Source organism: Aphelocoma coerulescens, chromosome 1 (genome assembly GCF_041296385.1).
Source record: "Aphelocoma coerulescens isolate FSJ_1873_10779 chromosome 1, UR_Acoe_1.0, whole genome shotgun sequence".
NCBI lineage: Eukaryota > Metazoa > Chordata > Aves > Passeriformes > Corvidae > Aphelocoma > Aphelocoma coerulescens.
The window spans coordinates 98988688-99131848 of record NC_091013.1 but is presented as its reverse complement, the minus strand read 5'-3'; the positions used below and the strand labels follow the sequence as shown (position 1 = coordinate 99131848).

At 46.0% G+C, this 143161-nt stretch overlaps 1 protein-coding gene across 6 annotated transcripts; it reads left to right on the top strand.

Annotated features, from left to right (window-relative positions):
• Positions 1-31672: 31672 nt before the first annotated feature.
• IGSF11 (immunoglobulin superfamily member 11) lies at positions 31673-136766 on the top strand. Of its 6 annotated transcripts, none has more exons than XM_069020627.1 (7): positions 31673-31735; positions 129612-129775; positions 130962-131169; positions 131964-132119; positions 133116-133238; positions 133461-133611; positions 134371-136766. In XM_069020627.1, exons 2-7 carry the CDS (start codon positions 129737-129739, stop codon positions 134819-134821), a joined length of 1128 nt encoding a protein of 375 aa, XP_068876728.1. In that variant the 5' UTR covers positions 31673-31735; positions 129612-129736; the 3' UTR covers positions 134822-136766. The 6 variants fall into 6 exon arrangements, with proteins under 6 accessions (XP_068876728.1, XP_068876713.1, XP_068876738.1 ...); XM_069020612.1 differs by lacking the exon at positions 31673-31735 and adding an exon at positions 48177-48376; XM_069020637.1 differs by lacking the exon at positions 31673-31735 and adding an exon at positions 53120-53154.
• The last annotated feature ends 6395 nt before the right edge of the window (positions 136767-143161 follow it).

The following is a 143161-nucleotide window of genomic DNA, read 5'->3' as shown; positions in this document are numbered from 1 at the left end:
CCTTCATCCAATCCTGTCTCCATTAGCTGTGAAACTCCTGAAGGAAGGAAGAGTCCAGGCATGAAGTTCACCTGAGGGAGTGGTGCCTGTGGAGGATGCTGGGCATAAGGACAGCAGCTGGGTACTGGGAAGACTCAGGTTTGCCTTTGTGCTCCATCCTGTGAACCCTGCCTCACTGCTGGGCTCCCCTCTGCTGTGAACCCATCCCTGGCACTGGAACAGGGAGGCAGGTATGGAACGGGGTTGTGGAAGGCAGGTGTATCACGTAGTGACAGCAAGACCCTGGATAACCCTGTCAGTAGGCCCCTGTTGATGAGGCTGTAATCCACAGATGGTTGTGAGTTGGCTTTCTGCATTCCTCAAAGCCTTGTGGCCAGAGTACCCACTTCATCCTCCCTTCCCCACACCCCCTTATTTGGCCTGTATGCCAAGCTAATTTAAAATATGATGCAGACCACCTAAGCAGCCCTGGGGTCACTCAGCTGGCCTCCACAGCCTCCCACCACTCACCGTAGGTAGGATCTGTCCTTCCTTACTGATGCAAATGATGCTTTATCTCTGAATTCTAGCTGTACATGGGAAAGGTGCAATTAGCTGCTGCAAGGAGCCAGGCTTGTCTGCCTTCCCTTGTTTAACAGAGGCTTTAATTAAAGACCCCCTGATGCTAGAAAGGCACATTAATTATTCATCTGAAAACATTTACATAGAGTCCCCTCTTTCCCTTCTTCAATAAATTATCAACTTCACGTCTCCATAATTCATCGAAATGACTAAAAATACATTGTCTCAGCCTCCATCACCTCCCTTTTCACTTTGTCTATTCCAACTGTGATGGGTTCAGTATCTTAATGTGAAGGTCTCCTACTGCTCTTAAGTAAAAAGGGAGGATGGAAGACAAGGGGGAGAGGGAGAGTGAAAGATTTGTCCCTTGATGGTAGTGATGCAGATGGCAGTAATTTTTGTTTTTTTCTTTCCCACAAAACTGGCATGATCCTGAGATTTGAAAAAGCTCATTGACTATTTCTAATGAGGAAAAAATCCACTGAGAGGAGGAGAAAAGATGTTTCCAGGGATGGAATAGGTCTGGGTTTAGACGATTTCTATGCTCAGATGTAGACAGCCTGTGTAATCCTTAGCCCAGCAGTTAATCTCCCTAGATCACCTCTGTACCTCACCTGTAGACCAGGCCTGGTAGAGGGATGCAGCTTTATTAATTATAAGCTGTTCCAATATAGGTGTGTGAAAGAGGAAAAAAGCAGAGAAGTTTAGGCAGAGGGAGAAGTTTTGCAGCAATTCACAACAAAGATGTCACTTCAGGCATAAGTGAGGGAAAACTCCCTGCAAATGGTTTTCTCCAATGCATTTCACTTTGTGACAAAGTGAACCATCACGAGGAGAAAACCAGTCCTCTGAGGGTTTGTTTGTACATGGGGAGTTAAGACAAATTAGTGTGAGGTGTGAGGTAATGTGCAGAAGTTGAAGTGCACTTAACCTCTGTGTGAGGGCTCTGATACAGGAGGAGAATGGCCACGGTTCACTATGGTGACTAAACAAAAGCAAAGCAAAGGTCACTTTATCTCCAAGTATCCATACAGGGCTTAACATGCTTTCATGTGCACTCATTTCACATCTTTGATAATTTACCTTAACTTTCATGAATGTTCTGATCTGCAGGGATTGGAGATGTGCGTGCTCCACCTGACTCTGAATAACTCCTGTTCCTGAAAAACCAGGAGCGGTCTTGATGCCTACAGGAATCAGACCCGACGTGCTCCCCTGGGAGCAGGGGGAGCCAGATGGAAGCTGCAAACAGGTGATCTTCTAGGATGATGGGTGGAAGGGGGCAGGATGGATACTGGCAGCTTTCTTGGGATGTGGTCAAAGAGGGCATTAGAGAATGAACCAAGAAAAGAATGCTGACTTCAGCGGAGTTGGCCCACTTACCTTTAAAGGTTCAGTGTTTTCAGAGGGAAATGAAAAGGTTTATTTTTGGTCCTGAGCGCACACAGGGGCTGAATCTGAGACTAAAAATGGGGTGGAAATGATTACAAAGAGAGTGATACACTTATCTGAAGCATTACTCTATTGACTTCTGTGTTGTTTTTTTTCTTTCTCTTGCCCTTGTTGCTGTTTTAGATGGACTGTCTTGGTTGAGCAGTGAATAACATGGTGATGAAACCCTTGTCTGACCATGAGGATATGTCTAAGCCTTGGACACTTCAGTCTTAGAGCTGAGGGACTAGAAACCCTTCCCACATTCAATACATTGATTAAATTTACTGAGATATAAATATCATCTATTTCTTACCAATTAAATTATAGTTCAGATTATGTTATTAAGGGATCTGAATTAACATTCTTCTGGACGTAAGAGAAGCATGTTTTTGCAGGCAGTAGTTAAAAGCTCCCATCCTTTTCTTCCATCTAAGCAAATTGGATTAAAATTTTCTCTAGTGAAGTTTTTTAGCACTCATATTGTCTATGGAGACCCGTTAAAAATTGTCCAGGCTATGGCTTTCATCCAAATGTACGTAAGTATCAGTCTTGAGATACCTCACTCACAATCCAGCCTTTGCTGTTAAATTTGTATCAGCCTTAACATGCTTTGAAGTAATAATCAGTGCTGTGTCTCCAGAGGGATAGGACAATATGTAATTGGCTTAAACAGAAGGAAGATCTTGTTAGACATTAAGAAGCCTTTACTAATGGTACAGTAATTAAGCACAGGAATAAATGACTCGGGGCCTTCTGCCTGTAGAGAAGTTTGGATGAACACACTGAATCTTGTCTTCTCCCACAAGAAAAGCAGAGATCATTCTTTGCAGTTTCTTTCAACTTTGTTTTCTATGATTCTGCATATGTCCACAAAGTTTTCTTGCCAGAAGTGGCAATAGCAGCATTTTCACTGCCACTGCGTTGTCATTGAAAATGCTGCCCCATCAGTGCCCCAGCGGAAGAACAGGCTGAAATAACAGAATGCCAGTGAGCATCCTTTCTTTCCAAGCTGGCAGAAGCAAGCCATTCTGGAAGGTGGTGTACATCTCCCATAACCCATGCTCCAGCTTCCTTGGTTGAGCCAAATTGTCTTCCCTGCTTGTCAAATGGGAGAAGTGTTAACACTGTAATTAGAAACATTAAAGCAATCAAAATGAGCATACAGGCATAATTAAGGCACTATGGGTTTATGTCCCCTGCAGGCATTCTTTTAGAATAAATGACTTTTTGGTTTAATTTAAGCCTCTTCCAAAACATCACTAAAACAAAGGGGGAATTCCTATCCATGTTTTCACCAGTAAAACTACTTAGTTTTCAATCTCATAACCTAGTTTATACTGGTAAAATTTCCCTGCACTGACAAAATCTAGAGGGTATTGCTGATAAAGAGCTTAGCTTGAAAGGAATAAGTTGGGTCTGGACAACAAGAATGAAAGAGGAGCAAGAGAGACTTCACTGGCTCTGGATCAAGCCCTTCATAAAAGAGGAATTAGCTGTGCTGTGCCAGTGTTGGACATGATGTTATGAAAGTGCCATTTTTTCCTGAGAAGGAAAGGTACACAGAATAATTAACAAGGCTGGAAGAGTGTTTTCCAACCTGTGTGAGTGAAAAAAGGTGAGCTGAAGATCAGGATCATCTAGTGAGTATGGAGGAGTTGCAACTCTTCTGCCCCTCTGTAAGACTGGAGTGGTGCACTATGAAACAGGCTGAGCCCCACTCACGGTGCTCACTGGGTTAAGCCATGGAGAAGTAGGTGTTCAGCTCTGACTTGCTAAGGCTGAGCTGTCTGCAAAAAGTAGCCACAGCCTGTATAACTGGAAAAGATGGGCTCAGCACCGTATGTGCATATGCATGTGGTGTAGTTAGGCTGCTGACAAAGAAGCACAATTGCCGCCCATTAGAAGAGTGCTGCCTCTTGGTTCCTCATTCTGCCATAGGAATACTTTTTCTTGTGAGCCTGGTAGTTGTAATGGCCAATTCAGCCCAAGAAAAGGGGCTCAGGGTTACCCATGGCTCAAGGCAGAGTTGCTTGCACACAGTGGCTTAGTAAAGAATGGGAATATACACATCTGAGTGTGTGAATATTTGCTGGCTGCCTTCAGCTCACTGGAAGATTGAGCAACTGGAGAACTGACAGGTGGACTTTATTTGAGGTTGATGTTAACCTTCCCACTGGTGGGAGGTTACAGTGTCTACTGAGTATTCCTAATGGTTTGGTAAAAATATTCAAATTTGACCATCTCTGCAGGATCCTGCAACATGTTCTCAGAAATGTCTTCCTCATGTCCAGTCTTCCCTGTTTTATTGAACATAAGGTCTTTGATTTATCCTCTGATGAGATCCCATGCAAACCCTCGATTGGGCTGGTATAGATGAGAAACATAACAGAGCCAGCTAATGGTGGTGCAGATGGAAGGACATGACCACTTTCTTTGAGGACCTGTCTTCCTGACAGGGTTAACAACACCCCTGCTAGCATCGTGGGGTCAGTGTCCCACTCATGGCTATTCCAGACTCAGCTGTTTGCCCGTGAGCCAGAAGAGTGACAGCTCCACAGTTGTCATCTCCCACCACTGGTGCCTGGACTTGGCATCTGTGAGCTGCAGGCTAAACTCATCATGTATTCCTTCATGCAGGTAACATGACAAACAGCAGGTACTGCAGGGTACTGCTGCAGCTTCCTGGTCCTAGCACTGCCCTCACAGGTACCGAGTGCCGTCCATCAGGATCTGAGTGTCCCTGTGCTGGACAGCTGAGAAGAGATGATCAGTGTAAGCCACAGAGGTAAATAACAGACACAGCCTGAGTTTCATTATAGTTCTTCATGCTAAAAACGAGTCATGGCAAGAGTCAATGGGTGTACCCTCCCCAAAACTGACTAAGCAAGAGGTTCAGGGATGTGAGGGTAATTTTTTTGGCTTATATTTGAGCATGCACATGAAGATTAGAACTGTGGAAATGACATTTGTCTTTGGTCACTCTAGCTCCGGCTAAGATATCTGCAGTCATAGAATGACTGGAGCAAGCAGCTCCCTTATCCCAGGGCCTTACCCTGTTAGTGAGGCTGCTGCTTCCCCTGCTTGCTTGGCTTAGGTTGCCTGAGTTAAGATTGCTGAAGTTCCTGAATAGGGAAGGAAGCCGAGGAGAACTTGTATGCTGGAGAATCTCCTGCAGCACGTCTGCAGAGGGGCACGGATGCACTCCTCTACCTCAATTATTTTTGTCCCCTGTCCCCAATGAGTGTTTCCACAGCTGATGTGCCATCTGTACAGAGCAGACTGATGGCCCTTTCCCTTGCCCCACGCCCTCTGCAGAGGCAAAGGGCTGGCAACTGGCTGCAACAGACGTGGTGAAGGACAAGGTGAACGTCACAGGCAGCTCCAAGAAAATCCATCCAAAATCTTGCTCCATATGGGGCAGTACAGTTCCAGCTGTTCAGCCTTCGGAGTAAGCTGGCTCTGAAGCTGCTGCTACCCTGGCTGCTGTAATGCTAGGCAAGCACAGCCCCATCAGAGCTGGTGAATTGGGGGAAAGCAGCAGGGGTAGCAGCATCACGCTGGTACCAGGAATCTCGTGATGCTATTGCTCCCCATGATTATGCTCTTAACAGCCAAGCAGGGTGGAGTTTAATGAGCAAAGGTAGATGAGAAAAGGAAAACAACTGAGACAAATGATGTTTAAATGTGATGGCTCATTAAACAAAAGCTCTCTGCTATGTTTCTTTCCTTGGTAGCAACAAAAGGGACAATGGCCATAAGTAAAAGGCAACCCACTGACAACAGGAAGGATTTATAGAAAGTAACACACTTAATTTAGCTGCTCCAGCACGAATGAGCAGAGATATTTTGCATCAAGTAACTCAAGAGAAGGGTTTTGCAATGTCTTTGCGTGAGACATAGTGCTCTTTTCTGCCCAAACCCTAGGCACTTCTTGCTATTTGAATATCAAGGACCAGTCCTGCTTTTCTTCATATCTGAATTCCTGTTGTCTTCAGCAGATGTTTTGCAGTGCAGAAGTCAGTGCAGTGTGGGCTGAGGGTCTCATACCAATGCATCAACCATCCTGTCTGGCCTGACTATTTTTTCGTTTTTTGCCAAAGCCTTAGTATCGATTCTGTAGTAGATTGCCTTTCAGCTTTCCAACAACATGTGAGAAAAGATCTCCATAATGTTCATCTGTCTTACAAGGCAAGTAGCTACTCTGCATTTGTATAAATCATGGAACTGTGTGTGATTTTATGCCCGAAGAAAAAGATGCGATCTATCTTATTGAAGTTCCTATTGTGTTACTTATGAGACTGGTGAAGGCAATAGTCTTCAGGCATGAAATACCTGATCCCCCAGGAGCTCCTGCCATTAAGCTCTTGAGCTGAGAAGTTGGCCTTGCAATCCAGCAAGAGTGGAGATGGGGCCCTAGACTTCTTTGCCAGTCCAAAATGTGTCAACAATGAGAAAGACTGAGTACACGATCACTTCTGATGTTAGCATATCTTGGATAGCAAGAGAATGATATCTTTACTGCTCTTTTCTTGTTTTCTGCCTGGGCAACTCAGCCTTATCAGAGATTACATTGTCCAGTACTGGAAAATTTAGTCATTTGGATTCTGTAGAAAGTATGCTGCTACATCTCTCCATAACAAAAAACAGCAACTTAGGAGCAGATGCAGAGAGATGAGATTTAAAACCCCATTCACTGGCCTTTTTGAAGGTCATGTGCCAAGGAACTAACACAGATTCTAGTATTCCTGTTGAAATGGTGGTGCATGACAGCAGTGGTTTTGTTGGTTGTGTTCTGCACATGACTGTGCTGACATCGTAAACCACAGTAAAACAGATAACTTTGTTCTGTCTGATGGAACAGAAGGTCTTCTGTCTCCCAAATGTCATTTGATCCAAGAGGGATTGAACTGATTTGAAAGCAGTTTTCATCAACACCCTCTCTGTTCCAAGGGAGGAGCTTGCACCATTGGAACTACCTATTCACAAATCTCATGGGAAGGCAGCCAGCAAAATGCAGTGTCCATACAGAAAGTGCTTATTGGTTAAGGGATGGTGGCTCTGTGGACAGGAGAAATGCTGCTGAGACAATTTATCTACAGTGAGGAGTTTAAACATTCAGTTCTCACTTCCATACCACCGCATCTCCTACTTAGTGGATGTCAAAATGTTGCAGTTGAGCAACATCTTATTTTGTGCATAGAAATCAATGGTCTGATTGATTGCCCTCAGACTGATTTTTGCTCAAAATTGCTGAAGCCCCATTACCTGGATGACATGAGTCAGAGAAATTAAAGTCTCACTGATTATGATGTTATAAAGCAATCTGAGTCTGCAAAAGAATAGCCTGCATATTTGATATCAGGGCATGTCGTGTTTGCAATTGACACTTTGAAGGTAGATACCTAATGTTAGTCAGAGCAAGCTACAAGAAAAACAAAACACATCAATAAGGCAAGGCCAACTGGATATGCAGTGACTGAAGCATGTTTCACCTTAGAATCTGGCAGTGAGTGAATTTCCAAAACTTCTTACTGACAGCAAGATTTTCCTCCAGCTGCATTGCCTAAGAGCGGGTATGTGGAAAGTTCTGACAATGCAGTCAGCAGAGATCCAGTCAATGCAGGTGGTGCAGATTGGAGAGTTGTGTTGCTTGTGTTAGACACAGTAGACACAGCTGATGGGCTGAATGGCTCTCCAGAGTCTGCAGCCTGCATTAACTCCTTTTCTGTTGACTGTAAGCAAACATTTGGCCCCAAGTTCACATGTAGGTACCTGCAGTCCAGACAGCCACATCACACACTGGCTGCGACTACACACAGTTCTTCTCACTCCTGAGCTGCAAACCTCACCTTGGTGTGTATCATGTCAGTCAATAACAATAGCAATCAGCTGGAAAAGGTGGTTGCCAAAGAATAACCTCCAGTTCCCCGGGGATAATATCAGTTTAGTGTTTAAGATCAGTCCTTCCACTTTATTTCACACCGTAAGGATGTAGAAAATATTTGGAAACTGAGTCGTGAGTTGGAATGTCTTCTCAAGGGTATGTTCACAAGGCATTCAATCCCAGAAGCCAAGAATGTATACGTGTATATATAAATATCTTTCTCTGAAACCTTTTGCCCACCCTGTCTATCTTATAAATGACTTCTTCTCTTGACTTTGCTCTGATGGATTTCCTAGAGTTTTCATAGTTCTTTCTGGGTGGCCTCTCTCCAGTTTCACATCTACTGAGGACCACATTTTCTTCCTGTATCTATTGAAGGCAGTGACTGCTATATCTGTTCCAAAACAGCTCCCCATGGACAGACCCAGGGAGCTTCTCATGACAAACAGCAATTTGATGTTCATACACGTTATGCTGACATGTAAACCCACCAAGGATGACCAGAAGAAATGGGACCTGACTGTTTTCATAAATTTCCTCAAGTGCCTGGTGGGTGGCAGAACATGCTCTTGCCAGTGACCTCTGAGATTGCGGTATAAAATTAACCTAAAGTATCTAAAAAGCAACAAGAGGGGAAGGATGTATTTTATGTCAATTCAGTTAAAAAGTCCTCAGAATTAGTTGCCTGAAGTGTTTGGGAAAGCTGACAAAGTATAATAGCACAGAGACTATTTTCTTGCTTCTCAGCAAAGACAGCATTAATCGTCTGGGCTTAATATAGCCTTCCACATGCCAACTGGGTGCAAAATTATGGCTGGTATTAGAAAACCACTTACCATGTGGACAGGCTTAAAGTGCAATAAGCTGTGGGGTGTAGATGCAGATGGAGTATGTCTAAGGACAAACAGTGACCTTGAGGATTGTATGCCATGTCTTTGGAGACATAGTGTCTCTTCATTATGAACCCTGACAGACATGGAGCTTTTCACCAGTGGTGGGACAAGGAAGGACTTAGATTTGGAGCCAGGCTTGAATTTTGCAATCCAGGTATACCTAGAGAAGTTTGAGCACGAGAGATTCACTGGAATGGGTTGTATACACTATTATAATATCTGTATTCATAATATATAGGCAAATATACATCAAGAGTGTGTGTGAGAGAGAATCCACAGCTCTGGATGTTTGCAAGAACAGCATGTATAGAAAAACCCCATCCTTTTCTGTGCCCAGCATGGCTTGATTGGTGTATTTTTTGCCAAATAGCTATGCTTATTTTGGTAGAAAAGGAGCAGAAATATGACTATCTCATCTGAGACTTTGTCTTAGCACTTGAAGAATGCAGAGTATATCAAATAAGGTCAAACCCTTTCACACCTTGCATTGTAGCATCTGTACAGCACAGCTTAGAGATTGTCCTGGTATTACTACCTAGTAAAGTGAGCTCAGTGGCACAGTGCTTACATAACACTCCTTTTTTCTGTGCATGAATTGTGTCTCAATCCTGTTTTTCTCCCAGTAGATTTTTCTCAAAAGTTATTAATAAACAATTTTAACTAATAAATTACCGGTTTTGCAATATATTCTTTGTTGACCTCCTTGGTTATGCAGCAATCTGTCTTGGTGGACTCTGAAGAGAGGATTAATTTTAAGAGCATGATAATAAATATACTGGTGTTAAAATCTTTGCTAAAATTAGGAGACATTCAGCCCAGTATTTCTGCAGCTATCCAGACACCGACATACAACATCATCACACAGAGTGAGTTGAGCAGAAGGCTGATTCATGGATCAGGATTTTTGATAATTAACCAACACTAGTATTTAGGTAATTATGTCTGTACGGGATGTTATGACATCTTTATCTTACGTGTAGTGCCAGTTACTGAGACAGCTTCTTTTTATAACTAAAATATACCTTTCCTGCCTGAAAACATTATGATAATTGTGGGAACGTCTCTTATTGAGCCACCTGCCACTTGATGAAAGTGACAGAGCTCAGCTTGTGTGAATTAATGCTGAAAGCACAGAGGAGACTACCTATGGCTCCTCATCTGACTACTGGAAGCATGAAAGGTGTGGCAGCAGGGCTGGAACTGAAAGAAGCAACTAAAAAGAAGGGGAAGTGAGTACATCCCAGAATTTCCAGCTGTTATATTCTCTTGTTAGTGGCCAAGATGACTGCCACGGAGACCCACTAAGCTGAGGGGCTGATCCATGTCTCGCCTCCTAGCTGGAAAAGGGTCCCCAGGGAAATGGATATTGTGCCACTGCTTGGCAATTGCACCTATGTGGAGATAGGAGCATCCTTTACTGCTGCACACGGTCTGGTGAAAACCCCTCTGCTGGCCACAGCAGGGAAAGGAGGGTTGACTTCACAAAAAGCAGCTGCTGTGCACTTAATGTCTCATGTTGTCATTACCAGGTGTGTTGATTTTTAGTTATAAAAATCTTTTAGTGTAGTTATTTTGGCGATCCACTTTCCTTCCCAGCCTGAAACTGGGAAGCATAGCTGTGCTCCTCACTGTTAGGCCACCATTTGGGTGTGAATGGAAGGCCAGCCCTGTCTCTAGACTACAGAAACACACTGATCTCTGACCCTCTCACTGGCAGTCTTCCAACAAACTCTGTCCCATGTTCAGATTTGGGGAGAAGTAGCCTTAATTGCCTGCCAGACCTCTGATGCACACCTGGCAAAATCTGCTGGGGTCTATCTCAATGACTAAATAACAGGGCACAAGGTGCTTTCTCTAGCTGGAGTGTTGTAGCTGTGCTGGTGTTCACCTGAACCCTGGTGGTTCAAGGCTGCTCACTGTGCTTCTTCCACTGGCTGATGCCTCATCATTCCTGCTTCCTTCTCCGTTTTCCCTTCCATCCTCATGGCAGGAAAGACTCCTTGGCTTTTAGGTGGGGGGAGGTCATGGCAGATGTGTGTTCTCCTTTGAGACTTGCCCACTGCTTGGCTTAATTAATCCTGACACATTGCAGTTGCTGTTTCGGAAGAAATGTCAAGAGAAATTAGACCAGCTGGTAGCATGAGAACTGGGGAAGCGTGGTACCTCACTTTCCTGGAGAAGTTTGATTTGCTTTCCTGGTAGGGGCTGTGGGGAACTGGATGGCTGTGAGCAGAAGAGGCTGACCTGTGTCACCTGCTCTTGCCACAGTCCCCTTGCACTGAGATCCACCGAAAGGACAGCAAAGACCCAAACAAACCAAGCAGGAGACCTAACCAGCAGCAAATGGTGTGACTGGGCTTTCATGAGAGCTAGGACAGCCCTGAGATTTGGCTTGGCTTAGGGTCCTGGTTACCTGAAGCATAAGGCTGTGCGGAGCTCTGGGGCTTTTTTCAGCTCCTCAAGGAGGAGAGAAGCACTACTGAGTTGCTTCTTTATCTTCTTTTTTTCTATGAGCACCTTTAGCAGCTGTTTCTCACCATTCCCTTCACCTTTATATCTATTTACTTGAATGTTTTCATATACCAACCAATCAGCAGCTTTCATGCTTTTTTTTTTCCTTATATGTTGATGTTTCATTAGACCATTGCATCTGAGCTCTTTCATTTCTGCAGTGATCTGATTTAATAAAATGAGAAGCTAGTCTGATAATACACAGTGCAGCTGCACAATGTGGATGCATTGTGAGAGCATATATCTCCCTGTATGAACATCTCTGTGCTCTCCTGTGCCACATCAGCTTGTAAGTCTGCAGATGCCACAAGCCTGGAAGAGAATTGCAGTTGCAGGGAGCTGGCTTTGACACTTAAATATGGCCCAAAGTTCAGGAGCATTTTTTGTGCTGTCTTAAGGATGCATGCAAGTAAAATTTCACCTCTGCTTGATGATTGACAAAAAAATCTCTTTGTTCTACCAGACAGGCACTTACTTGCCAAGGGCATGTTACCTGTATTTAAATATTAAGAACAAGACCTTGCCATGGCATGGTATCTCTAGCTTGAGAAGCTCAGAAGTTTGGCTTCTAGTAGTGTAAAAGGAATATTTCTCTCCTGTTTTGAACACATAGGTTGCATGTCCTATTGCAGTGTTGGAGATCTCACTCCTGATTTCTGTGCTGGGCTCAGTTCAGGAGTGCTCCTCTGGGACTCCTCTGGGGAGTGGGTCATGAGCTGCGCTGCACCAAGAAGCAGAGAAGAGACTAAGGACTGAGAGAGGAGAACAGAGAGGAGGAAGAAGAAGGATGGTTTTGTGAGGGCCATGCCGCTCCTTAAGGGACAAAGGCCTGGCTGCAGCAGACGTTTTGGTAGCTGTGATGGCAGTAGCTTCTCTGCACTGTCAGGGTCTTTGCACTGCACCAGCAAGTTCCAAGCTCAGGGGTTGGTCTAGGCACAGGGTTATCCAAGCCAGGAGGTTATAGAAGGCAGCAAGACAGTCATGGTCTCTCTCCTGCTGTACGTATTTGTGCACAAGAAAGCTGGGCTATTGCTGGCAAGTGACAGCCCTTCTGATCTGCAGCAATCAGTGCATCGTGCTTGCTCTGTGTCAGCCAAAGCTCAGCTGCTCCCTGAGAGATCAGGACTTGTGCATTGTGTCCCTCATCCCCATCCTACTCCATACTCCTCTAAAGGTCACAGCATTGCTTATTCTCTCTCTGTCTTGTGGTCCAGGCAAAGAGGGGCATTCTGTTATGCTTTGGAAGACTCGGTTTGTGGAAACAAGCCCTCGTCTCTCACTTTGGGCTTGATTTGAAGCCTACTGCACATATCCAAGGTGTAAGAGGGCAAAGGGAATGGAATTTGAGGGCTGTGAGAAGCATGGCTCAGATATCAGTCCCTGACCCCATGTCCATTAATTTTCTGTTTGCTATACTACCTCCAAGAAGTGCTAGAGTCCTAGAGATTGCTAGACTGACTATCACCAGGCTGCACAAAATGCTTGCTGTCTGCGGTAACAGAAGGTCTGCCTGGCCTCTGGGTGGTGAGTTTCCAATGAATTTATACAATTTAAACAATAAGAACTGATAGAAACTGTACATGCAAATCCATGTAATACCTATGTAATGTTTGTGTAAGGCTTATGATTGTTATAATTAGACCAGGATAGGTTAAGAAAAGAAAAACTAGAATTGTGTGTTAATCTTATTGGTCAGTTAACAAATATAATCCACAGTTCTGTAAGAAAAAAATATATGGAGCATATAGAGCATATATAAGAAGCTGGTTTTACCTGCTGGTGCTGCTGCTGCTTGGCTTTATCATGCAACCCCCTTCGAACTCTGCCTTCAAAAACCTATGAGACTATGAAATAAAGAACTTAGCAGAACAGCAGCCTCCTCTGCTCTTTTACCCTGGTCCGAGAAGGAAGAGTACCCCATCAAAAGCTCAACAAATGGTAGGCATCACTGCTCCATGGGTCCTAGCATCCATTTCCTTCTTGGGAAAGCTTGAGGAGCTGTGAGCAGCCTCACAGCCTTGTGTGGAGGGGGGTGTGTGTTTGCACGGTGCTGATCATGCTGCAGGAGGTGGGAATTCACCTCTGCCTGGCTCTCTCTGTACGTATCAGGCCACTGCCTGAGCTGGGGCTGTCTCGTACTGAGAGAGGTGCACATGCAAGGTCTGCTCCGTTTTTTTTTTTTGCACAAATCACGTGTATTTCACTGACCAAGACTGCCCACAACTTAGAAAGGGACGGCCAGTTTAAGTAATTTTAACACAAGCACAAGGGCCCCATGGTGCTGAAAGGATGGCTGTCCCAACTCACTGGCACTGCTGCCCTGTTAGAAATTGCCAGCCCTGCACAATCTGCTGGGGAAGCTGTTCAAGTTTCCCTCCCTGTTTCAAGTTGTGCAAAATCCTCAAGCTTAGCTCACATCAACCATTGTGATGGCTTCAAATAATGTGTTGAATCCATAGCTCAGATTTGGGAGGTTCCTGTGGACTGGTCTCCCAGCAGTGCTGTGTAGGCTCCGTCCCTGCAGGGGCAAGGAGAAGATACTGAAGTACATCTGCTCTTCCACTGGCGTGGCTGAATCTGAGGGAAGGCAACTCTTCAATGCCTGAGGCCTTTCTCACTCACAGCCTTACCCTGGGTTAGTTAAAGCATCACAATCTTCTCTCTGAGCTCTCTCATGTTAGTCTAAAAGTGGTTTACGTCTGCTTTTTAATTCATAATTTCCTTACAGGCTTAACTTGGATCATCATAAGCTTTTCTCAATCCTGTAGAGTACAAGAGAAGTCAGGAGGGGTTTCAACTAAATGCATATTACACTAGCACAATTTTAAGGGTAGGCAAGCTCTGAGAAACGTGACTGAAGACACGTGAGTATTCACAGCCATTAAAGTCAAAATAAATACAGTGTGGGTGACCTAATAGATTCAAACAGTCAATGCAGTAGCAGGAACTGCTGTCAGTGTTCATGACCAAAGAAAGACAAAGTTCATTGAAAGAAATAAAAAAGTATAATCACTCTGCATTATTCACCCAATCACAGTTTCTTCTAAGGGAAACCAAGCTGTTAATGTCTGAAACAGGGGAAAGCAAAGCAAGAAGTGCAATGGAAATGGAAACCAAGTATTTTTTCATGTTTTAGCTGCTGGACTAAACTATTAAACACGTTTGCTCAGGATGGAAGGATGTGAGATATGAAGCCCTTGGGCAGGAACAGTGGTACACAAAGACACTCCTGGGGCTTTTGGCTTTGGCTCTGAAAGGTGCTCCAAGAATGGTTTTCACTGGACCCACTTAAAGGAAGGAGAGACACCCCCACCCTTTCCTGTAGGACTGCAGGTGGTAGGAATAGAAGGACTGGCACCTGACTGGGTCTGGAGGGAAGACTTACTGCTGGTTCTGCTGTCCTCATACTCATGCTCTTGAATAAACCACTAGAAGTTAACTATCATTAGTGTCTCAACAAATTACAAAAAGGTTTGGGGACCTGCTCCTTTGGGCACTTTAGTAAACCTGGACCTTATTAGACATCTTTTAGAAAGTCAGTGAAGTCTTTGCACATTTACTTCAATGTTATTAATTTACAAGGGCTACTCAATGAAGAGAGCCCACTAACTTTTAAAACTTTACTTACTTACACTGCTTCTTGGAGAAGGATTTTCTTGGAGAGTGATGATGATAAGCTTAGGCATTACAAATCCTCTTGCTGCTTTTGTCAACAGGCAGCCTGAGAGCATTAATCAGAGAGATGCACGCTTCCCAGCACCAGCAGTGGCTTTGCTCCAGCTCCCTGCCGCTTCCCTGCCGTGGGGTACGGCCCTGCGAGGCACCAGCTTCCCTCCGAGTCTGGAGGGGCTCTGCACACTGGGTTTTACCAGGGCTGGGCATCCCATTTGAAAGGCAGCAGGAAACTGGGATGCTTCTCATGACCCCTTTTTAGGCAGTAGGCAAGACAAGGCTGTGTTTGCCTCAAAAGCAAAACACTCTCCCCAAAGCGTGCATTTTGGCTCAAGGCAGTTTTGTCGCACCATGCATGTCTCCAGTGCATGAAGCTTCATCAGGGCAAGATATGGGGTACACTTGGGCTTCAAAGCATGCTCCAAATCACTTTCCAGACAAGTGAAAAATTGCAGTTCAACTTACTGCTGCAGAGAAGGGAAATGGGAGCGCAGTGTGAGGAGGACTGGGAGTTTTCTGACCTCCAAGCCCTCCAGATCACCTTTAGGGATGTCCCAAATGCTCCTTGTTTGTCTAGGAGCCTCCAAGTCATTTCAGGCCAAGTCAGTCATGCAGCTCTGTGTTACTCTCATGGCAAATGTGGTAGGTAAATGCTGCTGCTATTCCTGGGAGGTGCTGGTATACATTAATGGTATGAGGAACTTGGCACAGTTTCTGCCCTACCCTAGCCCAGGGTGTTATTTTTCCCTGTGGCACTGCTGCAAGTGAGATTTATCAAGGATGATTTTCTCATTCCCTATAGTTACTGAGATTTTGCTCTGGGCACTTGGTGAATCCCCATCTCCCTGGTGTGCAGACATTGCGGGTGCATGAAGTGTGAAGTTTGAACCCACCTGGCAGACTGGGACAAGTCCTTCCTCCATGATGGACTCACTGAGACAGTGCTGGGAAAGGTGAATCTGTCAACTAAGTGCATATGGGCAAGAAAGCCACTGTCTCGGGCAGTGAGAAAGAAGGATAGCATCATCTGCCTGAACAGGCAGAGATTAGACACATGGAGAGTTTGACACAGGTTGGGTAGCAGGGAATTACTGCACATTTTGACCCTTTGTCCAGTGTCTGCCTGTCTGGCTACTCAGACTTCTTTCTGTGTTATTTAGAGCATTATGCTGTGTATTGACATTTGCCTTCTTTGAAAGCTGCAGGGAGAGGATTACCCACTGCTTTCCTATGTGGAAAATGCCAATAATGAAATTGAATGCAGTAGGTTCTTCCTTCACTAAGAGCTTCACAAGCATGTCATAAGCATATTGGTAGCCTTTGCTGCCCTGAAAGGGTTTGCTTCTTGAAGCAAATTGATTTTCCCTCTGAGTCAACATGAAAGCAAAGTTTTTCAGCTCTGACTATTCTACAGGTGCTTGTGCAAAATCTAATGAATGTGTTAATGTTCATGCAAGGATGTTGCTAGGAAACTTGCAACATCTAAATGAGGAAATGCTGTTAATAGAGGCAAGTGGAAGGGCCTCAAAGTTTTCCTTTGCAGTCCTGCTGATGGTTGTTGTTATATAAACAGGGCCAGCTGTGACACTGTGTTGGACCATCATCTGGTGACAGCAGGTCTGCTTAAAAAGCAGTAAAAATTAAAAAATTTTAAAAGGCTTGACTCTTGTGGTGGAGTTTTGATGTTCTTCCATCCCAGATAAGCTTTACTACACTATCTGCTTCTGTAAAGGGTGGGTAAGTGCCTTCTCTCTTGATGTGCTGGTGAGGACTTTGCTCTGCCTTGTTTCACAGTGCCTATTTGACACTCACTGGTGACCAACCTGAATCAGCCTGTGCAGACCCGTCTAAGACCCAAGCTTGGTCAGTGCTTTCCCAGTCAGCCTGAAAAGTTTTGTGACGTCTAGAGCACTGAGGGAGGTGATTTTTGCCTCTTACCTTTGTCTGTCTCCAGTGGGCCTCTTGGAGTTTAATTCAGCTCAAAGATGATATTGAATGAGAGATTTTCTTCTCCTCTTTGTGGTGTTAAGATGCCTATAGAGCCCAAGGGGTGGAAAGTTAGCAAGGACTGCTAATATCTTACCTTTGGGAAAGACCAAAAAACTTTTGGCTTGGATTTCCTGTGGGCACACTTAAATGATCTTCCCACATTTACCCCTCTTGCCTTTCCCTCCTAATGGCACATTATTTCTGTAACAAGTGTTGCTCTTCCTGCCATTACTAACCCTAAGGAGGAGCCCATTTTTCTTCTTCCAAAGGCTAGAGAGTGCTGAGCTTGTTCTCTTTTGAAGAAACATTAAATTGTGTATGTTATGTACTTTCCTGCTGCGGAAGTTAGGGCTGGCAATCCTGGCTTGCTCCCAGCTGAAGCTGTGACATTCTGCTTTAGCTTTTCTTCCAGCTTCTTCAGTACATAATACTTCTCTTCATCTCATCACTTGTTGCATTAATTTCTATATTTTATTTTTTTAGAAACAGCTAGGGAAAGAAAACCAACCAACTAAAGAATGTAACAAAACTCCAGCAGCAAAGGTTTTCTTTGGATGTAACTGCTTGTTCTCTTGGCTAAGAGTGACCTGCAGGTACCAGCTGTTGGCTGAAAAGTCTTTGCTGTGGTTTGATGTGTGGATGGGGGTCAAGTTGCATGCCAGGTAAGCTTTTTTTGGAATGAGTTGACAAGGGAGTTGTTCCTAATGTGTCCTGAAGTACAGCTTGTTTATGTGGCTCATCCTGAAGAAGCCCTGATAACTTTTTAGCCCATTGCATGCCAACTGCTGGGAAAAACCCCCCAAACCCTGGAATAATGTAGTGAATTTAAAATGTTGTTTGGAAGAATTCTTTCCTCCCTGGCTCCATAGTGTTCAGATCCAGAGATTCTTTTTTTTTTTTTTTTTTTTTTTTTTTTTTTTTTTTTTTTTAATCTTGAAGGCTTTGCAAAAGATTATCTGATATATTTTTTTCATCTCTTAGCTGATCTAATAAAAATTAATTCCTTTCCCTGGAAACGTTGTCTCAGCTACAGCCTAAAGAGTTCACAACTACAACAATACTACTCCTGTGAACAAAGTTGCCTCCATTTCAATGAATCCAACTGTGTAGATTTCAAAAGGAATTAGCTGTGCAATCATTTAAAAATTACTCAAATGCATTTCTATGCAGAGAAAGTCATAGCATTAAAATCTCGAGTCTTTTCAGGACTTGTGTCCCCTTTGTGCAGCTGGGAATTGCCCTTCCCTAATAGCATGAGGCTCCTTTTTCTATCCCTTCACAACCACCAGGCATTAAAGATGAGAGAGTTTTTGTTGTACAGGGTTTTTATGTCTAGAAAAGCATCACTTGCCCAAGGCTGAATCTGAATTTTGTCTGTCCTAAGTGGGGATAGTTTGGGGAGAAATGCCTTTGAAACTGGTGAGTTATTTGTAACACTAGAATACATCTTGGTGAGGATGGATTAATGGGTAGAGTACAGCTGAGCTGGTGAAAGGTACATGATTAATTCAGTTTTGACAGGACTGTATAATTTATAGCCTGGATCACACTTTCAATTAGGCATATCACATACTTTATTTCTACAACTGTAGAGCCTAGGAATACCAAACCCAAATGTCAGCCAAAGTGTGCTCGGTGCTGCACACAAACAGAAGTACAGAAATAAAGGTACAATGTGAAAGAGAAAGAGCACACCTGAATAATGTTGAGACCATTTTGGGAGGCAATCCTGCTCACTAGTGAAATATTGAACTGTTGAAGCTTTCATGCTTAATGACTACCTGACTATTTCCATAAATGTCCCAGTTTCTGTCTTTGCAGCCATTCCTTCATGGAGGCCAAGTTTGATTCCAAGGAGAAGTAAACTGAGAGGGCAGGACAAGCATTGCAAAGGTAGATGTCCAGTGATGCTGTAGATGATGTGGGGTTTGGGTGCCAGGGTCACCAGAGTTTTACTCACGAGGGATGTGTGAGTTCCTGCCTTCTGGTGAGCTGAAACTGTAAGACAGAACTATAGAAGAGAAGGGGAATTTGCCTGTAAAGGAAGAGGTCTATCCTTTACAGGCAGGAACAGGTTAATGTGTCTTGCTGTAGACATGACCAAAGTGATGAGGAAGGCTAGCTAGGCTGGAGCTTCTGGTTCCTATAAGGACATTAGCTGCCCTTGCTGTGGGCCTATCTCTCAACATCAAACAGCCTAGGGAAAGCAGGCTCAAAATGGACTCTGGCCTCTCTACACTGTGGGGGAGGACCCCCTGCCAATGACTGTGAAGTGGATGTCAGTCAAAACCCCATGTTGCTGTCATGACACTGAAGACCTTGCTGTCCTACCTGTAGGGCTTGCAAGGTTTCTGTAGGATCTCTGCTGTGCACCTCGGTCACACCTTGGGGCTGCTGCTCACTGCAGAGCTTGTGCTCCCCTTGTTAGTGATTTCGGAAGTATCGCTGCATAAATCAATATGCAGGAAACTAACTTAGTGTCTCTGCCAGGTGTCTGTTTTCCTGTAGCCTTCCCCAGTATTTCAGACTGGATTAGTAATGAGCAGAGAGCTATATTTATGTGGAAGTGAGATGCCAGCTCCTTAAGGATTCATTTATTGGGCTGCAGGCCAAGGAATGTTTTGGCCCTTGATTGCACGTTACTTGCTGCATTTACTTAATCAAATAGGGAAGCTTTTAAACTTTCAATCCAACAACATGAATACATTATTGTATAGTCCTCTGATTTCCTTACTAGCAACATGTCAGTAATGAAAATAGGTCTAAGGAGGAGAGAATCAACAGTGTAGTTTGTCTGAGTCACTCCGGCATCCAGGTATGGATAAGGACTGTGCTCTTGTCTGTTTCATAACATCCAGATCCATTTTATGAGATGCCTCAGAAAAATCTGTTTTGTAGCTGTTTGATTTCCTAGAGAAAGCCAGCTGCTTTTTTTCTCTTTTGGGAGAGGGATTCATTCTTGGAGATGACACCTCCTGGAAATCATTATAGAAAATAGTATCCGTGGTAACTGGAGCTGATATTTCTATACTCAGAAGAAATCTGTGCCATCTTAAACTGGGAGTTGATTGGATGGGGGAGAATAACTTCAGAAAAAGGCTGCTTTGAACCACTAGAGAGAGGATCAGGAGGCCATGTGAGGTGCTCAAATGTAACTTTACACGCCAGTAAATACAACCTTACACACAAGTGTAAGCCCAGCCCCAAATTCAGTAGTACCTGCATCATCTTTCAAATGGTGGTATGTCCAGAGAAATTTTTCGGCCCTTTCCTGTCCTACATGCACTTTAAGTTGTTGAACTGTGTTTGTGCAAACACTACTCTGAGAACACTTGCCTTGGTTAGCATGCCCTGTTATGCGAATAAGCTTTCTGATTATTTGGATGATTTGTCATTCTCTACTGATTAAATTGGATTGAGCTCAAGTACTGGTTGAGGCAGGGATGTAGAGGCCTTGATTCATTCCCACGTGAAAACAAGGAGAAGCTTGGTAAGCTGGGCTTCTTCAGCCTGGAGGAGAGGGGATAGGGGAACAGGCACCTGTCTTCCAATACATATGTGGAAGTCATAAAGAAAATGGAGGTAGACCCTTTTTACTGAGGACAATTAGTGGAAGAGCTCAGAGAAGTTTTGGAGTTTGTGTCCTTGTAGATTTTGAAGAATTGACTGGTCAGAGGTCCAAGCAATCTAGTCTGAATTAAATCCTGACCCTGCTGAAATTGTTAATTTGCTACTTATTTTTTTGAAGTGAGGGGTATTTGTTTTTGCTAAAGTTAGTTGCCTCATAGACATGATTACTTTTGCTAAAGTTAGTTCCCTCATAGACAACACTTTTCCTTCAAAGCCTTAAGAAAAAGCCTCTCAAAATTTTCTATATTTGAGAAGCTCAAATATAGAAGCTGAACTGGAATCTCTTGACAAAAAGATGCAATGTGAGGAAAAAACAGTTTTGGTAGAATTTCAGCTGAAAAACTTGGTTCAGGTCTGTGCTCACTTTCAGATGTTTCCAGGCAAAGTGAACAACACTAGGGGCAGTAACTAGGACTCCTCAGAATTATTTCATATTCATATTCTAGTTGCACCCAAGGGCCCACTGGTAATGATGCCCCCCATAGGTTGGTCCACATGCCTTTGAAGAATAGGCAGATGAAGAAAAAAGTGAATTTTTTATTAAGGGCTTAATTTAGCTAAATTGAGTTGAGTCTGTGCTACCACACTGAAAACTCCAGTTGGTTTCCTAAAAGTCTGATCCCCTGTAGTCCTCTAGCTGGTTTTGAATTACTCTGTGTTCCCCCAGCAGAACATGCTCTCTGGCTGACCAACCCACAACTGCTACTACTTTGTATCTTTTTGGGAGCCCCTGTTTTCAAAAAGACAAACTCAGATGAGGTCATGTCCTCCCTGCTCCTCATATTGATACAGTAGAGGGAAATGCAGGCACGGTGTGATAACAGAGGCCTTGAAAAAGGAACAGAGGATGCAGTGCAAACAAGAGGCATGGGGTGATGACAAAAGAGATGCAGGATACCAGTGTAGACATCAGCTCCACAAACAGCTCACTAGTAATCAGATAAAGAAATGGGGACATGAGAGCTGGACAAAACAAGTGTTAAAAAAGTAAAAAAAAATAATGAAATTCAATATATGTAAAAATTCTCCATGAGTAGTAAATCTGGATGCAGTGTGGACTTGAAGATCAAAGAAAGAGGAATGAAATATAAAATGTTGCTAAAAAAATGTATAAACCCTGCTCCATACAGATCTTAGATGGAGAAGGAAGAATATATCAGCATTGTGTTCTTCCCTGCAAAGAGAAAGATGGGATGTTTGCCGGGAAGTGTGGAAACTGATTTCAACTGCTTTATTACCCAGATTTTTTCCAGATAATAGTCTTTATTTTTTCTCCTCTAATAATTAGGTCTAGGTAAATGGTATTTGTTAATTAGACTTTTATGATTTCAATTTCATGAACAGTAAATTCCTAGGCTTGCATATAATACTTGTTTCTTTATTGTCTGTAAGCAAGGGTTTGAGTGCAACTGTGGCACTCAGAAGAATCACAGAATCATTTAGGTTGGAGAAGACCACCAAGATCATTGAGTCCAACCTTTGTCTGAACAAATCTGTCAGCTAAACCATGGCTCAGTGTGCCACATTCAATTGTTTCTAGAACACCTCTGGAGTGGTGACTCCACCACTTCCCTGGGCAGCCCATTCTAATGCTCGACAACCCTTTCTGTGTAAGGGACATCTTCCTGATATCCAACCTGAACCTCCCCTGGCACAGCTTAAAGCTGTGTCCTCTTCTGTCACCGGTTGCCTGAGAGAAGAGACTGATCCCCACCTGGCTACAGCCTCCTTTCAGAGAGTTGTAGAGAGTGATAAGGTCCCCCCTGGGCCTCCTTTTCTCCAGGCTAAACACCCCCATCTCCCTCAGCCACTCCTCATAGGACTTGTTCTCTAGACTGTTCCCCAGCTCTGTTGCCCTTCTCTGGGCACTCTCCAGCACCTCAATGTCCCTCTTGCTGTGAGAGGCCCAGAAGTGGACACAGGACTTGAGGTGTGGCCTCACCAGTGCCGAGTACAGGGGGACAATCACTGCCTTGCTCCTGTGGTCACTCTATTTCTGACACAGGCCAGGATGCCATTATAAGGTGTCCCTCTTGGCCACTTGGGCACACACTGGCTCATGTGCAGCCACTGTTGACCAGCACCCCCAGGTCCTTTTCTGCTGGGCAGCTTTCTGGCCACTCTTCCCCCAGCCTGTAGCTCTGCCTGGGGCTGTTGTGGCCAAGGTGCAGGACCCAGCACTTGGCCTTGTGAGCAGGTGAGTGATAGCCATGAATAAAATAAAAAAGAAGCAATGAATAAAAGAAGTAATAACTTCCTTAGGCCTCTGGCATGAGACATTCTCCTGCCTTCCCACTTGCAGTATTCCGTAAGACCAAGCTCCTCTTGTAATTTTTCTGGAGAAGCTGGCAAGTGAGAGATACCACAGTCTGCTGCCAACCACAAGTCAATGGGCACTCGGGGAAATTTTCCTCTAAGGCAGGAATCGAGCAAACTTTTAAGTTACTGCCTCTTCTAGTCCAGTCCTGAACTCAATGATGCATCTTTATTTCCTTTCTGTTGATGTGAGAGGGACCCTGTTATGTTTCCTGGAGACTTGTTTTCTGCATGCAGGAGCTATGCTCAGTCTTGGCTGTACTGCAGCAATAGCTAAAACCCAGAAATGCTTTTGTTGGTGTGACCTGTTCTGTCCCAGACCATTTTGCTAAAATAAGCAAAAAGAAAGGCAACTGGTGTAGTGTGTTTTGTATTGCTGAGCGAGGCACCTTGCTGATTCTGCTGCTCTCATTTCTCATACTGTAACCATCTTTGTTGAAAGCATTCATTGCCATTCACCTTTAGGAATTTAATTTGCATAATCATTTTTTCTTGCAGGGCTTTGGAATTGGCTGATCTGGACTCTCTACTTGAAAATATCTTAACTGTGCTTTTCAATATGCACATAATGCTGTGAGCTAGAACAAAACGATCTTGTTGTGTTACCATAGAGACATCCAGGGTCTAAGAAGGGTTCCTGCTTGAAATCGGACTGTTAAAGGGACAAGGGCTGTTAAAATTTGATGAAGGGCTTAATCCTTGACCAGGCAGTGGTATAAATCAGTGCCACCAGGGTGAAATGAACTGGCAGTCCCCATGCAGTGCTTTTCAGACAACACTCTTCAATCCAACTGGCCCAAAAGGGGCTGGCGTCTTGGTAGACTCAGGGGAAAAAGAAAAAAATAAAAGAGGTGGAGGGAGCAGGGGAAAGGTCTGGGAAATTAACTTGGAAATCCTGAATCACTTTATGCTTTTCCTTCATTTTCCCCCCACCTCTTTTGATTTGAGTTCTAATTAAAAAGCTTTCCTTTGCACTTAGACAACTCAACTTTGCTTTTCAAGCATACATTTTTTAAACACAGCTAAATGAAGGCAGGCATGAGGGAAGGTGCAGGGCTGACAACTCTGCTCTGGAGACTGAAGTCCTGCATTCACAATTAAAGGCAAGTAGTTGGACTATAGCTACATTCCTGTGTTGTCTTGGTGAAAACAAGATTTGGACTGAGACGACACTACCTTCTATGATCCTGTAGAGTTTTTAGTGTTGCTGCTGTAATTGCCAGTTATAATGACCATTTTGTGCAATGGAGGGAAGAGAAAATGCCTTGCTATATACATAAAGGGAAGAAGAAATTGGTTGGGAGTAGATTCAGTAACAAAAACTTCTGGCATTTGTCTTTACTTGGGACTACAGTGTCTGGGCTGCTTGTATGAGCATCAAAAGAGTGCCTAAGAATCCTATTTGCCAACTTATTTAAAAGCTCTAGCAAAATGGAGTGAGAGGCTGTACTCTGACCCATATCAAGTTAATTGGTGTTGACCCTGGAGTTAAAATCCCTAAATGGGCATTAGAAAGAGCACTGGTGAACATGTCTTGAAAATTCACCTTTTGTCATTATCTGACAGTGGTGGGAGGTGCAGATCTGCCTTATGTTATACATGGAGCTGGTTTTTTCCTCTCCAACAGTGGCTGTTGATTCAGTCCCATAGGACATCCTGGCTCTCAAGTCTCGTGAAGGCAGTTTAATCCTTCCTGCTGTCCTTAAGTCGGCTCTGATGACTTCTTCCTCTGGCTTAAATCCTGGCTCTGATGGACTCACCTGATGACTGTTTCATTATGTAAAGAGCACTGTAGTGTCTCTAGGACAAGACAGTTCTGCTCCCTGTCTTTTTGCTGTGAAGCAAATCCTTTCTGGTCCAGGCAAATGTGAATTATGTACACCCTGCCTTGCACAGGAATCCATGTCATATTGTGCCAAAGCAGTGTGTTCAACAGAGCTAAATTTGTGCACATTCAAGACACTCTTAACTCTTCAGGTGCCATGTACTCTCATAAATACTGTGTGGGCCATGACTAGCACTAGGCAACAGCAAGAAATGCTGTCACTAATAGCTTGGGAACTTGCATTCCTGTCAGCAGTGATTTAGAGGATGGTTTAGACTTTTTGCAGGACAGATGAAAGGGAGATAATCTGGCATGGGCTCTGGGCAGCTTCCCAGCAGCATAGCAAATGCTGCAACAAGGAGAGGCTTGAGTCTGAAGTGGAGCAGGGGCAATTAGAAATGTTGGCCAGCAGGTCATGTCAAAGTGCAAGCTTAGTTTTGTTCTGATACTACTTCATTCTTATGTTGCTTCTAAACAGAAGACTTTGTTTGCTTCCACATGGCTGCCGAGATTTTTTAGGAGTCACCCTTGGGATGCCATTGGCTCCCTGTGTTGAGGGATTAAGTCAGACTCGGAAGATGCTGAGCACTTGTCCCAGGAAAACACCGACAGGTGGGGTGAGGTGTATTTAACAGCTACTTCAGTGTGGTGGCAGTAGGTACCATCATTCTTTATAGGGGAGAAACCTTGCCCAAATTGACCTTTAGGCTAGTAACCTGTATCCCCCTCATCATTGCGTAGGTCACCTCTCTCACCCATGGGTACATTGCACTGTGGATACCAAAGATCTGAGCTCTCTCCTCCATCAGTCCAACAGAGATGCTTTGCTCAGCTGCAGAGTAACATAGACAGTACTGTGGTCCCTGAGCCAAGCAACCATCTGGAACTGGAAACAGCCATGAATGTATTAGAGAGATACCTACACTGCTCTATGGGCTTGGAAAGCTGGTGTTTGCTGCATGTGGAACTTTCTGCCCTGTTCCCTCCAGACTGTTCTGTATATCCCCAGGGTTTTCACCATTACCTGGGATATCTCTGGCCTTTATAGGTAACTTACTGGATTTAAAGTTATTTTTGCACGTTATTCATACAGGCACCATTAGTGATACCAAAATTAGGAGAAGTGGCCGTATGTCCACTGGAACAACGATTTCAGCCTCTTGTTTTCCTGGATTCCTTATCCATTTTCATTCCTCATTGGAAAAACAAGTAAGTGGCTGAAAAGCATTATGCGTAGTTACTAGTTGCCAATGAAGATCAAAGAGTTAAGAAATGCAGAAGACTGCAATATCTTTTATTAGATCAGCAGATGTAACAAGGAAAAAAACAGATGAGTTTTCAAGCATGGAAGCTCTTCCTCAGGTCAATGTGCCCAAAAGCATGTTGGTATTTTCAGCTACATCAGCTGGTCTAGTAAAAGTTATTGCTTCTCCATAGAAGTTATTGCCCCTCACATATCTTTAGACCATCACAGCCACAGCAACACTGCTACTAAACAAGATTCTCAAAGACCCATTTTGTATCGCAACTGCAGGAATACATCCACATGAGTCCTAACTTTAGTGTATTTCTTCTCAATTTTGTCATCTATTTATTTTCTGTCACAGCTGTGTGTAATAAATTCTTTCAGCAGTTCTGGGAAAAAAAAAAAAGAAGAGTGATTGATTTCCATTTTCTGAGCTTTATGGGGTATGCTACTTAGAAGAGTTGTCATTACCACCATTTGCTGGTGTTTAGTGGAAGATTTAATTCACCTACTGAAATGATTTGGGGAAATCTGTCGATGCACAATTTAGAAAGTTCTTATGTAAATGGCAGCATTATGAAATGCTTTTATGTGGACACAGCATCCCCTGTTTCCTGACAGGGGTGGCAGCGTGTGTCTGACAGGGTACAATGGACAGTTGTTAACCACAGCAAGAACAGCGTGTCCAAAGAAAAGGTTTAGTCAGAGCCTTGGGGACCAGTTTGTATAAAACATGTCTGCATGGGCAGGATTTGGGGGAGTGAGTGAGAAATGAAGGATTTCAAAATGTTGAATAAAAAGCTTTGGTTTTGTAGACATCAGAACGCTTAGGGGACTTTGGGCAGGAGAAGAGGGGAGGGAAGAGGATTTTGTAGCTGATGAGGTTTGCTTTTACTGTGGGAACAGCCAGGGAAAACTCAGGAGATGTGAAAACATGCAGAGAGTTGACAAGGTTGTGGATTATCTCAAAGTGCATTGGGATGCTGCAGGACAGACAGAAATTGCATGTGTGGGGTACATAGAAATTTATTTATTCCCCATACTACTGTGGAAAGGAGCACCTTGCAGTGCAGTAAGCAAAATCAGCGTGTCACAGGTACTACAGGCCCGTGATGAAGAAACCAGACAGACCTGTGTGCCCATGAGGGTTGAAAAGTCTAGGGGAAGCAGTGTCTCAGCCCAGCTCCTGGAGTTCGGCTGTATGGCTCCCTTCCCATGAAGTGGGGACAGCAGCAAGACATGGCTCTTGATCAGTGGGTCAAAGTGGTTTTGGAGAAAGAAACGATGCAGTGGCCTACTTCAGTGCTGAGAAGTTTGAAAGTACGCCTAATCCACCCGGGTTTCCATGGACACATCCGCTCCTGCCATCTGGCATCGAAGGAGTGCGGAAATTTGTTTGTTTTTTCAGGGCTGGTTTCCCTCAGATATTCCTGAGGTCTCACTACGTGGCTGACATGCAGGCATAGGCCATTGCTGTGACAGGGATCAGGTTATCCTGACCAACACGTGGACTGGGCTCACCCGAAAGCCTATGCTGGCAGTGCGTTGGATTCACAGCACCTGCAGTGGACTGCGCCTGATGCTGGACAGCGAGGGCACGTGAGAGCAAGCCAGTAAATACCCACCTCTCCCAGTGCTGATGCTCCTACTTGTTCCACTGTGCAGGCTTTCAAAACCACAAACCTTTACACTTGGGACAGTATTTCCACATAACCAGTCCTGTGGCCAGTAGAAAAAAAATCTGTGATAGATGAGTTGACAGGGTTATCCCTGTTTCTTCTTCTGTTTAGTGACCTCTGTTTTGTATACACAGGTGTTCAGCAAAATAAATCAAGGGTTTTGTTTGAATTAGTTTTATTGAAAAGCTACAGACATAGTTAATTTGGTGTATCTTTGAAGGGCTGTCATATTTCTTCTCAGATAGGATTAAAACAGTTCAATCTGCAAACTCTATTTCCTCTGTTAAAGGGAGATAACCAATTGCACAGACTGAAGTTATTAATGATCAACTGAGTGAATTTTATCCATCTCTTTATATCTTGGAAGGACACCTCACTGAAGCTGATTTTGATCAATTTGTAAGCAATGTCACCTTCAATAAATTCCCATCTGACAATAGATAACCCAGTAACGAGCTGGGAGACAGAAATGGTGATGTAAGACCTGGCACCTATTGCAGCCCTTGAACCCAGCTGCATCCCCACTGGGTTTTTAGAGCCATGTTAAGGCAAAAGGGGGAAAAAAAAAAGTAGAATCATCCTGGAGAAAAGCTTTCTTTTCAAATTTGACTCACAAAGATGTTTTTCATTGAGACATGAGAATTACATTACTTATCATAATTCTTTCAAAAGAAAAAGGTGGGAGCAGTTTCTTCCTTTTTTTTTTTTTCTTCTTTTTTTTTTTTTTTTCCCTTTCCTTGCCCAGCCTAGCATGCACAAACTTGGAAGTATCTTGGCTGTTCAGTTTAAGGATCCTGTGTGTGTTCTTCTGAGCAGTGTAGCACAACTGAGTCCTGCAGTGGTTATCTGCCAGCATTTAACACCTGGGATATGGCGAAGCATATCTCTTCTACCCATGATGTGCTATTCCATTGATGTCGAGGAAGAGATATAGACACTCACTGGTGGGAACATAGACTGCTAGAGCAGCAAATAGCTGTGCTCATAGCTCTAGTATCCAACTGGGTGGAGTGTGCTGCACTGGCTGGATAAATGGTTGGCATAAGCCTAATATTTTGGGGAAGGCTCAAGGACAACTAAAGTGTAAATTCAGAGTTCCAGGAACAGTATCTCCTCGTCCACGTCCTCTCTGTACAATCTGCAAGCTATTTTTGGAAGTGGTGATAAGGTGAAGAGGGAGCCAGAGTGAGAGGACTGACTGGTGCATCTGAAGATTATTATTCCCTGTGGCTGCTCCATCCTTCTGGAGTGTGGCCACAGATTGTTCTTGCAATTGCTGCAAGAAGCAGCTCAAGTCACTTGCTGTGTCACTGTGGTTTGTAGGTATGGTACAGTATCTGGTGTGGTGACGAGATCTGAAAGCTGATTAAAATACTCCCTGCTCCTAGCAGCTTGCATCAGGAGGGAGTAATTTGGGTCCATTTTTGGGTAGAAATGCTTTCGCTGACTACCAGGCTCTGGATTCACATTATGCTCACTGCACTTTTTAGGAAGCACATTAATTCATCCACTGTACAGGGTGAACTGATCTTTGCTGTTTACCTGCCAGCTGATGCACAGCAGGATGCAAGGAACAGTCCAAAGTGAGCTGGGATGGCATTTGCTAAATGCAGGGTGTCCTTATACTAAAAAACACACTTATTTCCATTAGGTTAAGACAGCTTCCAAGTCTTGGCAGATCAGGAAGGCAGTGCGGCAGTCCTAGGGAGAATATGCAAATTTTCTTGTTTTCATTTGATTTGTCTTTGCATCTCTTCATTCTTGGAAGTGATCTGTAGGTGTAAGGGTAGTGGCAGGCCATTGTGCCCAACATGCTCTGAGCTCTCTGCCCTTGACTTTGATGAAGGAGGTTATGTTTGGCAAGAAACATTCATGGACCTTCATTGTAGGTGAACGTGTGGACATACCCATTGTATTCCTGCAGGTGGTCACTGTGTGTATGCCCAAGGATGGGGGTTTCCTGGAACTGCTTCTGATCATAAAATCATCATGTCCCTTTGTCCTTTTGCTTGATGAAAAATACAGCAAGTCAGCTGGAGGAAAGAGAAGTGGTCTGAGGGAGTCTGAGAAGACTTCAGTTCCCATATTGCCACAGAATAAGGGCAACAGCTGGGCTGCGACTCTCCCTTCGATGCTTTTCTGAAGTGTTATGCTTCAGCTGCTTGAGCTTTTGCCAAGAGCTGGCTCCTTAATGGAGCAAAACCCTCTTTTAGCCTGCTTGCCATGGCAGGGCTGGAGTGGTGGGTGCTTTGCAAGAGCGCTAGAACTGTCAGACCACCCGTATTGTCAGGTTTCATGTCTGAGAACATGCAGCCTGCACCCGACAAACCTGGAAAGAGACTGGAGGGTACATCCCCTGAGTCACCATGTGGTGCCTTCTTGCCTCTCTCTGCAACCACTTGCTGAATGAAATCCAAGCCTATGTGGCAGGCAGCAATTTTGCTGCCTGATAAGGGTAGGTCAACTGTTGCTCCTTATAAACAGAATTAGTACTTTTATTTCAGAATCAAGATAATCGGTAAACCTGGACTGCTGGGGTGATGTTTTTGCCTAGTCCTCTTGTAGAAGTGTGCCAAAGCTTGACGCTGGGCAAGGCAGAGCTTAATCTAGGCTGGTGAGATGGTAGTTAGCTTGCCACATACTGTTTTCATGGGCACCAGCTTGCTTTTTTTCATGTTGCTTAAAGCAATTTCTGTTGTGATACCCCCGAGGCTTTTCCTTGCCATTTTCACTCCAAGGCACAGCTCTCCCCCACCCCCCTTCACTGGGGTAGTGCAGCCATGCAAAGGGTCAGAGCACCTTTTCAAACAACCGAGGAGGCAGAAACCTGAACAGTGCTGAGCAATAGGGTTATCTGGGCAGGGGGATGCTCCCAGGGACTGTGATTGGGAAGGAGGTTGGGAGAAACATCACAAGGTGGATTTGCTGCCTGCAGGATGCAAAGGCTGCATAGCTGTGCTTTGGTAGGGAGGAAACTTTGGGTAGGGGAATGAAGCAATTGGACATTTGACAGAATTGTTAGGGGGTTTTCCTTGTCAAACTGCTTACTTTCACAAAGCAAAATTACCGTGATCAGACTTGGACAGGGAGCTGGCTGTGCGTGAGGAATCAGTCTGTGCAAGCTTTCTGCTTTGATCCTTTCTCCAGATGATCACCCTAAATTCATAAAGGGCCCCTTTCCTCCTTTCCCACCCTCTACATACACACTTGATGTGTGCTGATTTCCAACTGATTAATTTTTCTGTGTAGCCTTAACGACTGCAATGACTTAAGCTTGTGACACAACTTGTTGGCGATTCCCGTATGACATACTATTGCAGTTCCCCAACTCCAAGAACTGCCTCACACCCTTTTGAGATACCTTGGTCGATTTTGTAGGAGTGCTGAATGCTCGTGTTTCCCAGGCTCCTGAATGGCAGAGTTAGGGTGGTTCGTACCTTTGCAGTGTTTATACTGTGCGCTGCAGCGGTGACCAGTCCCATGCAGCCCATCCCAAATATTTTGCTGTGTGCTGCCGCTGTCGTCTTCAATGCAGCTGTAGGCAGGCTCTGGAAAGAAGAAGCCCCCACGCTGCCGCGATGATCCGGACGAGCTGTGGGGGTGCAATCTCCAGCCCTGCGCTGGACCGCACCTCCTCACCCCGGCCCATGTAGCATCCCTACGGATGCAGCGGCGCCGGGTTGGCGGGGAAGGGGAGGAGGGGGAACCCCCAATTTGTGCGGAGAGAGGCGGAGGGTGGTGGGACGTGCCGCTGCGCGCCGGGACGGTGCCACGCGGGGGGTGACAGCCGCAGCCCGGCGGGTTGCGGGGGCGGCTCGGGGCCGCCAGGCTGCGCTCTCGGTCCGGCCGCCGCGCCTGCCGCCCTCCCCGGGCGACCGGGGCTTGGGGCACGGCGGAGCCTCGCCGCGAGCGGGCGGTCCCGGGACGGCGGCGGCGGCGGCGGCACCACCGGCGGCGGCACCTGCGGCGGCGGGGAAAGGCAGGGCTCGGCGGCCCGCTGCGCGCCCCTCGCCCGGCCCGGCATGACGCGGCGGCGCCCCGGCGGCGGCGGGAGGTGGGTGCCGGCAGCCCTGGCCGCGCTCCTGGCCCTGAGAGGTGAGTGCTGCTCGGGCGGAGCGGGGCGCGGCAGCCGCGCACGGGGCATCGCCCCGGGGCCGCGGGGTCGCCGCCGCCGGTGGCACGGCGGTGCCCCGCTCGTGGGGAAGTTTTGATTGCGGTCCCGCCGGTGATGCTCGGGAATGCGGCGGCGGGCGAGTGCTTTTGCAGGCAGGCGTGGGGAAAGAGCGCTGCTCTGCTCTGCTCCTTCTGCTGCCTCCGCTGCACCATCCTTCCTACTGTTCTTATAGATACATATTCTATTTATTTTTTTTTACGGTGCTGTAAAACTTGCTTTAAACTGGGCTTCACGTTAGGCTCAGTTGTCTGGGCCTAGCCCCTTGGTGAGCTCACCTGTGTGGAAAACTCTGGTCTATCCCTCAGGCCCTGAGGCAGCAGGGAACTTTCCGCAGAGATGGTGACAGGCTGCCCGGAGCCCCCTGTGCCCCCCCCCCCCCCTCCCCCCCATCCTCTGCTCTGCCTCCTCCTTCCAGGCACATGGCGCACCGCTTCAGCTCTAAGATACGTGCCTGCCCCAGGGGACGTGGAGACTCCACCACCTCCCGCCCTCTGTAGCCCTTCCGAAATAAGGTGTGTACCGTGGTGTCTGTGCGGAGAGGAAGCAAATTGCGTGTGACAGGTGCTACTCACATCGCTTAGTGCACTGCCGGGGCGCACCAGGAGGTGCTGCATTAAGGGCAGCAGAGGAAACTACCAAGTGCAAGATGTTCAGACTCATCTGTTGATCAGGTGGCAATGTCTTCTTTCAAGTAATGCTAAACTTTAGAGCAGGCCTGCTCGGTTGTGGTTTACTGAGGTCTAGAGGACAGTTTTCTTAAGGTCTGCCCTTTAATGCAGATACCCACTAAGCAGTTTCGCACAACTGTGCTCAGCAGTGAGCAGCCCACACCTTTGAGACAGCTGAGCCACCTTCACTGCTGGGAAACTGGGAAACCTGCTGCAAGAGGTCCCTGAGACAGCGGGAGGACAGTAAGAAATGACGGGATCTCCCATGAGAAGACCAGAGATGTCTCAGCAAGGTCTAGATGAAACCTCCTCACAGTCGGGATCTGGGTGGAGTCTGCTGCTTGAGTATCTGTGCCTGGCTGTCACTGCCCTGCAAGGCACAGCAGGCTTTCCCCTCTACCCAGGATCTGTTTAGAAACAAGTCTTTTGATGGATAAGATGAACTTCTCACAAATACCTCAGCCTCAAAAGCACCTTGGGTTCCTATCCTCAGAAAATGTTTGGGAGTCCGAGTCTCATGCATTAAGTGGAAATTGCAGCTGCTGACTTCAAAGAGATGAATTATGGAAAAAAAAAGTTTACTAGTATTAAATTGAGAGAAATTTCATACTTCAGCTTTCATACTTCACACTATTGATTTGCTTTTTGTTGTTTTCCCAATTTGGAAAGCAAGTTCAATTACTTTCAGGTTCTCAGTGCTACAGTTTTTTTGTCTGCAGACATTGCAAAGGTGTAAATGTCTAGAAAGTTACTGGGCTTGCTCCAGTTAGAGGCATATAAGCGGTGAAGTGCTTCTGTTGATGTGATATCACTGCAAAACCATACAATAATAATCATATTTAAGGTTAAAATCAAAGGGGTATTTAATTTTCTTTTAAAGCAGAAAGATTGACTCAATATTTACTTTTTCTGGTTGAGGGCACATGGGGACAATGACATTGGAGACAGCTAGGTGTGGAAACACTCTTTTCCATGAAATATTTATCTGCAATAGTGTAATGGTTTTTCTTGCACTTTCCTTTAAGACGTCATGATTACCTAAATGAAACACCTGTGTCTCAAGCTTGACTTTTTTCATTTTGTCTTAGAAAAAGTCTTTAGAAGATGATGGTAGATGAAAATAACTGTGGTACACAGTTATTTCTGTGGTACACAGCATGGCCATATTTTCAGTGGTTCTTGAATGTGAAAAGAAAACACTGTAAGGGATAAGGAACAGACATACACCCAGGAAAGCTGAAATTAAATTGGGAGAGTTTTTTCTAAACAACATTTGCAGAAGATTAGTAAGTGTGTTTCTGCTCTGGGCTGCCAAGTATGGCTAGAAAGAGTGATTTTTAAAAATTTTTTTCCTTTCTTGAGATTTTAGGCTGGTTTAGAAGATAGAAGATAAATGAGGGGGTCATATGCAAAGTGATACCTAAATTAAAAGTAAGATTTAAAAGTAAAAGGATCAGAAATTGTAAGAGTGTATAAGGCGGAAAAATACTTAATGCCAAAAATAAGAAAATTGTTGGGGGGGAAAAAAAGCCTTTGGAGGTCATTTCATCATTCTCACGCTTTATACCTACAATAAAATACAATTAGACTTCACAGTGATATTTGAATCAATTATTATAATGCCATTTTCTTCTGTTGTTTTGCAATTTGTAGAATAGCAATGATTCTTTATAACTGGTGCTAGCTGCCCACTTTTTCTGGGCCTATTATATCCATGTGTAATGGTCCTGGGCCAGGGGCAGCATCTATGTGCTCCCTCTAAAGCATTATAAGCATAATAATTTTTTGTGGAAATAATATTTTCTCAGAAGACATTTAGGAAAAGACAGGAGGGAATTCACTTTAGAGCTTTGAAACCAAACCTGTGATTGCTAATCAATCCTCCTATGTCTCCAGAAATAGCATCCTGCAAATTGTCAAGTGTGGTAGAAATCACACATCGGGTACAGTTAGAGTGCAGAGCTGACGGGTGTTTTAGCTGCGTGGTGTTTGGGTCCTGTGACACAGAATTGCAACAGGTGCGATTTCAGTGTGTTACAGTCCACTGCAGATGGATCTTGCAAGATCAGGGGGTGAGGGTGCCTGGCTGCAGTGGATTAATGCAACAGCAGGTCTACAACTCCCCACATGAGTTTTTGAAGTCACTCTCTTGCCAGCCTGAGGTTCTCACAGCTGAAGCCCTTCTGGCGTTGCAGCACCCTTGTCCGAGCCCACCGGTGCTTCCCAGCCCTGCAGCAGGTCCCCAGCCCTCGCAAGGGAGTACTGTGTCAGTCCCTCGCCCTTCCACGCTTTTGCAGTTTTTTGGAACAGATTGCCATTTGTGTCAAGCTGTGTGGTTTTGTGACGTGTAGATAAATCATTTTGCTCGCGACCTGACCTTGGTCCCCAGCGGTAGGCACAGATGCATTAACTACTTCTTGTGTCTCTGAAGTGGGCATCATTTCCTTATTTTGGAAACCGATTCTTTATCTCCGCTTCTTCGGTACTGCCTAAACTGCAATTTTCTTTTTATAAGATTCCATTCTCGAGGGATCTCAAAGTGCCTCAGGAGCAGCTATATTTAGTTGCTCAGTAGTAATATGGATATACAAAGTATGGTATAAACAACCCTTTAACTTAGGAAACTTAGGAATTGTTTTTCCTGCCTTCGTGGGGGATTAGAGTTTTTATTCTTGTAGCAGTAGTACAGATGGAGAAAGCAAGGCTCAGAGAGACCTCATGACCCACTGAAGGTCAGCAGATGATGGTAGTAGTCTTGAGTGTCTTGGAACAAACTGTAACCACAGGAGGATGCTTAAATTTATGCAGCAGGTTAAGCAATAATGTAATGGTCCTCTTTAGGGATGTTCACTACTAAATTGTGGTGAGTCATCTATATTTAGCAGGATGCTACTATCATCATGCTTTTTAAGTAAAGTGCTTTTAACACAGTTTATTTCAAGGAGAAGTGCATGCACTGAAAATCTGTTCTTTGTAGTTTCCTCCTTGTGGACCATTAGTGCTGCCTTCCCTTTTGTAAATGTTCAGAGAAAAATTTAGCTCCTGGTTGTTTAACAGACAGTAGTGTAACAAAGACAGTTCTCTGGTTATTACTACCTTGTGTTTGCACAGTCATTTATGAACACTAACTAATTGAGAGTCTCCAAACTTACTTTGTGAGGGCAGTCAGTTTGATTTATAGCCTGGAAAACTGATGTGTGCAGAGATGAAATTATTTTCTTGCTGTCAGGTAGGACATTTGCCCAGCCTCTCCTTTAGAGAAGTCACAATTACAGAGCTTCTGGTCATATGCCTCCCTACTTTATTCTCCCAAGTGTTTCATGTCTTGTGCACCAGGGAGGAAGCACAACATTTTTCACTGTGCACAGTGAACTTTTAAGTTTTTTTTTTTTGTCTTACAAGTTTTCATCTCTTTGGTTATGGAGGTCACTTGTGACCTGGCTTCTGCCTTTTTTTTTCACTGCTTGAGCTGGTCTGAGAACAAATGCTCTATTTCATCCGGATTGAGGAATTTGGCTTCATTCTAAATGGAAGTAGAAGTCAAATGCTTTGATGGTTTTCAAAAGAAATTTTTGAGAGAAATTCCATCTTAGGACACTGATATTTTGTCTCTTTGTGGAGTTGTATAGTTATACTACAAGGAAGTACCCTAAGAAGAAAGATATTTTGATGTGAAAAGTCAAAACTTTTCATCCCAAAGATGCTTAAGTTGGATGTTTCTGTATTTTTGACTTTTTCTCCCCCTGTTTTTCTTTTGAAACACAGTTATGATTTTACAAAACATCCCATGTTTGGTAAGTTTTGGTATAGTGGAAGTAGCTTCAGTAAAAGCCTTTAGTGGTTGCTGCTTTTTATTTCTACAGGGCATTTAAAAAGATCAGTGATAAAACAGGCTTGCATAAGTTGGTGGTACCTGTGCACAGTCTCTGCCCATTAATTTTGCCATCTTGATGTGTATGCAAACACCATGTACACGTCCGTGGCACTGTTCTTGTCCTTTCCTTATTCATTGTGCTGCCGAGCACTGTACTGAAAGAGACAAGTTTCTATTTAAGAAATACAGCAAATATTTGTTAATATTTATTTCCTCTTCTGGAACAGTCGCTGTAGAAGTCAGAACAGGACTAGCAGGTCCAGCTCAGTCCCTTATTATTCGTGCATGTGCAGAGCCACAGCTCTCCTTCTGGCAGAGTAGCAGTACTTGTACATTTGCATCTCTGCATGAAGCTAATTTCAAGTGTAATTTTGGTATTAGACCGATCAGATTGCTTACATAGGGACAAAAACTTGTGCATTTATTTTCTCATACCCTCGTGAGCCAATCTAGCTATGAGAACAGGAGCTTCTGTTTCACAAGCATCAGCAGGAGAAAGCCCATGTCTGAACTCCACTTAGTTACCTCTGGGCTTTGATTTTACCTGAATGCTGAAGCCAGGGGTGTTGCTTGTGGGGAGGCAACGACACCCTGTTTGCAATCTGTGGTGCATTTCTGCAGCAGCCTGTCTGAGCAGCGCTGGGCCAGGTCGGCCCGCTGGTCTGTGCTGCCATGGCCAAATCTGGATGCTCCAATGGGAGGTGCCAAAACCTCCTCAGTGAGAAATTGGTGCCAAACATTGAGCAAAGAGGTGTCTGGTGTCATGTCTGTGCTACAGGTTGCCCTAGGAGTAGGCTGGTGTATGTGTTGCTCTGGACTTCAATGCCTACACAGCCCAATTTTCTCTTAATTTTAGGGCATGTCCACACTTCACTTCCTCGCCATAAAATGAACTAAGTCATAGGTATTCTTTCTACCAATGCAGAGCGAATAAAGCATCCATCTCCTCCCCTTTCCTCAGGGAAGCTCCCTCCACTTGCAAAGCTGCAGGTGTAAAACCTCCATCGTTGCCAGGGGCCAGGCTGAGCTGGGCTAACTGAGCCCCTGGTGCAGCATCCTCAGTGGGTGTCCAGAAGGGTGGGTGTGCAATGGCACTGGACACCAACACCTCGGCCCCCGGAGTGGAGGGGCTGCGAGTGGGCTGCAGGCTCAGCTCTCCCTCTGCCTGGCACAATACTGGCCTCTGCCAGGAGCAAGTGGGTTGGCACACCCTCTCTGCAGGCCCACTGGGGGGATTACTTCCTAATCCCCACTAATTAGAAGTTGGCTAACGCCTGGACACATGAGGGTATAGTGACGTTATGCTTTTTGCATTCTATTTTTGGGGTTTTTTTTGTTCTACCTGACATATCTGTGGATGTTCCCAGTATCCTTATAAATGCATGGGCCTTTGTGATTTCTGCTGAGCTCTTGACTTTACATTAACATGAGCTAATCATTCCTGGTAGTTAATTATTGTCTGTGTTTAGAAGAAGCAGAAAAAGTAAAAACAGAGAAGGAAAATGACAATGTTTTCCTTATGTCTGGTCATGTTTCCTGCTCTTTGGTTATGCTGAACCACCTTTCTTTTTTTTCTCTTGAAAAAACAAATGAACACAAAAAGCCCACAATCAAACAAACCCCACAGAGAAGTACCTGTTTCACTTCTTCATTCCCATTTGATAATTTCTTTCCATTTAACTCATCTCCAAGTTAAATTGTCCCAATTTTAACTGTGCTTGACCGGTAAGTGTTTTTGACTAGTGAATGGTGAAACCTTTCTCTGCCTTCTGCATTTTCAACTGTGCCATGCAGAAGTAACTGCAGCAATTCCAGCTGAGGGTGCACTCTCAGTGTTCAGGGCGGCATTTGAATACTTCCAGCATCCTTTTCAGCCTCTTCTTTTAGACACCCTGACAGCTTGCTTGCTTCTTTGACCACTGTTGTATGTTGAACAGATGTTTTCATTGAGCTGTTCACAGTGATACCAAGATATTTTTCTCAAGTGATTACATTTGAATTAGAGCCCCATGGTACATGAATAGTTCAGATTATTCTCTCAACTTCTTATTACTGTCCGTTTGGCAATGTTGAATTTCATCCTGCATTATGCTGCCCACTTGCTGAGCTTTGTCAGATCCCTTGGAAGTCTCTCTCAATCTTCTTTTGTCTCAGCCAGCCTAAATCACTTTGCCAGCTTCCTGTCTCTCTTCCAGATATTAAGAAATGGATTAAACCACCCCAGAACTGGTATGAAACCTGGGGGTAATCCCTTGTAATCAGGGCCAGAGTGAGGACGGGGAAGAGGGGCTCCCATGCCTCTGAGCCTGGGCACTGAAGAGTGGGGCAGCAGCTCTGGACTCAGCTTGACCTCAACTGGCCTGAAACGCACTGGGGGCAAGGCAAGGGGGGAGCTCCCACACCAGGCAAGCAGGGGAGAGGTCTGGCACTGAACTGGCATCCTGCCCAGAACAGTTTAGCAGGTGCACTTTGAAGTGACAGCAAATTAATTACTTAGTCCTGTCCTTTTCCTTCCAAAATTTGAGTGGATTGCAGGGCCACAAGTTCCCCTGAGCAGAGATCAAGCTGGTTTGTCTCCTATTGTGTGCTTTTAGGGGCTTAGGGTATCAGGCTGGTTTAACCAAGCCCTGCTGCCACTTCCAGGTTAGCCTGTACCCTCTCTTATGGGGAGCATGCTAACTTCAAGAACCGCCTCACCTAGCTTGCTTGTCTTTCCTAGCAGTTACAGCTACTTGAGGAATTTCTTCAGCTGTTCTGCACTTCTGGACTTGTCCCTTAAATATACTGAAATGATTGGGTTTTGACTTTTGCAGTTGGCCTTCAAATTTGCTCTCCGTCCTAGCTACCGTTTCATGAAGCAACTGTTTCGATTGAGTCGCTTCTTGCTCCTTTTGTTTGGCCATACAATATGCTCTCTTGCTTCTCAGCAGGTTTTTGTTTAGGGCACCGAGTACCTTTTCAGTGATGATGCTGAGATTGCTTCAACATGCCACCGTACAGTGTAACAACCTTAGTTCCCCTGCTTCTGGAGTTAGGTTGTTTTGACTGTTTCGGCTTTTAATTGTTCTTTCTAACATGTAAGAGGCCCAATGCAAAGTCCTGTTACTGTTTTTCTCACGGGCATGGTAAATTTGATTATGTAGCTGCCCTCGTTACTTTGTATCTTTGTATCAATTACAGTGTTTTAGCTTCTAAGTGTGCTGGGACGGGCTGTTCCAAGCCCTACCTACGCTCTTTTAGACGCTGCAGAATTGTAACCTGCTGTGACTCTTAGCTAATTCCTGCACATGTTGCTGAACTCATTATTTTTTTTTCTGTTTTCTTTGACTTTGTTCCTTTGCTCTCACTCCACACTGCGCAGTAGATGTTCCTTACCTGATCAAGAGGCCATTGGGAAATACAGGTTGCTTTAGTGAGACTTGTTTTTTAGTTAACTTTTCTGCCTCTTCAGCCACGACTATCTATATGAGATTTGTGTATCACCCACCTTGCAGTTTGATGTCTCTGCCTCTTTACCCACACTGGATTTCAGGGCAGGGCATGAGTCTGTGATGACTTCTGCAGCTGTGGGCACACAGACTGCAGGGCATGTTGGACACTGTGTTGGTTGGTGTGGCTGTATAAAAAGGTTGTTACATCATGTTGTAGGGGCTGGTTCACTGCATCAAACCTGAAGTGCTTCCTGGAGCCTTTTGCTCCAGCTCTGACCTGTGCTCCCGTGTGGTCTATCAGCATTAGCTGCACTCTGAACCATTTGGTTTAGAGGTGATATCTCAGCAAATGCAGCCCCGCTTCTTGGTTAAAAGGTCCCTGGGAGCTCCTGCAAGGAGTGCTCTGGGTCCCTCCAGCTCCTGTGCACCACTCACTCTGCTGCCTCTCACTGCCTGTGCCAGTGAAGGAGGCCTGGAGCTCCCCACAACCCTTGGGGAAGGAGACAGGGATGGGTGGAAGATGAGTTGCTTTAGTGAAGCAGAAGGTGATGGAGGGCTTCTGCAGGGCACTGCTGAGCTTGTGTGGTTTCTGGGCTGCTTCCATAGCTAAATGTGTGCTTGATCTTCACTGTTTGATGGAGTTTGCTGTCTGAACGTCTCCATTGGTTGTGGAGCTGCTCGTGTGCAAACCTGCTTGGCTTTCTGGCTGTGTGAGCTAGTGACTCGGGAGAGGTTGGGAGGACCTTGGCTACTTGGCAGAGGGACAGAATGGCCTCAGTCTGTCTGCAGAATCGTCGTGTCCTTGGTTTGTCAAGGACAGCCCTTCCTTTTGCCCCTGAAACAGCTGGTGCGCCCTGGGCCCTTATTACGGGACTCATCCGCAATCAGCGCCTCGCTCTCTTGTGCTGGAAATGCCTTGGACACGGAGAACAGCCTTGTGCTTCTCAGCTGCACGGAGTTGCAGCAAGGCTGCACTTTGCTTGTTCTTTGGGGAATGCTCTGTGTTAGCTCTACAGTAGCTTTTTTGCACAGTTTCTTCTGTTCTCTCTGCTCTTGCCCTTTTTCCCAGTGGCGGCTTTTCTGTATTTTTTTTTTCCTTTCTTTCTTTCTTTTTTTTTTTTTTTTTTTTTTTTTTTTTCTTTTCTAAGACTGCATTTCAGCTGCCACATTGACAGCAGTTGTCTGTTTCTGCACAGAATAGGTACAGCACAGTCTGGCTTCCCCCACCCCCTTGGTCCCCATCCTCCAGCCCTCCTGCACTACATGCCCTGTCCCCCACAGCTTCAGCCTCGCTGGGAGCTCCAGCCCTGAGCTAGAGGGCTCACAGCGAGGGGATCGCTGCAGGTGAAAGGGGGGGGGAGCTGAGGCATCCCACCGCCACCGGCTTGTGTTGCATCCTAATTGCAAATAGCCCTTCCGGCGTCAGCAGTTTGTGGGAATAATTGACAGGAGGTGCCGGCGAGGTGCTGAGTCAGAGCGAGGTGTGCTTGCCAAGTCACTGCAGCAGAAGGAGTCCGATCGCCTCGTGTGGAGGGAAGCCAATGGACGGTGGGTTTCCTAGCTGCCTTTTGGGCCTCTTTCTTTCCTCTCTCTGAGGCTGCAACTCAGCAGCAGCGATGCTATGCATGTAAGGGACAAACCAGGGGATCGGGGGAGCTCTTCATTTTTTTCTTTTTCCTTTTTGGTTTTTTTTTTTTTTTTTTTTGGCTGTGAGCACTGGGATTAGGGGATGCAGGCTCCATTCCCACCTGCTGCCACTGGGTTTCTGTGCTGTCGTTTCTGTGCTCTGAGCAAGCAGAAGGGGTAGAAAACACATGTTGGGGGGTAGTGTCAAGAGAGTGGCCCTAATGACAGATTGATGTCTCCTGGGAGAGGAAAAGCAGCATGTGACATCCTCAGCTAGGCAAGGGGGATAGCTATGCAAGCCGAAAAAGCTGCAAAATAAAATGACTGAAAAGGTGTTTTGTCCTGTCCTTCCTGAGGGTTGTTTCTGCTGCAGTGTCCTACCATTTATTTAGGGGTTTGAAATTACTTGCTTGACACGCAGGAAGATGAGTGCTTGTCCTATATACATCTAGCACCTGATGGACCTCCAGGTCAGGCTTGTGAGAGCTTTGTCATTTATTCCTGACCTTCTAGTATATGGCTAACATCAGTGTTTATACCACTGCTGAGTCTGTCCCAGAGGTGTGGATCCTTTCCTTTGCCTTGCTTCACCCTTGCAGGGTGACTTCATTTGTCTTTGTCTTTCTCCCTCTCTGTAGCACAGGGTACCATTTTCCTACCTTGGACAAAAGTCAGTTTTTGTTTCACAGTGATCTAAATATATGTGTCTGCTGTGTGCCGCCTTTGTAGGGAGAGCATACTATTTTTGCTTTTAGTAACCACTTTATAGAAAGAGATGAGGAGCATGAAGACAGAGGCCCATGTATTTTTCAGAACCCTTCATATCTATGCTGCGCTCTACCCACCCACTTTTTAAATGCTAATCCTTGTATAATCTTTCTCTTCACTGACTCAGGTAACAGCCATGTTCTCTAGATCCCCACGCAGCTGATTGGGAAAACCGAGGCCCAGAGATGGGAAGTGCCCTTCCCATGGTCATGCAGGATTCCCATGGCCAAGCTTGAGTCAGAGCCTTCATCTCCTGACTACCAGCCCATACCTTTTCCACTGGACAATGCTACCTGTCCACTGATTTAATCAGTGGCCTGCTGAATACTTTTCATCCTGAATACTTTTCATCCTGAATACTTTCCATGGCAGTGGCTCTTGTATGGTTATTGATCCTGAGTCTTTAGAGTAAATCTGCAGTGACTAAATCAAATGCAGTTCTTCCATCATCCTTGTCTTGACCACCTTCATGATGAATATTGTGCACCCCAGAGGGGTGGCCCTGGGGTCACTGGTGAGTGGACTGCATGTGTAAGGTATCTGTTCTTCTCACCTCCAGTTTGCTGCCTGTCCACATGCTGGGTGCAGTCTGTGACACTGGTGGCAATCTTAAACCATCTTAAACCAAAGTGCCTTGAGGGCACTTTGGAGAAAATCTTTCCCCACTGGATTCTGCTGCAAGATCAGCCAGGACTGATCAGGATCAGATCAGGGCTGGTTTAGGAGGCCCAGGATGGTCTGCTACATGACTGGCCTGCCTTCAAGTTGTGTTTCTGTGTGAGTTTTGCCCTGCATGGTGGAGATGTGCTAGCCAGAGTGCTCCTATGGAGAAGAGTGAGTCTGGTCCTCAGGCATGTTGAAGTGTTGTCTTGCTTAAGGGGAACCTTGGTCTCAATCTGGTCTAATGCAGCTCTTCCTCCTTATCCACTTTCTACCCATGGTGTGGCTTCACCCTGGAAACGGGAAAAAAAATAGAGCATTGTCTGTTACAATTGGGATTTTATAAGGGACCTATGGGAATTAAGCACACAATTCCCTCAGGTTCTTTTTAAACAGCCTAGCTGATGTGAATTTATGTTGACAATAAGCAAGAGTGGAAGCAGTCCTGTCAGCAGAGCCACAGCTATTCTGCCTGTGTTTGATGTAGAAACTGCTGTGCTAAATCTTATTTAGCTTTAAGGTCTGTGGGTCAGGACCTGGGACTGGAGTCTTCAAGAGGTCTCTGATGTGAGTGGACCCCATGCTCTTGCCTCCTCTGGCCCCAAGCTGGGGGTCTTTTCAAGCACTCATAAGTACAGTGGAAATACCAGTGTGTAATAACGTTGTGTGTAGGGCCTCTGCTCTGTGCTGGGCTTGACAAACGCACCTGACATCCACTGGACCAAGGCCTGAGTCTGCTATGAGTCAGTCCAGGATGATGAAACTCTGCAAAACCAACTCTTCTTTCCTTTGCAAGGGGTAAAAATGTGTGGATGGTGAGGTGTAGCATTTGCAACTCGCTGCAATAGAATTTGCTCTGGAGTTAATTGAGAGATTCTTCTGACAGCTGCAAGAATCCTTTTATATTTTCTTTCTCCATAACCAAAGAATGACAACTTGTATCAGTTTTTCACAAATGGAGAAATTCAGTGACAATCATCATACTCTTCATTAGAAGAAAACAGTTATGATATAAAATAATGAAACAACTGCTGGAGACCAAACAAGTAGTGGAATATAGCTGTCACTTAGAACACATCAGGACACAAACAAGAAGAAAAAGCTGCCTTCATCCTTGGTTATGAGTGAGAACCCTTTCTGGGATTCTGTTTTCATGGCTGAAATGAATTTCATAGTGTATTTTAGGTTTCTTTTTGGAATTTGTTCCTCTGGCCATATAGCCAGGGCACATCTGGCAGCTTCTTTTGCAGCTGCAAGAGGGGAAAAGCAATTCAGGTGGAGATGCTGCTGACCCCGTGATCCAGTGCAGAGCCAGTGGGTCCCAGAAAGCCACTGTTGTCTCCTGCCAGTGATCTGCTTCCAGCTCCTCCTCAGCCCTCGGCTCTCTGACACATCTCCTGCATCTCTCACCTCTAGGAAAATGTTCACTGTGTTCACTTGATGGACGCAAAGGAATGTCCACCTCTCATTGTGAATTTATGTGAAATGGGCCCAAGTTGTGGAAATCTCATTAAATTAGTGAGCTGTGTAAGACTTCCATTCATTTTGGCTTTGCTCAGAGAGCAGCTTGGATTATTCTCTCAGATTTGAAGAGTTATTCAGCCTTGGAGCTCAAAATCAACTTCCAGGCTAAAATCAGACCAGGTCTCCTTAGCTTAGCTTTTAAAACAGAAATGTATTACACTCAAAGCCCATTAAAGTCAAAAGGCTGTCTTAATGTGTGTGTATATATATAATATATAATCATGCACATATAACTGGACAGTCAAAATAAAGCAGCACTGGGAAATGCATAAGTTAATGATGCCTTGTTATGTGCCCTGTATCATTTATGGCACGAATCCTGTATCCTTTATGGCATGAATTTTATAGTCTAAGTGGTAGTAAGATTAGAGGTAGGTGAATAATTTATAGCAAATAATTTATTTAATGAATTCCTCTTCCATTTCTATTTGCAAATTGTTTGTGAACATCCTGTGGTTTCTTTGCATTTTACTTATTTGAAATTACTTACTGAATAGCTTCTACAAATAATATTTGACATGCCACATGCTTATAAGAAGGTTTGTTTTGGTTTTTTTTTAACTGTTTCCTAGGAGGAGGAGCAGTATTTCAGCTCCAGGTTTGGTTGTTCAGCAGTGATACAGAGCAAAAGTTCATGCCATAATATTTCACTACCCTGAAAGTTTAAAGTAATTGTCAGAATTAGGCAGTTTCTGAAAGGTATCAAGAATTAGCTATTAATTTTTAATAATTATTCAGACTGTTTGTGTGGATAGGCAAGTTCAAAACTCACTTTTGCCAGTGAGTGCTAAAATTGCTCAAAATGTGTTACTTCCTTGTACATTTACGTCACTAAATTAGAATAGCTGCAGAAATGAACAGAATGCTCTAAGGTCCACAGTCAGCAGTGTGCTGTGCATATGCCTGACTTCAGGCACATTCCTGAGTAGATGCATAAGTGGTAGAGTGGCAAATTATGAACTTCAGCATATGTTTAAGTGGTTTTCTGAATTAGGGACCAAAACAGAGAACAAAGCAAATTTATCTTTCATGAAAGTGAACTGACAAGAGAATTTTGTTTCCTCATCTGCAATTACAGGGCACTGCATCTTTCAGATGGGGAGTGTGGGGGAGTGATGATATAAATGTTGCATTAAGTTGCAGTATTTCTGATTTCATCAAATACAAGGCAGTTTGTCTGAAGTTTCCCATATATGTCACTCTGTGCTTTTTCCCCCCCTTAAATATTGGTGGAAATAGCATGAAGAATTGAAAAACAAACAAACAACTGCCCCTCCCCCAAATCCTCAGCCATTAGTTTCAGTTTTTATTTATATCTTCATCTTTTGAGATTTCTCAGATTTCAGAATATTTTCCATGTGCTTTTATTGGCCTATCATCCCTCTAAAAAAAAAAAGTTAATTTGGAAATATTAAATAATGCTTGACAAAAGTGACTGTCACAGAAATGAGAACTTTCTCTGAGTCTGCAAAGAATAGGTATGAGTTACTTCAGCATCTCAAAGAACAGTTGTAACAATGTCAACTGCTGAAGGTCTACATTTTCATGTGCAACTTTTGTGCACACTGTGGAAAGCAGCTTCTGAAGTTGAATGAGACACCCTTCAGCTCTGTAATGCAGGTGATGCTTCGCTGGCCTGCCTGAAGGCACAGTTAAATAGTTATTTTTGTTGGGTCTGTGAACCTGTGAGATCTCATATTCTTCCCATTTCTGCCTTTGGGCTGGCCTGTGTGGGGTCCCTTATACCTAGAAGAGGATTGAGCACAGCAGTGAGTACCTCACCTGTACCTATCCATCTAATTTCACGAAGCTTATGAAAAGTAACGTGTTTAAGGCCTTTGCTCTTCTTTCACAGGAGGGGTTGGTGCAGGAGCTTTGTGTCCCAAGGAAAGAAATGCTTCTGGGCCACAGTGCTCATTGGCTTACTGAATTGAAGTAGCTGACAGAAGACCACAGACAGTTCAGGAGAGTGTGGTCTGGGAAGCTGGGAACAGAAAGGGCCATCTCTGGGTGATGGATGATGTGTGGGATGCAACTACAGCAATAGGCAATCAGTTTTGGGTGAAGAAGAGCGACTGTCCCTGCTGACTCACGAGACCTAAAACGACCTCCTTGGAGCAGAGAGTCAAAGGAGTAAGGTGTTGTTCCTCATGCCAGTGATCAGAAAGGCACCCAAGCCATGCTGTGCACCAAACCCCCAGACCAGACATATCACAAGGACAAGCCTGCAAAATGTGGTCATTGATGCCCATTGGTGCTTGTATGCAAGGAACTTGCACCCATGAGAGGAGAGCTGCATCCAAAGGGAGGGTTTTGGACCTCTGTACACATTTATTTCCCTTTAGGTGATGGTCTAGATCCCAGTCTTGTACACATGGAAATCAGTGGGGGAGTTTCAGCTTCGTGTGGTTGGGAAGGTGATGGAATGTTTGTCAGGTAGAAGAAAGGAGGCCTGGAACTGGACTAGCAGTGTGTGATGTGGGGAGGGCTGGGGAGTGCCTGGACTGTGCATTCCCTGATCTATGTTCCTATTTATTGATCAATGCTCCTCATCCACCTGTCCTCCTCCATGTACTGTCCTGTGATTCCAGCCCCAGGGCTGGAAGGATCCTGTAAGGAAAAACTGGTAGTGGAATTCTGAATATTGCACCAGCAGTCTTCCCTCCTCTTTCTAAGGCTTTCAGAACACTAATCACATGAAATATATCCAGGCTTATTGCTCATCCCTGGCACCTTTTATGACCTCAGTGATGAACATTAAAACATTGAAACACTGAAATTAAAAAGCAATCACCTCTACCAAACAAGGTAAACAGCAAATGGTCCCAGCAGTCTGCCACGTGTCCTAACACACCACAGGGATGCCTTTAGCAGCAAAAGAAGTAGCACTGCATTTGGTTCACAAGAGCAGTGATGCTATACCCCACAAGGGCTGTGGCACTTGTGTCTATGACAGGAATGGCATCAGGAGACTTCTTGAAGTAATTGCATCCTCATTATTTTGGGACCAGAGCCTGGTCAGCTCAGGAAGGTGGGAGATCAAAGGCCACTTCTGAATTTAGCTCACTTTCATAGAGCCTTGGGATGAAAATGGCAGAAGAGGTTGGTTTGAGAAGAAGTGTGGCTGTGTCTCCATCCAGTGGCTAGTGCCACTGGTGACAATCCCACAGAAACTCAGCTTTATTTGGGGAGATCTCCCAAAAGAAGGATGTGGCAGATGGGAGGCTACCATCCTAAAACTGACTTTTACAGAGTTCTAAGATGTGTCTGATCTTGTCTTGGGTCCTTCTGTGTTGTTCTGTCTTCAGTGTTATAAACATAGACATATTAATAGTATCAATAAAAATATAATAATAATAATAGCAATAATCGTTGTTATTTACTGTTTTACACTCCCTTGGGAAAGACCCTGGTTATGCCAAGTGGTTCTGCTGTGACTCCAAGGGGATGGTGCACAGTTTCAGACCTAAATGGCTGTGGCCACACATCACACTCTCTGTGTCTCTCTCACAGTCAGCCAGGACAAGTCAAAACAGGCAAAAGGAAAGAAAAAAGACAAATTTCCGCATCCATAGCAGCTGGAGTGAACGCCAAACAGATGGGCTCTTCCACCCCGATTATCCTAACCTCCTAAATATAGAAATACAAGCTTTTTTTTCCCCCTTCTTTTCTATTTTTTTATAAATTTAAATTACCCGAGGGGGTGGTGTTAGCTCACGCTAGGGCAGTGCTAACGAGTGCAAATAGAAGTCATCTGCTGACAGAGTCAGATCGAGGCTTCTGCTCATGACTATCCCCCCACCCTGCCCACACACATTTTTTTCCATTGGAAGTGTGGGGAATGATAGGGGCTGAAGCCGTCCCCTCTGTGGGATAGGGGAATATGAATGTGTGCATGAAGAGGCTTTTATTTCAAATTCTGTCAGTAGTTATGCAAATACATAGAGTAAATAAGCACCAGAGAATATGGTTAAGAACTACATGTCCTTGCCTCCTCCTGCAGATGGTTTGGTGAGTAGATGGGGTAGCAGTACTTGGAGTCACTGGAGGAGTTCACAGCTATTTTAGTTACCATTGCACAAGCATACTGATAGATATGGGGTAGAAAGGTGCAGGGTCTGCTTTTTATCACGTCCCAACTTGCGTTTTTTTGCAGCATGCAGAGAGATTGGAGGGATGTCTTCTGGCAGAGGGCTGGTTGTGCCTGAACAGCCTCATCCTTTTTATTCTGCAGTAGTTGACATCAGCAAAGCAGCAGCAGGGCAGTGCTTTGTGTGATTTTTTTTGGACTTCTTTTGCTGTATGGAGGACTTGGATAGGAAAATTCTGGGTTTTTTTTTCCAGTGGGGAAACACACCACCTCACCAATGCTGTGTTTTCCATTCATCTTTCAGATTACTTTTGCTCTTTCTTGCCCTGGGGCTGAATTTTATACCTGTTGTCAGGCTTTTTTTCCATGACCAGCCTTGGAGAGCAGGTGGCAGGAGGAGGTGCTGCCTGCACAACACAGCAGAGGAGTGTGAGGCTGTGTCTGATCCCTGCCCTGTTCTATACTGGCACAGGGCAGAGTGCACACACCTGGGTCTTGCTTTCTCCACCTCTAGGAAGGAAATGAATGACAAGGGCTCGTTTCTGGATGTTTCAGGATGCTGTCAGGCAAAACCATTTTGTTGGTGCTGTGTTACTGTTATCACTGTAACCATGAAATAAGATATATAATGAGGATAAAGGTTAGGAGCAGAACTGCAATGTTTTTCCCTTGTCATTATGTACAAGGGTGTGTTGTGCTCTGTGGATGTATCTGTGCTACCATCAGACCAGATATACAAATAGACCATGTGTAAGACTTCAGAGACTCTGTGAAGAAGTTCTTTATCTTATGGGCTGCTCTCCATGTGAAGATAGCACATAGCTTATCAAAGCTCCCAGAGCTCATTTTGCTTGTGTGCTCATGCTCTCCTGCAGAAACTCAAATAGTTGCAACCTTAACCCCAGGTGCCAGAGTGCCATATGAACCTTTGGGTTTTATAGGATCTGCATCTTCCTTGGAGGTCTCCCATGTGCAGGAGAGGTCGACAGCTTTTGAAGGAGGCTGGCTGGGGAAGGCACGGAGTTTGCACCACTGAAGAAGGCCTCTAAGAATAAGTTCATCCAGCAGCTGGCAGGGTGACAGAACTGCAGGAAATCCTGCCTTGGGGCAGAAGGATGAAGCTGGTGCTTTCCTGAGGTTGCAGAGCAGGGAATTGTTACCCCATGTCTTTTCAGGGTGGAGTGCTTCTCTTGTTACGCTGAGGTCATGCAGAGCAGTGTTGTCTGGACCGTAAAGCACACAGATGCTATAGATACCAGGTAGTGAGGCAGGAGCAAATACATCTGGAAGCTTCCCCTGGAAACAGTTTGTTTTTAACGTGGTGGGGCTCATTCCATCGGTAATAAGCCCTGTTGGGGCTGTGCTCAATATTTGCATTGCGTCCCCTAGAGCCTGGGTCAGAAAAGGGCTTTGCAGCCTGGATGCAGTGCCAGACCAGTGCTGTCTTCCATGCATTTGCTTAGGACTCAGGATAAGCACTCATAGGTACTGCATATAAGGGATCACAGTGAGAGGCACCTAATTGGCTTTGCAGGACAGGGGCTTTGGCACGGTTTCTTCACTCTGATTCACGAGTGGCTGTATCAAACCTGGCTGGCACAGCACAGGGTCACTCGAGCATCTCCGTGCTGTGCACTTGAGTACTCCTGACCAGCAGCAGCTCAGGGGTGCAGGCACACCCGTGCTGGCTCTGCACACTGCCTGCTTGGCAGAACTGCCTTGCTCCGGCTTTGAGCCACTGCACGCTGGGTCAGTCCCTCCCCGTGGCTGCGCCCCATCCGTGCTGCTGGAGCCAGGGCTCTTTGGGCTGCACTAACCCTGATGGAGCCACCACTGTATTTCTGCACCCAGGGCATGGCTAATCCTCAGCCAGCTTGGATCATTGTCTCTAGAGATGCAAACAGCATTTTTAGGTTTTAAAAAATAATGGTACTGCAATCAGAGGCTCGTCGTGCTGCTTGTGTTTAAAGATGCCTAGTTATTTTCAGTTATGCTTTTCACCTTTTCTTGCCTCAGTTTCACTCTTGGTAAATGTTGTTAGAAGTTCCCCTGGTTACAGCTGTTGCCCCCTGAGTAGCTGTGATTGTCATTATTGTTATCCTGTCTTTGCTTTGAGACACTTTACTATCTCGCAAGGGTTGAAAGAGGTTGCCTGGAACTTTCATGTCCCTGGATTCTGGCTTGGACTGACTTTGCATGGAAAATTTCCCCCCCCCCCCCCCCTCCTATTTTTTGAGAGTAAGTTTGGGGCGAAAATGGGCTCCTGCATGTATGAAAAGGGAAATGTTTTCTTTTGAATGCTGCCTTTCCACCATGTTGTGCAGCCAGGCCTCGAAATGCAGCAGAAGGGTGATCTGTGTGCTTTTTGTCACCTTTGAGACAATCTACATGAATTAGGCTACATAAAGAGCCCTTGAAAAATCAAATGTGATCGTCCATGTGCTCAGCAGAGGCAACATAGAATTCATTGAGGAAAAAGCCTCAGAGTTTTCACCCTTTGCAGCTTCTTTGTGTAATGGGGACAAACCCAAACCCACCGCTCCCCTACAGACACCATAAGCTGAGCTGGGGGTGGTCTCTGTCGGTAGGAGCAGGGAATGGGTGTGTGTCTCCCTTACCTGCTGGGGAGACTTCCTTTGTCATACTTGGAGGTGGTGGAGAAGAAAGCCACCTTGTTCATGTTCCAGGAGAGAGGGAGCTGGTCAGGAAGGTGACCAAGGCAGGGGTGCCTGCAGACTAAGGATCATGGTGAGAGCGGGAATGCACTGAAGGATGGGGGGAAGAAGGGAGGAAGAGGATCCATATGGGACTGAATGGAGAAGGAGTCCCTGGGAGTGAGTCACATTAATGGGCTGCCCCCCAAGCCTTTTCTGCACCAGCTCTCTCAGCTTCTCCTGGGGGAGACAACAGTCATGCATAGGGATTGAAACTGGGAGTGGGGCTCTTCTTTGTGAGGGATCCTTTGGCCTGATGAGGCTTAGAGGGGTGAGATGAGTCTGGGCCTGTCTGGTCAAGAAGACCCGTGTCACATCCCAGAGGAAATGAAGAACTAGAAGAACTGAGCACCCTAAAAACCTCCCCAGAGACTCAGCAGTTCCATCTTCTGGCTCGGAATTGAAGGTATATCACAAACACAACCTACAGTCACACACTAATTGTAAAGCCAGTAAACCAGAGGATTAAATATAGGCTCTGTTTCTGTCTATCCTGGAGGCTGAAAGAATCAGGAAGAAACAAAAGTATGTGATTTATTTATTTGTTTGTTTTAGTACATAATCAGCTATATTTTAGCAGTGCCAGTGGATATGGCATCTGTTGCCATTGCTTTTCTGGCAGCATCTGGGCTGAATACCTGAGCTGTGTTGATACTTGAGTGATTAGACAGTTTGTTTATAAACTACCTTGATGAAGGCTGGTACTTGCACCACAGAGGTTAAACAGGAGGTGAATTAACATAATAAGAACGTAATTATGATTAATAATTGCTATATTAGTAACATGAAGCAGCAACGAATTTTTAAAATTGGGATAGTTTAAATTTCTGTGAAGTAGATTGCCACTTTAGTCTTTTCCCTCCAGGTATATTATATTTCTGAAACATCTCCTGTCCCTTCTGTGCTGAGATATTGTTTACCCTAGCAGGGGTCAAAGGGTGCTTTTGGGGCAATAGTGCTCTTCCCTGGTTTTGTTTTTATTCAAAAGAGTGGAAGTTGAGGACAAAAGGGTCTCTTGGCTGGATGTGATGTATATTTTGTAGCAGCTGTTAAACCCAGCCTTTTGCATGGAAAGGACTCACATTACCTGAACTTGGGCCCCCAACCTACAGTAACTTAACAGGCTTTTGCTCAGAATCCATAATTCAGAAACAAGATAGATGGTGTATTTCAGGGGTTGGGCAGAGCACCACCTGTACAGCATGAGGGAGACTGAAGCTCCCAGAGCACCTTCCTCCTGCCTCTCACAGTACCTGGGGCTGCAGCAGGCTGATTGGAAGTGAGAGGTGAAGCTGGTCAAACGGGGTTCTAATAGCAGATGATGGCACAGCATTTTCCCTCCCTTCCCACTTGCACTTCTCCATCGTGGAGAAAAGGCACTGAGGCCTGTGAAACATATGCTGAGATCACCATGCCTTGTCAGCTCCAGTGAGCTGGATCCTGCTGCTCAGTGGGGTCTGTAAATACTCTTTACTGTGCAGGGAAGCTGTGGGGTCTGGCTGTCCTTGTCTGCTTGCTCCTAAGTCTTTGTACAGGCAGGTTCAGTTGCATAAGTGTTTGGGAGATGTCTATTTGCTGCATGGCATTCCTGGGAGCAAGGAGGAAAATTTTCTATTTAGCTTTCTTGGTTTCTTGCTGTCAGATTATGACAAGACACAGCACCCTGTGGTCAAGGTTACTGACCACATCAAGAGCTGGTGCAGGCAGACTAACTCTCTCTCAAATGGAAAGGGATTTTTTTTCCTTAAATCATTCACCAAGTGTTTGTGAATCAAGAGTAAATAATTTTCAAATGGATCATGAATTGAGAGTAAATAATTTTTTAAATGGTGTGTTGTGAAGCAATCACAGATAGTAAAAGGGCTAGAATGGACACCAAGCATTGCCTAGAGAGAACTGAAATGCTTTCTCCTACAAGAATCAACAGCAGCAAGTAATCTTCTTCCCCTTTCCTGTCCTCCCATCTCCAGATGCTTTACTTGCACGTAAGTAGCTATTGAATATGTGGCTGGTGTGGCTCTTAATTCCTTGGGGAATACACAACTGGAGAGAGTGTTCATTTCTCTGCAGAGCACATTAGTCTTTCCCAGTATGGAAGCTTAGCTTTTTAACCAAAGCAACCTCCCTCCCACCTCAGTGAGCCCTGAAAAGATGTACTTTTGTTCTGTCTGTCCATGGCACTTTGTGCTTTATTTTAATGGTTTAGATAAAGACTTTCTTACCTACTGGTGGGGTTGGAGAATGGCAGACGTCTGGGAAAACGAAGCTTCCCTGTGTTTCTCCAAAGTTCTATTTCCAAGTGTGTTCCTGTTGTCCATTAGAAAGCTAAGAAACAGAGTGAATGAGAAATAGAGTGATCAATTACTTACAAAAGTGAAGGGAGAAGGTAAGCAGGACACACACGTTTTATTTGTTTCTTTAATCCTTGCTTTTTACACTTCCATTTTGAATATCTCTCCTATGAATGACATAGGTGGTTCCTGGAAAGCCCCAATTAAAAACCAGAGTTTTGTGTATCATCTCTTTTTTTCTTGTGGCCTGTGATCTTGTCCTGTGATAATTGAACTTTGGAGTAAGTCCCAGTGAATTACTCTGAAACTACAGCACCAAGGACAAAAACCAATACCAAACCCCAACTTTTTGTTTTTGCTCATGCCCAAGATAGGAATATACCAACGAAAGGTCATTTTTAGGTTCTGTCTCTTTCCAGTGTCCTGGCTAGACAAATCATGCTTGAAAAAGGGATGCCATCAAGACTGGGGGAGGAGATGTTTCCCTTCCTGGTCAAGCCTGATCCAGAATGAAGACTGTGATGAGGAGAGAGAAGCTGACCTCAGTTGCTGGGCTCTGTAGGGCAGCTACTGTCTCCCAGGCTCTTGTTGGAGTTTTTCACCCTGGAGAAGAAAAGGCTTCAGGGAGACCTTGGAGCACCTTCTAGTACCTGAAAGGGGGCTGCAGGAAGGATTTTTTACAAGGGTGTGTAGTGGTAGGACAAAGGGTAATGGCCTCAAACTGAAAGAGAGTAGGTTGAGATTAGATACTAGGAAGCAATTCTTTACTGAGAGGGTGGTGAGGCACTGGCACAGGTTGCTCAGAGAAGCTGTGGATGCCCCGTCCCTGGAAATGTTCAAGGCCAGGCTGGATGGGGCTTTGAGTAACCTGGTCTAGTGGAAGGTGTCCCTGCCCATGGCAGGGGGACTGGAACTAGATGATCTTAATATCCCTTCCAAACCATTCTGTGGTTCTACCTACAATTAATTTTGACTGGTAGCATCGCAGAGTAGCATAAGCACAGCTGTGAGAAAAAAAGCCACAGGTTGGCTTGTAGAATTTCCTGTGATTGAAGTAATAATGTCTCCTCTTAATTAATTTAATTCTGGTTAAATTTATTGAGTGTTTGCCTTGATTTATTCCATTGCTGAATTGCTCTCTCAGATAGCTTGCGTGAAAAGCTGCTGCATTTCCTTGCAGACTGGAAAGGTGTGCTGTAATAATCCAACACAAGTTCCTGATGATACCACCCCCCTCCTCTCACCTTGTTCCTCTCCTCCTGCGGGGGAAAAAATTTGAAAAGGAAGGGATGGATTCACAGGTTCTGCTGTTTAAAGAAGAGCAAGATATTTCTTGGAACTTGATAACCATTTTTGCATTGAGTTATCAGCACGTCTCTGCACCAGGCTTGCTACAAGGCCATGGACACAAGGCCTTATTCCTTGGAGCTGTTACTTCTCCATGTGTAATGCGGCTTGTTTGCGTTTGGGATGTGTTTTTGGGATCATGGGCTTGTTAGATGCCTAGCCTTACCAGATTTGCTTCTCATGGGCAAGTTACACGGGGTGCTCCCTTGCCTTCACCGGCAAAGGGTTTTGTTCTCCACTGTTCTCCCCCTTCCAGCATCCGCTCGTGCTGTGTATGTGCTGGAGAGCGTCTCCCCCCCTCCTCCATCCCCGTGCCCCCGTATCCTTTTCCCGATTCAAAGTCTCCCAGCGATCTTCTTGTTTGTGAGGAGCCAGCAATCCTCCTCCTCCTCCCGGCTGGGTACAAGGCCCTGATTTCCATTTGAATAGCAGGCTTTCTGTTGAGGCTTCCCCACCGCCCCGGCGAGCGAACAAGGAGCCCACTGTTCCCGGACGGGATGTTCAGCCAGCCCTGACGTCCCCGCTGTCCTCAATGCGGTTTTTCAGCCCCTCCACTGAAGCCCGGGGCGCCGGGCTGGTGGGGGACAGGCTCCCGGCGCTGGGCAACATGCCACTCATTTTAAGCAGTCCCAGCCTGTTCCCACTTCTGCCTTTATGGTCTATCAGAGGCTTGTTTGACTTGCAGCTGGTTTTCGTGCGGCACCGAGGTAATAAAAAAGGGAGGGATAAGTCAGACTGGAGTGGTAGCAGGGGACAGGATGAGATAGGGTCCTTTGCCAAAGGCCTGAAGGATGAGCGGGTGTGTGCGTGGGGCTGAGCCTGTATCCTGGCCAGGGCTTCTGTCTCCTTAGCTCATGCTGACTCCTCAGGTCAAAGCTGACCTGTGCCTTGTTCCTGAAGTTCCCTTCTGAAAAACACATCCTGCCATCCGGCTCTCTGGATTGGCATTTGTTTCCAGACATGCAGGTGCACCTCCCCATCTCCAAGGTTTCAGGCTAGAGGCAGGACAGAGGAGCAACAGCTGACCTCCTGCCCTGGGACCACTGAGCCTGGGCAAAGCCTCCTGCCCCATCCCACCATTCAGAGCATGTTGTCAGGGCTGTCCACAGGGAACTGGTTGGGTTTGAAGCACTGGAGTCTCATTACTACAGTCAAATGTGGATGAGGGCTGACAGCCCTCTGCTAATTTTTTTGAGTTTTCCTTCGGAATGATGCTGGTGTAAGTGTCGTGATAGATTGGTCTCCACCATGGGGAAGCTTCACTTCCCAGTGAGGTGTGGAATAACTTGACTACTTCTCCTGCTGCTTTTAGCATCCAGGAGCCCATGGTGGCATGAGAAACCCCAACCAACAAGCCATGAAGGAGATCCAGACATTGTGATGTCCCAGGCAGACTGTGGCTGCTGCTTTTGTGAATCAGTTTTTGATTTTTTGTTGGTTTTTTTTTTTTCCTCTGTGGGCAGAGGTAAGGGATTCCAGGCTTGTTTGTGTTCTTCCCCAAACAGTGTCACACTGATGACATTTAAATTCAGTGGAGCAGGCACAGAAGGGGCAGCAGCAGAGCAGGCTTCCCTCTCTGCTGCTGTAGGAAGAGCCAGCTGGAGCGTGGGGACAGTGATGAGGCCAGGCAGACCTCTGCCAAGGCTGGCAGCAAACAAAGCCCACTAAAACCGGTTACAATGTGTTAAATCGCTAGTTCACAGCAGACACGAAGGAGAAACCTTTCTCTCCCGTGTGTATGGGTAAATTGCTCAGAAGTAAAGGTAATGTTTGCTTTTAGTAACTTAAAATTTTAATTTAGCTGCACCTCTTTTTAGCTTTCTTGGTTCTTCCACTGAGTAATGTTCATTTGTTGCTTGGGTGCTGAGTTCCTGCAGTCCTGATTTCCCTTTTTTGGATGAAGACCTTAATTCAAATGAGCTACACCCTTCTGCAGCACACAAATGCTGGAGCATACGCAGGGGTCTGGCGGTCTTACCTTCACCCCCTCAGCTTCCATCTCATCCTGGCAGTCCAATAAGTCTGATGTGCAGGGGTGGCTCTGAATCCTGCAAGAAATGTGGGGCTCATTCAGGTTGGTGGTGGAGGCTTGGAGCAGATCAGAGACTGTTTCTCTGCTGCCAGCAGAAGCACTGGAAATCCAGCATTCCCCGTTTCCTGGGCTCTGGGGGTTGGTGCCCTGAGTGGCAGTGTGAAGGATGGTGCCTTTATTTTGAACTTTTGGGAGGAGTTATTTGTAATATAAAAGGATGGAAATTAATGTGGAAACTCAGCCACTATTTCTTTATTAGAGCACTTCCTGCTCTTTGCCATGAGGAAGAAGAAAGGGATAGAAAACAAACTGATTAAAAAATGTTTCCAAATTAGTGCTAGTGGCAGCATGCTCTGAGGCAGCTCAGCACTTGGTGCTGTTCGAGGCTATAAGGGCTGGAGTGCTCCTTATGCTCAGCACTCCAGTGGAGCTGTGATAGCTGGCAGCTTCCGTGGACTTCCTTAGGGAGGACTATGGATGCTCAGAGCTCAGCAGGATCAGACCTTATATTAATATTACCAAATAATGAAGCACAAGGTGCCTGGAGAAAAATAAGTTTGAGTCCCACTGGAATTCTTGGGCTCCCGTGACAATTTTCAGTATGGAAACTTCAGGCAAGTTTTAACACAGTGAACAAATTGTTGAAATCTTTGGATTTTTGGGGTGTATAGATTCTGCAGCAGGGGACCTTCTTACCAGATACCTTTTGAAAGCTGCACTCCCACTTACAGAGTTTACATTGGTGCAGCTTCTGGAACTTGTTTCGAGTGAGCAGCTCTGGTTGTGTGTAAGAGATAATATGTAACTGAGCTGATCTTTTTTCTTTTTTTCTTTCTTTTTTTTTTTTCCTTTTCATCAGTGGAATTTGTTGGGAACTCAAGAAGACAAAAATACAGATGCTTGTGTTACTGTAATATTAATGTCTCAGATGAATAGGTTCCTAAATTGTGACATTTAGGAAATAATATCTTGTCTTTTTTGCACTTGGAGAAGACTATAATTTCAGTGTGAATATTTCTTTGTGTTTTTTTTTTTTTTTTTAATTATTTTTAGAAGACTGTTTTGCTGGATATTGAGCATGTAAAACTCTGAGATGATGTTGCTATGAGAACCTTCACCATTTCATTTCCAGATTAGGAGTTTTTAGCTATGAGACTGTGAGGATAGCTCAGCTCAGCTTAGTTTTATGAACGAATCTACACATGGTTGTCACCTGGGTGACTTGGGTGACTCTCAATTAAGTAAAAGGAAGTGCAGAAGTCACCCCGCAAGAAAAAACAAACCCAACCGTTTCCCTAAATATGAACCCCTCCAGATCCAGCCATAAATATGGTCCTGGAAACAGCTCAGTGTTTTCTCTTGACAGCTGCATTCTGAATTCTTAGAACTTTGAATTTACACTTCTTCTGCTGGGAAGTGAGCATCTCTTCACTCTCATCTCTTCTCAATTCAGCAGGACACATTCACTAAGAAAAGAAACCCTTCCCAAGATGAGCAGACTCTTCAGCTGCACAGTGATACTTGGGTACTTTGACTCAAGGTTATTTACTTTTCCTCCCTTTTAAATTTTTTTTATTATTATTTTTGCGACATTGGTATCCAGTTTGCTCCATTCTGTGGACTTTTGGGGTTTTTTGTCCCTTTTACATCCATAAAGAAACAGGGCTCTGGGAGCTGTTTTTTCCTCTTTCACTTTACTGCATGACCTGCAGTGACTACCATTGTGAGTAGGTGGTGAGGGGAGGACAGCTTACGCCTGTTAGGGTTTCATGATTTTGGTAACAGTGTGCTGTTTCTTTCAGATCCAGGTATGTTTGAACAGCCTGGGAAGGAGAGGTGGGTTCCCACTGCACAGCAGGTGTATTTCTCCAGCACTCCCAGGACCCTGGCAGCAGATGCTGCAGGCTGGCTCCCAGCTCACTCTGCCTGCCATGCTGAAGGGGGGGACTGGGAAGCTCCAGAGGACTGGCACTTCTAAGTATGCATCAATGAAGTCAATTTTTCCGGCAGAAGCCATTTCCTTCCCCACAGCACTTTCCTGTCTCTTTTGCAGAGAGTATGCTGTGGCAGCAGCCACTGCTGCATCTCAGCAAGTCTGTGCAGATAACTCGCAGCAAGTCACAGAGAAAATGCCTCCTTTCCACAGGGGTTTAATTAGGCTGTGAATTATATTAGCAGAGAGGACATGCTTACCGTGCCATACGGTGGGCATCACTCAAGCTGGGCAGGAAAGGGCAGGAGCCGCAGGGTGTGCAGCAGAGACCGAGCTCTCTGAGACTTGCAAAGGCTGAATAAAGCACAGCACTTGCAGTGGGCACCTCCATTGAGCCTGGTCACAGGCTGCACCACCAGAACTGTGCTGGGCCTCTAGAGATGTGTGAGTGCTCTGGCAGCGAATCCTCGCAGAGTGGGATGTGGGCAGTGCGCGTGTGCTGCTGCGTCTACTTGTATGGTGGTCCTGCTGTCCTACAAGGTCAGGCTGTGTTTGAACAGTGTGTGAGGAAACATGGTATTGGAAAGGTTGCTTTGATGCTCTGAGTGGGCTTCATGTTGTCCTCTGAGCCTGTGCTGGAAGACTGCTAAACATTGTGTCATCTGTCCTTTAAATTGCCTCATGAGCAAGGCAGTGGGGATACTGCTAGACAGGAAGGGGGGACATTGGCTGAGCTGTGTTTCAGGAAGTATTTTCCTGCTTTTTTCTTTGCCATTCTTCACAAAGAGTTGAAACTGGATGACAAAATAGGCAATGGATCCTCCCCCAAAAATGCCATCCTCAAAACCAGTCATGATTAGAAGGAAGAAAGTATGCATAAACTTAAGAGTGTGCAGGAAAGCACCTGGTCTGGTTTATTCTGTGCCTGAAGGCTGAGCAAGCAGCTCTCAGTGAAATCATATACAAGTGCACACACAAGCATGCACACACACAAACATAGAGCTCTTCATTTGCCAGTAAAAGTGCAGTAGCATGCACTCTGCATATGAAAGATCATGTCTGTGCTAAAGGTGCACCACCCAGGGGCAGTTGTGCTGTCAGGGACTACAAAGGAGAGAATCACTGATATATATATATTGCTGGAAAACATAAGAGGTTGCAGAAGCAGAACTAACTGTGCTGTTTAGGCTTCTTTTTTACAATTTTATTTATTAAAATGCTCTAGATGCAGAGTAGCTCTTCTCATTATTTATAACTGTCGCTACCACCTTGAAATGAAACTGCAGGCACTTTGATAAATGTGGTGAAAGCTTGTCTGGTGTCCCTGCCACTTCTCTAAAGTGCCTCCTGCGTCCTCTGCTGAATTGCTGTTTCATCAGTTTGGACAGCAGTGTTCCTCAGCAAATTGCAGTAAAAGTCTAGTTGCATCATCCCGTGCTAATGAAAATGGAGCAGGAGGGAGTGAGCATGTGCCGCGAGCATCCTGTAAGTGCTAGGCAGAGCAGGGGCAGGAGGAAGAAGACAGCCCTGCTTCGCCCCACTCACTTCTCCATCCTGGTGAGTTTGGTGGGATAAAGGCTTCTGTTCAGGCTTGCTGTGAGCGTGCTTCTCTTTCGCCTCGTGCTGACTGCTAGGATGTCATTCCTGTTTGAATTGCCTGTGCCAGAGGGCAGAAATTAAGTTGTTCCAGCCTCAGCCCCTCCTTTGTATCATCTCACTGCCCATGGTGTGGAGAGATCAACTGATGGGCTGTACTGGGGCTGTCCTGATGGCTGAGTGCAGAGAGCTTTTAAAAAGTCTTGAAGAATGCAACTCCCCTGGGATCAGAGAAGGCTAAAATGTTGACATTGAAAAATCTAGTGACCAAAACAAAGGGAGAATGTTTGATTCAAACAAACAACCAACAAAGAAGCCAACCAAAAAAAAACCCACAAAAACCCGGATCAACAACAACAAAGAAGAAGCCTCTCAAAACCTTGACTTCTCCTTTGAGCAGGGGACTTGCTCTTAGATCATCTTGCTAAACAGAAGCTGCACTTACGCTGAAGCAAGCCTGCCAGGATGATGAGGCAATGGAAAGCTTGTTCTACAAGGGGAGATTAGAAGAGCTTGAACTGTTTAACCTGAGGAAAATGGTATGGGGAGTAAGAGAGTGCTCTGTAAATATGTTAGAAGGCAAACAGTGTGAAAAGGGAAGAGTTTTTAAGGCTAAGGGAAGGTGTTTGCAACAGTACAGGCCCCTATAAAGCAATTGTGATAATTTAGTCTAGGAATTACAACACAGTTTCATACTGTTAGGTGGGGGAAGTTTGGAAAGCAGCTTCCAAGCAGAACAACAGGAACAAAACGCCCAGACAAGCTTTAAGATGAGTCTCGATCTGTCTGTGAAGGGGATTGTATTAAGAGGACCAGGCTCTGTGTGCCAGTAGATTCTGTTCTATGCTGCTTCCTGTGTTTCTAGTCCCACATTAACTATTCAGGCTTTGTGTACAAGATGTACATAAATAGAAAGCATGGATTAAACTGAGTGGTTTTCAACTTCAAACTCATTTGTTGGGGAGGTATGTGTTCATTTATTTTGGTTTTTGTCTTTTTTTTTTTTCCCCATGGCTCCTTTCAGGGTGTCCTTTTGACCTGAATATGCCACAGCAGCATTTCACCCAGTGCCCAGGTTTCCCCTTCCTCGTCCTCAAGCCGTCTCACTTTTGTGCAAGCTGTTTCCACCAATGCATAGCACAACTCAGCACTTTTGGGGGCTGAAAGCTATTTACCAGCTAAGAGGGCAAGAGTACAAAACTATTTTCAGCAGTGTGACCCACCTCGGCCAATTGGATTGTGTCTGGTAATCCTATTTGGTGGAGATGGGTTCACGTAACCTGAAATAGTCGCTGCTCTTTGCCTTCACCTCTGGCTCCCATGCCTACACAGCAACTGGGTTGTGGTGCCTGTGCTGTAAGACCTGACCTCCAGAGAGGAAAAGGGTGATGTGAGTGCTTGGGCTGAAGCTCCCTTCCAGGAGGTTGTCCCCTTTTTCCACTGGTGCCCATGGGGTGATGTCCTTGTGCCATGATGTGAGGCTGCTCTCCACCCCTGTTGAATCAGGCATGGATGTGTCTATCTCTGACCTTCTAATTACAGCCCTGGCACCAGCCTAAACCTTGGCTTGTCCCTTTGGTGAGGAACAGTACTCTGGATTGCCACTGCAGCACTTTCATTTTTGCCTGCACTCCCACCTCCTGATGGTCGTGTGTATCCTGGAATGGGCAGGAAGGAATTAAGTCAGATAGAGAAAAGGACATCAATATTCTCTTAATTCATTTCAAATGTGTAAAATATTTCAAAGTCATGAAAAATCTATTGCCCAAATTAGGCCAAGAATAGATATTGCTACTTAGCCCAAACTTTCCAGACAGGATTTGAGGCTCTAAGGTTTTTATTGGTGCAGTAACTAAGCAGTGAACTTGCAGGATCCTTTTTTACCCCAGTTTTACTTTGAGGAAAGGATTGCGAAGTCACACTGTCTACTTCATCCTTATAGCTTTGCACCTTGTTGCCACTTTTAGCCCTGTTTGACAGAAGTCTCCAAAATACTGCATTTGCAGTATTTTTGAAGTCATCAAATCATACAGCCAGATTAAGAAAGGAAACCCTACTGAGGAAAAGGAGGTCTATAATGTGAATTTAGGTAGAGTATTAGGCATAAGAAAATCCAAGCCAGCAGGTTGCAGGAATCTAGGCTTCAGTCCTGCTACTCAGGGATTCCTTGAGTATTTGGGATAGGGGTGGGTGTGTAAAGCTGAATATCTCTGAGCCTGTACAGGACTACAGAGCAGGAATGTTGCTGAGTTTTGTAGTTACCAGTTATAGCTCAGCTCAGCTGAGGCACTTTCTAGCCTTGATTGCTGCAACTTTCATCCCTTTGATTGATGGAGAGTACCATACACATTGAGCTGGGCTCACATGCCTGCCTCCTCTCTCATCAAAAAGGAACAACTGTGGGCTAATCCCCTGGGCAACCCCAATGGCAATGAGAGATCCTTACCCCTCCCTGGAGGGGTAAGATGAGATGTTCCCTTTGGCACAGGCCCTGCAGATGCTGCTCAGGCCATACCATGGGTCAGTGCTGCTTCTGGCTTGTGCCTGTGCTCAACAAAGCCATCCCTCTTGTTTCAAGGCATAGAACTTGGAACGGCAGAGGCGTGTTCTCTGGAGGAGTGGGAGGAATAGGAAAGCTGTCTGAGGATAAGGTGCAGTCTGCTATGAGAATCACAGAATATTCTGAGTTGGAAGGGTCCCACAAGCACCATCAAGTCCAGCTCTTATGTGAATGACCCATACAGGGATTGAATCCACAACCTTGGCATTCTGGGTTTATTTAGCACCAGGCTCTAACCAACAGAACTAAATTCAGGATAATTTTCCTAGCAAAAGCTAGGAAACTGGAGTGTATGGTGTGTCACTTAGCCCGGTGTCAACTCAGGCATGGGGCTTTTGTTGTCATGGGTGCTGGACCAGGCTGAGACTGACTCCCAATGCTGTGTGTGGTGAGCCTTTGTCTGCCCTGTGATGCAGCAAAACAGTTGGCAAGTGTTGCCAAAGACCAGTGTATGCAGTGCTTTGCACCGCTCTAGACAGTGCTTTTCGCCATGGGCCATTGCAGATGCTGAGTTAAGCCTGGCAGCAAACCCAGGAGGTGGGCCAAGTGTGCTACAAGCTAGGGCAAGCTGGGGGAGCATGTGGAGTCACCCTTGTGGAGTCACAGGATGGGCAGAGCGTGGCCAGACTCCTGGCAGTCTCCCTTTCTCTGCAGCAGTCAGACTCAGCATTCATTGCATGATGTCTTGATCACTCCAACCTACAGCTTCTCCCTCACCTGCCCTCCTGGCCTGTGCAGCAGCAGCAGCTGCTGCATGAGAATGAAGTGCTTTTCCTGCTACACAAATATCCAGCACTGCAAAATTAGGCTGGAATTTCTCCCTTTCTCCCTTATCCCAGTATCCTCATTCCTCTGTTTTTCAGGGAGGATGTGAGTTCTCCCCGAGATATTCAGCAGTGACATGTGGTTTATTGTGATTTCTTTTTCCTGCCTTCTCACAAAGTAAAACCTTTCTCTTGTTTCAGTGTTGGCACAGAAAGGGCATTGGATTTGGATCCAGCATGAAGATGAGCAGCCAGCATCAAACCTGGGCGAGTTTATGGAGTAAATAATACACCCAATTCATCTCACTGTGTCATTTGCACTAGATGTCTTGGAAACTAGAGCCTCAGTTGGACAGGAAAGCCTGCACCAACTGGAGTTGAAAGGATCTTTCCAGCTTGAGTGCTGGCATCCCTGGAGGGATTTCCTTCGGGGCTTTCTCAGTTTACCTGGACAATGGTCATAAGCTTAGCCTTTCTTGCACATGCTTTAATCTCATGTTTCAGACTGTCTGTTAGTCATCTGTAGGGTCAGGAGGGCATTTATCTCTCTGATCAGAATGGCAGATCTGCTGCAATCTGGTTGGGTTTTTTTTCCCCTTCTCAGTACTTTAGGGCACATTTTACTTTTTCAAATTTCTGGGCACTTTTGCCTAAAAAGTTCCTCCAGATGGTGAAGGCAGGACATTGCAGGGTGTCAGTGGAGTGCTTTATGTACCTTCCTGTCCCTGGTCACTCTGCAGTTACAGCTTTGGGTGCTGTCAGGGGCACAGGAGGGTGAAGTTACTCTTTGTGGGACGTTTCCATATTGAAATGCCCATTGCAAGACTGCCAGCAATTACATGGTGTTTTCCGTCCTTCCTTCCTTCCTAGTGACTGGGATGCAATTCATCCAAGGACTGGCAGGTTGCTTGCAGTCTGTGGTGGGGATCAGGCTTCCTTGGGGACTGCCACCAAGTTTTCCTGCATCCCACTTCAACTGTAGCCTGTGTTCTCAAGCTGCTCAGATCTGAGGGCTCCTGTGCTCCACTTCCCTCCCTCTCTACCCTCTGAATTTTGTTGTTTACATCATTTAGTTCATAATTGCAGCAGTCAGGGTATTAAAAAAAACAAAAAACCAAACCAAAACAAAAAAAAACCAAACAAAAATCTATCAATAATCTGCATTTAGAAACAAGCCTCCAGGGTGTTTAATTAAACCCAGTGTGATGGGAGGCAGCCAAAAGGCATGTGTGGTGTGTGTGTGTGCACAGACAGCTAGGGGAGTGGCAAGTGTGTACATGTGGGTGAGAGAGGGAATAAAAGATCTGGCTAAATGGATCCTTTCTATCTGAGCTCCAAATACAATGTTCTTAAACGTATGACCCACGAGAAAACAACAATCTCCTCTTGAAATATGTGGAGATGCTTGTGCTAGGGAAAAGGTCAGCAGCCTGGCTTCACAGGGCTAGCACGGCTGTAGGTTGGGGTGGCTGCGGGTTTTGGTGGGGAAGGGACATCCCAGCCAACCCTTTCCTGGCAGAGGGGCTGGATTTTCCTGCTGGAATCAAGCTGGAAGGCTCTCACCTAGCTTGAAAGAGACAAAAAGCAGGCTGTGAAAGGGATGTGTGGGCTGTTCTTCTACCTAGACTTTGGTTGCTGACAGAGAGGAAGTGGAAAGAGGAATAGAAACAGAGCTATGAGTTTCAACTCCTGTTTTGTCCCTGGCATATATAAAATCTATGCCTCTTTCCTTCATGAACTAATTACCACCTGGATATCATAAGGAACTGATTTTATTTTCTTTTCCAGTTGCTTTGGAAGAGACAAGAAGAGAAACCTGGGTGTACAGGGGGAAGTAATTCTGACCTAGTAGACCTGCCTCTTCTTTTTAAATCAGTTTCATAGAATCATCTACACACTTTGTCCATTTTTTTTTTCAGCTTGTGTTCTCTATTTGCCAAAAAATATTTAGCTTCTTCTTCCCTTTCATTGCCCTGCAGAGTCCCTCCTCATTTGCCTACCTCTGCTGCCCCAGAAAAGGGAGGCACCGGACCTTGGTGCCTGGTGGCTTTCCCTGGTGAGCAGTGAGAGCCCTCAAGGACAGTTGCCCTTTTCTGGCCAGCTGAGGATGTGAATGGGGCGTGTGCCTCTGGAGCTCAGTGCTGGCTGCAGTGGGTCTCCCAGTGGGCAGTGGTGCAGGCTGTGGGTGCCACAGCTGTGTGCAAAGCCAGCATCATTCTCGTGTGCCTGATGCCCACTTAAAAACAATGGAGAACAGAAAAAGGGTTGTGTTTTCCAGCTGAAATAGCTTCAACAAGTCACGGGCACAGTCCCTGTAAATGCAACTGTTGTGTGCGGCCCTGGGATGACTGGCTCTGTTGTGCTTGTCCCCAGGGAGCCATCAGGCCCACAGGGGCTCCTCTGAGCTGGGGGCTGGTGAAAGCCAGAAGATGTGGTGGGGGGAAAGGATCGCTACAGGGATGGTGATTTGTCATCCATTGCAAATAGCCTTGCAGCTGAGAGCTTTGCCAAGCATGAGGTGTAGCTGCTGCTGCTGCTGAGCTTCTCAGCTGTATGAGAGCAGCAAGCCCTCATGCTAGCTGAAATAAGAGGAATACTACATCAAGGTGTTACCTAATGATGGTGGCTTTGCAGTCTATGAAGCCTGCAGTCCTGTGTCTTCCCTGAAATTCAGGTTGGTGAAAATAATTAAGGTGGAAGGGCCCATCTAGTCCACCCGCAGGCGGAGCAGTGCAGCCTGTAACTTTACATTAAGGACTTTCAGCTGCACTTTTGCTGTCAGATTTGGCAACTGCACAACCTTTCTCTTGCTTCCCAGTGAGCTCCATACTGCCTCAATGCGTGTGGAGCTATTGTATGTGTTGGGTCATAAGGAAGGGCGGCTGCTCTGTCGAGCTCCTGGTTCAAGCTGCTCCTCCACGATGACATTTCTGTGCCACAGCAGGTCATGCAGGTTCTTATCGGCTCTAATTAATGCTCCTGGCAGTGATGACAAGTGGCCCACGGAAGCGTGAATCTAGTTTAAGGAGACTAAGAAGCCAAAAGGAAAAAAAAGAAAGAAAGCCTTCTAATCTGATCCATTATGCTCAGACCAAGAGATCAGCAAAATGATCAAGCAAGGAAGAGAAACAACTTCTGGCTACTAGATTTTGTATCCCTATCCAGGCCAAGTGCCGGGGTAACTGTTAAACGATTGTAGCACACTGAACATCAATCTTGTAACAAGCTTGGATAATACCCTGTGGTGAATTAACAAGGACTGCTGACATCTAAGTGCTTTTCAGCTATGTGCTGCCAGGAATAAGTCTCAGTTCTGGGGGGCCTGAGTCTCTCCTCAATCTGAGTTTAATTCCCTCCCATCTGCTGTCTGCATTCCCCGACGATCCTCGCCCAAGTAGGGCACAGCGTGTGTTTTGAGGGGAGTGGGGATATGCTGGGCTCTCCGTGGGCTGAAATTTCCCAGGCGGAGAATTTGTGCTGTGTGGGGAGATCCAGGGTCTTTGTGCCCCCGCATGAGCAACTGGGTGCTGCCTCAGCCAAAACGTCCTGAGAGCCTCCGCTAAGGTGGCTCTGCTGGTAGAACAAAACCATCCAAGCTTGAGCAGTCTGGAGCAGGGGACAAAGGCAGTCTCATTCCCACCACTGCTGGGGATAATTATCTCATTATTCCTGCAGCCTCCACAGCTCCCAAAGAAAGAGTGACTGCTGTGCAACAATGCCTCTGCTGTAAATAACGCCCTCAGCACATTCCACTGAAGCAGAAGATGGAGGTATAAAGCACTGTCTACCCTCAGACCATGCTCAGATTCAGCACTTGGACTTTGGTCCACTGAGCTTTAAGTTTTGGGTGGTTGTTTTTGTTTTGTTTTGGTTTGGTTTTTTTTGAAAGTGGGGCAGGGAGCTCTGTGTGGGCTTTCTAATGTTTTATTTATTAAATCAAGGGCATGGATGCATGTTCAGTTTGCAATGGTTGGAGTTGTGCAAGAAGCCTGTGTCACCCTTCTCCTGGATGTGACTGGCAACCTCACACAGCGGGCAGGAAGGGGAGCTTCTGTTCTGGCTATGCCAGGGCAAAACTGGGGAGTGCCACTTATTCCTCCTGGATCTGTCAAAACGAATCTTCGTCTTCAGGCATCAAAAATGTCCCCGAGATCCTTGTTTGGAGGGAGGCAAGACTAGGGGGTAGGAATGGGAGAGGTTTTGCCAAGGTCCATGCAGCCTGCAGAGAGCCAAGGGCAGAACTGGGTGCCATGACTCAGGTTTATTCACTTTGCCTTGTTTAAAAGGTGTCCCATAAAAAGAAATATATGCTGCCATTAGAAGCAGAGAAGTTTTTTTTTGTCAGACTTCTGCATGTTTCACTGATCCATTGCTGGTTTGTGGATCTTACTGCAGTGCTGCTGATGCCCGTGCCATTATCCATGGGTGCCTGAAATCTGGAGTATGTTGGGTTTTTTTCTCTACTTGTTATGTGAGAAATACCAGGAAGTTGTCTCCCAGGTTTTCCTGGAAGGTTTCTGGAAGATTGAAAAAGTGTATCATGAAGTTTCTTCATCCTTGTCTGAAAATTGCATTGACTTTCAAGAAAAGAACCGTTTTGCATAGCATTTGTCAGGCAACTGGTTTTATTAAATGTTAACATAAAGCAGAAGGTGAGTTTTCAATGTTTCTTTAGGTTTCCTTGCTCAGGCTTCTATTCTGTTGGTTGTGATGGGACTATTTCATTAGCTCACTGGAGATGTCTTTGGCAAAAAATAAGCAGCTGAGACTTAATATTTCTTATGTACCTTAAAAACAGCTAAAAGAGCAGGTGTAAAAATACCCCATCGATACATGAATTTTCACCTAGGCCTCAATTGCAGATCCACAAATCAAAAATGCAAAGACCAAAGCATCTTTCTCCTGCAGCCCTGCTGGGAACAAGGCTGTTGTTGGCTGGCACATGAACTTTCTCTGTGCCACCACTGTGCTGCAGCTGGGCTGAGGGCCGGGGTGGAGTGAGGTGGGTGTGGGTGCTCCTGAAGGAGAGCAGAGCCAGCTGCAGGGAGCCAGGGCAGCCTCCATCACTTTGTCCCAGGCTCTAATGCTGACTTGCTGCAAAATTTGAGTGCCTTCTTTTCCAACACATAAAACTGGGAAGGGTGGCTGTTGCTTGTAGTGAAAGGAGTCAGTGTGTGAATCAGTGGGGGTTGTGCTCATGTCTCTGCAACGTGCTGGATGGATGTAAAATGTCTTTATTCCCTGTCTGGTCCAAAACCAAAAGCCCTGTGAGGCTGTGCAGAGGAGGGATCCCTCTTCCTTGCAGGCCATCTGCAAACCTTCCTGCCAGCAGCCTCTGCTACTCCCACACTGAGCCAGCAACTCGCTGGTATGTTTGGGCTGGCTGGCTCTGGGCAAGTGGCGGCTTACACAGAGGGTGGAGCTTTCTGAAATCCTGGACCTAACCTCAGCAAGTACAGGCTCTAGCCAAGCAAAAAGACTTCTCCATCTTTGCCACACCATCTGTCTTCTTCAACTTTCTGTAATCTTTCAGCTGCTGGATTAGAAATTACCACTATGCGGCCCTGGGCTGAATCCAAAGCAGGGTTCCTTCTTCAAGTGATTCAGGAGAGTAAAGTTCCGCTGAAATGTGGTGTCTTTTCCCTCCTCCTCAGGGCCCCACAGGGTCACACCTGGCCACCTTGGAGCATCCTGGATTGGTAGAACTGGATTTATGCTTTGTGTCTTGATGTCTTTTTCCTATGCCATGTGCAGGGGTAGAGGGGATGCACTCATGACTTAGCAGGACTAGTGTTGGGAGAACACATCTGTTTATTTCTCTAGTCTGGTCTTTGCTAAACAACATGCTCACTGCTGGTGTGCATGTGGGAGAAGTTCTGGGTCCTGCACTTGCTCATTATCAGTCTGACTTCCCAGAATCAAAGGAGAAATTGATCTTTCCTGTGTGTTTTTACAAGACCATATATTTTGAGGGGTGAGGCAAAACGCTTCCTTCCTATGTACTGTTTCCAACATCCATGTTGTCAGTGCTGCATGCCTACCATTGTCAGATGTTTCCTTTGCCTCTTCTTCCAGCACCAATGGCATTCTTTCCACAGGGGACACAAAATGAGGTGGTAAGGCTCAGTGCAGAGCAATTGGTGCATGATGCTGCTGGTGTCACCCAGACACTGGAACAGGCTTTGTGCCACAAATACATGCAGGACTCTGGAACACAACAAGGCATCTTTCCTGCTCTTACCCCACTGATGGTAATGCCAGTTTTATCAGGGTGAGTGCTGCTAGCTTTTTCTTGATGTTTCCCGGTTGTATCTGGAGGAGTGTTTAGGGACCTGTAGCTTAAGCATCTGCCAGTGACACTGAGGTTATGACACCTGCCTACCTACAGAAGTGCTGCCATGACAAGGGGCACAGCACATGCCCAGAGTCCCTCAGTCTGGAGAAGTCAGTGTGCTGGCTGGGATGGTGGGGAAGGAGGCAGTGAGCCATCTCACTTGGAGGGCCCAGGGAGATGCCTGATTCCTCATGCCAGTCACGAGCCAGCAGTATTGTATAAAGACCTGGCTGGTGCTGCTGGTTATAGGCATTATTTTAGAATGTGTTTTATTAATGTTGAAATTTGAACCAGAAGAGGAACAGCTTAGTTGGTTATGCAGTACCAGAAGGAATAGGGAGCCATTAAAATGTATCTGGGTGAGCAAGGCTGGGCGTGTGGGTGCACACAGAGACAGCAGATCTCAGCAGTGAGAAGGGGTCCTTCGGTAGCACTTATTTTTCTGACAGAAGCTGCACTTTTGTTGCTGCTCCGTGAGGTGCAGTGCAGAAAGGATGACTGCCTGGAGGGTGCTGCTGGGAGGTGAAGCTGTGTGCAGTTTCCTCAGGGAAGCAGAATTTCCTTTTGTGAACCATCCCTCTGTGTGCCCGTGTTAATGGTGCTCAGTTGCCACTCAGTGTCATATGTCCCTGCCTCCCAAAAGAACCTGCACTGTGGAAAGGGAACAGAGAGGGGAAATGGAAAGATGAGAAGCGGGGGATTTACAGGCTCACAGGGAGGTGATGTGGACAATGCCTACATGAGATACTGCAGGCAGAAGTAAGCTCACTTGACCTTCTGTCTGAGCCTGTGGATGAAAGCCAGCGCTGGTCTGAAAGCCGTGGCATTGCTTCAGTGCAGCACCAGCCATGAGCTCACGCCCCTTGCATCTCAGCATGCCAACCACAGCTATGCAGCTTCACCCCAGCTTGCTCCTGCCCGCAATACTCCAGGTAAATGTACCCATGGCTTTGCCGGTGCCACCTTCTGCTTATAACCCCTGCTTTTCCCAAAGAGCAGCCTGCCTCCAAGTGCATGTTTAAGGGAAGGCTGCTCAGGCTGTCCCCTAAATAAGTAAAATGGCTCTAATCTGCACCAGCTGGTCCCATCACCTTCAAGTGTAATTGTTTAATGTACATGTTGTACATTAGCTTAGCAACTTGACAGTCACACTGTGGTTCACACAAGAATCCCAAATATCACAATGCAACCTTCAAGTATGACCATTACTCTTGAACCATACCTTCAAAAATAACAGGCTGAAGATCCCAATTTCTATTTCTCTATAAGGTTGGATATTCCCATGCTGTGGACACCTTTAGTGTCCTAGCAGATGGCCGTCAGAGTGTCAGTGTTTGGGAAGTCACTTGCTACAGTAGTTGGAGGATTAAGCTTAGAAGGGATGGGTTTGCCCTGAGGAATGATCCCCAAAATTGCTGATTTGAAGAGTCCTTTCTATACACTGCAGTTGTTTGCACACAAACCTATCAACTGTTCTTCTCCTGGGATTTGCTGTTTATACGGAGAAGAGCAAATAAAGATTCTTCTGCAATTTCAATGGAAGCCAGGGAGCTTTTAAGCAGGCAGAGCAGCTACTGGCATCCCTGTTTCTCTGCTGAAGAAATGGGATGACTGCTAAGAGAGATGTGAGATGTCACAGTTCCTTTTCCTCTGAGGGATGAAAAACACTGTACAGGCATTTAAGCTTCACAAAATCCCCCTGCAAGGTATAAGGAGGAGTTTTTTATATATGGAGAAACTGAGACAAAATGCCTTGCTGCTGCTTGATCCATTCATTACTGAAAGAATTGAGGACAGAAGTTGGGACACCTATTCATAGCACTGACCACAAGGTCCTCCCTCCCTGTCACCTTGGAAGTCACACTGCCCATGCAGCAGTGCTCCTGGGAGGGCTTTCAGTGTCTGCTTTGGTCAGGAGACTATTTTGCAGATGTGTCTCCTCCATTCTTGCAATGACATTGCGTCTGACCTGTAGTTCTTAGATATTTTGTATAACCACCCCATTCCAGGTATGTCAGCCTGCAAGACCCATCTGTATGCGCTTGCCATTCCCTATCCCTCCCTGTTTTCAATCTATGCCAGTGCACTGCTTGCTTGAATCATAAAATCTCTCACTTGGTGTGGGCTTTTTGTTTACCTGCTTGTGGTTCTGTGCTCCCCTTTCCGTATCGCCTTGCCAGCTACGGTGCAAACAAAACCTGTCTGTGGGGGAAGGGAGCAGGCTGGGAATGCCCATCCTCTCGAGGACACGTCTGATCCTGCATGTTGTGAATGAGAGATGCTACTCTGTCCTCCCTTCCTCTTCCCTGCAGTGAGCTGACCATCTGCTTACCTTAATGGACTAGAGATTAGCCCCGGGGTTAAGTTATCAACGTAATTAACCTAGATTTCTCCTCTACGGCTGAGGCAATTTTTACTTGTCTACTGCTCAGGTGATGTTGTGAAATTCAGACGGCTCTCGAGGAACAACAGAAACTGGAGCAAGTGGAGGGGAAGACTTTAGAAGTTTGAAATTACTCTGAAGCCCCCAAGGCACAGAGATAAGAGATGATGAAGCTTGTGTAGGGTCATGTATGTACTCAGCTATGAGAACAGTATTGAAGAGAAATCTAATATATTATTAATAGTGCCTGTTCCTAACGTGAAGGGCTTTTCAGGTCTGCATCTCAAGCCAGGCAAGACTCTTTATCTCTATTTATGGAAATCTGTTCCTGGAATGTATGCAAAAAGCTAACAAATTGAAAATATTACATCCCAGTGTTTCTGTCCAGATGACTTTTGTCATCTACCTGTAGGACACTTCCCAGCCTGTGCTCTGTACCAGTGGTTCAGTGACAGGCTGTAGTTCCATACTGTAGTCATGTATCACCAGAAACTCTTTTCATTCTGGCTTAGTATGCTAGAGCTAATGTGACTCTACAGCCATGTGTGGGTGGCTTTTATGCTACATTTTCCTTGACAGTAAAAGATTGCAGTTGCCACTTCAGAGCATCCCTAGCTGCCTTTCCTGCCCTAGATTCAGGCTGTGTTTGTGGATAGTGCTATTGGACTTGTGCACAGGCTGTCTTCCTTTGCAGGGCCAGCAATGGCAAGGCAGTGCCCCAAGTTTCCTCGGGCACCAAGCTCCTCCATACACCCGCTGGGGTTCTTCTGCCTGTGCCCACGGCACTGGGGCCATGTGCCTTTGCACTTGGATTCAGCTTGCCGTGGGTGGAGATCCCCGGCCGAGGCTGTGAGTGTGGGAGCACTGTCTGACCCATCCGTGCGGGCACCTCCCGTGCCAGAGGACATGCCACTCAAACGATCATTGTAATTACCGTCCTGGAAGCTTTTAATCCCTTGGTTAAATAAAACCAACAAATGATAGTGGGAGTAGGAAACTGCAGCCGGCTGCAGGACAGCCCCGCCAGGAGCAATGAGATGTGCGAATGAACAAACACCCGCATCCTGCCAGAGACACCTAATCTTCCTAATGATGAAATTAGCATGCAGCTTTGGTCAGATCCCACCCACACCTCGGTGCTCAGCCCCAGACTTCTCATTGGCACAGAGGCAGGCAAGTTAGAAGGAGTTCAAGTAATAACAAAAATGATTAGGGTGCTGGAGGGGAGACGAGGAGTGAGGAAAGATTAAAGCATCTAAGTGTGTTTATCATGGATAATTGGTGATTAAGGGGGGAAACCTAACTGTCTTCCTGTAATTTGAAGGGTGTGAACTTGAGCGGAGCCGATCAGAAGGGTGGCAGGAGGTGTATGAGTAGGAGTGATGTGATACAGCTCAAGGAAAGAAATGTAGGTAGAATATCAAGCAAACTCCTAATTACATTTTTTGGTCTGGCTTGTGAGTGACAATGGTAAGAACACGATTTTTTGGGGGGCATATATACAGACAGAAAAATCCTGGAGGAGAGACCCTCTAGTAGTAAATTATCCTGTACAGCAAGGGCTGGACTACTTGAGACCATACACGTTTTGTCCCCTTCTCCACATCTTTTTTGTTCTTTACAAATATAAATATATATAGGAGGAAACAAACAGCACTAGCACTTGTGATTTTCAGTGGAGACATGTTGCAAATATTACATTTTCCAGTAACACTTTACCCCACACTGTCACTGTAAAATCTGTCTGCTGTCAAAATGTGGTGGGGTGTCAGTCCTCATGTCTCTTTGATAAGGTCTGGGAAGGATTTGGGGGACATTAGCAGCACCCAACGCCCCCAGACTCTATTGAGAGCAGCTGTCCTCAGTGAAATGGGGGGAGCCCTGGTGGGGGAGCCCTGGTGGTGCTGAGTTGTCCAGAGATAGAAAAGCCTCAGACCATGCCTGCGTTGATTTTTGTATGTACTCCTTGGTGTGCTCTGGCAAATCAGTGTGCCCATCATGCTGTTGGGCTTGTGCTCTGCTTTTCAGTTTAGGCTTGAAATTGGCAGACCTGTCTTTTTGGGTGGCAGAGACCAGTCACAGTGTAGGGAGGTTCTCCCTTATCTTGTACATGAAGGATCTGAATTTCTTTATGAGGGGTTTGCAAACCCTGTCTGTGCTCTTGGAGGCATACAGGGCACAATGACAGCCACCTAATGTTAGTCCTCTGTTGTCCCATGATTGTGCCCATGCAGAAGAAGCAGGATCACTCTCCTGACAGACAGGTGAAATATTTACTTGAGTGCTTCTAGTGATGGCTGTGCTGCAGCTTTCTTACTAGTAGAAATTTTACCCCACCCCTCCTCCCAGTAAGCCTCCCTACACACTGGGACACTCACTATACTAGGGATTGCTTCCTGTATACAGAATCATAGAATCACAGATTATGCTGAGCTAGAAGGGACCCACAGGGATCATCGAGTCCAATTCCTGGCCCTGGACGGGACACTCCAAGAGTCACACCTGTGTCTGAGAGCATTGTCCAAGTGCTTCTTGAGCTCTGTCAGGCTTGGTGCTGTGCCCACTTCCCTGGGGAGCCTGTTCCAGTGCCCAACCACCCTCTGGGGGAAAAACCCTTTTCCTTGATATCCAAACTAACCTGCCCTGACTCAGCTTTATGCCATTTCCTTGAGTCCTGTCACTGGTGACTAGTATGAAGAGATCTGAAGCTTGCTCTCTGCTTCCTCTCCTGAGGATCTTGAAAACCACAGTGAGGTCTCCTCCTCTTCTCCAGGCTGAACAAATCAAGTGATACCAGCTACTCCTCATACAGCTTCCCCTCCACACCCTTCATCATCCTCGTGGCCCTCCTTTGGACCCTCTCTAACAGTTTAATGTCTTTCTTATATTGTGGCTCCCAAAACTGCCCCCAGCACTCGAGGTGAGGCCGCCCCAGTGCAGGGCAGAGCGGGACAATCCCCTCCCTTTCCCGGCTGGTGATGCTGTGCCTGATGCCCCCCAGGACACAGCTGGCCCTCCTGGCTGCCAGGGCACTGCTCATTCAAATTCAACTCTCCATCAGCCAGGACCCCCAGGTCCCTTTCTGCAGAGCTTCTCTCCAGCCTCTCGTTCTCCAGTCTGTGCACAGAACCGGGGTTGCCCCATCCCAGGTGCAGACTCTGGCACTTGCCCTTGTTGAACTTCATATGGTTGATCCATATGCTTACACATTGTTACATGTAGTTGATCCACATGCTTACACATTCATCCCCCCCTTCCCGCCCTGCCTCTGCAGTGGCTTGCATGCTTTTCATATAATTTGCAGAGTTTTGTTGGCAGGAAATGTTGCCTAGAATGGGTTCCCATTGCAAGCATTTCACCTCAATAATCTCCAAAACAATATGTTTACCAAGTTTGCAGCTGCCCATGCTATCTGTAATGCACACAAATTCCTCACCTTGTACCTGATTTGTTCTCCTGCTGCTGCCTGCCTTTCTCTCCAAACCTGCAGGACATCCCCCTAACTTCATTCCTGTTTTTCACACCAGCTGCCCAAGGGCTGTGACACCAGTACTAGCATGGCAAACGCTGTGACGTAGTGACTGTGCTCTACCGTGGCTCTTACCCGGGGCGGCTGCTCCCCATCTTCATCATCCTAACACGGAGAGACTCAGCTCGAATGTCCCTGCAGTAACCTGCCTGGCCATAAATATGAGACCTTTACCTCAGAAGGTTTGCCTCCAACATCTTTTTTTAGCTTGCCTGGTATAATTCTCTGCTCTGTGACTACTTGCAGACACCATTGCAGGTTTTATTTCCAAAGCAGACGGCATTGTAATTAAGAGGTCCCAAAATGAACTCAGCCTTTCAATAACAAAGCATAATGAAATGAGCTCCTAACAAGACTGACGGGAGAGCAGTCAAGCTGTTTCAGCATCCACATAGACATTTTACCTGACAGAATAATAACCAGTTTCTTTCAGCTGTTAGGTCCACCTTCTCTGTTACAGTCTGACAGCTGCTGTCACCTCAGGAACCACCAACAAAGGGGTGTATCCTTGTCTTTCCAGGGAGGTAACAGCACCAGCTAAGAGGCAAAAGCTTTTATCCTGGAAAATTTCCAGACACCTCTAGAGAGGAAAATCCTGCCACTGGCAGACACTGACCATGGAATCAGATAATGCAACCGATGGCAACTGCAAGACTGATCCTTTGCCTCCTCCCCACAGGCAGGCAACTCTGAACAGCTGTGGTCTGTGACGTCCTGCAGAAAATCAGGGTCTTTAGCATTACGTTGACATAGGCAACCAAATTTTCAGATCTGGTGTCTTGAGAAACTGAAGGCACCTTTCTCTCGAGCAGACTTGTATCAGCTATTTCACAGCTAATACATACTTGCTACACACTAAAGTGTTTGCTGACTCACAGCTAGGCTGGTGTGCTGGGAGGCTCCACCTCTGTGTTATGGCCCACTTCTGGTGCTGCCTGGTCCTAATTTGCTTCAGGAGGTGCAACTGAGCTGCTGGTCCTGGCCCCAGCAATGCTTAGTGAACCTGTGAATCAACTGGCCTGGATAAAATTTGGCTGGGTCTTGTTACTGGGTCTTGCCTTCCTTGTCTGACAAGGTCTAGTGAAAAGCTGCTTGATTGTCATAATGTCATGGTCATCCTGTGTCTGTGAGAGAAGGCAGGTGATTGCCTAAAGAGCAAAGGATCCTGGAACCCTGAAAAAGCCTGAACTTCTTGCCCAGGCAAAGGTAAAGACCCCTCCTTGAAGGCATTCCAAACCCACAAGATCTTGTGGGACAGTGTGGGTATAGAGCAAGAGTAACCTTTCCCCTCTGTATCCAGTCCCTTGTCAACTCATGGAGCCACTGGCTGCCTTCTTTGGTGAGGCTGGTCAGGGTGGCCACACAGTGCTGAGGATGTGTCTGCCAGCAGGTAGCAACCCTGGACTGACTCTGCACCAGGGAACAAACCTGAGCACTGAGACTGTGCTTCTTTTCACCTGCTCCCTACCAGGAGATGAGGCAACCCCTTTCCTGGGTCCTTCTTACAGGGAGCAGGTTGGTGGCTGGTGTTGTGCTGCAGGGAGCTGGCAGTGCTGGCAGGGATGTGGGGCCAGGCTGGAGAGCTGTGTTGTAGGACAGTGCACATGTGCAAGTGGCTGTCAGTCTCCTGGCATCTCCAGAGCGCTTGACAGCTGGGAACACAATGCAGGCATGCTTATGTGAAAGGAAGTGACAGCAAGGAAATGGAAACGTCTGGAAGCATACCAGGGAGTGAAGCCTCGTCATAATATACCCCCAGGCCAGATCAGAGTTACTTTAATGCAATGATTCATTATTTTTTTCCTCTGCTTTTCTCTCAGTGAGGAGATGCTACAGATCTTGACTGGTATTGCTGAGTATGTAAAATATCGTGTTGCACACTTCAAGGAGATGCTGGCCAAATAAAATATGAGTCCTGCACAGAAGAACTAGTTTGAATGCGAGTTTTCAGGATAGCAGAGCCTTGGCTTTCTGGAATCAGAGTAGCTTAGAGTTCATTTTATTTTGCAAAAGGAGCCCAAACACTTTGGGGCTTCTGCTGGTCAACCACAAAGTACAGGAAGAAGTTTTCCCTAGCACCTCCTCCCATGTAAGTTTATATTTGATCTTGAAGGGGTCTGTGTCTTGTATTTCCACCAGGATCAGACTGATTTTGGTGTAACAAGGATGGATGAAGCCCTCCTTTATTAGAGTCTGGATACCGTGGGGATGGGATAGACCATGTGGTGACCATCTCTCTTCCTTTTTACTGTACTGACAGAAAAACAGCATCTGATACTGATTTTCCCTTTCTCCTGAGAGGGAAAAGATGGGAGTAATAGCACAGTGGACATGTGTGCTGATGCCACAGCTGTCATTGGGAACCCTTTGAGGCCAGTGGACATCCCTGACTGGTGGTCATGTCATGATTGGGGACCAACATTTGCCCACAGTGGAGCTATGATGGCCAAACAGCTTATTTCTCCTCTGCATTGTGATCTAAATAAATCTCGTAGAGCAGAAAGTGGTTATGATCATTTATCATTTGTTGAGCTTCAGCTTTGTGTCTGGCAGATACTAATGGAGAAAATGTTGTCATCCAAACCCAAGCAGCCTTCAGCTGGAGTTAAACTACAGCACTGCTGAAGAGCTACAGATTTGAGAGAGAAAATAATAACAGGTGGGCAGATTATTAAAATACAATGCAGACAATACCTGGAGGGTAAATATAATCAGCTTTGAGATGACAGTGAAATCTGAGGAGTGTTTTGACAGCAAAGAAGGCTGGTATACATGTGCCTTCACAGTGAGGACCCCTGCTAACACAGCTGGAGAGCTGATATCTTTATTTTAGCAACTTGTTTTCCATCATAGAGGAGGGCTACTTGTACCTGATAACTCACAGGCAGCCTGGATGCACCTTATTTCGCTTTCCTTTGCAGTAGGCTTCCTGCAGCATCCCAGAAACCAGAAAAGTCTTGCTGCAAAAGCACGTGCTTTGAGAGGCATTGCAGAGGCTGAAACCAGCACTGGGTTGCACGGCTTGCCCTGGGTTCCTGTGAACCACCATGTGTCTTTGAGCACAAGCAGCACCAGTCCTGCCCACCCCTAATTCCAGAGGAGCAGTCTTACCTCTTCTCTGGATATGGGCAACCTCTCTTTCTGCACAGGTGTGCTTTCTTCTCCGCCTCATGCATGGGCTCACCTCACCCTGGCAGCCTCTTGCCCCATGTATCATGCAAGATTTTCACTGTGTGTCCTGCACACACTTCAGCTGTTTGTTCTGCCATACCTTTACCTCACTGGCTGTCTGGGGAAGACACACTGACGCCAATAAAACTGATAAATTGCCAGAGAGGGCGAGATACAGTTTTAGTAACTGGCATAACAGTGAATTTGCTGACCTGGCACAGGGAGGGGAAAGGGAAAGGCTTGTGAATTAATTACAGTGCTGAAGCAGTGCTGAGGAGAGCCTGTCTTTCTGCTGGACGTGGTTCAGTCACTTGGCTGGAGATAGGAGTCTAACTGCTGTATACTTGAGGAGGTAGCAGATGCCCAAGGTTGAGAGTCAGGGCTGTTCAAGGAGTGGGCCTGGGTCCTGTAAGCTGTATTGAGACCATGCTGCTACACTCTGCCTCCCATCCATGACTTGCCACTGCTTCCCCTGTACTGGCATTTTAAATCACACCCCAGAATGGACTCTTTAGAAAGCTGCACAATTGCTGGGGCTGATGTGAAGGCAGCATGACAAGGTGGTAGCAAAGCTGGGACATCAGCAAAGCAGGATTCAGTCTGCTTTGAGTCCTGTTCCATACCAAATCCTGGTTCTAGCTCTGCCACTGACCTGGGTGAAGACAGGTCACCCCTCTGTGCTGTGACAGAGGGGGACAAACTGCTGCTGTGGTCAGTATTGCTCACTGTATTCCCAGATGCTTTCCAGTAGTCTGGACAAATCTGGTACCTCCCTTGTTTTGCAAAGCTAAAGCTGTCTCTGGAGTGCCCCAGCCATGCTGCGGTCCCCAGTGCCACTTGCAGGGCTGGAGGAAGATGAAGATGAAGCTCTCATCTCTCAGCATTGCTGCTTTCTCTCCTGCCCGTAATCCCAGGCACCAGCCTGGGGAAAACTAGTAGGTTTTCCTAGTAGTAGACAAGTAGACACTTGTCTGTGTCAGAGCATTGAATGAAGTGGCTCCAGTGCTTCCCAGTTTTCTGAGAAATTCTGGAGAAAGATTTAGAGGGTGAGCAAACTTGCTACCCATAGGAAGCTTGGAGGCTCAGGGGCTCAGCAGTGGGCGTTAGTTCAAAGAGAAAGGCAACGTGTTGAACAAAATCTCCAGAGATTTCAAGTTTTATGAGTCTAGAAGGGAGAGCATCTCTTTCGAAAGGTGTATTATCTCTGAAAGTAGAAAATAATTATTACTGTACTGGTGTGATAGTTATCTATCAGGTTTACAAATCTTCATTGCCAAAGGAAAAATATTTCAATACATTTTGAATACAAGTTGTCTCCTTAGGGGCCACCTCATCTCTGATGTATGACTGATTACTTGGCCAGACAAAGGTTATTGCAAGAAATAGACTTGACCTTTTAAGCATACATCTGAGATTTGCAGCAGGAGTGAGCACCATACTTTCTAAATGAATGTGTTAGTAGGCAATGAATGCAGAGGAGTGCAACTAATTAAAGATGCATGTCAAAGAAAATAGATAGAATAATAAAAGGTAAACAAATATTAGAGAAGATGTTGTCAAAACAGAAGTTAAAGCCAGCCAGCACAGAGTGGGAAGAGTCCCATGTGGAACAAAAGCAGCCATGTTGAGAACAGTGCTTAGCATTAAATTGCAAAGAAATATAAGAATAAAATGCAATTATGGCTATACAGCTGGAGGACAAATCTGTTACGATGATGGTGCAGAGCCATTGGTAACTGTATGATAAGAAAATGCAAAAAAACTTTCAGCCATCTGGTCAAGCCTGGTACTTACACAGTTCTCATTGTTAATGGTCCTCACATCAAGTGTGTGTTGTGAGGCTGCATCCTTAGTAATATTTTAAGACTGGATCTATAGTAATAGGACATATGATCAGACATGCAGCCAAATGCACACCAACCTCTAAATTTCTCATCAGCTTTTAAAGAGAGCATTCCTGGCTGGTAGACAGTTCAAACACATTTTTTGCTTATAGGCATTTGTCAAAGTCTCCTTGGCTTCCACAACATCTGAAGAGAGTCTTCCCTGAGCTTGGCTTGCTGCTTTTGCTGTGCCTCCCCTGTAAAATGAATGTAAGTTACTGAGCAAGTATTGGCTTACTATTCCTACCTCCAGTCAGACCTGTGGAGGGGCAGTGGGGGGATTAATATAGGGAGCATGTAATCACCTGAGCTGGAATTTAGCCTTGACACTGCCTTATCACTTTTAATATTATTAAAAAAGAGGACCACAGGATCTCCAATGGCTAGAAGTGATCTAGTCCTCAGCTTTATCTCTGGTCTGAAACTCAAGATCACAAACAGCATGGCTCTTCTGTGGGAAGCCTGGGCTTGGCAGAGAGAACAACCTGCTGAAAACTCATCTTGGGCAGCATTTGATTTTTTGCCTTGAAGGTCTCCTTGCTTTGCTATGAGCTTTTGCCTGTTCAGGCTCAGTGAGTGTGGGAGCAGTGGGATCCTGGCTCTGTCAAGGCTGTTAAGGAAGGGTGGTTACAGGTTTCTTGTGTTTACTGGGATGATTGTTTTTGACACGTCTTTTGGTGCATCTCTGTTTGGGGAGGACTGAAGGGAGACCTGATGTCAGAGAAGATGGGATTGAGTGTGGGTTGGAGCAAAGCAGCTCTGTGAACTTGAAGGTGGTGTCACCATTGTTGCTGTTGTTAAGAGCTCTGGGGCAGAGCAGGGGATGATTTCAGTCACAGCATCTTTGTGTATCTCGGTGAGATGCCCATTCAGAGAGACATGATTCCCAAGTGTGGTCTGACCTCTGTGGGCCCTGCTGAACAATGTTGAGGGAGTGCAGTGGAGGGGTGCTCTAGGCTGTGGGGGCACTTCTAATTCAAAGTGATGAACCAGTGGTAGCTGGTACAAAGGGCTACATGGCATCAAGCTCCCCATGAAAAATGCTCACTGGCCACCGCCAGCTCAGGTATTGCCAGGGCTGTTGTGGAAGGAGGCTGACTGAAGTCACGTGTTCAGTCCATGAGGACCTGCCCTCAGCCTCAGCAGGTGCCCCAGGCCCGCTGGTAAGGCAGGGACACAGCTGCTCTGAAAGGGTCACTGCCTTCTACCGCTGCCACTGCTGTGCTGGCTGTGCACTGGGGACAGGGAGGAAGAGGCGATAACAGTTTTTGTTGACAAAGCTGTCTTGATACCTGTGTAGATCTATAGGCAGAGTTGCCTGAGGAAAGATGAAAAATTAATGGGGACATTTTCACCCTGGCTGGCTCACATGCCATTTTAATCCTGCTGCCAACATGACGGGCATTTCCGCCTGAGAAGTGCTGATTGAAATCCAAATCGTTTGACAAGGAGGAAAAACAGCTACTGATGGGGCCTGGGGCAATAAATCAGTTTGTAAACACTCTGCTTTGTAGAAGGTCTATACACAGATTTTGTTTGTATGATGGCTTGGGCCGAGGTCTAAACACCTCTGAAGTGTGCACTGTCTTCAACATGTCAGTCACTGCTGCAAATGAGGAGAGATGGCCTGGTAGTGGGGAACAGGCATAGCATGGTGGAGAAAGCTGTTTTATTCCAGACTTGGTCTATGTGCAAAGTAGCACCTGTGTAGTGGAATGTATGATTTGTGTAAATCTTTTGTCTGCTCCTTTGGTTGAAGGAACCTCAGTGTTTAGCTGGTAGTAGCAGGCACAGTGGCTGCTAATGCCCAGGGAAGTGTCCGAAGCAAGAGCTGCTGGATTTCTGACAGAAATGCTGAACAATGTGCTGAGCTCAAAACCTGGGATGAAATAGAGAATTAATTGCTTCGGGGAGCAGGGGCAGTGGGATGTATAGGTACAAGAAAGAGCAAGAATTAGTAACTGAATCAAGGTTTGCCCAGGCCTACGTAGTTCAGGTTCCAACGCCATCTCCCATGGATCTCTACGCAGAAGCTGTGGGGTGAGCAACCAGTCAGTGCACCCCAGGGGTCAAGATGAGAAGGGACACGCTGCTCTCCATGTAGTCCTTCAGCAGTCACTGTGTTTTCACAATTCATTCTTTGTAAGCCAGGCAAAAGGACTTGTCCTCTTTCCAGAGAGATCAAGCCTGAAATGTAAAAATAGTCCGATTTGGACTGGAGCTTAAACCTAAAGTGATTACATGACTTCTATTAAAGCAAAAAGCAAACAAGCAAACCCTATTTTCCTCTGGTGATTACATAACTCACAAATCAGATGAATGGGCAGTCTTCAAAGCCATGGCCAGAGGAAACCACCTGTACAACTTGAGCCCAGCGACTGTGGGGACTGGTGCTCTAATGGAGGCTGAGCCTTGGAAACACTGTTCTTGCCCTGCACATACCTTGCAGCCTGCTGCTCCTTCTCTTCAAGGGGATGTGTGCCTTTCCCCAGCTATATTTGGTGGTGTCACAACCTCTCCTTCAGTGTGGCATTCCTTACTGCGCTGCTGTCTCTCTGCTACAGGGTATAGAGCTGCTCTGTCAGGCACTTGGGACTTGAAGGACTGCAAGCCAACTGGTTTTGCCATTGTCTGTCAGCAACACAGGCAGCAGGGAAGCTGTGTGTTGTACTGGGAGAGGTACAAACAGCAAACGAGGTCACATTTATAGACCCTGTCTACACACAGTGCATGCTGTACATGCGGTACGATGCACATGCTCCTAAAGAGCCTCACAGACATGTGATCTGAATGCCAAACCAGGATTTCTCTGCAAAAAACTCCAGTGAAAACTTGTGTAAATCAGTACATGCTGGGATCTACTGTGGAGATTTCCCATAGTACAAGGAAGTTTACTTAAGTGAGGCTTACATACCCCAAATGATGGTGTTCTTGAATCATCAGCAGCTGAGAGATAGTTGTGTGTTGTGACTTGTGCTCTGTGTGATTTCTCAGGTGCCTTTGTCTTCACTGCAGGTCACCAGTCAGTCTCTCAGCTGGAAGTTGCTGCTGAGCGTGCCACGCGGTTTCGTAAATGCTGAGGATGAAGGATATGGTCTTTCATCTTTTTGATACATAGCTTGAGGCCTTTGAATTTTTCCTGGCCTGAAATCCTTCTGGAAACCTGGCTTGCATGAAGCCATCATGCAGTGGCAGATTTGAGTGCATATCTCTGAACTCAAGGTCCTCCCACAGGCTGGGTGTCCAGCAGGTCTCTGGCCCCTTCAGCTGGTAAAGGGGTGGCAGAGGAAGCGAATGATTTCCCATCAGCTTGCCTGCCCTCTGGAAGTGAAGTGTTAATGTGAGGAACAGCATTGCAAAATGTGGTTGTTAAAGGTTGGGTGTGGGGAAGATAGGTTTCCAGGGGGTGATGGATATGCTGGGAGTGGGTAGGTAAGGCGGGGAGTTGCCATGTCAGTAGAGTTACGGGCAGGACCAGGAGGACACCTTGCCCGCACTGCCGAACGTGTAGGGTTATCTGCAGGAGTGGAACCAGCACTTGGGCTTTAACCTGGGCCTGTGGCAAGGACTAGGTTCACATGCCAGGTTCAATTAGTGTGTAAGAGCTGGGACAGCAGCCATGGAATAGCTAAGGGTAACTCTGCAAGGAAGATACTTGTCTGGAGGGGAGGTAAGGGGCTCTGCGCTCACCTGAGCAGCTGGGTTACTGAGTGGGAGGCACTGAGAAATAGAAAGCTGAGCAGTCCAACATGCTGCATGTTGGTGATGGGATGAGCCCTTTGCTCTGTGCTGCTGTCCTTTTATAGGGTTTCTTTCTTGCACTTCAGCCTCTTGGATTCATATCCTCAGGCTGTTTGCTTTGCTCAAAGGTTATCAGTATTCACTCCTAAGAAAGGGGTTGTATTGTCTCCTGTCCAGGGACAGTTCACAGTCATAACTAGGTAGAAAAAGAGGATTGCTCTCCTTCATGTGAGAGCATTGGGATCCTGCTCCCAGCAAAATGGCCAGTGCTTCATACTGCCAGCCCCACTGCCAGGCCCACTTGTGTGCATGTCACAGGATAGATACAGGAGAGAGATTCAAACCTCAGACAGTGCTGGGTGTTTGAGGGTGTGGTGGGGACTCCGAGTTTGCTGCAGGTTTTCTGCAATGAGTTGCAAAAGGCATTTGCAATGTTTGCTGTCAGAGGGGCAAGAAGACCCATTAGTACAAACGGGGTGACCCAAACCCCAAAATGTAACTGCTGGTGGAGTTAACTCCTTGATCACTGTCAATAACTTCCAGCAAATATGTGAATGCCCCAAGTCTTGACTGCCTCTAATGTATTGCTGAAGTGTGAAGAGTCCTGTTGTCTCATGCTCTGCTGCTACAGCATCCTCACAGCTCCTTTACTTCAGAGACCTCTTGTAAAGACATTGATAGTTACAATGGGAGGTGGGAGGAATATAGGAAGGAGCCAAATCAAAGCACATTTTATGTAAGAGCATACGTTAACACAGATACCACGTCCCTGAGTGTGTGATTCTCGTTGCATTCAATTTGCTCAAAACTTGCATTTAGGCGTCACGGCTGCTGCCCATGTCAGCCTGCTCTCACAGCCCTCAGCTGCTGCAGAGTACACTGGGTCTGCCTCATCCAGTTTGGCACCTCTGAGCCATAAGACTGGTGATGCTTTGAAGCTGTCTGGGGAGGGAAGCTGCCTGTGGAGAGTGTCTGGTGAAATTCAGACATAATCCTGCTTCCTGTAACACTATCCATGAAAAGGACTGTGTTTCTCCAAAGGAAGGCAGTGCCAGCAAACCATGGCGCTCAGTCTAGGCACTAAAATTTCTTGTTCTTGAGGTATTTAAAGAATCCTGCATTATTGATCATGATATCTGTAGGTACTGGATCCTCTAGACAACTTGATTGCTTCAGCAATTTGCATTGATTTCACTTTTTGCCACATTAGCAAAGGTTGGTTGTGTTTTTCCTGAAGAGCTCTACCTAAATGTGTACCACTTCCTACCAAATGATGCATCTCGTTCTCTGTGCCTGAGATGCATTGCACAAGTGACACCTTGACTGTGTTCTTCCAGGTTATTGGCAGGCTTTCTCCTTCTCCTCTTCCCTCATATTTCTTGACTGCTCTGTTATATAGATGAAAGTGCCTTTTGTTATGCTAGACCTGCACCAGGCACTGGGTAGTGGAGCTGATCCATTGCTCTGCTGAGTCTGGTACATCACACACAAATTATACCTAGAGTTACCTCCTAAGAGTTTTACAGCTTTTTTTCTTTTTCCTGTTCATGTCCTCATTGGGTTTTTCTGCATCCATGGTCTGTCCCAAGGTAATGCAGAGCAGCTGCATCAAAAGGGCTGCAACCATAGGTGACCTCTGTCTCTTACAGAGAAGATGTAACGTGGCATTCTTGTCTGAACCATGATGGGGTGTTATGCCACAGTCAGAGCACCCCATGAAAGGTGAGGAACTGAAGCCCAGATCTGAGGCTGAAAACCCGCAAGGTTCCTGGATTGAGGGCTCCAGACCACCAAACTGGCCCTTTCACCAGCCCTCCCCAGTGTGTTGGATTTGATTGGTCTCATCACCTCTGTAGTGCTGCTGCCTTGCACACTGTTCTGCCATCCTGCCTGTGCTGTGTGCCTTGTTCACCATGGTGCTGCACCACCCTGCAAGAGCTGAATGGGTAGGGTAGTCCTCTGACCTGTTCTGTGTGCTTTGCTCTGGAAATGCCTCATCTGCTCAGGCAGAGGGAAGGTTTATCTTTTTTTCCGAGTACATCATTGGTTTCATAAAAGACTTAAGTGGTTCTGTTCAGTGGTGCAGAAAAATGGACTCTGTGTTTTCTGTCTAGTGGCTCTTCTTCTTTTTAGTTTTCTCTGAGTCTCATTCTTTCCCTGTGTCCCCCTGATCTCCCAATTTGTCCCACTCCAAGCCATGCACAATCAGGGATTCTTACACTTGCTTCTGCCTTTCTCCCACCACTTCCCTCCACGCTTCTCCCTGGACTTACACAGACACACTGTTCTCTTGGTCACATGCCTTCATCCATTGTCCGGGGCAGGGTGCCCATGAACAGTGGCTCCTTTTCCAGCCATGCCTCTCCCATGTTTCATCATGTTCATCTGCCAGCCCAGGGCTATCCTCACCTTCCTTGCCCTCCAGGAGCCTTGAACTATTCTTCCCTCCCAACAGTGGCTCCTGGGGTGCACATGCCCAGCCACTGAGTCCGTGTGGACCTGACAGAGCTTGTACACTCAGTTTCATTTTACCTGTGATGTGGCACTAGTCTTGCCCTCTGTGAGCTCTGTTCCAGAAGCAATGCTGGATTTGCTGGCCTGGAGCCCCTACAGCAGGTCCAGGCTGCCCACCACACAAACACACCATAGGCACTGCATGTGAGCAGTGCCTGCCAGTGCTGCTAAAGGGCTCCTGGCATGCTTGGCCTGGCTTGCAAGTAGCAGTTGAGTCTGTATTTGCCGTGTTTTTTGAAATCTTTCAGGAAGGGCGGGATGAAATCTGTTGGGTTTGGCAGCGAGACTTCTCAGCCCTTCCTTCTGCTCAGAACAAGGGTGATGTCCATGTATTTTTATCTCCACTTTGATGTCAAATTCCATGTCTTTATTTGGCTCGCTGTCTTCGTCGCTCTGCCAGGATGCCTCTGGCTGTACCTGGTTATATCCAGCCCTTTGGTATCCATGTGGGGATTCTTGTGAGGGTGGTGACCACCCCCTCCTTCTCCACCTGTTATGATGATTTGGGAATAGGGTGGGGGTGAGGACTTGGCTAACAGTTGCATCTGGTGTACAGAGTTAATCCCTGGAGTCTTGAGCATCTCCTGTTCTACTGGCCTGCCTGGTTTCCTGCGCCCAGCCCCTGCCCTGGAGGGGTAAGGTTACTGAAGATGGAGGGGGGTGGGAGCCACGGGGAGAGTGTGTCTATTCTGAGGAGCCGGATCTGGTTACCACTCCAAACACGTGGCATGCCAGAGACGCTTGGGTGTCATTGGCAGGCAGACGTGTGGTACTGGGGCAGGGGGGCAGGAGCTGCACCATGGGAGCAGGAGAGCATGGCCAAGGACCTGCCAGGCTGCATGACCCATTTTTCTTTACCCAGATGATTGCAGAGATAAAATGTGTTGAAGACCAGGAAGCAGTGGCAGTGAAAGAGCATATAGCAGTTCATCTATTAACCTTTAATTATTCCTCCTCCTGAACTCCCCACTACCCTGCTTCCTTGGCAGTGAGGAAGAGGATACAGATATGTTTTTTGCATGGATAGCCATGGTGAAGTGACTCATCTGAGGATGTGGGGGGTTTGTGGCACAGGGATGACCAAAACCTGGATCACAGATGGCCTGGTAGATCTGTGACTTATCTGCTAGATGGTAATGCGTGTTGCAGAGATTGCTTGTAGATACAGTATTTTGGATACTACAGATAATGATAAGGCATCATTCACAAGTGCTGTTCAACACACTTTGTAAATCCCTCAGGTACAGAAACTCAGTTTGGAAAAAGAGGCAGGAGACTTTATGACCTTAGGAACAAGAAATGAGGCAGGGATATGATGAGTTAATGTACTCAGCCTGGGCTTGCTCTGATTTCTCTGTGCTTGCTGGTGACATATGGGTGAATGAGGACAGTACTGCACCTAGATGTGTGTCTAATGTCACTGTGTGGGCATGCCTAGAAGAAGCTTTCTTACACCAATTTGCATCTGTACCTACCTGGTACTTACCCCTCTTTTGTAGACCTTTAAAGAAAATGCTATTTTCACCTGATGACACAAAAAACCCCTCATCTGAGAAACTTGTCTGCCTGCAGGTTCTTGTCCTACATCCCACACTCCTGCAATGCTATCCTCTTCTGCTGACATCCCCAGGATCAAGCAGCACAGCGCTTGCAGAGAGTGCACACATCTTCAGGCACCTCATGCCCTGCCAAAGCATTCCACGTGACCACCCCCGCCCCTGCCCAAACTGGTACCACTGAACTTCTTCCTACATCTCTTTTGACCCTTAGAAATATCCTTTACTTTCTCCTCTCCTTCCTCTTTACTTGACCAGGTACTGGGCTGGCAAGTGCTTGTCTTTGGGATCTGTGTGTGGTGATTGACTGCCTGGCAGGAGAAACCAGGCAGCTGTCTGTTGAGCTGTTATAACAGTTTGTCACAACACAAATTTACCCATCTCCTCAGTGTCACAAATCTTACAGGAACATAAACCTTGGAGATGTCTACTGCTTTGTTAAATTTTCTGACCAGCAGGTTTGAAAACTGTGTGGGTGACAAAATACTGATGTACACCCACACAAACTCTTGGTGTGATCTCAAGAAATGACGTAAGTGTTGTATATATAGACAGTAATCATAGCTCTTTGTCTTAAAAGCAAATTACATTTCTCATTTGACTACCAATCAAGTTTTGTCATTTTTCCCTCTAAATTACCTGTGCAAACTCTCTTGGTCTTTTCTGAGCTTCTCTGTGGCAGATATTTAGCAGGCAGTTATGCTTGGACCAGTGTCCAGGTCTCACTGCTGCTGTGGTCCTCTGGCTTGCTGACCTCAAGCATCACATCTTTACCTAGCTAGGGTCTCAAGGGGCCAGCCCCCTACCCATTTCCCAGGCACATACCCCATGTGTGGATGCACTGAAGCCCACAGCGAAATATCTGTGCCTGTTTGTTCCCTGCTTGGCACTGCACATGTAATTCCCATTTGAGAGGGATGTAGGAGAGCTGTATGGGAAAGCACAGCACTGCTTCATGAATAAAAGGGTATTTACAAAACAACAGGGTTTGTTATTGGCTACATGCAGGCTTTACACGAGACAGCAATGCCAGCATCCCTAAGAACCGCAAGCAGAAGGACTGTTCACAGGCATAGTCAGCCGATTAATTTATTCACTAACAGTAATTTTTATGGACAAGCAGTCTTGAAAATAGTATTTAGGAAATAAAATCAATAGTCCTTCTCTAAGAACTCCAGAGCTACTGGGGAAGTAAAGTTGTTTCATACTTTTCATTATGTAATGCTTGATAAAGCACAGAGGAATCATACTGTCTCAGTCTGAGCATTTTTTTATATATTACCACAGTAACCAGAACTAGTGCTGCTGTCTTGCAGCTATTACTTATTGTGCTGTTTCAACAGATAGGTTCAGCTCTTACTGCTTCTTTGCCTGCAGCATATCAAAGTTTCATATTTTTTCCTCCAGATTTTTACCTATAATGTTATGTGGTATTCCCACTATGGCTTTTTTCCACTACAGGATGCTACTGTGGTGTCCCCTGTTCTCTCAAACTTCTGTCCTTGGTTTTAAAGCTTTCCTACTTTAGCCCCTCATTCATGCTTTTACCTTTTTGTGTAATACCCCACCAGTTCTCCATCCAAACATATTTTATTACAGTCTCAGTCACTAGTTCTGCCTGTAGATATCTCCCTTTAACATTTTTTCGGTTTGCAGTGGGTTTTCTTTTCAGCCTTGCTAGAGCTGCTTCCTTGCCCTTGTTTTTTTTCCGGGTCTGTGCTCCAGTGTCTTACACTAACTTCTTGTACCCTGTTTTAGATCACGACCTCTTGGAATCATATTTTACTCTTAAGGTTGTCAAAGGCAATGGTTCCATGGGGTCTCTAAGTACTGCTGTAGTACAAATACATATTTAAAATTCATCATCTTGCTGGGGCACATTCCTGGTGTCCTAACCTAGCAATTTCCTTGCTCTTAGTGCGTGGGCTTTTCAAATGATGTGATAGAGAAGTATATTGTAGTCACTTAGCAACCAGAAGCAGCTTTTTGAAAGTAAAAATATTGGTTTTGTTTGTAATTTTGGTTTCTGGAACCTTAACAATTGCGTGCTCAGGAAATCAATTATGAAGTGTTTGCAGGGTTGCAGAATGAAGATGCTGTGTTGGTTTATGGGCTTGCTTGCTGACTTGCTTGCTCTCCTTGGTTATAGATGGGACAGTATTTTCTTATCCTCTTCTTCTGTACCTGATTTTCGGGAATGTTGTTGAACTCCACTTACGGTCAATCAGTGGGAACTTTTGTGCTCAAAAATCTGGAATAATCTGTTCCTCTGCTGCAGATGCAGTCTGCCTCCAATGCATCCCCAGCTGTGAAAAGTTCCAACTGCCCTTTATTCAACAGCCAGCGCTTCCAGCTTTGTCCCTGGCAAACTCTGCAATGCAGCTCCAAGTGATCAATGCAAAAGATTTTGGCATAAGAAAACTAAAAGTGTGGGTACAGCATAAACCAAATTGAATTGCAAAATAAAAGAGCACAGGCAATCCTCCTGATTGTATTATCCAGCTTCACATTTATTTAATTAAACCCAGGCATATTCTAATTAAAGCGCAGCCCCTGCAGGATTTCCCGCTTGCCGCCCGCGAGGCGGGATGCGGCGGGCAGGGCTCGGGGGAGCCTGTCCCTGGGAATGGGGGTGGCCTCCTCCTCCGGCGACGATGCTGCGGGACAGCCGGGAGACGCCGTGCCCGAGGGGGTGCCGGTGGCCCGGCCCCGGGGTGGGACACACGCGCACATCCCGCTTCCAAGGCAGCGCACTGCCCTCTAATGCTGCTCCCCGGTAGTGGAGGAGGGAAGCTCTCCGGAGGGTGCCCGCTGAAGGGAGCCCCGCCGGCGCCCTGCCGAGCCTTCGGGAGGAAAGGGGATTTTTCGGTCCCGCGAGGAAGGGGGAGAAGCAGGGCATGGTTTGGAGGGACGCCCCGAGGCCAGCAGAGATGTCAGACTCTCGATCCTTAGGCGAGCCTGGTGCTGCAGCCTTACAGAGGAGCTGCTGTGGTGCCTTCTGTACTTCCTTGACTTGGCCTTTCCTTTCTTGAAGTAAACTTCTCCCGAAACTGGCTGTAAAAGAGCTCCAGGTCAGAAATGTTGCCCCAGGGCTTTACTTATAGCTGTGACCTGTCTTAGGTGAGGCCACAGCCTGAGCTGCTGCAGAGGCAAGGCTGCCCTTGCTCAGCGCTGCCCTTTTTGCTTTCCCTGTGCTTCGGAGAGCCATGTCCAAGCTGCGCACTGCAGTTATGTCAGAGATGTCCAAAATTACCATATCTTGCAGATCTTGTGGGTGGGATTCCCATCCCCTGAACCTGTGTCTTAACAGAGGAGCAGGATTTGCTCCTTCTGCTTCCTAGAAGTGAGTGCCTGGAGGTGGGTTAGCCTTTGTTTTCTTTGCCAGGGGCTCTGGTGGTCCTGGCAGTGGGTTCACCTTTGTGAATCGTAGTTTGCCATAGGGAAATCAAGGCACCAGGAAGTGCTGGTGTTTTAGGTGCTGACCTGTGGGATCCAGGCTGCAGCATGGTAGAGGCTCCATGCAGCCATGGTGCTGGAAAGGAAGGGCTGGAGGAAGGCTGCAGAGGTGGGTGGTGTGGGGTGACCTCCCTGTGGCACAGGAAGGAGAGTGGTGTGGGGCAGAAAGCGTCTGCCAATAATGGAGTTCAGTGTTTTCCTGACCTGAGGGCAATTGGGCACGAAGCTTGGCTAGGAATGGCTCATCATAAGACTGTCATCAGTTGGTTTAAGTCGATACCAATTACAAGGTTATTAATTAAAAAAATGTGACTGCTGTGAATAATGATTGTAACCCTTTATTTTCCAGACAGTCACATTGCATATTTCTGGTATGAATTAGAGCTCTCTATGTGCACTGGCTGATAAAGGCTCTGCTCCATTAAACATGTGTTTTAAATGTCAAAATAACATCTTTTTAAGTGTTAGGATTTATGTTTTTTTCTTCAGGATTGTGTTTTTCCAGCCTTGAGGAATCTTCTTTGATTCAAGACTCCCTATTCATGCATCTTCTGCTGTCTGAGAAAACATAAAAGTTTCCTCAAACACAGCCCAACATGAAAGGGTGAATGCTCAATCAGGCATAGAAACCTGCCTGATGTCATCTCTTGTTCCCAAGAAAGTTTTCCAGCATTCCACTAAGTGTTCCCATGCTTTGATCTGTGGGAAAGAGATACTAGAGTAATCACCATCTTTTGCTGGCCCTGAGATAAGAGCTTGCTGCTCATATTATTGCATGTGAGCCGTGTTCTGGGGTCAGCTTCCTGACTGTGTGGCTGCCATGTCCTGGAGGATGGAGCCGGGGGCTGGCTGCTCCGCACGAGGACTGGAATGTTTGATCAAGCAAACCTGCACCTCTGAGAGTTTCCAGGGTGGCCTGGTGGACCCTTTTCTGTGTTCACAGAGGGGCACAGCCTCCATGGGAAGAGAGGAGTAGAGGGGGGGCAGTGAGAGAGCTACCTGTACACTGTCTCACCTTGTGAAGCATGGCTTTAATCTGGTGCTGCCTTATTTCTCTCCTGCACCTGAGGCTCAAGAGCAAAGAGCTGCCTGGCTTTGGTTTGTGGTTCATCAGCCAAACTTGGACAGCTCCAAAATGAGCATACCCCTGACTCCAAAGCTCCCCTCTCCCTACACCTCTAAGGCAAAATCTAAGCCTTACAGTGCTGTTCAGCTGTGCCTGGAAAATGCTGTCCCCACCCTTGCTGACACACAACTTGATGGATTTGGGGGCATGAATCCTTCTCAGGGATGCACGTAGCCCTGGCTCCATCACCACTGGGCAGGACAGATGTGAATCCACGTGCATCGGTGACGCAGGCAAACTGGATTTGGCCAGCTGCCGGGGCTTTGAATGTTCATTTTGGGGGAGGGAGGGAAGGAGGGAGGGAGGGAAAGAGGGGAGGAGGACAGAAGAGGGCAAAACCTGCCCTCTGCCTGCTTCTGGTACTGAGGTGCCTGGGGAGGGAGCGAGGGCTGTGAGCAGAGGAGGAGCCAGGGCAGGACTGCTGCTTTGCCAGGAGATCCTTCTCTCGTTTAGTGATTTAATACCAATGCACAGGAGCTCGCTGGAGCTGTTCGTCCTTTTTCTGCATCCGATGGATTTGCGTGCATCTGTGTGTGTTGCTTTGTTTTTCCACCCTGTGTTTTTTAGTAATAATCCCCTCCAAGGTTACAGAGATATCATTTGTCAGGCAAGCCGACAGAGCTCTTTCTTACTATGGGATTACATAAGAGAACACAGGCTTTATTACCATTTTAGGACGTATTAGCATTGTGGATTATTTCCATAGAGACTGAGCACAGTGGCAGTTTTCACTCAGGGTTCCCTTGTCCTTCCTCCCCCCCAGCATCGTACTTTATAAAAATGATATCCATTATTGAACAAACAAGCAGGAAGCATCCTATGAAGCCTGGTCCATGATCAATGTTGTATGTGGAGGGCTGACACAAGCACCAAGAGCGCATTGCAAGACTGCACTCGGAAGGAGGGATTTCAAGGAGATGATGCAGAGCAGCAAGAAAACAGGCATGTCTTCTTCATTCCTGCTTGTCCATGTGCCTTCTTGTGAGGCTAGCGAGGGCTCCTGCCCCTGCTTTGATTGTTCTTTGCCTGTGGGATCATGGCAGGTTAAGTCAATGCTTCCTGTCTCAACTGAACAGTCTGTAAAATGGGGAGGTTAATTATGCTGGGGTATCCTCTTGGCCATGGTGATAATGACACTATGATTTATTCACAGCATCTTTTCTGTGACAAAGACTGGTCCTGAAACAGCTGTCTCATACTGGCTGTGCATCTTTTGAGCTGCCAGTAGAGTAGGAAAAGAGTGTGGAGCACTGCTGTAAATAAATGAAACTGCACATTTCTCCCTTGGAAAATCATCTTGCAATGCTTTTAAGTCCTGCGTTTCTGATGTGTGCTGAAACCATGCTGTGGTGGGATCTACTCCATGGATGGAGTAGCAGGGGATATTTTGGGTCTTTCCTCTTTTCCTCAAAACTTGCAGAGAACAGAGGTAGTCTTCTTGAGCAAGTCTAAGGGATCAATGAACTGTAAAATTTGGAAACTGATTTCCTCCTCTTGATGTGCCTCTGCTACAGCACAAAGTGTTGGCATTTCTCATGGCCTGGCAGACATGGTAATGGGAAACTTTTGGCCTTCATATGTGCTGGAGGTGTCTGGGTTCATGAAGGGGTTCCTCACGAACCTTCAACTGCATTGTGCGAAAGTGACAGACACAACTGCCAAGGCACATGCCAGCTCACTTGTCAGTGACCAGCCTCCATGTCTGGGAAGGAGTCTTTTGTTTCACTTCTTCCTGGTCTTTTCATGGATCATAAGTCATCCAATTAGCGTTTCTGCTCCTGATGCTGCTCATATATTACCAGTAACATGGAAGTTGTACTAGACCTGAGCAACTCTCAGCTTAGGGAACACCTGGTATTTTGCACTGCAATCATATGTCATAACAGTCCCCCAGGGCCAGTCTTACAAGACAGCAATCAGAGAGCTAACTTGTGTCCAAGAAAGAGCCTGCTGCTCTGTTTCTTGAATGCTTCTGTTCAGACTCATGCCCCGGTGTGTGCATGTGCATGCCTCTTCCCTGCCAGTGAAACCAGTGGGATCTGGGTAGCAAATGTACTCCAGTGGCAGAACAGGCCTCTGCAGAAGAGATGCTTTCTACAGGAGGAGCAAGAACTAAATAAAAAGTCACTGAGTAACAGTCATTCTTGAGGAAGTTGTTGAAGAAAGGCAGGGAATTTGAGGTTGTTGCGGATGTGTGGGAAGGTATTGTTCAGTTCTGTGATGGCTGCAGTAGAAACTCACATGAGTTCCTGGACAGTCACATACTAGACAGTTGTAGGAAAAGAGGCTTCAGAGATTCTGCTCAAGAAGCTTTTGGTTCCTCTTTGGAAGAGTGAGTTTAGCCAGAGCACTGAGAAAGTAGCTGTCCTGTTGTGACCTTGGCAATTGCATTGTTTCTGTGCTTTATCAGCACAGTGCATCCTTACCTGGGATGTTACTCTGACAACCTTGAGCTTTACCTGTAGGCTAATTGCTCCTGAGTTTTGGCTTCTTTTCTGTCATTTCAAAAAATTAAGTGTATTTCTTGCCCATGAATAAATAGTGTCTTTGCTTCTGTAGAGAAATGTGTCCAAGAGAGGAAAAAAAAGTGGAATTCTCATTTTTGTGACCTGCTTAGACTTACCAACTTTGTGTTCTGTCATGTGCCAGTCTCATGATTTCTTCTCAACAAAAGGGTCTAAAGACCCTTTTGACCCTCTAGAGATACAAGTTTCTAGCTAAAGACTTGTGGCTGTGCAAGTAACAGGATGCTTTGCTCACACAAAGTAGAATGGAGTTGGATCTTAAAGATTTTTAGTTGCACTCCTCATCCAGTCATAGGACACTGGTTAGCCAACAGAAAGTGTCCTATGATCTTTACTTTCTACAGAAGAGACCAGGTGTGATGTTTAAAAGACTGAATCTCTCAGTCCTTAGAGAAGTGCATTTACAGAAATGCTCTGCAACCTAAGATGTCTTATCCTAGCCAAAGTGGGCTACTACAGAAGATCCCAGCAAGGCAAACTTGTTTGTGGGAAACAGCCTAAGGAAAACCTGTTTTGGTTGAAATTAAAATCCCTGTGTGTTCTACTTCGCACTGGTATGGCCTCACCTTGAATACTGTGTGCAGTTTTGGGCACCACAATATAAGAAGGATATTAAGCTGTTAGAAAGCGTCCCAAGGAGGGCAATGAGGATGGAGTAGGGCCATGAGGGGAAGCTGTGTGAGGAGCAGGTGAGGTCACTTGGTCTGTTCAGCCTGGAGGAGACTGAGGGGAGACCTTACTGCAGTTACAATTTCCTTGTGAGGGGAAGCACAGGGACAGACACTGATCTCTTCTCTGTGATGCCCAGTGACAGAACCTGAGGGAATGGCCTGAAGTTGTGCCAGGGGAGGTTTAGGCTCGATATTAAAAAAAGTTTTTTCCCCCAGGAGGTGTTTGGGCACAGGGACACATTCCCCAGGTAAGTGGTCATGGCACCAAGCCTGGCAGAGTTCAAGAAGCATTGGTGGCTGGAGACCTTACCCAGAGATCTGACTTTCCTCAACTGAAAACAAGACAAAGAGAAGGAGCTTTCTTAGGTGAAATTTGATACAGTTCAGAAAAGGATTGTTTTAGGATGTTCTTATCAGCTTATGGAAAACACTAGGGAATCCCTTAAGTATCAGATCCTAGGCATGCTGCTCTGCAGGGCTTAGGGCACGTGTTTTTCTTCATGGCAGCAATGCCAGAATCCACGCAATGCAACAACACCTTGGTGTGATTCTTGAAGATTTTTGGTATTTGTGGTTGAGCTGCAAGTGTTCATGCCTTGGACTGATGACTGACCTGCAAACCTGCAGGCCTATGTAAGCAGTGGGGCTGGCTGCATTTCTCATGCAAACAACATGCTCTCTTCCAGGAGCCTCAGGGAAGGGCACACATCTGAACTGGGCTGTCTGTGGAAATGATTAGTATCTGTTTATCACAGTTACTGTGAAAACAGGGTAGCAGATAAATAAAATGGAGAAGGACCTTCTTTCTACCACATCAGTTCCAGGAGTTCCTTCACCTCATACTTGCTCATTCATGTAGCACGAATCAGTTTTCCTTGATGGTTATCTGGATTCCATCTGCAGAACTACAGGGAGATGAGCAGGCATCATTTCTGTTTCTCGTGGTCTTCAAATGCTCTTTGAGAGAAGTTCTTACTGCGGATTCTCCAGTGTCTGCAGCTGCTGAAGATGCAGGAAGGTTTGCAGGTTCCAAACCTTACTACCCTGTGGCTTGCCTAAGGCTGAGATCTGCCAACTTTGGTACAGTGGGCAACCTGTGAAAATGTTTGTCAGTGATGGAGGGTGATCACTTGGGGTGGTCCCATTAACCTCCATCAGAGCCTATCCTGCCCAGGAGCCCTGTGCACACAAACTACTGCCTTGGGAGCCATGGGTGTAACTTAATTCTTGCTTCTCCTTGTTTTTGTTTGATAAATCCCTCACCAAAGTAAGTGTGATGAGGACTTGGGGTAGGTTAGATGGGCTGCACGATGGCTGTTTCCTGTGTGGAAATAGCACAGTAAAGCTGATGTGTCCTAGCTGCAAGCAGCCTGGCACGGCATGTGGACAGAATTGTTCTTTTTTATAAGTCATCAGGCTGTGCCTGCACAGGGCTCTAAAAAGACTATGGTAACAGCCCAATTTCCCTTTTTCTGCCCTCAAGGTTTTAGGAGATTAAAAAAGAAAGAATTAGTTGAGGGGCACCTGGTCATGCAACAGTCCTGTGGGTGTGTTGGTGTGACCTCTGTGTGGCTCATGATATACTCTGAAAATTTAGAGGAGCTTATCCAAAATGAAATTCCTTATCTACTTACTTTGTGTGGTCCTGCCTTCATCTCCAGAATGGGAGACATTTCAGGGACCATAGCAGCCACTGTGGAGCGGTTTTGCTTATCTGCTCCAAAGAACTGTGGTTGTGATATCAAACTCCTTGTGCCTGCACTGTAGTGAACCCTCAGTGTTCTTAAAAATTGCCTTTCTTTAGACACCCGTCCTTATTTAATGTTTTATTTGAGCATTGTATGTATGGTGCATTTGTACTCACCACAGCCCTAAGAATTGCTTCATTGTCCAAACAGTTTGTGCTTCAATCTGTGAAATGAAGATAATTATTCATCTCTGGGTTTAGTATAGGATGTTTGGTAGTCCGAATTTCACTCTGCATGGGCTGGCCTCTGTGTTGAGATCTTCTGAACTGGGCCTGATTTGATGCCTTGGGTAGGTATTGTGACTGCTCTTCCAAGTGACTTCCAGAGTCACATATATTGTTTGTAGCACAGAAGGGAGGAACCTGAAGATGAGCCTTCAATGTGAGAAAAGCACCCTAATTTCAGAGTTATTCTCTATTGCCAGGTACACTGACACTGTTCCCCAGTGTCAGTTCCCACATTTCAATTTGTGGAAGCCAGTTAGTCACGCAGCAAGAACAAAAACACCCTTTGACTTATAAATTGAGGACATTTAATGGGGAGAAGCACAGGAGCAGTCATTATTAATAATTATTTGCATAACAATAGCCTTTCTTCCATAGATCTCGCAAAGATGGGCAAACATGAATTAATTCAACCTTAAACTACCCACATGGGAGGATGAAAAGTATCATTATCCACATGAACAGTTTCTCTGCATGATTTTACTAATTATAGTATAGCACTTAGGTGTTGTTATATGTGCTATGTAAGAAGGTAAATAACATTTTGCAGAGAGAACCAAAGGCATTTCTCACCCAATCAGACTCTTTCCAGCACTCACACTATATTGTCTCCAGCAATGGGCAGAATTATTCTGGCAGAAGGTGAAGGAAATGGGCAGCATAGGCAGAGCTATAAATAGGTGACATGCCTTGCTTACACCCCGCAGGAGTGGGCCTTTCAAAGGGGTGGATCGAGATAGTAACTCAAGTTGCATACCCTGCACCATACCAGAACAGCTTCCACCTTTTTCTGTCACTTGGAGGAATCTCATTCCTGATCCTAGCAAGGCAGTGTAATGCAGCCTTCCCAAAAAGGCTGTGCTGCTCCATTAGCACTGCCTTAAGATATAATGGGGCTGGTCCAATGAGGTGTGGGAGCACCTCCTGCTTTACGATGCTTTGAGCATTAGGGAAGCAGCTACTGCCTCAAAGCCCTGGGGAAAGGCCACTGAAATACTTCCAGCTACCTGGGAGCCTGTGGGTATTCCTCCTTCCTGGCCTCTGAGACTTCCAGCAAGGCCTTTGCTGTGCTTTTTTTCCTGCTAAGCTCATGGAAAATAGCTGGCTCTAGGTTTTCCTGAGGACAGCCCAACAACTGGGCATGGCGGTATCTGAAATAAATATAGTTTTGGAGGAGAGTTCATTTCCCCTGAATTAATGCAGCCTGACACAGAGCACAGGAGCATGTGCCATCTGGTCAGATCTGCCTTGATTTTCTGAACAAGGGGGAGGGTAACCGATACTTTTATGAACTGCGCTTGCTGCACAGGCAAAAACAGTAATCCCCTAGGTACTGAAAATGAGAGATGCTAATCTGAAATTAAAATGGGTAAACGTGCACAGGCCCAGTAAGGTCGTGAAGATCAAAACCTTGTTCTCTAAGGAAATGAACATTTTTATCTTGAGAAGCCCCAGGCACAGCCATGTAGCCCACCAATTTAATAGGAGGTGGTGTGGTAGCATGCTGCTTTTTTCTTGTGGAGTCAAGCTTGTTCCCTGCACATATAGGGTGTACTGTAATTTCCTTCCTTCATCCCATGATGTATGTATGTTCTTTGCAGAGGTTTCACTCCTCTATTACCCATCCATGCCCCCTGCTCCACCCTGGGCCTGTTTTGCCATTGCCTTCTGATGCTGCTGTATAAATTGGGCTGGAATATGTCCTTCTCATTCCTCCTTAGCAAGAGAGCAGACATCCAATTCTACTCTCGCCTGCAGTCCTGCCGAGCATGTAATGAAATGGCCGGGTTCCGTGGATTCTCCCTGGGAGGGAGTCAGAAGCAGTCCAGCGGTGTGTCGTAAAGCAAGCTGGGATCCTGGAGGAGATCCTCATCTCTTTCCTTGCACTGCCATAGGAGCAGGGCTTGAGTTTTCATGAGTGATGGGAGAGGATTCTGCACAAGCTGCTGGAAAGTTCAAGGCAGCCACGTGTGCCCCGCGGCAATGGCTACGAAATCATGGCTGGCTGTGACTTTGGTACAGGACAGGCTCTTAAGGCCAGCCGTGCTGGCCTTAATTTAGCAGATAATGGCTGAGTAACCCAGAGGCATGTGTAAGGCAGGAACACAAAGTGTTTGCCTTGTTTTCCTAACAAAATTGTGCCCTGGCTGCGTGCCTTTCAGACTTTCAGCCATCACCCTGCAGTACAAAATAGCGATGAGGGCTCTGAAGCCTCTCTGCAGATCAGGTGAGGCAGGTCTGCAGTGCCACCAAGAGCAAAGAGGACAGCAGGGAGGTGGCAAAAGCTGCTTTCATATGCAGCAAAGCACTGAGGGAATCTGTCAAGGTGCAGAGTGAGATGCAGGTAATAACTTCCTTTACCTCGCTGAGGTTTGTAGTGCCTGCACTGCGCAAGGATAAAACCTGTCATCCTTTCATATATGCTTGGGTTGAAACAGAATTGTAGCTGAAGAGACCAGCAAAATCGGGGTGCAGAAACAGCAGCTGTGGTCACTGCATTTTTTCTGGGCATGTTTGCACACATTCATGGCCAAAGCCTCTGTCATCCTGGACTTCATTTCACCGAAACACAGTCTCGTGCTTCCCACCTAAGGGGGTATTTTGTCTGCTGCAATTAGGTCTTTCCTTGGTGTTGTGGGTTCAGGCCTCAGTGAGCAGTGGGTACAGAGCACACAGAGCCAGCATGCACTGCTTGGTGTTGGGGCCAGCACCAATTCATGTGGATGTGAGGGCTGCAGGAAGGACAGAAATTGGAGGTGTGTTTTCTGTGTGCTTAGTTCAAGGATAATATTGCAGCTCATTTGGCCAGGAAAGATGTGTGGGGGAGCAGACATTTTCCTGGGGTATCTTGGTTGTCCTTTTCCCCTGATGAAAAGCCGAAGCAGTACCTTGATGTATTCCTCCCATTCTAAGATGTAGTAAAACTTTCCTGGCTTTTAAGGGGGAACTGCATTGCAACTGCATATTTGGATAAAATATGCTATAAAAGAGGGTGAAGGTTTATCTGGCCTGAAAAATCCTGATAAAGGGTCAAGATTTAGGTTTAATTCATGACAGAGAGATTCTGGCTCAGAAATTTCCATTTGGTTCCGGAGTGCTGAACTCTGATCATTTTGTAATGGGCATGTTTCTATTAAGATACTGTATTTGTTTCTCTCCTGTCCCCCTTCATCTTTTCTCCTAGAAAGAAGATACCTCCAAAACCAGGGAACTTGAAATACCTCTTCTCTTTTACTTTTTTTTCTTTTACTCCCAACCTTGGTTTTGTTTCTGGACCAGAATGCCCGATACAATCATGCAAAGGTCTTTTATTTATGTTTGGCTGGGAGCTGACCAGATGCCCCAGCCTGTGAAATAATCACCATCTGTTGATTGTAATTGCAAGGCAAAAGCCAAAAGCCTGGAAGGTTTTTTCAATGATGTATTCAAAGAACTGCAGCTTGACTTTTCTGAATAAAAACAAAAGCTTCTGCTTTGGGTCAGACTTTTTTTTTTAATACCTCCCCACATGCTGAATGCCTATGAATAGCTCTGCTACTCATTCCCTCCTTATCAGAAGCAATTTGGCTTTGAGCTTTCTGGTTTTTTTCACTGCTGTCTGAGAAGGTGGCATCATCGCTGTGCCCTGGTGCATTGTGCCCATCATCTGCAGCTCGGCACTTCAGTGGGGAACACACTTGTCTGAGGTCCCCCACACACTGACTTTCTTCTCTGCCTCTTTTTGTCTCTCGGACATCCTGCCGTTCTCACATCAGCCAAAGATGTCTCTGGGGAAGAAGGACAATGCCGAATACTGCAGGTGCAGTGAGAATCAATAATTCATTTAATCATAAATTAATAAATGATGCTGCTACTTGGGGAGAAGGGGAGGAAAAGAAAGAACATTAATAAAGTGGTTTTCAGATCAATTCCACAACTCTGAGAGACTGAGGGAAGGCTCCAGAGGGCCTGAACTTGATAATTGTCAAGATCTGTAGGAGTCCCTCAGCACCATCATTGCTGTTGCTTGGGTTTAATTCAGTGATACGGCTGCTGTCTGCCCCCTGTCCTGTGGAATTTGGAGGCTGCAGAACTTCGGTCTTTGCAGGATGCAGAGCAAAATGCCTCTGGGTGGGGCAAGTGAGCCGTATAAAGTTTTTCTGCCTGCTGGATGAAAGCGTTGCAGTTCCTCAAGTGCTTCTGCCAGGCATTGAGAGGAAGGCAGGTCTTCACTCCTAGCCCCCCAAAAGCTGCGCTTGCTTCTCGGGGACCACGGGGTGCAACTGAGTGTTGTTCTCACGGGGTGACCTCGGAACACTCAATGCTGTGCTACATCTGGCCGTGCCCAAAATACATGGTGATGAATACATATGTGCATCCCATCTGCTTGACACGGCAGCATATGAAGGCAGGGCAAGCCAGGATTTAGCCATCAGAAAATGAGGAATAAATTTAATAAGGATGTTGAGTGTATTAACCTCCAGAAGACACTTCTCAGGGAGGCAATGACTATTTGTTCCAGTAAGTGGGCAAAGACTCCCAAAACACTCCGTTCTGTAGTAGTGAGCATAATGGGTGGCCAAATTTGTCACAAGCTGCTACCAAGCAGCACGTTTCTCTCAGGTGTGCCCTGTCCTTCCCTGTGCCTGCAGAAGTGCAGACCTTTCTCAGCAGCTCAGATGAAGGCCCTCAGGGCTGCTGAGCACTATTACTCTTGTTTTCTCCTTCATTGGCTCTTAAGTAACATCTGACATGGGGGTTGGATTTGGCTTTTTGAAAGTATGTTTGACCCCAAGGATGTTTTTCCTGCATTAAGTGCTCTGTGGGCGTACCTGCAGTTTGAGCTGACTTACATTTCTATGAGAGATAAAAATGTTTATTTTTGTCATTGTCCAGGAGAAGAGGTCAGGTCTGTTTATGCAGCATGTTGGTGCTTATAGAAATTCGGGAACTGTGCCTCTCTCCCAACCCTTCCTATGGTCAGCAGGCATCTGGAAACATGAACTCCCTAGGGGCAGGAGGTCTTTACTATGTATTTGTATGTTACTGTATTAGTAATGGTAATGAATAGTGGAATAAGAGCCTTAGTATCTCTTTTATGTAACCCGGCATGTTGCTAATGGGCATTAGATTAACCAGAGCTGCTCAAACACCCAGTAGTGCTGTTTTGCCTCAGCAGTGGTTTGAATTCTGCCCACTGCCTGTGTACTGGGTAAAGTGTCTGCTTTTCCTAGAAGGAAGGAACAAATCGATGCAACCAAGAGTGCTGCTGGAACTTGGGAGCTGGGATCTCAGACAGTGCAAAGACTGGGAGACAGGGAAAGGATCTCTGAAATGTTCTCTCTGGATGCACTAGTATCTGTTTTCTGTGCTCCTTCTGTCCTTTTTGTTGAGCTATTTCTGATTTAAACTGATTCAGAGACAGAACAAGGCCAACCTATTTCCTGGTGTAAGGTCTACTTTTTTTCCTCCTGGTTTAATCTCATAACTCCTAGTTATTACCTCCTCTCACTCTGCAGGGTTCACATGCATCAAGTGTATCTTGCAGTTTACTACCTATGAGTTGTTCCTTAATAATCTGTACGCATTTGACCCTTCTTAGTCTTCTTTATATATTCTCCTGTGTCTGTTTATCAATCATCTGAGATTTTTTTCTAGTTTGCTGCTCATCTATTGGTGATGAGAAAAACATGATGGAATTAATAAAATTGAATCATTGGACTGGTTGCATTGAAATGGTGTGGACACTCTCCCCTCCCTTATTCCCTTTGCTGTGATGAGATGCACCTCTGCTTCCCACTCAAAATTGTGAGAGCCTGATTTGCTAATGTAGCACATCAAGATTATTTTATTTTCTTCCTTTCTGTAACCCCAAGTCTCAGAATGAAACAGTGTCTGTGCTTTCTCCCTTCTGCTGCATATCCATCTTTTAGATTACTGTTCTCCAGAGACATTACCTGTTTTCTTTTTTCTGTGTTGATGGGTTCAGTTTGCGGCTTTGATAAGTACAGATGCAATCATCCTCTGTCCTACTCATGCTACTCTCTACTTTAACTTTCAGACCATTGCCTTCACATGTTCAATTTTAAGGGGCTATGTGTTCATTGAGGCCCTTTCTTTGTCTTCCATTATATTTGCAATTTCTCTGTAAGGTGGCAGCTGCAAATTTCATGGACGGTTAGTGTTGTTTTCCTGTAACACTGGTTTAATAAGGCCAATGTGGATGAAAAGCCCTTGGCACGTCATTTGTCATTTCCCAGTCCAACAAAGCATATTTTCTTTTGGTACCTTTGGCCAGTTTTTTGATCCATGGGCTTTTGGTTCCAGTGGGGCAGTGTCAAATCATTCAAATTCCTAAAGCTTCAAATTCTCTTCACTACCTTTCTTTTGTGTGCTAATTGCGTGTGTGCTTTAAAAAGTAAAAGACTAACTTGTGTATTTCATGTGATTTTATTCTTTAGATTCTTCATGACCCTACATATTTGTTTCATTTTTTCACTAAGGCTAGACATTGACTTAGAATTAAATATTTCCAGCTCTATTCCTTATTGAAATCTTTATTATGTTTGCTTTTTGGCTGGTTTTGTGGAACCTCCCTAGCTCAATGTAAATTGTCAGATTATTTGTCACTGGGATAATATGTTTGTCAATGCCCCACCATAACAAATTAGGCTCCTGATCTTGCATACACTTATGCAGGTGCTTCTGTGTATAGATTGCCTAATGTTCAGCCCTGTATTAGTTCTGTTGAAGTGAAAAATGCTTTTTAAAAATGTCTCTGTCTTTTCTGGATTAAGTTCTAGGATGTTGCTTGCTTTATTTCATTTGGGGACATATAATTCTTCAAATTCTTTTTGCTTCTGCTTTTTTAAAACTTGCTTTCCCCCCCCTTTTCTAGTCCAAAATTCCTCTCTTTATTCTTACGGCTAGAGACAGATTTAAAAAAGCTGTTCAGCCATTTCTGAACTATTCATTTCATCCTCATCCTCACTTATTAATGAACCCACCTTCTTTCTGGTGCTGCTTCCCCTCCTGATGAATTTGTAAATCCCTTCTTATTCTCCTCAATGCCTTAGGCAACATAAATTCATTTGGGTTTTTTTCCTTGCCCTTATCTCTTCCCTGCATCCTTAACTGGCACTGTATATTCTTGTTCAGTCACAACCCCCACTTCCATTTGCAGCACTGGAATTTCTGTGATTTTCTTAATGAAAAGGCATCGTTGGAAAACGCCATGCTGTACATTACTGTAAGATCTGAAACATTTCATTTAAAAGTTGTGTGTTGTGGAGCTTTCTCAGGGTCAATTTATGTTGCAGTCACTGTGTAGCAAAGCCATTGTTTTGGTTTAAACATTTCTTCTCTAAAATATCCAAGTGCTCACCATGGCTTGAGCAGGGCAAGAAAGGCAGCTGAGCAAATGGGAATTCCTCTGCTTTCTGAGTGGTTTCATGCACTGTGCTGTGTTGTGTTCACTACAAGAGCTGTGTTCACTACAAGAGCTGTGTTCACTACAAGAGCTGTTCTCTTTCCCTGCTAGGAGATATAGAAAAAAGCTCCCTTTTTAAGGGGAGTCATTCTAACCCAAAGTGGGTGCTGGGGGTCTGTGAGTGTTTCAGCCACTTGCTGCTCAGGAGAAGGCAGAGAGCTAAGAGGAAACCTAGGCTGGAACACTGAGTGGCTGTAAAAGGGGAGAAGAGGAAGGAGGTTTTCCATCCTTCCAAGCTCCACTTCAAGACAGGTTGGCAACAGTGCCATGCTTGAAAACAGGCGTGATGGTGTCTGAGCTCCATCAGCATGTGGGGCAGGCAGAAATGTCCCATGTCCACTGTGGCTGCTGCTACCAGGGGTGGCAAACCTGCCCTTGGGCAGCAAGGCTGGAGAATGTCTGGTCATGGTGTTCCTGCACGAGATCTGGGAACAAATAAACCTGGAAGCTAAATTTAGGGGCTCATTAGAGACGACCTATTCAGCCAAGGCTGATACTGTGACCTGTAAAAATGCCTGTAACTCAGCTCATGGGAGTGGGGTGGTACCACTGACCTGCCTTATCAGCTCAGAAAAGTCTCTGCCCTTGTTCAGTTTCCCAATCTCTAAAACAGGGACAGTGATACAGGGTTGTGGGGTTTTGGCCAACACCTGACTGTGAAATGCTCCAAAAAACTGGGTAGAAATTGAAGTGTTTCTTTCTTGCAGGGAGTCAGAGTGAACCTTTTTGTGGGGCAGGGCAGGAAGAAGTGGATTGTGTTTAGTGGCTCCCACCACATCTTTTTGAGGTGTTCTAACCCACCTTTCTCTCTCCCTTCCTCCCTATGTGGATGCCATGGAGAGCAGCTATGGACAAGCAGAATATAATGAGGTCATGAGTTCTCATGTGACTCTGAAGCCAGAAGCCATTCTGTCTTCCTCTTCTTGCACCATGGCATCCTTCACACTCTTCCTGGAGATGGATAAGTCAGGAGTCATGCAGAGCCCTGAGGAGGTGGAAAAAAAAAGGAAAAGCACAAAATATGCTTTAAAATAGAATTTACCCTCACAGACCCATACTTTCCCCTTAGACCTAAACTTTCCCACAGACCTGTACTTCACCCCTTCTTCTGTGCCCCACAGTGTTGGGCTACATGAGGGCAGGGAGCCTGCCAGAGTTCTGGTTAATGTGTTGGTTGTTTTCTCAGAGGAAATGTCTTTTTGTTTACATGGGGGAGAGAGAAGCTTAGAGAAGAAACCTGGCACAGAGCAGTTGGGATTTGGTTAATCTGCTTAGAAATACATTAATCGGAGGATCAGATGCTGTCAACAATACTCTTTCCCCTCACTCTCTTCCCCTTTTCAGTACCTTCCTCATCACTGCTCCCACTGGATCCTGTTCCTCACCCTCCTCCCTGCAACTCTCCTCTCCCCTGCTGTGAATACCAGGGAGTAATGAAGGACAAAGAGATTAAAGCAAAATTAACAAATAAAATATAAATCCTAGACCTAAATGAAAATTAAAAATGGGTATTCAGCTGTTTATTTATTTCCCTAAAAATAGCCTTGTGCCCCAGCCAAAATAAATGTAGCCAGGATTTCTGTGGGAAGTTCTGGGGAAAACAGTCAGGTTTCAAAAGATGAACAACTAGTGGAAGTTGTGTCTGTCTGCTTTTCCCTTCAATTCCATCCATATGACATTCCCATGGAATTATGACAGTGACTAGAGAAAGGACTACTCCAAAGTGCCAACCCTTGCTGCCTTCAGCAGGAACTGCAGGTACTCAGCCTCTGGCTGTCATCTCTTGTCTAAATATGGGAATCTATAATTGTCAGCAGTCACAATTTAGGGGGTGCTGTGATAAAAACTGAAGCCAGGCAGTTCAGTTTCTCTTTTGGGCAGTTGGGATAATAATACACAAAAGGACATTACCTGTACAGGGAGAGGAGCTCTGAAAGAAGTTGTCACTGTTAGTGGCACATTGCTCAACATCTTGTTGCTTTCCTGCCTAGCCTCTGGTGAATTGGAAAGGAGGCTCAAAGGTGGCATTCCATGACTACCTGGAGCCAAGGCTGAGGCCAAATTTGTTGGTCTCTGAGCTCTGTTGTTGGAGAATTACTGCTGCCAGAGGAGTTTTTGTTCTACATGCACTGTTTTCTTCCAACTTTTTTGTTTTATGGATTTTTGAAGAAAAGAAGAAGAACAAAAGGCATTGCAGTGAACAAACTATCAGAGCCAACTGGGAGATAAAGAAAGAAGATAGCAGCTGCTATCTACTCTTAGTATCTGTTTTGCACACACAGACTTTTACATTCCTGGGTTTTGTTCTCATGTGCAGCACTCTGTTTCATTCTCTGTATGAAGGTTTAATCATAGGCAATGCAGGATATGTGGTGTAGCTTGCTTAATTTCAAGGAAAACCTTTAAATTCAGGGATCTCCTGACCTCTGAGCCATTATTTTAACAGCATTACAGTTGCATTAATTTTGGAGATATTGCAATCCCATGTTAATCCAAATTCCATTGAAGTCAGTACACAGACACCCATTGTCTTAATCTGGGGTTGGTTCAGGTCATTACTCTTCAAATTGTGCTAAGGGAAAGGATGAGAATAGAATGAAGGATGCAGTGGTTATCAGAGCTCAGGCTCTTTTTGTGTTTTCATGGGTGAAGTAAAGGCTGTCTTAGAAAGAAATTGAGGTGATAAATGTTTTTACAGGAGAATTGGGGTTTTACTGAGAGAGCAGGAGGCATGAGGAAAACACAAGGCTGCTACCTAAGGGTGCAGCAGTACTTGCCCCAAATAGGAACAGAATGTTTTGGCCACAGAGATCTCAGTTCATTATCTGCTCAACAGGAAGATGTGTCCTTGTGCCAGTTTCCCTTCTCAGTTCCCTCACACTGGAACACTGAACTGAAGAAAAGGTGAGAACTCACCCCTGGTTCTCTCCAGTGTGCTTTAGAGGAAGATCCAAAGGAAACAGTGCCATTCCCCTGTTTATATAAACACATGAGGAGATGCACTCAGCTATTTGAGGGCATGTGAACCACGTTAAAATTGGTGCACCCCATCTCTGCTTGGCCTGCCTCCTGTATTCCCCCAGCCAATGTGACCCCGTTGCCAGCTCAGTGTGGCTGCCAGGGTGGGTGGTGGTGTCTGCTGGCTGTGTCCTGCAGGTCCTTTGCAGGCCTCTTTTTCCTAATGTATTTTCAGTGCTGATCTCATGACCTGCACTATAGTGCGAACCCTTGGTGCTCTGGGACACCCCCTTCAAAAGATCTGGATTTGAGTGTTGGACTTACAACTAAAAAGTCGCCGTAAGACTTTCCTGAAGGCCGTGCCCAGACCTTGTGCCAGTAAGGCAGAAATACTGGATTAGCATGGTCACAGATTCCTGTGCCTTGTCTTCCTGCCAGCAAGTGGGAGATAGGGATCCAATAAACCTGTCAAGAGATGTGTACCTTGGACAGCAGCCCCACACACTTGAGGTGCTCTGTTGCTCCTGGTTGGGAGCTGGGACTTTGCTACCTGCTGGATGAGATTACAGCACTGAACCAGTGGATGTAGGGGTTTTGTCTGTCTGGGCAAAGGAGGGTGTGACAGCATTGCTACCTCTATTTTGTTCAACATGAATAAGAGTCAGAGGGGCTGTGGTAGCAGAAATCTTGCTGTGAGCTGCCATCAGGAAAGTACACAATGTCCTTTCCAGCATGGCATTCTTGCTGGTTTTAGCATGCTACTTGGATTAAACCTAGTACAGACACATGCTGTGTCTGCTGAGGACAGATACTTGTGGGTTTGGAGCTAGACTATATCTCAGAAATGTTCCGGGGAGCTGGTGCATGTTTTTTCTTGGCAGGTGCTTTGTTAACCATGCTTCTTCTCTGAGAAAGCTGTGTTATCCACTGCTTTCACCATCCTCTTAATAGCAGTGGCTTTGCTGGGTCTTGCCTCAGGCCCCATAACTGGGCTACTGGTTGGAATTTGGGTTGCAGCAGACATTCTGAGAAAGAAGCCCTTCAAGGAGGCATCTTTTCCCATGTACCATCTCCCTGCAGTGTCGTGAAGGAGGTGTGAAAGAAGAGTTTCTTCCTACCAGTCTCTTCCCCTGACCAGGGTGTTGCCACTGACTTCATTGCTTGTAGCCAAGACCTGAACTGATGGAGTTCACAGCCTGATGTGCTCCTTCTCAGGCTCAGTGTTGCATGTTGCTGTGGATGTGTGTTGTTGGACTGAGAAGGGGTTTGGAAGCACGGGGGGGGGGGGGTTGTCCCTTCCAGCGTGGCTACATCCAACGCATGCACTATTGCTGAACAAGCTGTAGTCCCTGGGGAAAGTGGACTTCCTACACATCTTTTTTTTTTTTTTTCTGTGACCTCCTTCCCATATCCTGGAGACTGTCCCTACAGTTGTAACATGCAGAAGCTTGAGATCTTGGGGCACCTTTTTAGGCCAGTGATACGTGGATTGTGGTCTGGGACACAGGTGAGCACTATGTAGGTAAACTTTTAAACAGTAGAAACTCAGTGATTTCATGCAGCTACTCTCCAAAAATCAGAATGGATTGTGGGCCAGAAGTTCAGGCACCACGATGCTGGTCTGTGTGCTGCTCAGCAAAGTAGCAGGCTAAGTCTAAGTCAGCCTTATGCCCTGCATTTAAAACTGCCCAAGGTGGAATTTTCACAGCCTCCATGGAGCAGTTTGTTTCAGAGCTTTGCTGTTGTCACAGCTAGATAGCTAGTCTGAGATCTCAGTGCAAATTTTGTTGCTAATAAAGATGATTGGTGGGGAAAAGAGAACTATTTTTCTCATGCAAATTAAAAGCATACTACATTTATCTTTTAGCATTTTTCTATTTTTCTTCTGTTTCTTTTCTGTCCCTTTGATGTATCTCCCTATCTCTATCTCATTTCCTACCTTCCTTCTTCCATGATTATCACTTTCTCCTTTCACAGGGAGCAGAAAGAAGCATCTGCTGTGCTTTCTGGGTTCTCACTTAATCCTGCCTGATCTCCCATGGTTAGAAGGCTCCTTTCCCTCTGGTACCTTTGTGTTTGGTACAGATGAGTGTGGCAGAGCCCTGCAGAGGGTCCTGGGCTTTTGGGATGCTTCCCAGGCAGCGCCTCCAGCCTCATCTCCTTCCTCACTCAATCCAAACAGCTCGTGCTCAGATGCTAATGTTATCACTCATTTCTTCCAGCGTGGTGTTGCCTAGAGCTTTCAAATATGTTCATTAATTAGGCCTCCTGGGGTGTATTCCTGGCTGACCGCTCTGTGTGTGTATGTGGAGCTAGCAGAGGGGAGGAGAGGGTATGCTTGGCTCTGGAGCATACGCTGTGCATCCTGCCGGTTTGCAGGCTTGCTTTAACAGTTGGTCATTCCTTAAAGCCTCATCCCCCTGCAGAAGTGGAGAGAGCCTGGGATGCCTTGGAGGGGCGAAGAGACACAATTGGGTTTGACAGGATTTGCACCACAAATTAAGTGCTGAATGTTCACGTTTGACACTCCAGTTCCATGGAGCTTTTGGGTAGCCCTTCGCAGAGAAATCTGTCAGAAACCCAAGCATCCAGAAAGCATGGGGAAAACCACTCTGCCACCTCCTGTTTTCACTTCTCAGATGATGCAAAACACCAAATTGGTTCTGCATGGCCTTGTCAGCTCCAGTGCACTGGGGAGGAAGGTACTGTCAGGGCAGGGAGCTTGCACACCGCCTGCCCGCCTCCCATCCCACACCTCCATGCTTGGTGTTTCATTTTAGATGTAATGGGGGTGTGGAGGCAGCACCACCATTCTTCTTGATCGATTAAAAGAAAAAGTATGAACAAAACTCATTTAATTATGTTAAGCCAGGGATGTTCTTGCCAAAAATCTAACAGAAGCTTGCATTTCATAGATTTCCACTTTCCAAAGGTAGCTGTATTTTCTTCATCTGTCTTCTGTGGTTATGGATTATTGCTGTATGTGCTGTCTGGAGCAATGCTGTCTTCCAGCCTAACATAAGTGCTTTACTCCACTGTGGTAGTGCTTCCTAGAGCCTGGAAAAGACTTTACCTTTTTGTGACTTGGGTACAGAATTGCATATCAGTAGGTTGTGCTATAAATGAGAGCCAGGCAAGCAGTTCTAGAAAGCTGTTCCTTTGATGGAAGTCATCCCTGGATGGGCAACAGCCTTGTGCCAGTCTCAGTACAGCACAGCCTCACACAATAGCATCTTGTCATTAGAGCTGAATTCCTGTGGGCTGTGTTTACTGTGAACATATGGAGCATTCCTGTGGCAGCACCAAAAGACAACTCTTTCTGAGCTTCTGTGGTGCTAGGATTTATCCAGTGTCTTTCTCAAACTCTTGGTTCCTCCTGCTCAGAGACTGCTCTTGTCCTGCTATTTTGTTCTTTAGCCATTCCACATCCTGCTTAGAGATAACCAAATTATCTGTGGAGATGTGGGGCTCTTGCAGAAGCATCTGGTGGGCAGCCTTCCCATGTATCTCTGCAGGGTGTGTGCTTTAAGCCATGCTGATTTACCTCCATAAGTAGGCATCAAGTGTACACTGTTGCATTTATTCCTCTCTGCCTTTCAACAAATGTTTTCCCCAGGGTTATATTCTAGCTTGCAACCTATTGCTTTGTGTATTTATTGCTTTCAGCCTGCATCTAGGCCTCAGGGTATGGTTTCTGCTCCTTCCATAAGTCTCTCTGCTCTTTCAGCTGCTTTCCCTCAATACCACATACCCAAGCAGCACAGAGCACTCATGGGGTGAAGGGACACTGCCACAGTTCACAGCCAGGAGTCAGGCAGTCATATGTACTTTTGGGACAGCTGCTGAGATGGATGGAGAGGTCAGATGCTGTCCCTGCTCCCCTTCCCCTGCCAGAGGTTACCCTCAGTTCAGGTTGTCAGTGTGGCCACCTGCATTCTTAGTCTTTAGCCTAATCCTCTTAGTGTGACCTACGGTAGGAAGGAAATTGCTCTTACTCATGAACCAAGATCTTTTTGCCAGAACTATGTGGGGGAGAGAGCCATTACACCAGCAGTTCCACTGGCAGGTCTGAGGGGGAGGCAGTGGGATGAGGAGTGAGAGGGATGCTTACCTGCACCTCTGAGGGCAACCAGCCACAGCAGCAGGTATGGCCTCAGCATAAGCAACTACCCCTCTTCTCCCAGCAGGTACAAACTGCAGAGCCCAGGATTCACACCCACATACAGATTTTTCAGTGGCAGACCAGACTTTGATCAGGTAAGTTTTAGCTTTCTGACTTTAGGCTGATTTATCTTAGCTGTTTTTTTGGAGTCCAAGAAGCAGCCTGCAACCCTTGAAAGGTCAGTGTACCAGAGACTGGAAATTCCTCCTCCACCAGGCAAAGTCATCTTCATGTTTATGTGAGTGTGTGCAGCAGCTTCTCCCTCACGTTGTCATTTTTGAACTGGGGAGAGCTGGTGTGAGCACTTGCAGAAGGCAAGGAAAGCAGGTCGGACGAATACTGTTGAAGCAAATTCAGGCTTATTATTCAAACAGATGTTCATGAATATATTTTGCCATACTTGAAGAGTTTTAAATGTAATCTTACTTGATGGGCACATGAGTTTAAAAGTAGAAGACTGAATTTATGGAAGGAGAAGTGATTTGGAAGATGAACTACCAAGCTGGGCTCTGGAGAGTGAGGGTTCATGTCTGGCTCTGCACAAGCCTAGGCACATCACCTGGGCTTACTGCTCCTTGCCTCCCCTGGGTCCCAGGAGCATTCAGATCCTTCTGGGAGAACACACTGGCATGCTGAGCAGGACTATTTGTGTGCTGTATTGTCTGTTCATTCATAATTGTTGTTTTCTTTGCTTTTCACTGTTGGCAAATATAGTGGAGAATTTTTTATCCTCCTGCCTATCACTCCCCTGTCCCCAAGTCAAGGGCTCTCCTCCTTTACTCTTCTGCTTTCTCAGCCTCCATGGGAAGCTGTCAAAACCTTTCTTGGTGGTGCTTCTCCTGCAAAACCAGGTCTCTGTGAAGTTTTGGTGATACAATAACTTCACTGCCTGGTGAACAAGAGGAGAATCTGGGAAAGAAGCCAAAGCATGATTCTACTACGGTGATTATTATTATTTCCATTAGCAACTATGGCAGGACAAGTTATGATAAGCAAGGGAGAGATAAGTGCGATTTGTAGGTGTTTAAACCCTTCTGTGCATTTTTGTTTTCATTTTATTTATTTTTCTCCCTGAATACAAGCACTGATTTAAAGATAGGAACAGACTGCTTCATTTTCACCCAGAGCCTGGTGATATTGGGGGTGCCCACATGTGGGGCAGCACAGCCTATTCATTCTCACACAGTACCTATCACACAGCAGGCAGCAGTCTTGACTGCAGATGAGATGTTTTCTCTGACAGCATCTGGAGGGTCAGAGAGGCATCAGCACCTCCCTGAGGGGGACACTCCCCTCCAAGAGCTGTGCTGGCTGCCCATGCATCTTCCTCACCCAGGAGGTGCGTGGGCAGAGCTCACCTCAGCTGGCACCGTGGTTCATCTGGTGTGGACCCAGCTGGCTGCAGGTGAAGGCAGCCTCCTGAGGATGGTCTCAGGTGGAGGATTTGGATGGAGATGAGCCTGAGAGTGCAGAAAAGAGGGTAGGAGAGAGGCTGCTTTGTGATGGTAACTGCTAGCGTAACTGTGCTGAGGCAGCTGTTAAAAACAGTGATGCTTAAAAAGCAAGTTTTACCCCTTATGGTAAACGACGTGGTAGCACAGACTCTAGAGATGGAAACCTCCTGCTCAGCCTCCTACAGACCTGTAAGACAGCAGCTGGTAAGAGAACAATGGCTCCAAAAATACTTGTGGAAACTGCAATACCTCTGCACATGCTGCCTGGTCCCTTGGTTCCCCCTCCAGGCAAACAAAAAGGAGCACAAAAAAGTAAGTAAAATTGAGGGCTCAGCCTTTCCCAGCTCTTGGGAATCACAACTAGGTTTCTCTGAGTTTTAAGGATACATGAGGAGAGCAGTGAGTACCTGTTCTTGGCTTCAAGAGAATAGAAAGAGTTTGGGGAGACTTCTTTATGCAGAGTAGCACTGATCTGAGCTTTCAATAATGCAGTGGACTTGTAAGTGTTCCAAACTGTGAGATTTTTGAATTAATTTTTAATCCATGGTTTAACATTAAAGATTAACGTGTGTTTCAAATTTCGGAAAGGGAATTTACCCCTGAAAGGCTAAGACTCTCTTCAGTGGCTTCTTATGGTTTTTGTTCTATTTTACCTCTCCTTTTTTGTTTTATTTTTTTTCTTTTTCTTTTTCTACCTGCTGGGTGCATAAAATAAAAGAAACAAACAAACAAAACCCCCCCAACAAAAAGCAAACAATAGAACCCCCAAAACATAGGAAAGGGAAAACGGAGCATATAGGCTGTGTTTAGGGAGTTTTCAACTTGTTGTTAAACCAGTGTCCAATTGGGCTCTTTCATATTAATGCTTCTCTGTGTGCTCTTAGACTTGGCAAGAGAAACAACATCTGTGTGAAAAACTGAGCCAGCTGTGCAGAAAAAAAATGTTAGTTCAGAGCAGTTGTGTACTTTGCTGCTTGGGCATAAGCAACTTCTTGCATCTGTTACAGAGGGAAAATTTGCAGAGTGTTTTCCTGGGACTTCTACTCCAAAAGACAAGGGAAGCTTGTAGCAGTCTTGCAAAAGTTAGCAGCTGTTGTAAAAGGGAATTTAGTACATCATGGGAAGGGAAGGGGGCAAGCATAAAATCAGACATCACTGTGAGGCTTGGTCACCCGGGGTTAACTCTCAGATCTTGGCATCAGAAAATGAGGTGGTAAGGAGGGAGGTGCACTGCCAGGTACAGTAACAGCAGCATCTGCATTCACAGTCTCCTTTCTGCATTTCAGGCATGTTATGATTGTACTCTGTGTTTTCTGAAAACCTGCTCAAGAGGTTTGGAGCATTTTATAAACATTTGACATTTCCTTGAGAGTGCCTGCTTTGTGCCTCCCAACCTGGAATGCTTTGGGGCAGGGCTGCTTGCAGAAAATATTTGCTCTTAGAATCATGTTGGCCTCCAATGGAGCAGAACATAGTGAAACTTCTTGGTTATTCTTTTTTTTCCTTGATAAGATGTGGGTGTGTGTTAATTTGAAATCAATACTAATACTTGGTACAGTGGTGGAGAGAGTGATTAATTGGCAGAGCAAGGCCCATGAATCAGGTTCTAAAGTCCTGTTCCTGTCTCGCCATTGACCTGCTGCATGGTGTTTGGGTGAGTTATATCCTCTCCATCCCGCTTTTCCTCACTGCAAAATGGAGACTCTGCATTCCTTCCTGGCATATTTTGGAGCTACCAGTGCAACTTTCTGCACCTGAGTTTTTCAGCATCATGCTGTGTCCAAAACTAGAGTGCTAGAGGGGAAGTGTATAGCATTTGTGAAAAATCAGGCTCAGTGATCTCAGCTTGGATGCTTAGAGCTGCAGATGCTCCAACTCTGGGTACACCATGAGCAGGGAGGGCCCCCCAGCTCTGGAATGTGTCTCCCTTTGCACCCTGTGCTGGCACATGCCAAAAGGACACACAGGAGATGGACAGCAGTTATTTATTCGTCTGGCTGTGTACATTTCATCTGTTGGTCCTGCTTCCCACATACAATGTGGGAATGATCAGCCCAAATGACTGGAGTGTTGGGAACTGATCTATAGTCAGCAACACTTGTACCGAAGCTTTGGGTTTTGGTGTAGGCAGGTTGGAAAGATCACACTTCCAGAGGGCAGGGAGCATGGAGTGACTCTCCTTCTGGGAATGGACTGCAAAGTGCTTGCATAGATGTGTTGCTGTGGCTTACATGTGGATGTCTCTGTGCCTGACACTCTCCCCTTGAGCAACACGGGTATCAAACTTCCCATGGAAACATCTACATCTCCAGCACTCTGGGTGTTCCCATGTGAAGATGGGAGAAGATGGAGCTGTTTCTAGCTAAAGCTGGTAACAGACTGGACATTTATCCCAGGGAAGTCCTAATGTACCCTCTCTGTTTCATTTCACATCATAGTGAGAGATCAGATCTTGTAATGGAAGGACCAAAAGTCAGGGTAAATTTCCACTGGGAAAAGATACTATTCACACAATGTTGAAAGGCCATAGCATATTAAGTATGTGTGTGTGTATTCACTGCACTGCTACTGCATAAAATTATGCAAAGTCAGAATTTATGTAATATCTAAATATATGGCAAAAGCTTAAATGGATTGAAATAAAGTGTTCTTACCTTATTGAACTGAAGTGTGCCAATACTACCATAATTAAATGGGGAAGTCAAAGCAATTCATTTTGTCTTCACTCACTGAAAATGTCATCAAAGTTGATATTCTTACAACCTATTTTGATTTTAATGAAAACTCTTCTTTTCCCAGTGGAAAATTGTCCTTTTACAACCTCTTTTAGACAGCTCAACTCATAATCTGAAACATTCAATTACTGACCTGACATTTGCCAGAGCGAAAGACAAATTTGGGTTTTCCTTTCTTTCCAATTAAAATGAAAAAGAGCCTGCCTTTTTTTGTTCCCTTTCTGTTTGCTTGTTTTTAATAATTTTAATAATTTTAAATCCAAAGTAGTTTGGGATTAATGAAGTTTAAGATATGGAAGTCTAATGTCTTTGAACATGCCCATGTAAACTAGTTTCAATCCGACTGCTTTGAGGGACTTTGCTTTAATCAGTCTTGTTTGGAGACAAGGAAGCTTCACGGTGATTTTTCACATTCTTAAGCCTTAAAGGCTCTCCCTCCTACGATCAAGCTACAGGAGTCTTGTTTAAGCCCCAGTTTGGCAAGATACCTAAACATGTGCCTAATTTTTAAACATTAAATATATTTCCACGGACTTACCTGCATTTAGTGGAATTTCTAGGACATATCAAATGCACCCAGGCATCAGTGTCTGGCTGGGCAGCCTGGGTCCAGGTGGGCAGTCTGCTGGCCATGCAGGTGGCACCGTTGGTGAAGCAGGACTCAGGTCACAGAGCAGGAAAATTTTTAGGGGAGCTCAAAGGTGTGGTGAACAACAAACATTGGCCAAGTATCCTTCCACTTGCAAAGTTTGTGCACTCCATAGGATGAGAGCATTTCATACACAAGACACAAAACAGGTTTGGAAAGCAGATGGGCCAACTTATTGGCATTGCCTCAGCCAAAACCTAGGGGCTGCTGGACCAGATCCTTTAAGAATCTGATACTTGTCCTGGTGACAGTCCCTCTTGATCTCAAGGAAAATGAGATCAGTCTATTAATGAAAACTTTTCTTCTCAGAAAAGGCTTGGGAGGTTGATTCCTTGGGGGTTGCTTTTATTTTAATTTATTTAAATATTTTAAATTATATTATTCAGATACTTTAAGAAATTAAATTTTATTTTGTTGTGTCTTACGCACCCCTTTGTTAAGGGGTGAGCCCACCATAATCCTCCATAGGCCAACATAAGCAACCATGGGGTGATGATGGTGCTGAAACATCCTGGTAACAGGGGAAAACAGGTAAGGTGGTACCCCAAGCAGTTGGTTGGACCATAGGCTGGGATATATGCACTGGAGTTTGACCTAAGGGTGGTTGTGTCAGGCAGCTGCACCCCATGTTCCTGCCTCGCCCCACCACACACGGGTTGTATATTCCAGCCTGCCCACCCATTCATCCTGCCTCCCCCTGTGCCAACTCCCCTCACTGGACTTTAATCCTATTCCTTATGGGCTCTGTCCTTCCCACTCAATATACCATTGAATATATTTAAACCTCAAGTTGTTTTCCCTTATTAAGCAGTTTATCACTGTTGCAATCTTTTTCTTTTTTTCTTTTTTTTTTTTTTTTGCCAGAGGAGAAGGAAGAAATTTATTCTTTTGGCGATAAATCATTTACAAAGCTGCTGGGCTGTTAATGTATTTTTTATGTCTAAGCAAACAGAAAATAGAAGTGAGTGTCTTAGTAAAGCTTTGCCGACCTGTTTTAATTTCAGCTTCCTAACCCTGCCTCTCTGTTCCCCAGTCTTGGGAGCAGGTACATTTCTCTTGTAGAGGCACCAGTGGATACCTTCTCCCCAAGGAGACAACTTTGCTGTGTCAGCAATGTCACGTGCTGTTGCCCGCACTTGGCACTGCTCCGCAGCGTGACACATCCCTGCTGACTGGGCTGTGCTGGGAGAATACTAGCAAAGAAATGGGATCAGGGAGGGTGGGGACTCGAGCCTGTTTTTGCTTTTAGATCCTCAGAAGAGCTCTCATCAGATGCCCACTCTGGGGTATGCAAGTTACATGCAGCTCTCAATTCATCCCATGCAGCCTCAACCTGTACTTTTCATGTGGGGGCTCAGGTGTGGTTACAGATACCTATGGGGATGCTTGAGGATGCCTTCAGAGACAAGGACTGGCCATGGTGGAGTTTCCCAAATGTTAAGAGCTGGCTCCTGCAAGGTTTTGCAACCTGCTTCAGGAAAATGAAGCCAATGTATGCCTTCACTGCTCTCAGTCAGCTCTGTGCCTTTTCCCTCTTTCAGGAAACATAGACACCAATCTTTGTGTGAAAGGTGAATTTTCCTTTCTGGTGTGCTGTGACAAGCAGTAAGATAATTAAGAGGAGGGATGTGGGAGGTTTATATTGGCATCCCAGCTAGATGAATGGGTAAGTCTGCAGCTCAGAGCTGTTGCTGCAGGCTTTTTGCAAACTCAAGCTGAGTTTCTTACCTTAAATGCACTTATATGAACGTTTGATAAACTTTCATCCACAAGTCACTTTAGCTAAAGTAACTAGCTGTGGTCATTTAAAATGTTCCCATCCCTAGATATCCATCACAGTAGGATGATGCCTCTACTGTAGCAGTGAGCAGAACAGGACAGCATGTCTGCAATGCAGCTTTCCCCTCTCACAGCAAAGGAAGTTAGCCTGTCCCCACACCTTCCTCAGCAGGTTATGCTGCTTAATGCCTGGCTGTGAGATAGAGGCACAGCTTCTTTTCTGCTTTGGCTGGCCTTGGGGCAATAGCCTTGTGTTGAGTGACAAGGCAAACAGCAGAGGATGACAACATCTTAAGTTACTGCAGCAGGATTCCCCAGAGCTGATCTATCACAGGAGTAGGGGGTGAAGGAAAAGGAACTGTGTTTGCCAGTCTTAGATTTGTAAAAGACAAAGAATAGGGAAATAACTTTCTGTTCCCAGCTAAACTTTTTCTTTCCTCCTTGTCTGTGCCTGTTATTTGTAAAATGGTGTTTCAGGCATCTCTGAAGGACCTGAGCAGGGAAGGAAAAGGACACACCACCCTGTTTGTACCTTGGGTATCCTGCCTTGCTGTGGCCTTCAGCCATCTTCTGTAGACAGATTGCCTGCTCCTGATTTGCCCACCTTAATCCCAGGGTATGAGTCATTGATGACTCTGATTCTAAGCAAACCCAGGGATGGACAAAACTGACACAAAATGGTCCCACAGAGTGGGCTGAATTAGCCGTACCCACCCCTCCACTTCCAGTTTAGGGGAGCAATGAGAGAACTCTTGAATTCCTGTTCCCCCTGAGTCCCCTCTGGCCTTGTTCATCTGCTACAGCAAAAAAACCCCAATGTCCAAAGCGCAGCAGCTTCTTAAGTCCTCTGCAAATGCTGTGAATTCAAGGACTGCCAGCTCAGATCTCAGCAGTCTCTGTTTTCAGCCAGTGCCGCATGCATTGGAGGGAAGTGTTAAACTTCCCATAATGTACTTAATAGTGCAACACTATACCATGGAAAGGGGATTACTGCATGCCCAGAGCACAGCCATTTATTAGTTTTATCCTAGCTAATGTCATTGTAGACGCTGTTTTTGTTCCTATCAATGTTCCTTTGTATTTTTACAATCTTGCTATAATACGATGCAGTTTTCCTGCCTCTAACTTGCAGGCATATTGCACTCAGAGCCTCTATCTCTCAGCAGAGATAGATGCAAGGCATCCATCCCAGCTTGCTGGAGCTGAAAAGGCAGCAGCTCTCCTGGCAGCTTCAGCAAGGCTTGATAGAAGCACATAAGAGGAGCCTGTACTGGGAGCACAGCAGGAGTCCAGAACTGGGAAGGACCATTTGGGTCATTGGCCCCCTGATGCTGCATCTGTAAACCAGATTTGGGTTCTAGTTCCCACTTAGCACATGCCAGCAAGCTGCTCTAACACCATATTCTTCTCACAGTTCAAAAACCTCTTTTGCATTTCAAGTCTGTGACTAATTAAACAGAAGCATTAAGAGGTGCTGGAAAAGCACAGTTCAGGTGCTCAGGGAGATAAACATCATGTGAACTCTGCTACCTGGACAGCACAGCCCCTCTCGATTTCCCTAGCAGGTTTGAGTGCTTAGCAGATCAGCAAATCAAACTCTGGAGGTTTAAACCCGAGCACATGAGGATCTCACACTAATGGGGACCCTCTGAAGACACCTGAAGCTGTCTGGCTTGCTCAGCGGGACCCAGGGAGTCTGTGCCAGAAAAAGGGAAGGAATCAAATTTCTCAGTGTGTCATGGGAGCCCCTTTCCTACCCCTGCAAGAGCTAATCCAGTTCCTCTGATAAGGACATGGAAGGCAACTGACACCATTCTGGTGGAAGTATGTGCAGCTGAAAGCTTTCCTGCCTTTTTTTTGGTCGTAAAGTCCAATTGTCATCCTGCCTCTGGCTGCAGATTGGGGAGGTCAGCACAGGGAGATATGTTCTATGTCATCCCAATCAGTCAGTTGTTTGAAATCCTCCTCCCAACTGGCCTGCAGAGAAAGACCTATTTTCAAAAGAGAAGATGGCAGGGGTGGTAGTGACTGCTGCTCACCAGGTCAGCAGTTGAGGCCAGAGTGGAGTGGGTCAGCAGAAATTTTCCCTGTTAGTTTTCTGTCTAGTTCAGGTGAGGTTATAAATGGTAAGGAAGAAGGGTCAGTGTGATCAGCAGAGTGTCACAGGTAGCCAGTGTCCCTCATCAGCTAGTCTAGTTCTTGGCAAGAAATGCTGCAGGGCTCAAGATCAAGACCCTGGCACTGTGTTTTCTCCCTGGATTACTGTCTGCTAGCCTGTGTATCCTACAGGTTGGGCAGCAATCCTGAGATTACTCTTACTAGAGTAAAATGGATCTTTTTTCTTGGGAGGCTCCATTCTGGGGGGATGACTAGATACCACCAGCTGTGTCTGATGGTTTCTCCAGGGATAAAGCTGCCTATTGACGTGCATTTAATGGGAATACTAACACTAGAAACACCTCAGATGAAATGTTAGTGTCAGTATAGTTTTAACACCTGTGTTGCACAGATCTTGGTCTAAACCATGCTAGATGTGATTGTTTTCCTGCTGCATGTTCCAGTCTGTCCTGCAGAGCCAGCAAAGATAGGAAGGAAGGAGTCGGAAATTATTTTGCCTCATACACTCTTCCATTGTCCCCCACAGGCTACTATCCCACTGCTAGACCTGTCAGCCACTTGTATAACATGTGCCCTCAAATTGGGGCACAAAAGCAATCCCCCTACGAATGTCTGGAGCAACCTTTGCCTTCTTGCTGTGGGCTGGCAGGAGGGCTACTGTTTGTTGGAGCCCTTCCTCCCTCACTCCATTACTCCTACTATTATTGGTCCAAGGAGGTTTCTACCAAGCATCCTGCCCAGGGAAATTTGTGCTAGGGCACCTTGGACCCAGGATGCAGTCTACTACAACAGTGTGAATCTGTCCAGATGCCTGCCCTGCAGAATCACTTTGGAGCCTGGAAGTTTTTTTCCATGGTAGAATTTCCTTAGTGAACTGGAAAGAATTCAGTCTAGCTGGGCATAAATTCAGATCTGTGCTCCATTGCAGTGCTTGGTGGTGTTAGCTCCCTAAGCAGAGTGGAGTCTACTGCAAGCTGCCTCGAGACACTAGGCTGGTTAAATACTGTGTTTGGTTAGATAGATTCTGAACCAGCAAGTGTACCCCATCCAGAATGAAGTGGGATACACAGTCCCTGGTGAGAATGGGCAAGGCCAGTATTCAAGCAGCTCGTTGAGCAGCCAGTTTGGATGCTGTCATATCATGCTGGATAACTTCAATGTTTTCTGTGTTTGCAACTGCAAGTGAGGCTCCTTCAGGGGCTTTTGAATGTTTGCTGCAGAGGCAGGACCCACGGCAGACGTACTGACTGCATCTGTTCCACTCTCCTCCTGCTGTGAGTCGCTCCTTCCTGGGTTGTAGGTTTTGCTGCTGCTCAGTGTGTTGGCTTGGCGATGTACCTCAGCTCATTTGGGGTGGGACACATTTCTCTTCTTTAGCACAGGGGGTAGCTTTGGTCCCAGACTCAGAGATGTGAGGCAGGCAAAAGGCACAGCAACTTGTATTCTCCTTTCATCTCAGGAAAAAGACTGCTCTGCAGTTTCTCCCTCCATTGCCTGTGGTTTCCAGATGGAACACTGTGTTTCTACCCTGTTGATGAAACTTCTGTGTGACCTCATCTTTGCCTCTCTAACAAGGGACCCAGAATGTCATACTGCCAAAGGTATCTTCCCCAGCATGTGGCAACAGGATTGCTAATTGTGCTGGGACAGGAGGGAGCCATTCAAGCCATTCCCTGGGTTTCAGATGCAAGCTGAATCAGCTTGAAGCTTTATTCTCATTTTCCCCACAGCGGCACACATTCCTGCACATTTTCCCTTGAGTCTGAAGATGCAGAATGCACACATCTGAGGGTTTCTTTCATGTCTTTCACACCTTCTTCCCTCCTTCCTCCTCTGGCCATTTGCTTCCCTGGCTTGCCAGCACTGCAGAGTGAACCTGCACCCTGGTCTCTACCTTTGGGTATCAGGAGTTTGCTGCTAGCAAGTGCCAAAAGCTGCTGACTATGCTGGTGATCTCTGGCAGAGAGGTGCAGGAGTGAGCAGGAGTTGGGAACGTTTTTTTACCAACTCAGAATGAGTCAAAGTGCTAATATCTGCCCGTGTCTTTCAGCTTCACTGTATCTGGTGTATTCTGATAGCTCTGAGGCTTGCAGGCCCTCTAGGGCAGCTAGAAAATATGGCAGCATCTGAGTCCTCCTTACACCCAGCAGGGAGGGTAATGCTTGTTGTGGGACTGTGTCCTACGTGCTTGTGTCGTGATGTATGTATGAACTATCTACACGGACTCCTTCATGGATACTGGGAAGGGAGCTGAGCGTGCCCCTTGGAAAAGCAGCAGTGAGCCATCAAAAATGAAATCAGTTATGTTGCCAGAATAATTACTTGATCCTGAAAATATGAAGAAATTCTGAAAGAGACTCTGCAGCCAAAACATTCTTCTGCTGACTGGTTTGCTGATAGGGACAGAAAAATGGAGCATCCGTTCTAATTAGTGATGGGAGCTTGCTGCCTCAGGATCAAAGGAGAACGCTGTTTGCTGAATCAAGCTAAGATCAAAGTGTCCTACGTACAGGAAGGGCCCATTCCTCTTTCTGCTGACAGTGGTGTGCCCTGCTCATCCTCTGGGCATGCTGCTTACAGGGTTGCTTAATTACCAAGTAAGGAGGAGATTGCAGTCACAAGAGAGGGTGTAATGGCCATTGTAATCCAATTCTGAGAGATGATTTCGTGGTGATCGATTCTTTGTCTCTCAGAAGTCATTAAAGTTCTGAATGCTTAGAAAATACCTGGATTGTATAACTTTGCAAAAGGAGACTTTTTACAACATCCTTTGCTTGATTTTTCTGACCTCTTATGTGTAATTTGACTTAGTAGGCTGTATGTGTGTGCATATATCTATATTTGCATTTATATCTACTCAAGGGAATTCAAGTCCTCATTCCTTAGGCTGCATTGAAAAATCCTTATCCCAATAGATATGCTAAATTTGAAATCTCTTCTTCCCTCTCTCCCCTGCCTCCCTCCTCTTGCATTAATACAAACCCACATTTTTGCAACGCCTTATTTTGAAATGTTTAAACACGAATAATTTGGTTGAGTTTTCCTAGTAGGTGTTTCCCTGGGCATACAGGTTTATAAGTGTATGTGACTTCGTGTGCAGCCATCTGCATTTTGGGCCATGAGTATTGGTGTGGAAGAACACAGTCACAAAAATACTTGCATGGATATACAAGTGCATGTGTAAATGTGTTACATTTTCTAGTAGTCTTGAGATGCTGCAGTTTCTGAAGAGGGTTTGATCTTTGCTCTTTCATCTGTTTCCCTGGGAAAGGAGTCATGTTGTAGCACTGCCCCCCTGCCCCCAGTGCTGTGCTAACACACCACCCAACTTCCCTGTTTATGCTGCTGGAAGAGGACTTCGCCTTTGTTTCCTCTTGCCTTGTTTAAGCTTCCTTGTCAGACGTGGCTGTGTGTGTTTTCCCCAGCTGTAGTCTTCCAGGTGCCACTCAGCTTAACAAAACAAGTCCTTAAATGCCACCTGTCTTGTACACCAAAAGAGTGAAAAAAGGGCCAAAGAGCAGCTGGCAGGCACTGGGATGTGGGAGGTAAGGGCAAGTCTGAGGAGCTGGCTTGCCTGGTGGTTTAACAAGGACAGCATGGTGTGTGTGGGTGTGCTCATCTTGCAGGCCAGGTTCAAAGCAGCTCCCCTGGGCAAGAGAAATGAATGGTGATCTCAGCTCCTCCTTTGTGCTCCCCTGATCCATAGCATTTAAATTAAGAGAGATGCTGTGGTGCCTTGAAAAGAAAAGGAGATAATGGCTGTCGGGTGTTGCACCCTAAGAGTGGGGTACTGGCAGGGAAAAGGGAATATGTATTTTCTTTCATTTCTTATATTGCTCATGAGTACATTTGGAAGTCCTCAAATGTATCAAAAATTATTTTTACAGTGACTAAATTATGCGTGTTCTATTTTAGTGTTTTTATTATTCTGCAGAATGTTTGCAATCAACTAATAATAAATATTAGGAGTAGCAAGAGGGTGATTAGACGTGAAAATCTCACCATCTTGATGACTGAGTGATTGATGTAACTAATCCTGCAAAGTAAACTGCAAAGTCTAACTTTTGCAGTAAATTGGAGCACTCACACTTAAGCATTACTTTTTCTGGGTGACAAGAATTTGAATGTGTGGGTTTTTCATGAAGTGGAAAGTGGAAGTGATAAGGAATGGGGCTGAAGAACACATATTGCTGTTCCAAATTGGATGAGTAGTTTCTTTCCCTCTCATGGAAAGCATCTCATTAAATCTATGCTGAACATAATAGAAGGACTTTCTGCGCCATGTTGGAGAGAGACATCAATCCAATAAATGTTCAAATCATTGTGACTCCCCGCAGACTGGCTAGCACATGGATGATGCTAGACTAGATGAGTAGTCACGGCAAGAGAGCCTTCAAATTTCAGCCTGCAGAAAAGACAATCCCTTGTCAGAGTCACATTCAGCAAGAGACATCTCCAAATTGACATGGATCACTTCTGGGCTTTGGGCTACTGCCACTGGCTGGCCAGCCATAAGAAAATGAGGAGTTCAAATCCATTCCCAGCCTGTTGCCCACATACACAGCTGGAAGGCAGATGCCTCGTGATAAAGGTGATGCTTATTACTGGCTCTTCAAGTTATTTACTTCTGCTTGCTGCTGACAGACTTGCATAGGAGATTAATGGATTAAGCTTTCACCAGCTGTTTCTCATCCAGCCACCTAATTCTGAGAGGTTAGCACTGGAGATTAACTGTTTCCCTAGGAATTTCCAAAATGTTCCATATTTTTAAATATGTCCCAAGACAAGAGGAAATTCAGACTCGAGGTGTTTTTTTTCCCACAACATAAGAAACTTGTGAACTTCACTTGAAGAGGTTAAAGAGAAATTTTGTCTGTTTCTGTTCTGAAGCATTTCTGAACCTTGCTGAACTACCTGAGGCTTTAGGAGATGTGGAGGAAGGAACGGAAGTTTGGAGGACGTGGTTGAGCCTTTGCAAACTGATGGAGTACTGCAATTCTGGAGCAGTCAGTTCAAACCCTGGAACACATGGGAGGTTGTTCAGGCACTAGAAACTTTGGATTTGTAGCATCTGAAGCTCAGCATTTCCAGGCTCTGGGTGCTGCATTTCTACATTAGGTTGTCTGGGAAGGATTTCAGCAGACAAGCATGTGGGAGACACCTTTTCCTCAGACATTAGCCTGTTCAATTCTTGGTAGTTCAGACAGAAAACTATTCTCATGAAGCATTTCACCTTCAGCAAACCAGTGTCTCTTGGCAGAAAATAGAAACTTTGCAGGTAGCCCTTCCTGGATTCAGCAAGAGAAGAGGGCGGTCTGCAGACAGCACCTGGATGTTAGCAGTATTCTGCTGTTGCCTTGGAGCTTGAAAACTCCTTGCCTTCTTCTCCAGTACCCTCCCACATGCTTTGAACAAGAAAATGCTGAGCTGTCATACAGAGACATTGCTTTTTGTAGTCAAGATTTTGATTTTGTGGAGAGAAATGATTTAAAGCATTTTAGTGCTGCTCAAAATGGTGGTGGAGACCCCTTGGTTAATTTCATTTGACAAGATTTTGGTGATAGGAACGGAGATATTTCCCTGTGTGACTTGCAGTCTTAAAATGGCAGCCTTGAGCTGCTGTACTGGGAAGCTGGGGCTTAACAGGCTTTCATCTGTGTCCAGTCTGTGTGGAATGCAAAGAAGTGGATGGTGGAAAGTCTGGAAAATAAATGAGATTTGATGAGATCCCACAATATCAATAGTAATTTTTCATCAGCTAAATAGAAATGCCTGGACTGGAAAATATTTCGACTTTTAACCCTTTAAATTAAAAATATTACTGAAATACTTTGGGTCTTGCTGGACTTTATGAGACATAGAAGTGGGAGGAGAACTGTGTTTCTTGGTGAATACTGCAGTTTCTTTTTCTGTTTCCCTGATGTTGGGTATCATTAAGATTGATGGGTTTGAAAACATATCTCATTCTCTGAGACACAGCTTGGCTGTTCTTATGGCTCTATGCCTGTCGCCAAAAGAACCCCGGTTGTTTTCAGAGGCTCTGAAACTAGAGTGCTCTCATTTAAAAGGGCCACATATCTGCATTTGCCTGTAAAAAAAGACTGTGTGAGAGCAGACTGATCTCTGAGCAAGGAATATAATTTCCATAGCCTGACATAGTTGGTAGGGTACAATTGTGTAGGAATGAACACTGTGTTGTGACCTGCAAGTGTATGGGTGTTGCGGTTTTTTGACATTGGCTAACTGCCAGGCACCCACGAAAAAATTATTCACTTATTTTCCTCTGCTATAGCTCAGCAGGGGAGGGGGAATTTAAACAAAAACTTAATGAGTTGAGATAAGGATTAGAGGAAATTAATTTTAAGGGCAAAACAGGCTCAAAACTTAAACAGTATAAAGAAAATTTATTATTAGCAGAATCAAAATAAAAAGGGTAATGAGGACAAAAATAAACCTTACGAACACCTTTCCTTCCCAGTCCCTCCCTCTTTCCCATTGACTGTTCAAGGAGACAAAACACGGAGTTTTGGTCAGTCTTTCACTTCTTACAAATCTTTCTTCAGTACGCTTAAGGAAAAGAGTTTCTTTCCTCTGCTGTGCCGTGGGATCGTTCCCACGGGAGATAGTTCTCTGTGAACTTTTCCAGCGTGGCTTTAACTTTCACAAACAGCAGCCTGCCCTACCTCCTGTAATGTGAGTCCCTCCCACGGGCCAAGCAGTCTTCCCACAACTGCCCAGCGTGGGTCATTTTAGTTTATGGGGTTTAGTCTTTTAAGGATGAGCTGCTCTAGTCTGGAAGCAAGGGTTCTCTATCTCTGGAAGCAAGGGTCCTCTCCCTCTGTTCGAGTTCCTCACTAGATTACAGCTTTTTAGCATCCATGCACTCCAGCGTGAGCACCGTTCCTCATGGGCTGCAGGTGGATCTCTGCACCCCCCATGCACCTCATGAATTACAGGGAGACAGTTTGTTGTATTATAGTCCTCACCATGGCTTGCTTGGAGCACTTCTTCCAGTGCTTGGAGCACTTCTTCCCTCTCCTTCTTTTCACTGACCTTGGTGCCGCCATGTTGGTTCTCCTCACGTGTCCTCACTTCTCCTCTGACTTGGAAGAAAGTTGTTGTCCGTGGGTATTATTGTTCTCAAGTTCTATCGATTGAAAAGTTCTTACAGAGCTTCACTGCACTGAGAAGGCTGATTTTGTTTGGGCTCCATATCAGGGAATTGTTCGCCATGTTTTTGTTGCTGGTCACATGGTCTCTGCTGGCACTGCATGGGCGGCCCCAGCCACATGGTCCCGGCCTCGGGAGGGCCCTGGCCATGCAGTCCCAGCCTCAGGAGGTCCCTGGCCATGCAGTCCCGGCCTCCGGAAAGCCCCAGCTGCGCAGCGCCCGGTGGCCCGTGACGGGATGGGCCCCTGCAGCCCCTGCCAGGATGGGTCCCAGCAGTCACCTCATCACCCCTCAGGAGAAGAAAAGAGAGCTTCCCACCGTTTTTCCTTTCTTAAATATGTCATCACAGAGGCGTTACCAACTTCTCTAATTGGGCTAGTAACCTGCCCATCGTCAGAGCTTTTAGTGATTGGCTCTGTGCCGGACACAGTAGAAACTTCAAGCGGCTTTTTCCTGCCCACTAAAACTAGGCTGTGTTAAACCAACACAGTGGGGTGACCTGCAGTACTTTCAACTTTGTGTCTTTCTCTTGAAGTGCTTGAACTGTGTGTCCTTCTCGTTTCAGGTCTGGTGTGTCCTCTGGAGGTGTCAGTCAGTTCAGGGAGTATCCAGGTTGCCCGAGGCCAGACAGCAGTGTTGCCCTGCACCTTCACCACTAACGCTGCTCTCACTAACCTTAATGTCATCTGGATGGTCATTCCTCTTTCAAATGCCAACCAGCCTCAACAGGTAGGTCTTTTCTTACTGGAGCATGTATTTCCTTGGGGCTTTCCTGTTCTCCACCCTTTTGTGGATGTAGGCCCTCTACAATGCTGAGTCTATGGCTGTCCCAGAATTTCATTGTCCCTTCACTGCTGAACATGCCCTCTGGATCTTACATGAATCTGTTCTAGTCAATGTTTTGTTAGCAGATGCACATTGTGTCCTTGGCTGGATGTGCAGCAGGGGCAAGTGTATGTGATGCTGTAGTGCTGCCCTGGGCCTCTAGTGGTTTGTGTATTCAAAAGAGCACAGGAGATATAATCCAGGTTTTGGTGCAGTGGATATGGAATTTGGTGGGCCTGGGAGCAGCTGCAGCCTTAAGCCTGTGAAATCTATGTAAAGTATCCTCTAACACATAACCTCTCATGGAATCATTGCCCCTTTTACTTCCCTTATTTTTTCACTCTGTTGCTTTTGCAAGTCCCATTCTTATGAATATTAGCAAATGAGAGTATATAATTGTGGGCACAAGAATCATAACCTGAGATACACTGGCCTGTTTTTTGCCCACATACTCTGACAACAGAAGAATGCCATTTCTCTGAAATACATCTGTCTTGGGCCATGCTGCCCTCACCACATTTTGTATTCAGTGTGAGAACCTGCACTGAAGAATACTTGCTCCTCAGGGACCCGGTCTGAGTACAGTCTGACTGGCGGAGGCTGTGCAGGTTCAAAGGTTGCATTGCCTGTCCAATTCAGCTCATCCCAAATATCTTCAGCAAGCAGTGTCAAATCATGGCAGGATCTTGCTGACGGAGATTCAAAAGGATACCGTCCACGGGGCAGATGCTTTTCATCAAAGTACTCACTGACCTGCAGAGAGCCTCTGCTTCTGCACACTGATCCTGTCCAGACGGGTAATGACTATTATATGAAGTAGGCTGGTGTTGCCAATCCAGCTGTGCCAGAAGATTTGGGTATCTTTCTGGTCTGCTACCTCTGTGAACATTTTCATTGACATAAAATGGGCTACAGAGTGTGTTCCTCTTTTGGAAAAAACACCTGTGCTAGGATGTATATTGAGGTTTGGTTATTCAGAGATCCTTTAGTAAGTGGTCCTTTCAGCTTTGTAAGCCCGTGTTTTGCTTGCTGTTCTTCCTCCTTGCTCAGCTTCCGCAGAGTGTTGTTTGAGCCTTCCTTTCTTTTCCAGGTTATTCTCTACCAAGGGGGTCAGATCTTTGGTGGTGCACCCCAGTTCTATGGGCGAGTGGGGTTTGCTGTGACAATGCCAACCACCAGTGCCTCCATCTTCATCAACAACACTCAGCTATCGGATACTGGCACATACCAGTGTTTGGTCAACAATCTTCCCGACCGAGGCATCAGGAATATTGGAGTCATTGGACTTACTGTCTTGGGTGTGTTTACTGGTATTATGGGGGAAAGGGGGGAACAGGGACAAGAGGATCTCTGTGCATGATAGTGCATCATTAGCAATATAGTACTGTGTTTGCATTTGAGCCCACAGACATCCTGTGGTGAAGAATGGGCTGCCTTGTGAGTACTCTGGGAGTTTGTAGGGCACATAGACTTCATATGCAGGCAGCATATAATGAAGTTGTAAAATATGGTGGAGAGAAAGTTTTTGTGCTGGTATTGTGATGTGGAGTTGCAAAGAAGCAGGAATAAAGTACGAGGGCATCCTGGAGGGCTGAAAGGAGCGTAAGGGGTTTGGCGCATAGCAACAGAGGAGAGAATGACTTTATATCTTTGCTTCCTTTCCATGAAAGCAATTAGTTCTGGATGCTTCCATTGATGCTAAATACTCCAGAGTGCATGCCATTATAGGGATATGAAAGCAAAACCCAATCACAGTAAATTTTGTCTGCAGCTCTGTTAACTTTCACCATCCTTGATGTCTCAAACACAGAAATATTCACCTTTTTCTCAAGGGAGGGATCCAAGGAGAACTGGGTCCTGTGCAAATCAGGAGTAGTCTGTAACCTTGACGGGCTGGTGGGTCAGGAATCTTTGTGTGAATTGTCACCCCCCAAACCACAATGAGTTCTTGTCTGCTGCCTCAGTCTTGTCCCCTTGACAGCTCATGCCACTCTCCTTGCTTTTCCCAGCAGCCCATGTCTAGAGTGAGCCTACACTCCACTGTTTGGTCACATTTCCTGATTTGCTATCACCTTCCCCTCTTCTCTCGCAGTTCCTCCTTCTGTCCCGCTTTGCAGAATCCAGGGGTCCCTGGACGTGGGCAGCGATATCACACTGACCTGCAGCTCAGAAGAAGGCATACCCCGGCCAACATACCTCTGGGAGAAACTGGACAATGTCCCCAGGTTGCCCCCAACTGCCACACAAGGTGCTCATTTTGTTGATTATCCTCTTACTTCCCAGGTGGCAGCCTGAGCTTTCCCTTGTCTGAGCTGCCAGAGGTGGCATGGCTCATTGAGCGTCTGCCATCATTTGCATGGTCCCTTTACTGGAACGAAGATTCCTAAAGCCCATGGTGGACTGGATACCCTCCAGAGGCCACTTAAATTTTCATAGGTTTTTTTGGTACAGAAACATGTTCCCTATTGAAAAACAAGGATTGGGTTGAATGGAAGAGAGAGAAAGTGGTTGCTAGATGCTGGCACGTGGCTGGAAATTTCATCTGCCAACTCACCTGCATTTTACACCAAATGAAAGGTTTATAGAATGAAACAGGGAAAAGAGAGGCAGAATTACATCAGGAAAATACTGCCAGCTTCTCACACTGATGCCACTGTTCTCCAATAAATTACTGCCAGAGCTGCTTTTCAGATGTGTGTAGAAGCACAGCTCTGATCAAACTGGTGCTTCCCAGCCTCAAGTCCCACCCATAAGTTTTCTTAGCCTAAGTGTCCTGAGCAAATACTCATAGTTGTACTTTTTGCCCTTTATGTTGCTGTATTTTAAGAATATGCCAGCTTTCAGTTTCATATAATTCAGGAATGAGGAATATTGGCAGAGCAGAAGATGGAGAGCCAAGGGATAGGAGAGTAGGGGTTCTGCAGTTAATTTAACAAGTAGATCTGGTATAGGTAATTTCGCATCTCTTTCTTCCCTGTTCTCACACAATACTGAGAGTTCCAAGCTTTCATCCGCAGAAATTCCTCTATAAGAAGAAAAAGAAACATCTAGTGTAAGCTCCTTAAGACCTAATCTTGTCTCTGTGTGTGTATGTGCATGCACAATGCTTCCATCTCAAGGTTATTTCCTAATTTATTTCTCTCTTAATAGTCTCACACCAAAGTTCTCTATTTGCTGGCTTTGCCTTTTCATGGTTTTCCTCAAGCGGGGGAGGGATTTAAATCCGTCTTTTCTCTCTGACTAGACCAAGTCCAGGGCACTGTCACTCTCCGAAATATCAGCACTGTGTCCTCAGGTCTTTACCAATGTGTGGCTTCAAATGCCATTGGAACCAGCACTTGCCTTCTGGACCTGCAAGTCATTGCACGTAAGTATTTTGCCAGGGGAGGCTTGACCACCTGCTTCTGTCTTGTGACAGTAAGGTGTGTAACCACGTTTGCTGTGAGCCATCACGTGCCTCTCTATCAGAAGATAATAGTGCCCTGGAATGGGAACATTGCCTTTCTCCCTGCCCAAGCTTCATGTGCTTATAGATGGCCACAGCCCATCCCTGATTTCTTCTCCATGCTCTGTTCGATCATCTCCACAGCTCACCCACGGAGTATCGGCCTGATTGCAGGAGCGGTGGCCACAGGCGCTGTTGTGCTCGTTGTTTGTATTGTGTTGGTGGCTGTAGCACTGTTCTACTGGAAAAATAAACACAAAGAAGAAGAGGAGGAGGAAATTCCCAATGAGATAAGGTAAGGGTCAGGGAAAGCTGATAGTGGGGGACCTCCGAGCAAAAGCTGCGGCTGACAAGAGTGGAATTGGAAATCTTATTTCTTGTTAATCCTGGGTGTGTTCCCTGGGGTTAGGGGAAGATGTCCATATATGTCCAGAAAATTGAGAAAATGAAGAATGGTAACAACAGATTTTGTTTTCAGTATTGCCTTTAATGAGAGCTTTTTAATTTGGCTTCATAGAATCACAGAACAGTTTGGGTTGGAAGGGCCTTAAAAGATCATCTAATTCCAACCCCTCTGCCAGCAAGAGGGATGGGACTTCATGCTGTTATCTCTGTAGAAGAGTGATGAGGTGGGAATTCTGACCCATAATGCCAGACAGTGATAGCTGAAAAGCTCTGGAGATACAGCTGTGATATTCTCTGTTGTTACAGTCACAGGGTTTCCTTCTGGCAGCTTTCTACAGGTCCCTTGAGGATCAGCTGCACTGATTGTACAGTCATACTGACTGCCTGTGAAGTACCAGTGGCTGTGACTGTGACTTTCTGGGTAGACACATGAGCATGGGTCATTTGCCTCAGTGATAGGCACAGGGAGCACACAGGTGGGTCCTGCAAAGATGGATGGGCAAACAGGCCAGGGAGCAATGCTGATTCACATTGGTGCTGTCCTTCTCCTTGAATCAATGGTGTTGACCCCAGCATGGTGGTTGGGGGTGAGGGTGTTGGACAAGTGGGCCAGCATCCTCCATATGCCCTCACACCTTCTCCTTCCCAGGGAGGATGACCTGCCACCCAAATGCTCCTCGGCCGCAAAGACGTTCCACGCTGATGCGTCCTCATCAGAGAACGACACCCTCACCTCCTCCAACACCTACAACAGCCGCTACTGGAACGACCCCAAAGCCAACCACGCCACAGACTCCTTCACCCGCTTCAGCAACAGCAACGATGCTCACCAGCCCCCCTTCTCCCGCTCAGGGAGCACGAGTGCCCGCCCCGTCTATGCCAACGGCGGCCACCCATCCCCGGCTCCCCCTAAGACACTGGTGGTGACGGCCAGCACGGCGCCGTCGCCTCAGGAGGTGATCCGGAGCAATGGTTCCGTCAGCAGGAAGCCACGGCTGCCGCACACCCGTTCCTATGCAGTCAGCCAGGCCACGCTGGAGCGGATCGGGGCTGTCCCCGTCATGGTGCCCGCCCAGAGCCGGGCTGGCTCCCTGGTGTAGGACCGCGTCGGCGGCTGAGAGCTGAGCAAGGGGCCTCTCATCCCTGGTGGGGTGAAGAGACCCACCCTACTCCTTCCTGAAAGGCAGCGAGGTGGCGGGGTGTCACACACTTACGTCTCCACCTGCGCTTCCCTCTCGAGGCTGCTGCCAGCTAGTGGGACAGCCCTGTCCGAGCCGCTTTTCCCCCAGCTGCTGGAGCTCCTCGCGCCGATGGACGCCACAGATGTGCCAAGGCCAGACCAGCAGGGAGGTCGGGACATGCTCCCGGGCTGCTGGGCCCCAGCTGGGACATGCACTCGGGCCTGACCCTGGGGGGAAATTTTGCTTTTATTTCCTGTTGGTTTTGTTGGGGACTGATTCCATCCATTTGGGTCTTTCAGGGAGGTTCGGGAGATATATATATATATTATTTTTTTTTCCATTGTTGTTGCTGTTTTGTTTCCAAGAGGACGACGGCCTGTGTTGGGGCAGGGAAGGCTGAGCAGCCCCAGCTTCCCATGGCCTTGGTTCCACTGCTGAATTAGTGAGTACTGTGCACTGGAGCCGGGTGTGAAGAGGCATGGGACAGGCTGGAGGGGCAAGATGAAGGCAGGCACAGCCACCAGCCCAGCCAAGGGGATGGTTGGGTGAGGGTGCAGACTGGGGAGCATTTGTGTTTATTTTTTGCAGTTCTTCCTCCCACCTCAGCACACAGAGACACACACACAGGCACTCACACACAGACACATGCAGGTCCTCAGGCTGGGTGTTTCTCCTGCACTAGGTTGGAGTGCCACCAGAGCCCTATTTATAGCTGTGGCGGATGCAGCCGTCTGAGCATCTTTCCCTCAGACACTTGGTGCAGGGTGAGGCTGCATTGCTGCTCCTGCTGCTGCTACTTCTGCTGCTGCTCTAGGGCTTGCAACTCTTTTTTTTCTTTTCTTGGGGTGTTGCTGGGGTTATTCAGGAGGCAAAGAGGAGCTGGACGGTGTAGGAGAGCACTAGGCAGGTTCATGAGGCATCTGTTGCCCCTGGGCTGCTCTGGTTTAGGGCAAGTGACTTCAAACCCCACAACTTTGATGTTTGCATGGTGGGTTTTATTCATCAGGATTTGCAGGGCTTGGCAGCATGGCAGGGAACACGTTGTGCTTGGAGCCTTCACAGAGAGGCATCAGAGTTTTCATTCCTGCTCTCCCACATGCACAGACATGTTGGCAGGATTTGTTTCCTGCTTTAGGAAGCCAACACACTCTCTCTCTGCCTCCCCCACTTCCCTCAGTGTCCCAGGACTGGGTACTGGTGGCATCTGCCAGTGGCCCGGCCATCTCCTTGCAGCCTGGCAGGTGGTTGTGGCTGGCACCTCTACTTTTTTCTATTGCAACTAAGTAGCCTTAATCAAAACCAAGAGTTGAAACCTCTGACAGAACCTGATGCCATTTGGAGGGCTGGACTGAGGGCTGGGATTTCCCCTCCTAGAGAGCACTGGTTCAAAGAGGCCACGCCTGGATAGGTGTCTTGGCTCTCCTGCATAACACCAACCCTTGCACGGGCAAAGGCAGTGATCACCTCAAAAAGCACCAGAGCCCTCCCAGGTCTGCTCTTGGAAAAGCAATGTGGGGAGTCACAGGTGACTTCCCATAGTTCTCACATTGGAAAAATGGTCTGTTTAAGCCAACAGACTTGGCCTCATCCCCACTTTCCTTATTCTGGCACGGCTTTACTTTCCCTAGCAGTGCACAAACCTTGGGCAGGGCCTTCTACCTGAGCAGTACAAATGCAAACACATACTCTGAGGAAGAGGAGGGAGAGGTGAGGGCTGGGTTCCCACATAGACACACTGGCTTTTTGGGAGACTGGGAGCTCCCAAGCAGCACTAGGTTTGAAGCTTGGCTGAGATTTTGTGCCTTCTTTTCTTAAAATAAAAACAAAAAACAAAAAAAAAAAAAAAAAAAAAAGAAAAAAAGAAAAAGGAAAGAAAAAGGAGATAAAAATCCAACTTCCCTTCCTTCCCTTTCTACACAACTGCATCCAGAATATGTGCAAACCCCCCTGGTGGTGCAGGCAGGAGGTTGCTCTGTGTGTGCTCACATTTCACTGGAGCAGTCCTCTTTCCTGCCTGTCTGCTCACTTTGCTGCCGAGTGGTAGGATTGATGGGGGAAGAAGAGTGGCTTTAGAAACCCTGATGTGGGAAGAAAAAAAAAACAATCAAAGAAAAGCCCAGACACATTCTCTCTGCTTTTGTAACAACCCCTGTGTGATATTTACAGGAACACTGCCCTCAGCAGGTGCCCTCCTCTACTGGGAAAGCTCTTCTGGTTCCTACCCTCCATAAGACTGTTTGCTCCTCTTTCTTTGTTCTTTCTAATTGTAAAAAATTCAATAAAATTTTATTCATATAAAAAAAGGACTTCTGCCTGCCTGCTGCTGCTTTTTTATTCCTCCTACCTAATTCAGTAACTACAATGACTTTGGCCATTAATACTTATCCTTGATGTGACTGGCAGTGAGCAGTGACCACACAACCAAGAGCTGAATGTTATTAGGTGAACCTGTTTGGTAGTGAGTTCTGGTACTAGAGCCTTGTTTTCCTCCTTCATAATAGTCTGACACATTGCCCTCGAACGTACAATTTCCCAGGCTTGCAAGGTCACTACTTCTCTAGATAAAGGTGAGTTTTATTTTCTGTCTTTTGGCAGGGGAGACCCTATGCTGCTTTGAGTGATGTGGGAAAATGTTTTTTATAATTGCCTAATTTTGCTCATCTCATGCATTTGTTTTCCAATCAAAAACATGGCATGTTTATCCCGGATTCAAAATCTAAGGCAGTCACTGACTTTCTTGGGCATTTGAATAAGTTTGATGAGGGAAACTGTCAGGAATTGAACAGAAGTGCTGATCCCCATCGACAGAGCATGTGAGGTTTCAGTGTCTGAGCACTCACACTCTCCGGGCATAAGGGGACTGGAAAGCATACACTTCTTAGTCTGTATCAACAGCTGCTACCAGAAGGTTATTATTAGTTAGGGCAACCTGATGTTTTGCATTTTGGATTTTGCATTTTTCTCCCCATGTTTCATTTTCCCTGCTTCTTCTCTAAAATCCCCCACATATTCTGAGAGTGATTATTAAACCCAGAAACCTACAGATCCAACAGCAGTGGTAATTCAGCCCTGCTGCACATGCATCACATTCTCATTCCTGGGTATTTTTCAAAACCTACTTCCAAATACTCTTGTAAATGTGTTTTCAGCTATAGACCTTACTGTAAATAAGACAGCTGCATTGCCATTTTCAGGAAGTGTCATAGGAGTCTTAATGTTTCCATTTATCATCTTTTGATTGTGCAATCTTGATGTGACATTAATAGCATCTTTACATTTTATTCCCATGATAGCCCTGTCAGTATTCTGCTATACTATCCATCCCTTGCCACTGGTTTGTTCCTTACATCATCCTTCTGCACATCTTGTTGATCCAGAGCAGAATTTCCTAGCATGCAGGATAGTTTACTAGGTTTGTGCAGCACCTGAAATGCTGGAGTTTTAACCTGTAAATTGTACCTGGTAAGGCATTGCTGCAACACAAATATCTTAAAAAATAACACCAGTTAGATAACTTGGTAGTGCTCCAGATTTTTAATTTATCACTAAAAATCAAACAGAAGTTCAAGCCATTGCAGCAGCAAGGGAAAGTCACGATTGAAGGGATTGAGTTTGCTGATGGCATTCAGCCCCAGATGTGCCATAGGGATTGTCCACCACATGCCATGGATGTTACTTTAAATATTGGTACTTATGGCTGTGTCACCTTCCACCAAGGAATATCAGAGGGGAACTTGTTCTAAAACAAGGATTAACTGTACATTTGAGTGCTGAGACAGAAATAACCACAAGAGGATGCTTCACACTTTAGAAGTGGACATCTTTTTAGAGGCTGGTGTAGATGAGAGCTCAGTTAAAAATATTTTGAAAAACTGGTCTGTAGACTGCCAGAAGTTTTTTTTAACTTATGCAGCTTTTGGACTCATATCTGCTGATTCATCTGAACTAAAAAAAAAAAAATTAAAATTACTCAGATGCATTCACTTCAACACACGCCGGAACAGAGACGAACTTCCAGCGGAAACCAATCTAACAGATGGTATCCTGTCCCAAACTGCCTGCTTTCTCCATGAGGATGGGGGATGCTCAGGAGATCAGTCTTCCTTACATCATGGTTTAGGCCCTTGTACTAGTTTGAAAGCAAACCAGTGAGAGACTCTAAATCAGAACTACAATTTAATAGGAAAATTAAAAATAAATGCAGTAGTACAGAAACACTGACAGGGTCAGGATACAACCTGACACCCTGTCGGGCAGGGTGGTGGTAGCAGTCTGATTAGATGGTGGTTGCAGTCCTCCTGAAGTGAGAGATGTGGTCCTGTTGAAGCAGTAGAAGGGTCTGGTCTTCCTCTGAAGGTCCAGTGGTGGGTATGTAGCTCCTGTCCTCCTTACCAGTTGGTAAGGGCTGAGTGTGGTGTTCCAAGCCTCAGATTATATCCAGGTAGGAATGCTTGGTTCCTCCCCCTGGGCGGAGCATCTCACGATGGGATGATGTAATTCTGTGAGTCAAGCAGTGAGGCTGGATGGCCCATTAACAGAAGATACCTCTCTGGAGGGAGTTATCAGGGATGTGTCATGGAAGAGATAAGGAGCACTGCCCCACCTGGTTTTAACAGAGGGTGATAGAATACATACTTCTGGTTGTATCTTACATTGTAACCTAAGACAGGCCTCATGAAGAGGACATAAAATCAGGGTTGCCTCAGATGACACCCAGGAGGTAACTGGGTGATCGATGGTACTGGGCAGAAGAAATCAACCAATTATTTTTTATATTGGAGGAATGTTCATGGGAATCATGGTTTCATCAAGTAAGCTTTTGCAGGTTACTGGGTTTTTCTTGAAGGCAACATTTTGCATCCCAGCCTCATTTCCTTCAGGCATGCAAGCGCCTTTCTCTGTCTGCACTCTAACCCAGATCTTCCCAGCCATGGCACCATGGTTTGTGAGCAGGTGGATGAGTCTGTGCATGTGTCTGCCAGCACCAGGTGAACCCAAAATGGTTCAGCAGATACTTTTATGATGGTCTTGAACATTTCTTGCACAGGAAAAACTGAGGAAGTACATGCCTTTCAGAAGCTCACTTCTGAGCAAATCCAACAGGTGCTCACGTTAACTCCTGGCCTCTGTTTAACAGAGACCTGGAGCAGAGCTGGTTCAGGTATCTTGATGACTTGAGTCACCCTTCCTTCTGTGCTTTTTCCAAGTGCTGCTGGCCATCCTGCCTGCAGCTTGTTTTCCTGATGTCAGCAAAGTAGTATTCCCCCACTGCACCCTTGTTACATGCCTGCTCTTGCCATGAGAAAGGCAAAATGTGCTGGTGAGGATCAGGAATATGGTGTTGAGAAAGGGAATGCAATGTCACTGAGCTCACTGAGGTATGCATCTTCTTGGCTGGGGAGTAGGTGGACATCAGGGACAGAGCAAGCCTTAAAGCAGGAGAGTGAAAGGCTGTGGCTCTTTTTGTCACACTGCTTTCTTCCACGTCTGCCTCTGTGCATTGCATGCGCCTGGAGGATGTTACCAAGAATTACCTGGTCTGTGACCTCTTAAGCAAGGGAGGGCACATGCAAGGCAATTCCTGAGCCTTGGCACTAGCTCAGAGCTCTTGCTGGCTGGTGGACAGCACAGAAAAAGATTTTCTTAGGTCACCTACACAGCCATGGAGGGGGAGTAGGACATAATATGTGGCAAGAGCTTTTGGCATGTGAATGCTCTTTTTTAGGGAGGAGACACTTGATAGTCTTGGGACATTCCGACTCTAGGGCTCTGGCATATTTTCTTTGATGTGTTTCCATGGACAACGACAGCTAAAAAAGCACTTTTCCTTTCCCTGTGGTAGAGAGCACTGCTGATGTGCAGGAACGGGGCAGTGCACATGGCTAAGGAGGCTAAGGATCAGACTCCTTCCTAAGCCTTCTAATGCCATTTTCTGCTTGTTGTTTGTTCCTGATTTCCTCCTTCCTCCCATTTCCTCTGTAACATGTTTGAATGAGAAAGTGGGTTGGCAGGAAGTTTAATCTATCCATGTAAAAACAAGCAAAAACCCCCCAACGCCACAAAACAAATAGCAGTAGAGAAGAGAGATTAAGACACAGCTTGCACGGCTGGCTGGCAAGGGATTCTTTAGCACTGGATGTAGCCTGGGTCAGGTCCTGGATTTGGACTTATTAAATCATACTAGGGAAGAGATGATGACTTACTTCCAGTCAATATGCTTTAATGGGAAAACTGATGGGGTGCATGCTCCAAGAGAAACATTGGCTAAGGGACCTGATACAGTAAAGCCCAGAGGTTCTGTAGTTTCTTGCTTGTATCTAAACTCACTGTGTTTGCTACAGTCTGCCTTCCTGGATACTATCAATATCTGCAGGAATTCTCTCAGGTGGCTTTTTCTTGAATGCTCACAAGACCCTTTGGCAAGTAATCACCAGGTTGTTGTCCATGTGGCCATTTCAAACAGGGAAAAGGTGTGTAATTTGGGTTGCAGCAGCACTCTTTAGGTTGTGGCAGTTTCTAAGGTTGCACAGTAGCCCAGAGACTCTTTTTTTAGTGCTTGCCATCACTGGTACAGCCTTTCCATTTGGGATCCTCTCCCCCTTCTTAGACTGAGTCTTGTGGCAAAGGTACATTTAGCCCTGTGCTCCACATGAAGGACCAAAGGCAGCAGGGGCTAGAATTAGCGCCATAGAAAAGCCAGTGTGACTTTAGACTCTCGAAATTAAGATTATTAGGGATATAAATTATTTCAGAAATACACCATGGACAGAAAATGCTTCTTTCTTTTGGCTGTGGTTTGTTGCTGGGATTAATATGTACAAAATCAAAGATTAACTTTTGGTGACACAAACAACAGAAACAGGTGATCAAGCACATAGATCTCCCACCAGCTCCCTCCAGGGTGCATTTCCTCAATGGCTGCAGACTGCAGTCTATTCCTGCTGGCTGTGAACACGATCTCCATAGTTTTGTTTGCTCATCTTCCTTGTGTGTGAACGCGTCCTCCACATGCTCATCCATGCTCAGGGACACCGAAAGAGGCTGAAAAGCACGACAGTAAAGGGTGTGAACACCCCATGCTTTTGCTCAGCCCAGTCACCCAGAGCTCGCATCCCGTTTGTTTTCCGGGACACCCTGTTGCATATATCCCAAATGGCGTGGCTCTCGCCGCTCCTCCCGTCATTCCACCAGTTGCACACTGGCCAGGGAAAGTTGGTTACTTCTGGGAAAGCAGGCGGGGAGCTTTGGGGCTATTGTCCGCAGAGCGGCTGCACATTGTCATTCCTCGCTGCCGCCAGATTTGGGTCACAAAGATCGCCTTTTTTGGTGGCTCTACGGTGACATCCTCCGGAGGGATGAAGAACTACAGTGACTCCCGTTCACCTGCTCAGCTTGCCTGCATGGTGCACCTCCTCACGAGCTCCCAAGGTGGCTTTTCTCCCTTGTGATCCTGCAAAGAATAAAGTGCTCTGCCCCTTGAGTATGAACACCTCTTCCTTCTTTCTCCTGCGATTGTCACGTAGGATCTGCTCTCATTACTGTGGTATCTGCTAAGCTGTGGTGAGTACTTTGTGTCCCAGGAGCAAATGCTCTTCACCACAGCCTGCTTTTAGCTTCCCAGCTCCCACTCTTGTTATGATGGTCTGTGGTTCAAAGGCAAGGGGAATGGGCTGGTACATGGGCAGTGCTAGGGAACAAATGGGACATAAATAATGTAAAGAGGTGCTGCCCCCATATTTAACTGTATCCACCAGTGCAACCAGCTTCTTACGGTCTCACAACTGACTTAAATTTGTCCTGCTGCCCTGCAGAGGCTGAGAGGAGCTGCCTGGCTGAGTTTTTTAGCTCCTCCACACTGGGGCAATGCTTCAGAGCTTAGGAGAGCACCCAGTGGAAGAATCACTGCAAACTAACTCTTATGTGCCTGCCTGCCAGACAGCTCTGGGGATTCAAGGATTTACCGACCTTGTGAAACCAGCAACCATATCCATGCTCATTAATGGGCCCAGATTAGTTGCAACATCAAGGACATACAGAGTTCGGGGTCAGATATGTGAGCAAAGTACTTGCTCATGCAAGTCTGGTGAGGCTTTGGTTCAGAAGGCAAGGTGATTACATGCAAACCTCCCAAGTTTGATTTTCTTTTCAGCTATATGTTGATGGAAAGAAGGAAACATGACCCTAATAGATTTTGGATGTGACTAAGACTCCAAAGGTTTTCACTTTACAAAGAGCCACCTCCAGCCCCAGGCAGTGGAC

Bases quoted from the DNA above. Each gene is read 5' to 3' on its own strand.
- IGSF11 (XM_069020599.1), top strand. From the start codon at position 114,811: ATGGCTCCAAAAATACTTGTGGAAACTGCAATACCTCTGCACATGCTG. The intron at 131,170-131,963 runs GTGTGTTTACTG...CTTCTCTCGCAG, and splicing joins CATTGGACTTACTGTCTTGG to TTCCTCCTTCTGTCCCGCTT. The intron at 133,612-134,370 runs GTAAGGGTCAGG...TCTCCTTCCCAG, and splicing joins GAAATTCCCAATGAGATAAG to GGAGGATGACCTGCCACCCA.